This window comes from Telmatherina bonti (assembly GCF_933228915.1).
Source record: "Telmatherina bonti genome assembly, chromosome: 6".
NCBI classification, from domain to species: domain Eukaryota; kingdom Metazoa; phylum Chordata; class Actinopteri; order Atheriniformes; family Telmatherinidae; genus Telmatherina; species Telmatherina bonti.
The window spans coordinates 5,132,157-5,276,335 of record NC_136624.1 but is presented as its reverse complement, the minus strand read 5'-3'; the positions used below and the strand labels follow the sequence as shown (position 1 = coordinate 5,276,335).

The 144,179-nt window shown below is 41.4% G+C and overlaps 1 protein-coding gene across 1 annotated transcript; it reads right to left on the bottom strand.

The window, feature by feature from the left end:
• Positions 1-23,085: 23,085 nt before the first annotated feature.
• Positions 23,086-95,744, bottom strand: cntn3b (contactin 3b; the record flags this gene model as incomplete). The annotated part of the gene is made up of 23 exons (XM_079242843.1): positions 23,086-23,110; positions 23,234-23,321; positions 24,550-24,715; positions 24,808-24,920; positions 26,535-26,721; positions 27,928-28,037; positions 28,443-28,677; positions 29,006-29,076; positions 31,061-31,210; positions 31,303-31,461; positions 36,787-36,904; positions 43,579-43,754; positions 45,722-45,849; positions 48,698-48,848; positions 49,486-49,615; positions 51,105-51,241; positions 51,561-51,745; positions 52,066-52,168; positions 54,748-54,951; positions 57,974-58,072; positions 62,090-62,265; positions 90,179-90,314; positions 95,690-95,744. 23 exons carry the CDS (start codon positions 95,742-95,744, stop codon positions 23,086-23,088), a joined length of 3,102 nt encoding a protein of 1,033 aa, XP_079098969.1.
• Positions 95,745-144,179: the final 48,435 nt, after the last annotated feature.

The window sequence follows — 144,179 nt, the reverse complement described above, 5'->3', positions numbered from 1 at the left end:
CAGCTGCGGCTGACTGAGCTGCAGGTTATGTGGCCCGAGCAGATTATACTGGACACCTTGAAGAGCATTACTCTAACATAGTGTTCCAGGTTTCATTTGGCTTGGGTAAACGTTCCACAAGGTGGCTCTGTATCCATGCTTCAACAGTGAAAACACCATATTTGCGCACAAAAAAAAAAAAAAAAAATCTTGTGGTAAAACAATAACTGAGCTATAGGGCTGGGAGATCCTGCAAAATTTGATATTGATCCAATACTGGGGCAAAATAGCTAAACAAAAGCAAAAACCCACTTATGGCTGGTTTTCATTTACTTTGGATTTTTAACCCCAAATTCCTCTGCAAAAATAAAAAGATAAAAACACATTACCACGCTGTATCAAATGACACCAATGCAAGCCTTGGTGTCAATACTATAGATACTTGAAATGGCCGTAGAAACTGGACATCAGACAATGACAGGTCACTTGAAGGCAGCATATGGTCTGCAGAATCATTTTAATATAACTTGCAGATGAGAGCTCACAAATGCAACTTGATTTTCATTTCTTATTTGCAAAAAGCCACTCAGAAGAATTTGTTCATGTCATGTCTAATCAATCATGTGTGAAATAGTAGGCAGAGGAACCAAGTCATCAGGTAAAAGGTCTCAGTCGATGCCAGAAGTCATGGACAAAAAATTCATTGTCAATTGTTCTCATTCAACGCCCACACATGCACCAGCTATCACATGACTTTACAATCCTCAAATACGCAAGTAAACTGGGGAATCTGGCCAGATTCTCAAGCTCAACAATGAAATACTCCTGGTGGACCATAGACTTAAAAAACAAAAAACAAAAACACTGCATTGATCCAGGTTTTGTACATTGTCAGCATCACTATATTGGTTCTTTCAAGTTATCAATATTGAAAGGACTGAACAGACGAAAGATACTTCGATCATCTGCAGTATGGAGCTGAAGACACCATAAATCTGGTCTGAAATTTGGGTCATGTTTAAATATCCAGTGTAGTTACTTACATGCGCGCAGTGCTTTAACACCTGACACACACAGATGTGTGAGTCATGATGTAAAGAAGGACTCAAAAGCTGATAAAGGTCTCAAAGACTGACTGCACCAGAGTGGGCAAGCTGGTGTGGACTTCACATCACAGGGGAATGTTGTCTAATGGGTGATGCAGCAACTTAGTTTTAAACCAGGAGAGTTTGATGAAATGATGGACAGGTGTGTAATCACTGGGTGCAGCTGCATGCCGAGAGGGAGGACATGAGCAGGAACAGAGCAGGGGACACCAGAGAGGCAGGACATGACAAAGTCACTCCAAACTGTAATGTTTTTAAGGACTTATGATGCAGAAAGTTTGAGTAATCCAAATGGTTTTTAAAAGCAAAACAAACCTCAGAAGGGATTCAGGAAACAGAGTTTGTTGACAGACCGGTGACTGCTGTAATGGAGGGAACAGGCTGAGCAATAGGTAAGATGGACAGCAGGTGTGTGTTCATCTGATTAGCCAGGTGCAGCTGTGGTTGGAGAGGTAGGATAAACTGAGTGAGAGCAAGTAGAGCCAGGAAGGCAGGGCATGACCAAGGGTGTTTCCCAATTCAGGTTCTGCACACGTCGAAGTGCGGATTCGTCGGCTGCATGCGTCATCGTAGCCCGCCAAGTGCTGTCCCAATTTAAAGGCTCCTTCGAGTCCACCCTTCAAATCCGCACTTCGTTTGGCTCCAGATTAGCTTAAAACAAAGGATACAAGAGATGTATCCTTTGCACCCTCTCCTATCCCAGAATCCCTTGCGCTCCTGATAGAAAATAATGAGCAGCAGAGCTCTGGTGTAGGTACCACACCAGCCAGACCATTTATTTATTTATTTTTATGTATAAACACACATATTTGTGTCCAATAACCACAAATGAATTTCATTCCAGTCGTCCTCAGATGTCTTCATCGGCTTTCATTAAAGAAAAGGTAGACTTTATTACAGTCAGATAACTGGAGACTAAAATAATGAACAATAATTTAAAACATGCTAAATTACAATCCAGTGATATAAGACACTTTTTTGTAATTTACACAATGGCGGTGTCCACACTCTGTTCCCCTTCATCCCCTCCTGACACTGCATGGGCATGTGATCGCAGTTTGACCTTCAGCCCACTCAAAATTATGTCATTCATGTAAATGTATAGTTCCAGATCCGTTTCTTCTTCTCTATGTTCTGCAGTCGCAGAGCTTCGATCTCCGCCACCAGGTCCAGGATGTTCCACTGCTGCAGCCTGACAGTAGAGACTTCCTCAACCAGAAGGTCGAAAGATTTCTGCATGTCTTATGATTAAAAAATAGACATTTTCTGAGTCCTTAATTGTTTGTAAAAAAAATACCAAATCTTGGTTGTTGTCATAAAACAATGGATAAAAACAGAACCACGTGTGACAGTGCTAAACGTTAACAGTGCTAACAAGCCACATTAGTTATTCAGACTGAAATGCCAGCACTTGTTTTTGTCTCGTTTTATGACAAGAATGCAAGAATGAATAAAAAAATGCATTCACGTTAGCTGAAAAAAAAAACTATCGTCAATAAATACATAAAAATATATATGTTTGCATACCAACATAATGCAGTTTTAAGAGCCTTGTAATGAATTGTAAAGCAGGCACGCAAAGCAATTGCCGCCATTTTCAACACATTAACCACGTGAGGACGTTCAGTTCACATTTAACAAGATATTCAAAAAAATACTCTCATTTAGTAGTTTGGAATACTAATTACCATTATAGCTTACAGTTTTATGTGCTATCAGAATATGCTGACCTGTATAAACCAGGAGAAATGACTGTAGACAAGTCTAAATAAACCACAGAGCGACCACTCAATATGTGTATCACACTCACAGATCAATAGTACATTTTTTAGAAAAAACAGCTTCAACAAGATTAGTTGGATTGCCCTCTATTTTGATATCAAAAAGAAATTTCTGCCTGGAATTGGAATATTTTTCCCTTTACAATTTTTAACAGATGAAGGTTAAAAAATAATTAAATAACCATCCATTTATCAGCTGACTCCTTTGAGTTGCTCTCGTCCTCAGCGTGAAAAAGCCATTTAAACAAATCCAGGTCACCCTTTGAAAGGACACTGCAGTGTGTTCAGATTGAAATGTTCAGTCATTGGTAACCTGCTTTTCTGATTTGTCTGTGGCGTGAAGCTCCATGCCAGCTCATTCAGCATTAAACTCACATGGTGGGGGTGGGGGCTGACTTTCCAGCACAACGCCATTCTGTTGGCCACAGAAGGTCAAATTGGGGTTAAGTGACTGTGTTGTGGGCAGTTTGACAGAATGCATTGGGGGAGGGGGAAAAATCATTCCTCATTCACATTCTCTCCCCAGGCTTTTTTTTTTCTGCACATCTGGGAACTGGGAAAGCTGCTTGTTAAACACACCTGTACTGGTATTTCTTGCCTTCACAACTGACGGTCCACCCAGACTTTACACACACTGCTAAAAATATTCACAGATTTGTTACAGTAGTCCTCTCTCGATCTGTGCAGCACATCTTCCTCAGCTTCTCATGGCAACAATCAATGTCCTACTTCTCCCCCTCAGCTGGTCCTGGGGGCTTTGTGCAGGTCTGTAGTTATAAATGCACCCTAATAAACATTCAGCACTTTTCTGGTCCTTCATGTGTGACCAGCTGCTTCCTGGAAAGAATTTTAATATTTGTCCTGTAAAACTCTGGGAGTTGGACAAGGAGGTTTAGACAAGACTCTTTCATAAAAATATCTTAACCATATGGCATAAAAAGAGCACTTCGCCCACTTATGTCTTTTTCCACATATCGCCATCATTGATTTAATAAAAGCCATCGCATATAAAAAATGTCCAACATATACAGTGGAGATCGAAAGTTTGGGCACCCCTGGTAAAAATTCATTTTAATGGAGCCAACAAAAGATGGAAAATCTCCAAAGGGCATCAAATTACAGATTAGACATTCTTCTAACATGTCAAAAAAGGTTTGATCTTATTTCCATCATTTAAACTTTCAAAATAATAGAAAACAAAAAAATGGTGCCTGTAAAAGTTAGGGCACCCTGCAGAGTTAGTACCTTGTACTCCCACATTTTGACAGCTGAGCACCTGACAGTGTCCTGGATTTTTTGCAAATTAGTGTCTGAAAAGACCAGGTGATGTCAATCTCAAAGGTTTTAAATGCTCAGACTCATCTGACCTTGCCTCAACGATCGGCACTGAAACTGAAAATAGTTGATTCTCACAAAGCAGGAGAAGGGTGTAAGAAAATAGCAAAGTGTTTTCAGACGCTAATATCCTCAGTTCCGAATGTAATCAAGAAATGGCGGTCATTGGGAACAGTGGAAGTTAAAGCAAAATCTGGGAGATCAAGAAAAATATCAGACAGAACAGTTCGCAAGATTGTAAGAAAAGCAAGTCAAAACCCAAGTTTGACTGCATGATCCCTCCAGGAAGATCTGGCTGATACTGGAGTTATGGTGCACCATTCCACTATAAAGAGGTACTTGTACATTTATGACCTTCATGGAAGAGTCATCAGAAGGAAATCCTTTTTTACATCCTTACCACAAAAATCTGCATTTGAAGTTTGCAAAGGAACATATAGACAAGGCTGATGCATTTTGGAAACAAGTTCTGTGGATTGATGAGGTTAAAATTGAACTTTTTGGCCGGAATGAGCACAGGTACATTTGGAGAAGAAAGGGCACAGAATTTAATAAAAAGAACCTCTATCCAACTGTTAAGCATGGGGGTGGATCAGTCATGCTTTGGGGTCGTATTGCAGCCAGTGGCACAGGGAACATGTCACGAGTAGAAGGAAAAATGGATTCAATGGGATTCCAGAAAATTTTGGATGCTAACCTAATGCCATCTGTGAAAAAGGTGCAGTTAAAGAGAGGATGGTTCTACAAATGGATAATGATCCTAAAAACACCTCAAAATCCAGGGTGGATTCCATCAAGAGGCATGAACTGAAGGTTTTGCCATGGCCTTCACAATCTCCTGACCTCAACATAATTGAAAGTCTATGGATAGACCTTAAAAGAGCAATGCGTCACAGATGACCCAGAATCTGAAAGATCTGAAAGACATTTGCAAGGAAGAATGGGCGAAGATACCTCAAACAAGATTCGAAAGACTATTGGCTGGCTATAAAAAGCATTTACAAGCTGTCATAACTGCCAAAGGGGGGAGTACAAGGTACTAACTGCATGGTGCCCAAACCTTTGCGGATGCCATTGTCTGTGTTCTGTTATTTTGAAAGGTTAAATGATGGAAATAAGATCTAGCTTTTTTTTAACGTTATGAGAAAGTTTATTCTGTAATTTGACACCTTTTGGATATTTTCCACCTTTTGTTGTCTTATTTTTGCACAATAAAATCAATTTTTACCAGGGGTGCCCAAACTTTCCCCACTGTAGGATTGAAGTATGTCTTGGTTCTCAGGTTTCTACTTTCAGTGTTTGATTAATTGGTCATTATGTCATTTTTTAGGTAAATGTGAAAAGTAAAAGTGTTTCAAAACAAAACCACAGTCCATAGAAAACACACGGATGTCGTTCTTCAGCCTCCCCTTCAGACGGTGCAGTGTTGCCGGTTTATCAGAGCACCGGTGTGGACTCTCAAGTTTCTTTGTTGTTGTTGTTGTTTTTTCTGTTGCTTTTTTGCCAATCACTATTCGAACAATCCAGGCCAAGTCATCTGTACATCCTGTTACTGACGGTGTAGGTGAAGATAATAAGGACTGTTATCGCTGGATTGGGAAAGTGGTTGGTGTAATCGTGCACCTTTCACACATTCAATAAGCCCTCTTCACACTAAAAAGAAAGGTTGTTGGTTACAAATGAATCACAGAGTTGCTCCTTTTGACCACATAGGCTTCCTTAGTCACGGAGATTCTCTGATCAGGGCTTTGCCTAATTGGTTCCACCTGCTAGAACCTGGTTGTCTAATGGCTGAAACCATTGCTCGTTATTGTTGAATAGACCAAAAGTTTCAGCTTTAGTTTTAGCTCACACACCTATTGTTATGGCTGCCTGCAAATCCCTGTTTGCCATCACATATTGAGGATTGGTTCAGCTGTGGACTCATTGGCAAGTGTTTGGCACAGACGGTCTGCCCTGGGCTTGCAATCTGTGGAGTTTGAACATGTGCATTTGTTGGTGCTAATTTGAGTTGACTTTGTTGAGTTAGTAGAGTTTGTTTCTGTGTTAAAAACACCTTGTGTTTTTTCAACAGTGTTAAAACTGTTTGGTTTTGCGTTCTGTTTATTTCTTTTTTGTTTTTCATAGTAAAAGTAAAGCCCTTTTGGCTCCTCTTTCTGTTGCATTTATAAATAGCGTTTTGGTTAAAGTTAAAATGTGTTGGGCTAGTTAAGGACTTCTGTTGTATAGTACTTTGTCTGTTGAGCATAGCTATTGGAGCTGCTTCGTTTTCTGTTTGTGTTTTAGCTTTGCAGGCCAGTTTTTCTTACACACATTTTGTGCCTTGTTTTCCTTTTTTGTACCGGCTGGTTTTGAGTTATGTGTGTGTTTATATAGATGTTTTGTAGCTGTCTTTTCTTTAAGCAGCTTCGCTAAACCCAGCACTAGTAATATTACCACTATTTGTTTGTTCCCATCTCCACTTGTAACAATAAATTCTCTGCACATTAAACATCTGCCCGCAGTTCTCATTTGTTACGCCTCACATCACCTAGCAGAATTGGGATGTAACACCCATGAAGAGACACACAGACCCAAAAGTAAATACATTTGATAGTAATTTCAGAAATTTAGAAGCCAAACACACTTTTCAACAGGCTGAGTATCATTACTTGTGTTTCAAACTTATAGGCCTCCAATTTACTCAACAATTTATCAATAAAATCTCACAGATTAATTTAATGAGTGCTGAGCAAATAATTTAGACTAAAATGCTTCGTGGGTTAGGTAAAACTTTTCGGTTAACTTAGTTACCTGTCGAGGAGAAACTTTACCAGCTCTGCATCCGTCTTGAAATTAATTTGGTCTTTCAGGCTGTTCCCATCAAAAGATCATCCATCTTCGTTCCACTCGGCTTTTTTGGTTATTTGCTATTTTGGAAGCCTGCAGAGACTTTTTAGGTTTTGCTGAAACTATTTCTGGTTTCCTGCTTCTTTTACCGGCTTCCATTTCTGCAGGTTGCAGCTTTTTTGACGACATAAAATACCTGCGCTGTTGCTTGGCAACCTTGGACAGTCAGATGATTTGTTGAACGGACATTATGAAGTAATTACTACAATCTAATGTTGAAACTGTGTGTTCTTTAAAAACAATGGTGCATGCTGGGTACATTTCGAACTTCTTCAACAACAGCGGTAGCCGCAGTATCCCTCTGGAACCCTTCACAGTCATTTCCACGCTGTGTGTTTGCTCCACCACTGAGCAGGTGGATCCACTGTGCTGACTGGAATCACCTGGTTTAGTACATGAGCAGAACAAATTCATGACATGGAGAGGACTTTTTGAAAACATAGTTTGATAACACTTTATGATAACTACACACTATGAAGCATTGGTTAAGCATAAATAAATACTGAATTTATCATTTACAAAGCATATTTCTGACAGCAAAAATAATTTGTAAATGGTTTATAAGAACAGTTGTAGATGTTTTACTCATTATTGATGAGGACATGAGTTAGGAGTTCAAAATTCCCAAATTAATCATTTATAAAGCAAGTTTCTGACATTAATACTCATTGGTAGATTCTTTATAAACACATTTATGAATGTTGTACTCTTTATTGATAAGCTCATCTACAATGTTTAATGATTGTATTTTCATACTGATTTTCATACTGATTCAGCATTTCGAAATTTAGTATTACATCATTTACCAACCATTTATGACTTACTTTTATGTATGCTTGTACTTACAAGGTTAAGATGTGTGCTAGTGGTTAGTAAATTACTTAATATGTGAGTTTGTATAGAATATTTATTTCCTTCCAACCAATGTCTTATAAGCAGTTATTAATATAGGAATTAATTATTGTAAGTAATTACAAAGCACTTACTACTTATGAAGTACATGGTGTGAGCTCATGTAAAGTGTATGTACTATTTATGAGTTTTAAAGAATTTACAAATGAGATTTAAAGGTTGACAAAGCCTACAGACTCACATTTGTCTGTTACTGGAGCAAAGTAAAGACAGCCAGATCAAACAAATGGCATTAATATTTATTTCAACTTCTCAGGATGAAGACCATGACTCAGTAAACACTTGCCAACACCAGCAACAGATCAGAAAGTTCAAGTACTGTAGAAAGTGTAATGTCTAATAAAATCCTCTAAGTAAAAAATATATATATTTCTCAGCATCACAAATAATGAAAAAATATGACTGTCTCAAAATTCAAAGTCTCAGAAATGATAAAAAGATACAAAAATCTCAATACAGTCCATAAAAATAATGATAATAGTCAAAAAACAAACTCAGAAATGGCTAATCATGAGTACAGTGACTACTGTACTCATTGTTAGCTACACAGTAATAGCTATCCTTTCAGACCATCTATCTCCTTGATAAACTCAGTAATTGGTTAAAGAGACAGAAGACTATTTTGGAAGCTTTATCAGGCAACATGAGTTTCGGGGTGTATCTGTGTGTAAATGATGTATCTATTGTTTTGCTGTTGTTTTAATATATATAAAGCACTATGAGCTGCTTCTTGTATGAAAGGTGCTATATGAATAAACTTTGATTTGTTTTGGTTAATCTTCTCCTGTTGCACCCCCCTCCCCCAACTTTTTCTATTCTGAGTTTTTTTTTTTTTCACACATTTTGTTCATTCATAAAAAAATTGTTTGTTCTCAAGTGTTAGAACTGCAACGTGACTTCACAGTAAGCAGTCATATGATGTTTAAATGATTTAGTCATCTCCACATGTGTCATATTAACCCTGCAATGGGAAGGTTTCCTGCAGCAGAGTTCATGAATAAATAATTCAGCCGTGCTAATTCAAAGGTTGTTGATATTTACACTCAGGATATTAAATGTATGGAATTATTATATTACATGGGATACAGCACCTGTCCATGCTTTACTGTTATGCTGCCATGGCAACAAGCAACACTGTCTAACAAACTGAATGAGAACAGTTAGCTTCAGGCTAATTTAGCCAGTACAGTTGACTTACATGTTGAGCAGAAAGCCGACAACTTCAGTGTGCCTTTTAAAATCTGTGAGTTCCTTCCACTTGGGGAAGGATAACCCAATGTAAATCCTTTTTTGGATGCTGCGGTCACGCTGCTTTTTAAGTTCCTCTCTTTGCCTTCTTGGTGATGATGAAAAATGGCTTCTGTACTGCTGCTGCTATACATGGTTGAACAGATTTTTCAACTTGTTTGAGTAGTAAGCTTCTCTAGCTGATCTTCTCCTCTGGCGTCTCAATCACTGCGTGCTGGCATGCAGGGAGAACATGTACTTATGAAGCACTGGCGCTACTTGTCCCTTACCAGCGGCTGTAGTTGTTATGATGTGGTTGTTTGTGTTTTTTCCTTGGTTCAGGTTTCCTGTTTTATTTTGTAGTTTTTCCTGTTTAGTTCCCTTGGTTCTTGTTTTGCTTCATAGATTTCCTATTGATTTAGTTCACCTGGGTTCATTTAGTTAATTTGTTTAATCTGTGTCTCGTTTTGTTCTGTGTATTTATACCCCTCAGTTTCATTCCTTGGTTGCTGGATCATTTTGTTGTGTGACTTTGTTATAGTTAGTCCCTTGAGTTCCTTTGTTAAAATAAATCCACTAGAATCTACATCCCTGTTTCCCTCGTCTCTGCGTTTGGGTCCACACCTTCACCATCTCCACTGCCACCATAACAGTAGTTTTAAAATGGCAGACAGTCATGGCGCTTCCCTGTCTGCTTGCTCATCATATGTATGAACGAATCTAAAATTCTTTGTTAACGAGAATGAAATTAAATGAATGAATGAAATGAAAAATACTTTATTAATCCCCAAAGGGAAATTCAATATTGTAGTATATAATAATAATAACTAGAGGAGGTCTTGTTCCGGAGGCTGATGGCTGCTGGCAGGAATGATCTTCTGTATCTTTCAGTCTTACATCGGACCTGAAGAAGCCTCTCACTGAACACACTTTGTTGTTTCATCACTGTGTTGTGGAGAGGGTGTGAAGAATCCTCCATCATCTTCATCAGCTTGTGCAGCATTCTTCTTTGGACAATCAGCTCCAGAGTTACTCCAAGCACAGAAGCAGCTTTCTGGATCAGTTTGTTGATTCTCTTCAAGTCTCTGGTTCTGATGCATGAATGAGTTTGGATGCTGTGTTTGTAGCCGAGCAACGACGGAGCTGATGGCGTCACAGGCTGTGTCTGGTGCGGTACCAGGTATTATATAAACCGCTACCAGAATAACACAGGTAAACTCTCTGGGTAAATAATATGGACGGAAGCTCACAGCTAACAGTTCCATGTCCCTTGTGCATATTTTCTCCTTGACAGTAACATGTCCAGGATGACACCAACGCTGGTTAACCAGCACTGCAATTCCACCACCCTTTAGCTTTCCGCTGTGTTGTCTACTGCGGTCTGCACGGACCGTTTTAAAGCCCGGTACAGACACATTACAGTCAGGGATGTGTTCATGCAGCCATGTCTCGGTGAAGCACATAATACTGCACTCTCTGTATTCTTTCTGAGACCTTGTTAGCATCCCGAGCTCGTCCATTTTGTTAGCTAGCGATCTCAAATTACCTATGACGATGGTCGGAAGAAATGGTTTAAATCTCCATTGCTTTCTCATCTGTCTCACTCCTGCTCTGCATCCTCTTCTCTTTCTTTTCAGCTCCATCGGGATTTGATGTGTTGTTTTGCTGATGAGCCTGATTTGGGAGAGTTTAATTAGTTGGTCCCGATTGTAAACAAGTCTTTTGTTGCCATGGAGACTCATCATAACAAGTCTTAAGAGAGCCAAAAATATGCAGAAAAATCTCCCTTGCAGCACATCCTCTGAAGCGGCATGAAATCCTCAGGAAAAAAAAAAAAGACCTAATTTGAGCTAATATCTATGTGAGAAGAGTTTATACTTTCAAAAACATCAAGATAGCAAGTCAAAACGACTACAATTTGCTGCCATCAGACGGTGCAGTCTAGAATGGAATTTGGAATGTATTGGGTTAGTGGAGGACATGATACACCACAAACAACAGAAAATGTTACGCAATGCCCCTTTAAGGAACTACACAAAGTCATTCCATCCTGAAACTCTCATGTTGAAAGAATAAAAAGCTTGACAAAGGCATTGTTGATGGGGAAGACAGGCTGTTTATAAGGAAGGTTCACTCTGTCCTGGGCAACAAATGACAAGGTTCTCATTTATTTTTACAGTAAAACCTTAGTTATTCTGCTTTAAAAGCTGTTGATATGGGATCTAAATCTCAAAGGTATCAACTTAATTGTCAATCATGAACAGATAAAAAGAATTTTGGTTAATTATTGGATTAAATTTCTGGATAAAAATTAGATCAAAACCAAGTTAAGATTAATCTCACCAAAGTCATGCTAGAAAAAGTTCAGTTTTAATTATTAGAGAAGAAAATCATTGCTATTAAAAGGCAAATTTCCAATAAAAAGTGAGCCTTTGTTGCATATTTTAGTGAAAGTTATGGAGTTATGACTGTTATGATATGATGGTAGCAGGCTGGATCCAGGAACGGAGCAGAGGGGAATGAAGCGATAACAGTTTTATTTAAAGTGGAACTATTATGTGCATTTCAGGCTAATTTATTTCTGAGCCCAGAAGGGCTGGGATTGATGGAGTTATTGTCACAAATGGCTTTATTTACTTCAGACCGACCCTCTCCGTAGGCTGTCAGATCAGCCTGCGGGCAAAACGAGTGGATTGAGACTCTTCCGCATTAAGCCCCGCCTCCCGCCACTGCAGTACATCGGGAGCGCGCACCGCACCTGCTTTCACCGTCATTGTAACATCTCATAAACAGAAGGATTAGGCTCATATGAACTCAATAAAAAAACAAAATACAATGTCAACACATAGCATCCAGCCCTACATGTTGGAACCTGAATCAGAGCCTGAAAACGAAGTGGAAAACAGCAACCCACAGCAACGAATGCAGCAGGATGTCTCTCTTTGGTAAACTCACCAGCCATCGTTGGAAATAACTTTATCCCACGTTTTCCACCCGCCTGATGTATTTGTACATGCCCTTGTTAACCAGTAGAAGGTAACCAATCACCGAACCTTATCCCCCGGGACGTCACAAGGATGCACCAATCCTTCACTTGGAAAAACCCAAAACAATCTGGCAACAAGTGAATGCAGACTGGCTGTTCAGTAAGCTGAACTGAGAAGTCGCAGGTGAGTGGCATCCCCCATCAACCCCAGGTAAGCACAATCTCCAGTCAGCGCACCACTTTGCCAGTTGGATGTTTGAACAGAAGAAGAAACATACATGAATAGCTTAAACATAATCCCAACACAAGTTGGACACTTGTTGTCCAACAGTTCATCGATTTCTATTTGTCAGGAAATTAATTATAAAAATGAAAATATGGAGGTTTCAGAATAATTGCTGAATCTGTACAGCAGCTCAACTGGCAAACAGTGACGTTTAAAGTCACCATATTGTTAAAGGAAAAAAAAGCCTCCGAATTCTGAGATTTTTCTCAGAATTACTAACGTGCATGTGTTTTGGACGCTGGGGGGAAGCCACATATACACGAGGAGAACATGCAAACTCCAGACAGAAAGGCCGCTGTTGAAACCTCCCCCCAGCTGAGACTCAAACTAGCGACCTTCTTGCTATGATGCAACAGTGCTAACCGCTATACCACCGTGCAGCGCGTCCCAATACTCTTCTGAAGAATATGGTTCAGAAAATCACGTTATTTAAAGTGTCTGCATTAAATATAGCCTTCGGAAGCTTCTGCCTGCTGGTGGCTGCACAGCTTCAGAGTGATGAATGCAGCCGTCTCTCATCGCGCCTTTTCATTTTGTTCTGTGGGTACACAAAGTTGATACCCCCTCATTAATAAGCCTCGTGATTAATTTCCAAGCCTCGCTCTTGCCTCGTCTTCCCTTGTTGTCTGTAAAAACGGTGCCCTGCTAATTAGCGAACACAGACAGAGCATCTCTAATGACCACAGATGAAGCAGGAGCAATCGGAAGTTATCATCCATCCTTTAAGATTCTTCTTTCTTTGTCGAGACTCGTGGTGCTGGTGATTATAATGATGACACACACTGAACTATGTTTCCTTGAAATGCACAGTGTAACATTCTTAATTATGCAACTTTTGCTTTAACAGTTGTGATTACAATGACCTCAGTGACAAGTGCCAACATTTGGATCTGTGGAACCATGTCCAAGCTAGGACCTCTGAGATTCATTTCAGTCTTTTTTTCTTCTTGAAAAGGTTCAGGACCAGTTATGTTCAGAATCCAGAATTCCTCCCACTGGAACTTTTATTTCATCCATTTATCTACTTTATTTGAGCTTTTTTTTCTTTAATTCTTCTTTATTTTTAAAGTTTGTTTTTAATGCTTCCTGCACTCCCTGTCATGCTTTTAATGTTTTTATATGAAGCACTTTGAATCGTCTTTTAAGTGAAATGTGGTGTAGAAATGCACTTATTATCTGTGTTGTTGGGAGAACTTTCCTCTAGTTGGCAGGTTGTTCAGACAAAATGGAATGCAAATGTATTAATAAAGCACATTTCATACATGAGGAACCCCACTGTGCTGCACATAACCAGAAGAAACTTAGGTAAGAGAAGAAATGTGGGAGCCGTTAGTTGGAACATGAAGATGCAGAACAATATTAGACTCAATGTGAATCTGGAGAACGCTGCTTGTCATCTTTGTTTGAGTAGATGTGTAATTACTGGTTAATGTAATGTAGAAATGTAACCTCTTTAAAGTAAGATTTAAAACCAATTTAGAACCAGAAAGGTGGTTTGACAGGAGGTTACAGTGTCAAAAGTGGGCTTGAGATTTAGCAAAAACGAAACCGAACTTCCCTCCACTGTCCATGTTTACATGGACGTCATTCAGGACTTAAGTCAGACAACTGGAGTAGTTTTGTGTTGTGGAAGGAATTCTGACTGAAAGGTATCAGAGCTGTTAAGTGTACCGGAGCAGCTGTTTCTCTTTTAATTCCACTTCAGCCAGCATAGCTGGAATGTTGGCTAAACAAAAGCCAAGACTGACAGCTGCATGTTTTACAAGAAGGATCCCAGAAAGCAGAGACTTAAATGTCCAAGATGGAACAAATTCCCCGTCCAAAGGAGTCTGATCATGAGTGGGATCATGAACCCAAGCGAAGCGACAGATCTCTGAAAGAATGGCTGAAAGGTATCTCAGTGCCTAGCTCTAATCATGGACTGTTGAACCGCACTACTGCAGAAGCATGCAAAGTACTGCAGTATTTTTGTTCCTACACATATGTTTATGAACTTTCAAAGATATTTCTTTATATGTTCATGTATTCCATAAGCAGATTATAAAAGTGACTTTGTCTTACATGCATTAGGCAAATACTGTGGCCTGGTTACTTACATTTCTTTTATTAAATGTGCATTTGCACATTCATAGAAATGAATGAGATTTATGTTTTTTTTTTGTTTTGTTTTTTAAGGGAAACCAGTGAAACCAGTTTGGGAACGAGGAAAGAGTCTTTACAGCTTGTTGTAGTTAAGGACTGTCAGTTCTTCCAATTCTATGTTCTATGTGAACAATCTGAATACTTGTTTTATGCCGGGCGGACACTGTGCGATTTTAGAAATCTGACTGTCGGGGAAATGCTCCCGCTGCACGACCGGGTTTGTCCCGCGTACTCTATCTGACCCGACGACATGTGTACTCATACTGTACGACTGCTGTCAGCCACCATTATTGACAACCACGACTACTTGTCGGCGTCAGTCGGCGTGTGACGGCACGACGTGCTCGAGTGTGAACAACGAAAAACAAAGGTTCCTAGTTCCTATGACAACCGTGCCTGACAACAAGATGGCGAGCAGGCAGCAAGTTGTTGCAGTTGTGTGCGCCGTCTTGTGCGCTGAAACAAAATAAAAAAAGAAAACCTCGTCTTCTCTCCATAGCTCTACTAATCTCTCTTCTAGCAGCTGTGTCCACCGCACACGTCGGAAGTTGGGGTTGCCCGCCATTGTTTAAAGCTCCACCGGTGTCTTCTGCGCAGGTGCGAACGTAGAATCGTGACGTAACACCACTCACACTGTACGAGCGACGGCGAACATTTCTGACATGCCAGAAGTTTTATCGGGAGGTCGCAGCATCATCGTTAGAACGTAGCAGCAATTAATCCCTCCTCGTGAGTGTTCTCACACTGTACGGCTTACAACCTCCCGACCGGACATCCTGACGCTACGATGTTTCCACGATGACGCAGCGTGACGTCTGCGACAGCAAAATCCTGGTGAAATCGCCTCAAAATCGCACAGTGTCCGCCCAGCATTACAGGAGCATTTTTACAGTGTTGCTAAAACTCCCCTTCACGCCCCAACAGCGGACAGTTAATGAAATGCTGTAAGACAAAAAAAAAAAAACAATAAAAAAAACGTTCTGTCACCTGTGCAGAATAAACACCATCCAGTCGCTTTTACCGTTTGCAACGGTTGGAAGTGATGTCTTACAAAATCAACCGCTGTTCATCCTCCTCCCTCAACTGCAGTGCGTGTGCCACTAAACGGCAACCTCTGGCAGTTAAAAGTGAAGCCTATGCAGAAGTGCATAAAACTGCAGTTCCCCCTTCATCCACTAGGGGCTGCAAAACAGAGCAAATCCCCATAGACTCCCATGTTAAAAAGACCAACTTCACAGCAGAAATAAACATGTTTACAGCAGAAATAAACATGTTTACAGCAAAAATAAACATGCCAGGTAAAAAAAATCAATTTAAGGTTTAATAGGTCAGGTTTACCTTCATGACCACTGTGGGGGGAGTGAATTTTTTTTCTAACTTGCCCGTTTAAAAGTAATTTAATCTCCAAATTTGGCATATTTATGGATGTGTCCTTTTGATTGACAGGTAGCGATCTCCCGCTTTAAGATGGAGGAATGTTGAAAAACCACGGTTTTTAGACAGTTAACCGCGTGACTTAGCTTTAGCCCGCTTACCACTGTTAGCACCAGGTTAGCCACAGACAGGTCAGAGTTCACTAGATGTCAATCATCCACCCCCACGCTCACAGCCCCCCTCTCTCAGCTCCACCTCTTTGCCCATCTTTGTATTTTCCCAGAGAGACAACACGCATGATGGTGCCAAGATGGCGATGGTAGGAACCGCCCAGCAACTTTCCATTCAGTTCATTAGAAATCTATTGGCGACATCATGGAGGCTCCGTCCATCTTTTTATATACAGTCTATTGTGCCCCCCTCACCTCCCACCCCCCCATTAACTGCTGCATAACCACAGAAAAGGCTTACATGCTCATTCTATTCCCTGGGTCCCTGTGTTCATGCCTTCATGTAGCCATGCATGTTGTCACCACCTCCACTCTCTGCTCATGACAATCAGCTCCTGATTCCTCCGTCTCACCTGTTCTCCTCTGCTTACCAGCAGGATCTTCACACCAGCGCTTTGCCAGACTGTCTGCAACCTGCCTGTCAGCGAGCAGCTTTCCAGCATTCTGCTTCCTGCATCTGTCTGTTTACCTGATCTGACCTGCTTTGGACCCGACTCTCTTTTCTGCTTCTGGCCTTCATGATACGTAACTCTTTGTGATTTGTGACCCCTGCCTGTTTTGGACTAAGATTCTGGACTGTGGATAGCCTACCCGGTTCTGAGCCTGCTTCTATCTGTAGATGACTGCAGAACCGCGTCCCGTTCACCCAGCCAGCGTGTCTGCAATAAAACTCAGTTAACTTCTAATTCAGTCTCTTGCTGCTGGTCCTCTTTAGTCATCACTAAAACATTTCTTGACTGCTCTTTTTTATTGAAAAAAACTTCATTCATTCATTTTTCAAACCGCTTAATCCAATTCAGGGTTGCAGGGAGCTGGAGCCTATCCCAGCTGGCTTTGGGCAAAAGGCCTGCCAGTCCATCACAGGGCCACACAGAGACAGATGTAGCCCACCTGAGCGATGGGACCACCAGCCTTGTGCATATGGTGCTGTAATTCCCTGCACTGCCACCAGGTGGCGCCTACACCATAGGGATTTCCCATCCTTTCTTCTTCTACGTTCTTTTCGAACGGAGACGTTGTCTGAAAGACCAGGATTAACCTTGCTGAAATTCTCGGGATGAAAACACGAGTTTAAGACAGAAGTTCATTAGTAATCCTTTTGTACCAACTGTTAATATATTGTTTATTTGTCAAGGTCTTGGTTCTGTGTAACAGTTGAGTGAAGAGCCGCATCTGTTAGCAGGCCTTCTCATAAAGAGCTCCGGTAAGGGATGCTAATGCTAATTTAAGTGTTAAGTGAATGGTTATCTACTTGATTTGTCCAAATACCAGGTCTTTTAAAATCAATCGGAGTTAAGATATAAATCTTTGATGTTTAACGCTACACAAGTTAAGGAGTAGTAACCGCTACACAAACAACCACTCACGCTCACACTCATTCCTAGGGGCAATTTAGAGTACCCAGTTAACCTAACATGCAGGTCTTTGGACGGTGGGAGGAAGCTGGAGAACCTGGAGAGAACCCATGCAAACATGCAAACTCCACACAGAAAGGCCAGTGACCAAACCCCTCCCCAGCTGAGGATTAAACCAGGAACATTTTTGCAGTGAGGCCACAGTGCTAACCAATGTCCCACAGTGCAGCCCTAATAAAAACTGAACATTGAAATAAATATGAATATTTAAAATAATTTTACAAGAATTTAGTAAAACCTAAAACCACATTCAGTCTATGCTCAACACCATATTGTTTTATGTTTTAAGAGTAACTGAAGATCATTTTTATAAACGAAGGCACGGACACTGTGATGGACTGGCGACCTGTCCAGGTGTACCTGCTATTCACCCAGAGATTGCTGGGATAGACTGAAACTTACTCGTGACCCTCAACTAAGCAGTCAAAAAAAATGGTTGGAAGGCATGGGCAATTTTTAGTGTTATGAAAATAGATTTTCAATAAACTATAAATTGCCATTAATAACAATGTGGAGAAATCACATTTAAAAAACCGCCTGCAACCTTTGTATTACGCAACTCCTGGTCTGAAATAAGCTTCAGTTCCAGATGCTGTCTGTGCTCTGCTAGATGACGGGTAAACTGCAGAGCCAAGCCGGCAGTGCAAAGCTGGGCTTTGAAATGGTGATTATATTCTAAAACATTCCTCTGCTCTACAAACTGCTGTGACATTAAGTAATCCCACTCAGATCTCGCTGACTACAGGCCTGTTTGGCAGCAACGTGAACCCAGAAAGCAGAAGCTTTGAGCTATTGGAGAAAATGCACCTGATTTTGCTAATCTGTGTATAATATTGGGAAGTTATTTTCATTTACTCATAACATCAAGCTTGATACACAGTATGTAAAGTTTTCTCGATAAACTGCTATTAATTATAAATCAGATTGAGCATAAAGATGTAGATTCCTTTGTGGTAAACTTGACAACTAGAAAAATAAAAACTATCATATTAATGTCAAGTCCATTTCCACGCACAGTAGCCAACATTTTGGATTTGGATCTGAGCTTGTATCGAGCAGCTGCAAAATATCCGTCCATGCTTGGATCTACGTCGTGTAACAGGACAAGCTCCGTTTTCACACAAATCAGTGTTGTAAAAGGAATAATTATGTCATAAACTCTATTTTTGATATGAAATGTATACAAAGACAATACTGTGTATGTGATATGTGACAGATTTGATCAAATTATTTCAAACACATCTGTTATCAATGGTCAGTTGATTTTCAGGGCCCCTTCTTAGGCCCCTATTACGTCCCTTTGCCAAAATTCATAATGATCCCAAAACAAAACACACATCATATTCTGCAGTTACACTAATTTACCTTATTTTATAATCAAAATAAACTGAAATGACAGCTGGAATAAGACATTTTTATTTTGGTCTTTCTGTATCTTAATTTTGTGACAAGCACCACTTCATGTAACTACAGTAGCAGGCCATAGTTTGGACACATTAATTAAATTTTATGGATAAATGTGTCCATAATTTTGACTGGATGTGTATATGATCAGAATAAAAAAACAAGCTGAGCTGCTGTATACATATTATCTAAGAGTTACGCAATCAGCAAAGGGATTTAAAAGTTTATTAAAAGGGAAAAAAGTGGAAATTCATCAGTTCTAGATTGAAGGAATGAAAAATTACATGTGTGCAGAACTAGAGGTGTGATGTCATCTGGGAAGGGCATGATGTCACACATCATCCCTCCTTTTGATCTCTCACCTTGTGTTCACCAGCTGGTCCAACCGTACGATCGTGTGAATTGCCGTCTCCTCCCTTCTGTCAGGGGAGTCTGTCCTCCCTCCCTATAAAAGGCTACAGCAAGCGAAGTGTGACACCGTGTTTTATTAACCCTTTGCATCGAGTCCACCACAGAGAACCGAACAATGTTTTGGTCTTTGGACGATGCAAAACAACAATTTCTAGAGACATCCATGTATGGCTGAATTTGGTCATCAACCTGTTTGGTAGAAGCAACAGAAAATATTGGTGACAGAAATAAACTTCCTTTTTTATTAAGATACAAGTTTTAGAAAAACAAAACAAAACACAAATGAACAAACATCAATTAACATGCACAATTTTAGTATACAAGACAATACAATTACTTTTCAATATGAAAATGCCTTTCTACATGTCATTATCTCATAGAGATCAGTGATTCATACACCAGTATTAAAGCCAGAGACACACTATATAAAAGCAGTAACACTTTCATTGAGGGCTATGTTAAAAAATATATGCAAGCTATTTACACTGTACCCGGTGCACTCATTTCTATCAAAACAACCACAGAGGCTAAGCTAACTTAACTAACCTTATGGAAATAAATATTTTATGTTTTATGATCAATGTTTTAACCAATCCAAATGTTTTCATAATGTTCTTCATTTTCTTTAGACTGTTCTTTGTTGTACTGAATAAAGGAAGAGGCCAGAAACAACTATCTTTTGGTTTCTTATGTGAACATGAGCAAAGAAGCCATAGTCTCAACTACATCTATGCAGAGAAAGCGCCACATGGTTCCATCATGTAAATTATTAATCCATCAGCCCGCAATCTGACAGTCAGGTTACCTCATTTAGAAATGTTAACAAAAAGAATTACACCACTTGAGTCAATACAAAAGCAGCTTTGAGGCGGGAAAATAGCACAGCATTGTGTATTCAACTGCAAGAACTCGTTAAAAATGAACGTTTCAAACCAGAAACCAATCAGCATTCATCTAAGGACTTAAGTCATGGGGGAAATGGTCAATGCTTTCACTCATCCGATGCACTCAGTAACTCTACGATAGACTGCTAGTCACAGAGCTATTTAACACATTTCTGAACACAGACATAATAGTTTAAAAAATTGTCAAAGTATATATTCAGTGGTATAATGTTCATCTGGTGCATCTGAACTTATTTTGCCCCACACAATGTTTATTGCCTGCATGTAACTAAAGCATTGTCAAAACATATTCCCATTTCAGTTGTTAAGCTAACACCTAAACATGTTAGCGACTCAGGAACATGACACATGCTAGTTCTTGAGTTTCTTTTCATTTTTCTGTGGTGGGACATTTACTCACTGATACAGGTTCGTCTGCATTAATTCTGTAAAACAAAAACAGATTCAGCAGGACTTGCACTAACAGTTATCAAATCGTTAGCTTTGGTGGGAAGCTAATTACTAAAAGCTAACGTTGGGAAGTTCATCAAAAAGATTTGTTTGCATCTCAAAAAACTTTTTTTTTTTTCAAAATCCCAAGACTCCTGTAAAGCTGATTTCAATTCAGTTGATTTGTAGGAAACTGTATACAGATAGAGAAAAGCTACTAGCATTATTAATTTTAGATTCTTTGTAAACAATGTCTGCAAAACAACAAAACTCTAACCACATTAAAACTGAGGCTGAAAAGTGATTCTTATGACCAAAGTCTGCATTTCTGTTAAGGAAGGATTTTCACAGTTCTAAAGGCTGTTGTAGCTGGGCTCTCATGCTGTGTGCAAGACAGATCAACAGTACTACTTCAGGAGCACAATGCTTGGTGTATCTTGATATGTAACTCAAAAGAATCAACCAACTAATCAATTTCAGGTCACTGCTCAAGTTCTAAGTCACAATCTACCACTTCACCACAAGCATCCTTTTCTGATTTTTCAGAGTAAATGCTCTGGGAGGGAAAACAGTAAATACCATTTGAAAAGAGAGGCTTGAAGTCTGTTTTTTTTTCTTTCTTTTTTCTTTTTTTTTTTTTTGGAGTAACGTGGTGGAAATAGGTAGAAACCATACAGGACATCACAGACTGTAACAGAGCAGAACAAGTGCATTATAACATCACCATCAGTCAATCAAGCAGCTGATTTGTGACAGCCACAATAATGGGCCAGAAAAATCAATATCCCATTGACTGCTCAGCAGCAGTCTAATCAACCAACACAGTTTTATGAATCCAGTCAGGGAGCAGATAGGACAGCCTGATTATGTCGGCTGCCTCTGACGTCCCCCACACCTTTTCATACTCTCAAGTCAGCTTTCATCAGTTCCTTGTGCTTGCATTTTACTCGGGGTGCCGGGTTGGGAGGGGTAAAGAGAGCAAAACGCAGACAAGAAAAGCCTCTAGTTAACAACCGTACACAACCCCACATTTGGCAAAGGCACAGTAATGTTTAGCAGTTTCGTTGACTGCATCATTTCACTTGAAAACTGCCAGGACCCAGCAATCACACTTGGGTCTTTACTTGGATGGATTCAGACAGACTCATATGGAGCAGAAAAGTTTCTTTGTTAAGGTTCAGTCTTCTGCTCGTCCAACAAATAGTAGTGGGAATTGGGCGGAGCTAAAATGACAGCCCTGCCTTGTGCTCCATATCCAGCCAGTATGGTATTCACATCCATTAGTTTGATGCCTTAATAGCCCATAAACTACAATGCAGATGAAGTAATAGGATTTATTGTACCACCTTTTATCGCAATCCCTTGCAGCTTTGCTAAATCTATGAACCCTTGTTGTCTTTTAGATGTACCCGCGCCCCAATGACAATTTAATCAACATACCATTTTCAGGAAAGGTTTTCCCCCTAAATTCTGAGCTTCCTTTCATTTCTCAGATTATTCAGGAATAAAAGCAAAGCATGTAATAATTCTGCCTGGATCTTTCTCAGAAGCTATCTAAAGAGGAAAAAATAAAAACATTGGGGTGAGGTGAAGGCACTGTTATCCTGAAGTCCCTAGTGCACTGTGGCAGCTGGTCATCTGGGGTCTTGATGGTACATGATATGACTTTGAACAAGGTGTGGTACACATGGGATCCGTTTGGCGCAGTTACACCACAAAACAATTCTCCTCAATCCCAACTTTTTCTCTAGACTGTGTGTGTGGACTATGATAGGCATTTATTATTTAGAGGAGAATGAGATAGTGAGCAAAATGCCAAGATCTATCAGTGTTGTGGAGGGGGCCTAAAGCTCAGGAGCCCGTGGCTCTCTAACTGACTTAATATTATTTCAGTATGCAGAGATAAGTGGGTTTCAGGCACAGCTGATAAATTATGCATTGACCACATATTTGACAAAAGCCTGGTAAAAATCCTACGCCTGCAATGGATGATTCTACTGGCAAAAGCTGCACGAAAAGGGTGGGTGTGAATCAATGGCTGTGGGATAAATGGATAGTTTGAGAAAGAATGGGTATACAATGTTTATACTGTAATTGCTATGCCTGTGAGGTTGACAGGATGGATTACCTTTTTTGCTAAAACAATTTCATACAGGGTTAAAGCAAGCAGCCTACTTTGGTTTGGGCTGTTTCTGTGGTTTTTAAGGCAATAGTATCTCCAAAGACACTAAAGAAGATGCGTCACATAGACATCAGAACTTCTAAAAATGAAACCTAGAGCACGGTGGCACTTATGACACTGGAAGAAATACAGAAAGATTTCATGCATGTTATTTAGCGCAACTCCATGTGATGATCAATAAAAAGGAGTGGCATGGTCCCTTTGAGAGTTTGGTGCTGTCCAGTCCTTCCCACCATTCACCAGAGGGAGCAGAGCAGTGTGCCAATGAGTAGTGTTGAGCAGGACAGCTGGCTGAGGTGACGTGCTCCTGAGCCCCGAGCGCTCATGCCTGCAACCAAAAACAGCTTGGTGAGCCAGAAAAATCCCTTTCATCCCTCTAAATTTCCAACCTGTCATTATAAATCAAAAGCCAAGAAGGTTTTTTTTTTTTTCCATATATACCCGATTACTGGCTTTCCAAAGGAGAAGATGAAGTTGGTATCACATCAAAGAAGAGAGCAGCAAACTAAGCAGCCTAAGCAGTGAGATGCTAGCAGGAAACTGCTTTATATGCTGTAGCTCTATGCAGCCAGTCAACAAGGAATAATAACCTGATGGTTGAGACAGATATAGCTGCATGCAGTTCCAAAAAGTTTCACTTTTCCTGCACTCAAAATAGGTCAATCACGTATGGTTGGCAAAGGATGCAATGAAGCACCCAAATTTAATCCCACTTTACACCAGATATGTGTGGGCCGCATTCCCACTTTGTTCCGACCTCCACAGGATGCCAGTTCACACTGGAAGACCTGCTGATATAGTCTGCATAACTACATCGGCGAGATCGCGCAATCACATGTTCTTTTCATAGCTATATCACTTTACGGCATTTTTCAGACTTTTTGCCAAACTGGTGTCTGAAGTGTGCAAAGATAACATGTGGATGTGTAGTGTACAATAAAAATGATGAATGTCTGGTCTTCCATCATGAAAAAAACACTTAGGAGCCCCTGTCTCACCAGTAATGACGTAATGTCAACAGAGTTATGCCATCGCAAATTTATTTTGAAATTTACAGGATGTTTTGCACTGATGCCGTGTCTGATTTCCTGTCTGGCTCCATCTGAACAGCTGGGCTTGATGCATTCTGGAAGCATGGTCCATCGGACTGCACTGCGGCGTAGTTGTTATTATTCACAGCAAGAAGGTTGTTGGTTCGAGCCTCAGCTGGGGCAGAGATTTGAACTGTGGCCTTTCTGCGTGGAGTTTGAATGTTCTCCCCGTGCTCGTGTGGGTTTAATTGATCACATCACATATAGGTCAATTTGGATCAAAGCACCTGCCAAAATAACTGTAGAACAGAAATAGATCTGTGAAGAGGTGCCTTTGGTACGTGCATGGCACCCACCACAGTGCATCCGGTGCAAATCACATCATGACTAAAAAAGGCATGACCAGGTCCAACTCCTGCAGCGCAGACGAAACAAGGCGCAGATGCACCCAGTGGGATTTTGGGGTTAAGCTTTATCTGTGGTCTAAAAGAGAATTATAAGAACGAGTTCGATTTCTAAACTCACTTAATTTGTGGATGTGGATGGGTTCACTGCCCACACCTTCACCGCCCTCGCTCAAGGCCTTGATCTGAATGAGATAGTTGTCATTGGCTACGACACTGAGTTCAGCCGTGGTTTTGTTGGTGAACATAGTGATCATGTCATTGTAGCGATGTCTTTTCAGCAGCACCTGAGACAGGACAGGGTGACGCAGAAAAATGAGTTAATGCAACAAGTTTAATCACAGGATAAATGAGGGCTTCAGAGAGCGGAAGGACCTACCAAATACCCTGTCACCTTTGACTCCGTATCCATGGCTACAACAGGATCCCAGTGAAGTGTGAGAGTGGAGCCAATCATGGTCCACTTTATGTTAAGTGGAGCCCGATCTGGAGCTAGAAATAAAAATCAGAGGAAGATATATGTATTCAGAACTGTTTAGGTTCCAGCTTCAAGCCTCCAACAGAGCATTTTCACGAAAAATGAAATAATTCTGTGAACTCTGAGGCAATCCTGAGGCTCAGTACATAACCTGTACAAGTGAACTTGTAAATACAGAAAAGTTTCAAATACAGTCATGTGTAAAACCAAGTTTGTCTTCTTTACATTTTCAGCTTTTTATTAACCAGGACTTTAGAGTAAAAACAAACAAACAAAAAGTAGAACTTTTCATCCTTACTAGTCCTAAAATGAGGTAAATATAATTTCAGATGAAACAGAGCAATGTATCATCAGGTAAAGTTCAGTGAAAATGTAGCAAGTGACATGAGACAGTCTTTTCTCTTTACAGAACATGGAAGGACACCTTATGCTTGCAGCGTGGCATCTGAACTAACCACTTGGGAAACCAAGTCATTGGACAGACAAAACAGACTGGAGTTTGGCTACAAAGCACCGCACCACATGAGATGTAACCACACTAACACAGAAACTATCAAACCCGGTGTTGGAGGGCCCCTCCTTTGGATTTGTTCTATTTGTTCTAGAGTGGACCAAAATGTTTCCACAATGACACAGAAGACTGAACATTTCCCATTTTTCTCAGGCTAACGGTGCTCAGACTGGCTCCATAAACGCTGGAGTGTACTGATGAGACGGAATGTGTTATGGCTTGTTTAAGGACCTGGTACCCCTTATAGCAATGAGGACGCAAAATTTTGACAAGTACTGGGCCAGAAAGAGAGACACTTGTCTTGTGACCTGATGGTCGTTGGTTCAAGTCCTGCCCCCCTACGCTGCCGCAGCCCCGAGGGGACATGGTTTGTTCTGAGGGCCGGTCCAAAGCCCAGATAATGCAGAGGGTTCCGTCAGGAAGGGCAAAAACAATAAACGGGCCAGAAAGAGAACTAAAACCTGTTACCACTTTCCAGCACTAGATGACAAACATGTGACTCTTCAACACAACAGAACTGGTAGGAAATAGGTTTAGGAGGAAATTGCATTTAAAAAAAACCTCCACATGGGGCTGAGGTTCCAGTGCTCATAGCCCTAACCAATGCAGATGGAGGGGGAGGGGGTTAGTGCCACTTGAGCAGAGGTGCATAATTCAGGTGCCATAAAGTAAAAGTCCTGCCATGTTTTTGGATCTACCTGTGCATTTAAAACAGTTTTTTTTCCACTAACAGGCTCATCTACCTAGCAGTGGAGCTCAGCTAATTAAATTCAGCTGGTTTAGTGACTGGTTGGAACAGCTGCCGGACTGGACTTTTACTTTATGGCACCTGGATTATTCAACTCTGCCATTAACATCAATAACACCAATTAAGCATAAATATGTAAATTATAAATGTGGCAGGCACTCTGAGTCTATTGCATCCCTTTTTAACCCTGTGTAACCAACACTTGGATGTATTAATACCTTGAAGCAGTCATAAGAAAAAGGATCCATCGTGTAAACCGAATAAAGTGGTCTTGCATATGTTCTTTGTAACCATAAAGAAGATCTGAAGGGAGTGTGAAGTGTGTGTTAGACGTTTCTCTCCCTCTAATGGCACGAACACACAACTCACGTGGTTTTTTCGTGGTGTTGTTGATTGGTGCTGACTGCGGTCCGGCCCCGGCCGTGTTGAAGGCAGCCACAGAGAGGTAGTATGCTGTGTTCGCTTTGAGCCCTGTGATGTTAACCAGTGTATAGTTTCCAGTTAGGCGCACTTTGCCGATAGTATCAGGCTTGGTGTCGTCTTCCCAATACACAACCTGGCAGAAGAAACGGGGGAGAGGTTGTTCAAGATCATAAGCACTTTGGTTTCGTGGTGCATTTGATGTGGGTGATGACATTTATTTTCCATTGTGACGCATCGTTTGTATTGCAGAAGCGGTTGGCGAGGGCTTAGATGTAGGCAAGGAGAATAATTCTAGCTCCATCTGCCGTTTTTTTTTCTTTTTTATCAGCAGCAACAACTAGATGTTGAAAGCGAGGATGTTGTTCGTAAAGCAAACAAATATGACTAAATAACTACTTTCTAAACAAAATCTGCTGTTCCTTCAGGCTATCAGCTGACAGTTATGGATTTTCATAATTAAAATGTGAAAACTCTGGCTTTTCCATGGCCATCAAATGATAATTTTCCCAATTTGAACTCAAATCTGTGTGTGTTAAACACCAGTGGACAGCTGACAGCGATATAATCCTTTGGGAGGATCAGATTTAGAATTAGGTTTATATCTGCAATCCTATCAACATCTCATTTAGCTATAAGCACCTAAGGGGTCCAGAGCTCTGTTTGTGGCCAATTGAGATTCAGCGGCCTTAATCCACTTCAGGGCTGCAACTGAGGAATTCAGCTCTGTGTTGACGTGACAGTGTGGCCAGCGCTATGGCAACCGGAGAGCTTTGCACCAAGGGCAAGAGGTGAAAGATATTCAAAGCGCACGGCGGGGACTCACGACAGAAAAGCCTCTTTTTTTTTTTTTTTTTTTTTGGCATTTCTGAAAGATCAGGAACTTGATTTCTCTCTTGTGAAGTTTTTCTGGTGGTGTTTGAAAGGTGCTCATATTATTAAACAAGGAAAGAGATCCCTGTCGGAAAGCATGGAGAATGTATCAATAATAAAAACTGCTGCATTTTTTAAATAAGACATTGTTTGCCAAGTCTTAAATGATATGGGTATATACCTGCTAAATCTACCTGAGCCCCACATGGTTGATCAAATGAAACATCACAATAACTTAAAAAAAAAAACCAAAACATTTAATTTTCCTCTTGAAATTATTCTAAGAACGTTCAAAAGGTCATTTTTTAATGTAATTTTAGGACAAGATCTCTGCAGCGACACGTGGGAGGAAAAAAAAAAAGCTAATTTAATAAAAAATAACAACCAAAAGGAGGTTTTAGCGTGAAACACAAACAAACCACAGGCCACACCTTAATCATCACCTCAGAGCGATTCTGCCGAGTCATACCTCGTATCCAAGTACTCTTTCAGCGAGGTCAGGCAGAGCCTCCCACATCACTTCCATTTGTTCTGCAGACAAACTTCGAGCCCTAACCCTCTTTGGAGACACACTGGGGACTGCAGAAATAGAGCAGAAATGTGGCGAGAATTCCCCAGACTCATCCAACACCATCACACACACTAATAGCAACGAGAGATAAGGCACAAAACAGACCTGAAGCTTTTTTCCCGTTCTTTTTAATGGGATCAGTGACTGACAGAAGGGAAGACTATCTGACCAGCAAATTCAATTAACAGGATACCTCCCCGACAGTGTGGTGTGGTGAGTGTCTACTAGGATTTCCTGTAATCTACCAGCAGGATAACTAATATCAAGTTGACATTCCCTGCTTTGACAGGGGAGGAGAAATAACAGCGCTGGAAAGAAAAAACAAGCAATGCTAATTTCATCACTGCTGTTCAAGGTCAGAGTAGTCGGGGAGAGATTACAGCTTATTAAAGCATCACTTTCTGCCTCTGTACCTTCCTCTGCCGAGAACACAGTGGCGATGGAGCTGAAGGGCCCCTCCCCTCGGTTATTGTAAGCCCCCACTTTGATCTCGAAAGGCGAGAAGGGCGGGATGGTGTCGTTGCGGAAAACGTAGCGTGACACACCGGGCGTGGAGATGACAGCTCGGGTCCATGTGACTGTGCCCGTAGGCCTGAAGGCGATGATGTAGCCAAAGCCTTCACCGTTCTGCAGTTCCTCGGGCACCGGCTGGGAGCGAAACACAAAACTATAGTGATATTAAAATGCATACAGACAAAGAAACAGACAGGCCCATCTCTGCACTGAGAGCCCAGAACTCTCCATGATATCTTTTCCTCTTGCATGGTTTTGTAATTGTAGCTAAAGTACAAAACACTTCAGGGGAAGAGCTTTGTGTCGCTGCTTTGGAAGAGAGAAATGGCACTTGCTAGCTTAGCAGACGAGGGGTGTCTCCGTCTTAATGTAGGTCATAAAACTGCTCCACTCAATTCTGCACAATTAAGCCAAGCCATTACTCTGCAGTGACGAGAACAGCTAAATGTGACAGATGACTTACCTCCCACGTTATCACTAATTCAGACTTGGTGCCACCTCCACCGCCGACATCAGTGGGAGCTGTATCGGGTACTGAGAGGGAAAACACAGAGAAGCAGCAGTTAGAAAACAGTTTACAAGCGAACGAGGAGCCTCAACTCTACTCGTTTCATAATGTCAAGGCTTCCTGCTGCAGATGTGTTTTACACACCTGGCACGCCCCGCTTTGTGCAAACACAAGTGTTTCAGTTAGGCAAGAATTACTAACAATGCCCAAATGTTACAGTGCACACCCCCGTGGGCTGGGATCTATTTTACAAATGATATTTGACTCGACCCACGCTGTTTCTATTCTCATTCGGCTGCTTGTGCACGGCAGCATGTTGGCAAAAGCGAGCACTCCACCACATCCACGTGCGATCCTTCAGTAAGCAGAACTCTGATTACAAAGCAGCAATTTGTCCAACAGATATTAATCATGAGTGGAGAATCCAGTCCATCGTGTCAGTTTGTCCATACTTCCTCTCCGTTTGGAGACAGACTTCACACATCCGGTAGCGGCACTATCAGCCGCTTCTAAAGCGACTTCCTGATGAAGCAAACCGCTGTGAAGAAGGCAGCGCACGCTGTTCCATTCCCAACACTTCAGACATTATTAAAGCTATAACCTGCAGGACTGATCGCTACACAATAAATTATATTGATTCAATGTTTGTCAGTTTGACAAATTCTGCTACGGCGGGATTTTCTGTTTGATTCATGTTCCAGCTACTGATACCACGTCGTTTACTGGTTTTACTAAATCTATTCTGGTCATATGAAACCAACTAATATGTCAAAATCTATTCCTGAGCTCAGTTAGACGTTTAACTAAAATACGGCACCGCTTTTATAAAACAGAGCTTTAAAATTTCATTTATTGTATTTTTATTAACCTTTATTTAACCAGGTAAAATCAGTTGAGAGCAACTTCTCATTGACAGCGATGACCTGGCAAGAGGCCCCAGCGACTTAAGGTCACTTGGAAAGAAAACTGATAGAATATGTTTCTATTTGTAGACACTAAAGCAGGATATTGTTTAAACTCTCTTTCAGTCTCAAAGCAAATAACTGTAGAGCTCAGTTGTCATAAGCAGGCAGTCGGTCTGCATTTAGCATCGTTACCTCTGCATATCAGTCTTTTCTTCATGAAATTAAAAAAGACCTTTTGGTTGTTAGAGCAGCAGAGGATGAAGGTGGGGGATGATTTGGGCTCGTTTTCCAGCCACAGACCTGGACACCCGAGTTAAATGTGAGTCCATCTGTCTGACAGCTGAAGCTTGGCTGAAACTGGGTCATGCAACGGGACAATGATCCCAAACACAGCAGCACAAAAAAAAAAAAAGGAAAAAAGGCTGATTTAGTCCAAGTCCAGATTTCAGCAAAATAAAATGCTGTCGGCGGACCTGAACAGACTGTAAATAAATATGTTTTTACTGAAATGAATTCAAATTTGATCAAAAAGTGGAGAAAATTCCTTCACAATGATGCATAAGACTGATTAGTATCACGTTATTCCTGCCAAATGATGAAATCATGAGACAGACTGCATTTTCCCAACAATGCTGCTGTGGTCTGCTCACGTTTTACTGAATAAATAAAAACATTAACTATTTGTGGTTGTTAATCTGGTATCCAGTCCGCCTAATTCTATGCGCTGGTAGGAACCGGATACCTTTTCATTTGTCCACATATTGGCGTTGACACTGAAAATGTTTGATCTACAGTTTACACATTAAATAGAACAAACACAAATATACATCCATGGTTTTAAAATGGATGTAATTCAAGCATGTGTGCATCTCAAACATAAACCTTATGTACGCCTTATTTATACCAATATAGACCAAGAAGATCTCCTATTGTACCAGCTAATGTTTAGCAGTTTACTGAATATATTCCAGAAAGCAACAGAAATAAATCTCCCACTTAGCACAGAATCAGACAATATGTGTGTCAACAAAAACGCTTTTCTGTCATCCTGTCCAGAAATATCTTTCCCAGTTAGAGAAGTTGTGCTGTTTTCAGTTTGACATACTGGCATCTTCAGTCCTGGTCTTGGCGGAGGCGGGGCTTGGCTCTCCGAGGCCAACAGCATTGCGCGCCACCACCCTGAACTCGTACTCCACCCAGGCGTTGAGTCCCACCACCGTGGCTGTCAGCAAGTTGCCGTTGACCACCTGCGGCACTGCAAAGTTTCAAGCAGATATTGTTGAAAAACTGGAAGTAAATTAAATGATGAATAAATACGTAGCAACAGCAGATGCAGTTCCGGGGTACCTGTGTCAACAGCCTGCCACCCCACGGTGAAAGGTGTTCGACCCTGGATAATGTAGCCGGTGATGGGGCTGCCGTTATCCGTTCCAGGCGTCCAGGACAGCTGTGCTGTGCTGTCTGTGATTTCCTCCACTGATACTTTGTCCGGCGGGCCCGGGGGTCCTGCATCAGTCAGACAACAAGGAGGTCGGACCAGACGTGAAACTGCCCTCCACCTCATGAAGACTTCTGCACCTCGTTACACATCAAGCTCCTCCCTCACCGTACTTATGGGTGTGTATTACGTTCACACTGAGTGTGTGATGTGAGCACAGCGTCAGTGACAGAGGAGACAGAAACTGGATGGGAATTATGGAGGTGTGGTGTGTGGATGAGACTGGTAAGAAAACAGAAAACAGCCTCTGCTTTACTGTGCTGTCTTCACCTCCTCTCTACTTTAACACTTTTATTTCAATACCTGTCTGGCTGTACCTGCCTCTCGCCCAGTGCTTACTGGGATAGACTCCAGCTTTCCTGCAGCCTTTCATTGGAATAAGCAGTTACGAAAATGGACGGACGCTTTTAAAGATATCCAACAAGAATGTGTAAAATCTTCAATTAAAGCGGTTTTCTCTGGTAAACAGGGCCTTTTCAGAGCATCTGGGACAGTCGGCATAGTTTCAGAGCTCACTTTCCAACCTAACTACCCGACATATTTCCCTTTCTGATTTATTACAGAGTCAAAGTACAATAAAAACAAAAAGATGCAGCAATTATCCTCAATAAAGGGAAAAACTGATTAAAAAGTTCCAAACTGATTCAAGTCCTTCTTAAACACGTTTGGATTTAATTAATTTTACAGAAATTTATCACGTAATATAAATATAAATATAAATATAGATATAAATGTAAAATAAATATAAATAGTTGGTGCAAAGTTAAATGTTTTCATAGTAAAAAATCTCTGTATCATTAACATATAAACAAATATGTAATAATATAATATGTAATATGATATGTAATAATATGTAATCTAATCCACACTGTCACGTTCACGTGCACTTTGCCTGAAATCAGTCAGGCTTGTGCTAAAAGTACTGTTTATTTTATTTTCCATTGTGGTGAATGATAGCTTGTGTTTCACCAGTGTCGGGTGTGACTGCCGCGTGTGTGTTGAACAAGATGACTTGTTTGGGTTTTAACACTTGTTTAAAAAGGCAGACGGCGATGCAAGTCCGCCTCTGTGGCTTTCAGACTTCATCCAGGTGAGATGATTGGAATTTTGTTTTATTTTATCATGAAAAATTGCATTTTTCAAATAAAGTGGTGGTTTGTCCACATGTAATAATTTCTAATGTGTTTTACAGTTCGTATGTTTTTATGTGGTGAAAGCAGCGGAACCATTCAGGCACGACTGAACTATTAAATGATGCATTTAGTCTGAAAACCTCTGATGCGGTAAAACAGGCCATTTATAAGGTGACATAGTTGGATCTGATGCTGCATTACACATGTACATAACATCAAGCTTGTTTATTCATGACGACTGATGCTGAATATTATTTAAATGCTCCTGTTTCCAGAGTTTTCCCAATAAGTAGGCTAATACTTAGCAAACGCATCCACCTGCAGTCAGGTGAGAAGTTCATGTCATCCATCACGCCGAATGATGCAGATTTGTAGGAAAGCATGCAGAAGCCAGCTTCCAGCGGCAGTCAGAATACAAAGGCGTGCTCAAGTGACGTCCAGTTTAACAATTTGTGTTGGAGGAAAAAAAAAAGTGATGTCTCTTAATTGATCAGGCTGAATCCAGTTACTTCAGGTGATCACGTCATTAAATCAAAATAATAATCATATTAGTTGTTTGGAACAGGCTGGTATGATTTGACCATCCAACTCTTTATAGTCATGATTTAAAAGTATTTAGTTTGGAGCATCATGTAGTTTTAAGTGTTGTGCAGTGCGAAGCGATAATACTACATGTTTAGCTTTTCCAGAGTTTTATCTCAGTCATGATGTGAGAGGAAACTGTGTTTTATAAACATCAGCTGCCTGAAAGGAACTTTGGACTTTCAGAATTTATTTTATTTTGGTATATGTTTCACATAGCTCCCCCCCCAACAAGTCACCTGGTTGTCTGTGGCAACGTCCTTGCGATGGCAAGGGACACGTTTTGTCCTCAATAAAGGAGCCGTATCACTTTGGTTTTAGTGCTACTTGTCTGCATTTCCCCTTTCAGGCTGGTGACCGTGGACATAACGATGTGGTCTGGCACCTCGGGGTGTGTTACATTGTGGACGTGCTCATGGGCGTGTATAAAACAGTTATGCATGCCCAGATTACTCATGTACTTTTACTGCATGCAGTTATTACATCACACTTAGAAGTGAGCTGGATAAACTACATCTCAGTGTGGCGTGCTCTACTGTAATATGATGTTTTTGTTTGCTTTTTATTGTTTTAAATGTAAATATAATACACATGTGTCTCTGAGATACACACATTATTTGTATTTATTGTTCAGCTACAACATCAGCAAGTAGAGATGCTTGTAACGGAACCAAAGCTTCTCGTCCTCTACCGGATGCCCGTGGTGGCAGTGGACTCCGAAAGCTCACATGTTCCCCAGAACAATAAGGTAGAGATGAAAAATAGATTCTTTATTAAATACTTTGGGCATTTTTATAGTCTGTCTGTAGTTTAGAGAGCTGTGGGACAGGAAAGTGGCCAGCTCATCCAACGGGAGACAGAAGGAAGATCTTTGCAGCGTTCTGAGCTCTTTCTGATACGTCTGAAGTTTTAAAGGTTAAGATGAATAGTCCCCGCCTTTCCACACGAGCTTTGAATGATACTGTTGGATCTAAAATGTTACTGAGGAGTTCAAAAATCAGTTGCAACATCCAGCTCCACCCAGTCCAGCAACATGATGGAACAGCTTACCCCAAAGTGATATTTAGACAAATATATGCAGGCAGTTTTTTGCTAAGCAGGAGACAGAATCCGTGAGCCAGATGTGCGTCACTGATAATGCATCTGGGTGTAAATCCATGCAGAATGATCTGCAGACATTTGTTTAAGGGCACGTTCACACAAGTTTGTTATTAATGAAAAGGGAATGTAAGACTGGCCCAACCAGTGACCTCTACGGAACACCAACATTGCAGCCCGAGCATGTAAAACAACGCCATCTACGGATACTTTCCGTCTCCTGTGTTGTACGATTTGAGCCACATGAGTGCTTGTTTGGAGATCTCAAACTGTGTTAGCCTGAAAACTTGAATATGATAGTTTACAGTGTCAAAAGCTTCCTTCAGATGCAGGTAGATTGCACCAACACAGGAATCTCTGTCCAGTAAAGCATAAAGATTTTCCACCATTTGTACATCAGGCTGAGTCAGCAGAAAAGCCAAGCTGAGTCGCTATCGGTGGCGACATGATCTGGTGCTGAGGAAGCTGGCAGAGTCGGCGGGGTGATGCAGACAAGAGGCCGACAGCAGACCTCCTGCTCCAGTGAGACTTTTCCATCCTGTTCGCAAGGGCCGGAGAGAATATCAACCCCCCTCACCAGCGAAGACCATCAAGACTCCTCTCGCCAGGCAGTGAGTGCGCTATGAGGGTCGCCCTGGACCGACAGGCCACAGAAACATTGCTCCGGCAAGACCTGATTATGTGGTCAGTGCCGTGTAAAACCATCCTGCTGGTGGAACTCACTGTCCCATGGGAGGGTATGGAGGCTGCTTATGAGTGCAAGCATGCCAAGTCCACCAATCTGGCGGCAGAGTGTGGGGAGGCTGGCTGGAAATCCATTTTGTGCCTCGTCAAAGAGGGATGTAGAGGCTTCGTTGGTTCCTCAACTGTCCACCTACTTTGTGATATAGGATGCACGGGAGCAGGGTGTCAGAAAGCCATCAAAGATCTGGCAGAGGAGGCAGAGAAGGGCAGCTTCTGGCTGTGGAAAAGGAGGAAGTATAGGGACTGGGGGCCCAACACCTAGGGCATCAACAGGGGGTGGCAGGGAGGGATCTCTGCTATCGCTCCACCAACAGGAGATGAACTGAGGTTAAACATCTATGACTGGTGGTCCCCAGCTGGTTATCCATGTACGCCCAAGGACACATTCAGATTACACCTCCCTAAAAGCACCGGTGTGCCAGGCAGCAATGCACAGGTAGATTACAGACCTGTGTCCTCAAATGGAGGGCTGTTTATCCAGGGGGCTGTTAAAGGTTTAACCACTTATTTTTCAGTAACATTGAGAAACACAGAGAAAATCCTCACTGGTTGATAGTTAGGCATCCGCTTGGAACCAGACCTAAAAACTGATGATGTTGTTTACAAATTTTTAAGGGCTGTTGTGGAAAATTTCAAGTTCTATCTTATATATTCCATAATCTTGAGCAAATATTCATTTCTGATTAATGCTTTGTAGGCTTTCTAAAGAGGTCATGATGGACTTGTACTTCTATAGCGCTTTTCTAGTCATGCAGACCACTCAAAGCGCTTTACACTACTTGTCACATTCACCCATTCACACACACACTCATCCAACCCTGATAGGCACACTGGGGGGCAGCTTGGGGTTCAGTGTCTTGCCCTAGGACACTTCGGCCTGTTAGGGGGAGCCTGGAATCGATCCCCCAACTTTCCAGTTGATGATGAACTTAAGTAATGAAGTTTAGTTACACAGTATCTGCTTTTTTTTTTTTTTTTTTTATCTTCACTGACGTAGATAATGTGTAGAGGCCTGAGATGTCTGCATCCAGACATCTGGACAACTAGGAAGTCAGATACCATGGTGCCATTGGGAAGATTATTGGTCAGTTTGACCTAACCTTTAGAATAACAACAGACTAATACCATAGATTTATGCAGTTGACGTCCTGTTGGCAAAGGCTTAACAGGCAGTTTTGTCGATGACTCCTGAGAGCTTCTTCAGGTTTCTGCTTAGAATTCTGAACTGTCTCTCCAAATTGGCTCTCCAAATACTTTGTTCAATTCTCAAATCTCTTCAACCAACCTTGTAATCTTTTCACTTCAGAACCAGACTCCTCATCATTGATGCACTTTTTTCCACAACAGGGCATCAGCCAGAAAACCAGAATTGATCCATTATACCCCTGAAAACTGGTACCAACGGGTCATTTAATGGGTGAGAAACATAAAACCAGTTAAAGATGGAGAGATGTGAGACTATTTTCTAAAGTCTGAAGACTGTGCTATATGCACCAGCACAAGCTGAGGTAGCACGTCTGAACCATGACACCGTTGACTTCGTCACACTGCAGAAGCGTCTACTATCTCTAGTGTGTGAACAGAAGTTGACATGACTCAGAATTAGGCAACTCTTGCTTCCCTATACTATACTTTTTAAGCTGGCTTGAATGAGATTTCACAATTTTCTGTCAAATGTCTTTTTCTATGAGCAGTTTCACACTTCTCGTTTTCCTGCTCAGCCTGTTTATAAACTGCCATACAAAGACAAACGTCGAAATCAACTGGTTTTCTTACCTTTGACAACCAAAATGGCCGAGGTGGACAGGCTCTCCACATCGGTGTCGATAACACAGACGTACTTCCCACCATGGTTCAGCTGGATGTTGCGAATCATCAGATCCCCTGAAATGATCTAGAGGAGATGGATAAAGAAGTAAGTAGCTTCAAACCATTTTCACTGTCTTCCTTTTTCTGTCTTTTCAGTGTCTTTCTTATTCTGTGATAAAAGGCATTTTAAACTCAATGACAGCAGTACAGTAGTTAATAAATTACCACAAACAAGTTAATAAAATATACAAGTAACGAGAAATAGTTGATATTGGCTTTTTTATTGATATTTGATATTCAAATTTTGTCCATCTCTCCATTTCCAGTACTAATATCAACCAATGCAGACTTTTTTGGAGCATAACATGTTTTATATTTTGTCGTTATTAATTAGAAGAGACTTAGCTGAAGAGTTTGATATATAATATGTTCATGTTGTGTAAAAAAGTAAAAAAGATAATTTCCGATACTGCATTTTAATGCTGATATCGGCTGATAATATCGGTATGCTGATAATATCGACGTCTCTACAAGTAACATTGCTGCAGGATACCACAGTCAGCAGGTTTAAAGTGGTAACAGGTGAGGATTTAGGATTGGGTTTACATGAACAATGTAATCTTTCCTCGTGCTACGTAACTTTCTGACCTGATTAATATGTGCATTTGACTTATTTTGATGGCACATTATTTACATTTCCTGGAGCCATCACTGCCTAGGAGGCAAAGAAACGGTATTTCTATTATCATCCAGTTTAATATTATCCAGTTGTGTCAGTGTCCCACCGTAGCAACTGGATATCACCACAATGACCAGTTTGAAAAAGCCGTGGGTCTGACTTCATTAAAATAAGCAGAAGGATAATATTGCAGAAAGAGATGAAAAGAACAAGAGAAAGACAAAAATCAGGAGATAAGACAAGAGTAAACATTGACTTTTACTGAATGGTGAGAGTTTAGAGTAAGACAGATGACAATGTAGCCGGCATCTGGAGGCAGCTCTGAGAAAATTTACCATAATTTAGCTGTGCGGCTTTAAAGATGAGAGCATTATTACTTCTTCCCAATTTTAATTGCAAACAACACACACTTCACAATCATTCATAAGCTGGGAGGGAGGGGGTGACGATGGGGTCCTGCCACGCCCCTATTTCCGGGGCTGTGCCTGGGGGGTTTGGGCGGGGGAGTGGTGCTGTTCAGGGGGCCTGGGTCTGGGCTGGCCTGGCGGGGGTGGGACTGCTGCTGGCCCTGGGTGGTGCTGGATCGGCTGCATGTGTGAGGTGGTGGGGGGGCGTTGACAGGGGTGGGGGGTAGTTGTGGGGCCCTGATCGGGGCCCTCCTATCCCCTGCTAACCCGGGGGTATCTCACAGGGGACACGTTGGGAAAGAAAGGTGAGGGCGTGCATGAGCCAATGGATGAAGTGGTGAAAGCAAAATAAATATAGAAATAAAACAAAAAATCAGAAAGTCAAGGGGATCATTATATCTATAAAGCTTCCCTTGACAGAGAAAATTTGCTCAGCAGAACATCCAGACCATCATTCTGCTGCCTAAATGCTGGACAGGACAAATAAAAAAATGAGCGCATTAAGGAATTGTACTAAACACTTTACGATCTCAGTCAAAGAATCATCAAAGAGTTTGAAAAAACATTTCTCAGTGCAACATTGCAAAAATGTTATTATGTTTAACATCTCCAGACATGTAGAGGGAAGATTCTGTTTGTGGAAATCTCACTGTGTGAAGGCCAAGTACAGAAACCGCTGTTGGATGAGCTTAGGTAGTTCTGCATGAGAAGCCATCATGCCAGTCTGGCTATATAGTCCCCTAAAGTAATCCTCTGGATTACATTGAAAAACTATTTTCACTCAAGTCAGCCTTCTTCTTCTCTGAGCAGAAATTTACCAGGACCTTTATTACATAAGCAGGAAGCCTCTCTGTGCAGAAACGCTGCCTAGTTCTTGCCCAACGGAAAGCTGGTGGACACGTTTTCTGTGTAATGACTCCGTGTGATATAAAAGATATGAAAAACCACTGAAAGGAACTGTGACTATCAGCACAAGTTGGCATTAACATGTTATTATTGTTCTGTTTAACTTCATGTAATGGTTACAAAATATCACATAACATTACAAATGGTGTTCATTTTCTACTTTTTTTTTTTTTTTTTTACCTGTTGTGGTTGCCATTTTGTTAACCCTTGGAACACTTTGCAGGATAAGAGTTAAAAGGTTGCAGGCGAGATGAGGAGACTAGAAAGAGGCATAAGGCAACATTAAATCTGTTCTTTCACAGTTTAAGGAATTAAGCCTACTGTGAATAACAAGGCCACTGTGCGCTACTTTTAGTGGTTTTACTCAAATACTGATGATGTTTTAAGTGAAAAATCATCAAAGTAAAATGCTTCTAAACTCCTATTTTCAAGGCTGAACACATTACAGGATTCCTCAACCCACCACACATTTAGAGACTGACACTTGATAACAAAAGACAAATGGCAGAAGATCGCTCTCATCTGATCCTACAGCGTGTGCCGTGCTCTTCACAGCCCATTAGCATTAAACCTTTTGTATAAACATACCAGTTTCATCCCAGATATATGATTATACCCTGTGACCCTTCATAGGACTGAGCGGATAGGATAATGAATGGATGAATATATAAATACTGTGAGTAGTAATGTTTGGACTTGAAGTCGGGGATTTGGTTCTGATTTGGTCAGCCAACCCCCCCCCAACAATCTTGTTGGGGGGGGGATTGGAGTGTGGATTCAGGCAAACTGTCGCAAAGTTTTCTCCACTCAATGTTTATGCGCTGTTATACAGGTATATCTGTTGATACGATTGTTTAGCACGTTATATTATTCAACGTGATGATCTAAAAACCAGTTGGTCTCGATTCTTAGAGCTTCGGGCAGAAAGCACAGCTCTTTGCAGCAAACGCTCTTTTCAAGTTAGCATCACACTGAAACGGCTGAAAGGTAGCCATTGGACCACTGGAACACGTCTCCTCCCAGAATGCACTGCAACTTGCCCACTAATGGCGACATACGAGCACTGTTTATATTCCGGAAAAAGATCTGAAAACCAAATAACGTTGAGTATTGTAGAACATGTTTTTACAGCTGAAGCAAATGTTTCTGTAAAAAGTTATAAACTTGCTCCGAGCTGGAGAAGGTGCAACAGGCATTATCTGTGATGGTACGGAGGGAACATCAGTGTCCATTTCAATGGGTGACTGGATGTCTGGTTATTTTAACATGACATTGCCAGACCGTACTCCTGCTAAACACCCAGAAATCTCCCTCATTTTTGTGCGTTGACAATTTACCCTGTGCTCCTCTGTGCTGCATGTTGACGGGAATGAATGACGTTTTGTGCGAGAGCTCGGGACCTGATTAACATGTGAATTGCAGTGAAAATGGGCCTGCTCAGAAAAGGTCTGAATTTCTCACTCAGTACTGGATGAAAATACTAATTTTAAAAAAGAAAGACCACTCGTGATTGGTTGGTAAATGTGCCAAGACTGTTATCCCCAGCAGAAACTGGGAAACAGGCGGGAACAGGCACTTGTTTCGCATTGCACTAGCATCTTCATAGTCCTTGACTTCACAATGTAAATTTAAAATTAACCTGTTGCGTTAGCTATTGATTAAGGGTTGTTGTTCTGCCAGTAAATTCGTCTTAGCTTTTAGTGCAAGACATTTTTGGAATTTTTTTATGTTTGTTTTTTTTTAGCGCTGTTATTGGAGGTCAATAATTTCATAGACTTAACAACATTCACATAACCAACACCACACTGCGCAATTTCTGGCTAAAATCTAAAAGCATTTATTGTACATATACCAGGTACCAGGAAGTGGTCTTTGTCTTTATGCCATGTCCTCTCTTCAAAGCTTAAACATTGGATGTTTTATTTTGCATGCAGGGTTAATCATGAACTTTTTTTTACAATACCTAAAACCTAAAAAGTGTGTATATTCACATTTTTACTCAACGTATATTAGGATAGGCTCTTTTTTCGGTGTTTAGTTTATTCATGTCATATAATTTTTAAACAGTAAAATCTGTTGAAGATTAGGATCTGTCAAGATCTGCGCCCTGCCAGTAGCGCTTCTACTATAACCCAACTGTATGTGTTTATATTCCTTATATAGAGCCTGATTACTGCATGAGAAATACATGAGAAATTTATATGTTCAGTTACAAAAGTTAGACAGCAGACACACATCCTGGCATCCAGCATTCTTTAGTCCATCATAATCTGTATTCCCTGCCTTTATAGCACTATTGTTGGGGAAAATTGTTATGAGTTTGGTTTGTATTAAGTATTAGACATATATGCATTGATTTGCTGTGATCCTGCTGTGTTTTGTGTCTATGCACAAAGCTTTCTTTAAGTCATATGATCCTTGTCTGGAATGTGCAGACAAAGTCTGAGACAGGAAGAGTTTCCTGCAGGGCATCGGTTTTTGTCAACTGCTTGGTTGACCAGTTGTCTAAAGGTTAGAGGTTAAAGGTAATAAAGTAATATAGTAAGTGATTGATGCTTAGTGAGTTCAGTTTAGTCTTAAATAAGAGATAATGATTGTTTCATATGGTGTGCTCAGCAACTAGGAGGAGTTAAGCATGGTTTATAATCGGGTGTTACTTCAGCATCTGCAGAGAGAGTTCTCTCTCCAAGCTCCAGCGTGTGCTTGTATTAGTTTATAATAAAATGTTCATTGTAAGAAGACAGTTGACTCTTAGATGTATTACAACTTCTCAAGACCAGAGTATTTTCCATCACACTATGTATTTCATCATCAGATTATTTCAAGTCTTGACGGAGTGTGTGTTAATGACGGGGTAGATAGGGTTGGTGTAGGGAGTGTGTGTGTGTGTGCGCGTGTGATTGGAGGGAAGGGAGGGTGCGGCCTGGCTGCCACTAAGTTGACATGGGCTGGACCCTCTGCCTTCGGGCAAAAAAAAAAACCCCACAATAAATCACGATAAATTCTAAAGAACACTGATAAACAGAAAAACCAGTAGAGGTAAAACACTGTTAAAAAATGTTGCATTGTTTTAATTAATTTAAGCATGAAAGGGTTAAAAATTGAGGTTAAATCAGTTTGAAGTTGTAACTTGTAAAAAAGAAAAACTTACATAAAATCCAAATGTGCAAGGAAAATGAACCATTTCTCAAACTATGACATAGCTAATGGCATTGAGCAGTTTCTAAACATCTTTTTGCTTTTCTAACATGACGTGTTCGGTAAAGGCATCTGGTTGGATTCATAGTGATAATAACACCGTCTCCTCTCACCACCATTATGGATTAAAACAGCTCATTTCTGTTTAGAGAAGAATTGTTTTTATGATCTTCTCTGAACAGATTTCATCCACACAGCTCCTTTGTGTTCTCATTTGACTGCTGATGGTATTCTCCTTCTATAAGTCACCTCTTGAAGTACCCTGTCACAAAGGATGTTAGTCTGTGAAAAGAAGTATGCTGCGTTAGGAACAAGTCACCTGGGGGCGAGCCAGGTAAGACCCAATGCAGTCACAGCAGATTTAATCACACCTAGTGGGAAGTCATCATACCTCTTTTGTGCTGCAACAGGGAAAGAATACCTATAGATCAATTTCTTTAAGTCCAATGGTGTTCCTAGACGGCCATGAGAAAAAACGTCTATCTCCATTTTTCTCCTTTCCTTCCTCTTTCATCTCCTCTCCATACATTTGACAGTTTGTTTTAGCCTCCGTGTCTGATTTGGTTTTCAATGTCAGCTGCCACCTGGATGACCTGAGAGCCTGCAACGAGTTGCAAGGCTTTCTGTCTTGGCAGGGAGGAAGTGATGAGACAGATCTGCTTTAATTATGTTAATTAATTCATCAGAAGCTGTTGAGCAGGGGGCTGGTAATCTTATTGGACAGGGGGGAAACAGATTCTGTGAAAAAATGCCACAGCACCGTTCAATGTCACAGTAATTATCATTTACATTCATTCAGATATCAGTTTGGCATGTCCACAACACTGCGAAGGTACTCCAGTATGATATCAACCTTTAAGACATGATTGACACTGATCACTCTGCAAATGTTGGGTGATAAGCAGAACCATATATAGCAAGTAATAATTTCACACTGACAAGCTCAACAATAACAGGTGCCCTTCATCAAAATAATAAAAAAAAATATTTAGCAGTCATTATTTCAAGGTGTAAGGATTTCAAACGAACATTTACTGGTGTCAGGCTTGCCCTTGGTGAATACCAGCCAGCTCATTACTTAATTATTCTGGGGCTCACGATTCATAAATAGGTATGCAAATTCAATTACAGTGGTGGGAGATGATAAGAAAATGTTCTCCCTTGAGGTAAAAGAATTAAAAGTTGCAGGGATGAAAAGTAGAAAGACTTTATTAATGAGGACCCTTAGTGAGATAAAAAATGAGATTTCACCAATGTAATATTAGAGGTGTAACACGCGGCTGCTCATGCAGTCGATACAAAAGGTAAGAAAGAATCCAACAGGCCTTTACCGAGGTCTTTAAATCCATGAATGACTGAATGTAATCAGTTCTCAGTGGATATCTCCATCTTTTGAAATTCCGTTTACTGATAACCGCAGACAAAACTTACAAATGAACAACTCTTGGCATGAATCTATGAGACGCCCTTAGCAAGGCAGTGGAACATGGCCTTTCAGACCACACGGCTTGTCCCAATTAATCCCACTCCAGCTGAAAGTATCTGAGTGAAAGGCTTAAGATGACTTACCCCGCCCACTCTTTCAAAATGCTCGCCGTCTTGCTGGAAGTCAATGAGCTGGCCGTTGAAAGCCCACGTGAAAGAGACATCCAGAGCTGGATCGCTGGCAATCTGGCATGGTAACACGATGCTCTCGCCAACAATAATTTCCATGTTAGTGGGTCTCATGGTGATCCTAGTGGGCTCTGGCCAGACAACAGATGACAGCACATGCATGTTAATATCTTTGCCACCAGCACCTCTAATACCGTCTCGACCCCTGCAGCTGCAGTCTCACTACAACTCCCAGCTAAATCAAGCCTCTGTCATTAAAATAGCCGTGCAAGTGTGCTTAATACAGCAATTGAGTCCATCCATTAGTAATGTTTAATGATATATTAGCTTTGCATTTTATTTAGCTGAATCTGTTTGGGAGAGAATGTTTTAAACATGATAGCAAGGATCAGAGCACACTCGCTCATGTGATTGTGGTGGAACCACTGTACTTTCAGGAAAGGTCGCAGTAATTAAACCCTTTGACATGAAACGATTCAGCTGTCAATGTACGAAAAAAAGATGCTAATGAGAATAAGATAGATGACTACAACTCACATCAGATTTAACCAGGTTACTTCATGAACATGTTGTGCCACACCACTCAAAAAAAATGGCCTGTTAAGAATGTTTGTTAATGCATAACTATGCAAAGAACACACACATTTGACATTAATTTTGGCTTTGAATAAATATGTATTTAGAATAATAACTGGAAAGAAAAAGGTCATTTACCAATGACTCACAAGTTAGTATGTTATACTTCTTTAAAAAAATTTTTTTGATGACTTTATAACCTTTCCAAAAACAAAATTACAAAGAGCCACTTTATTGTCACTGTGAGCCTTATGTTAGAATCTGACATTATCTAAGAGAATACACACTTCCCAGCATCTTTGTTCAAGCCAAGCATTGGAATGGGTAAGACAGTAGCTGGCAAATGGGCTGGTTTAAGTAGTCATTAACTACTCATCTACTGGGAGATTTGGCCAATAAAGGAGAAAATGTCCAATGGGCAGCAGTTTTCTAGACAAGTTTTTGATGGCCCTGCCTTGTATCAATGGGCCAGGCTGCTGCATGGCTTAACCACCACTGCCTACCGGAGTATTGCTGCGGACCATGCACATCCCTTTATGATTATTGTGTAGCATTTTCTGACGGATACTTCCACCAGGAGGATTATTAGCCCTTCTAACCATTACATATCACCATTAATCCATTTTCTTGTAACTTGTTGGGGCAGGGACATGAGGACAGTTGCCTAAGCAGGGAAGCCCAGACTCTTCTGAGCCACATTTGCCAGCTTGTCCAGGGGTATCCTAACCAGATACCTAAGATTCAGGCTCCTATTGGCGCGGAGGAGAAAGAAATCTACTGTGATCCATTCCCAGATGACTGAGGGAAGTCTGGCCACTTTGCGGGGGAAACTCCTTTTGGACATTTGTATTCGCATTATTTTGGTCACTACCAAAATAATGCACCTTAAGGGATAACATGAGTGTAGATCGACTCGTGAATATAAAGCTTTGCCTTTTGGCCCAGGTCTTCTTCACCTTTCTTTGCATTATGCAAGTGCTGCACCGATCCACCCATCCATCTTCTGCACCATCCTCGCCTCACTCATGCAGGAATACCACCCCGGGATACTGAACTCTGTGACTGTATGACCTAATTCCTGACCCTGAGAAGACACTCCTCCCTTTTTCAGATGTTGGGGGATATTCCATTGATTGCAATTTACAGCTTATGCCACTAGACACTTCATCTTAAACACTAGACATTTAATTCTACAAAAGTTACAAGAGAAGAGCATTAGCGTCACAGTTTGTGCCAAAAGTTTTCAGTATCTTTACTTTTTTCTTAATGACTATGTTAGCTAGCAGACTAACGCCTTCACAGTGGTCAGGAAAATCACAAACTAAATGAAACAACTAAGTCACAAACTATTTATGTAAAAGGCATACTTCAAATTGTAACACATCTTTCTTGTCATTGCTAAAAGTGGAGCACATGTAGAGTTTGTTATTCATGTTGTAATAACACTGGGACAGGACAATACACTATGGCTATTTGTCGTTGTGCAGCTTTTGATGGACGTAAAAAAAACAACAGTGCTTACCAGTGACAAGGAGTCTTCCAGTTGTGCTCGCTGTTCCAAACTGATTTTTAGCGATGCACGTGTAGCTAGCAGCATCCCGTTTGGTTATGTTGGCAATCGTTAATGTTCCATTTGGATACAAAGAAATCCTGTTAAAATCAAAAATATGTTTTTACTTCTCAAAGAGTCTACACTTTAACCAATTTTAGTCATATTACACACATTGTATATATATTTATATATATATATATATATATATATATATATATATATATATATATATATATATATATATATATATATATATATATATATATACATATATATATATATATATATATATATATATATATATACATATATATATATATATATATATATATATATATATATATATATATATATATATATATATATATATATATATATATATATATATATATATATATATTCTTTCTACAGCAGAAACAGAACAGCACTTTCACCTGGTAGTATTTAAAAGCTCTCCACTAAACCCCAGAAAATCAAAATTTTGAAGGGGTGCTGGCATCATCCTTACTCAGCAATAATATGAGCTAAGGGATATATAAGTAAATGAATATATACTTTACAGAAAGTATTTCTCAACACCTAAAAGGAAAATTAAATACATATCATTTAAAGGCTTTATGTTGGTATAGTCGGAGAGGAATGGCTGTTGTGAGGGGGGGCGAGATTACTCTGACATGCTCCAATAGATCCCCGCATAATTCTGCATGTCTGCAGAATTAACAGCTGTTGGAATTAACAGGGTGATACATAAAAGAGGTAAAAGTCCTAAAAATCAAAGGTATAAAAACTGAGACTAAAGACAAACTATAAATCAATCATTGGGTGGACCTAAAATAAATCAGTTTCATAATGCATTGTGAATCCATTGCTACAATAACTGCAGTTGTAAGAGAAAATTACGCAATAAAGCCAAATTTTGTGTATAGTTAGGGCTAATTGTATGACACCAGCGGGTAACCAAACCACGAGAACAACTTCAAGCTTGAACTATAAAACTAGATAAATTGCTGGAGTAGGTCACACCAGGTGCAACTGCAGCAGTGAAGCCACTGGATGTCTTTGCTTTAGAGTAGTTGTGGGGTTTTTTTTGCTAATAAATTATGCTTTTATGCTTTCAATAGTAGCAAAATTTGTAGCTTTGCTGCCTACCTTGATTGGTGACAATGTTAGAAACACTGACAGGTGAAGCCATTAACACTGATCATATGTTGTAACAAAATGCTGCCTGCTGGGAAAATAGCATCCTGGCTTTTACATATGAATATAACAAAATAACGGCAGCTCTCCATCGCCATAGCAGCACGAAGTGGGCTTCTGCAAAGCCTGCTTAGAAAGAGCTTGAAGCATTGGCGATGGTTACATGATGTTTTTTAATTTGGAAATAATTTTTCAATATGAAATAATTCCAAATTAAAGTTTTTTCCTTTGAATTTACATGGAAATGGTAATTCTGAATTGAGGTTTGATTTACTTAATTCCACTTTAGATCGGTGGTTTGGAAAGGGTTCGGACTGGGGCTGGATGTGACGTATGTACGTTTACCAGAAATAAACAATCATGGAAAACTACATATTAGAACCATTTTTGCTCGAGTACCAGCTCAATGAGCATACTATTTCACTTTTTTCAGCAGCTGTGGAGGACAAGGATGATAAATTACCAGAGACCGGAGGCAGAAGACCATGTGGAATATGTACGTCAATGCGACGGGACATGGTAATGAGCACATTCAGAACAACTGGAATTAACTTACAGCAGAATGAATTTTTAGTTTGGAATAGAAATGGAAATAAACCAGTCCAACCAGGTCTGGCTCAAAGGATTTGATTTGATCCTGGTACCAGATACTCCAAGGCACCTTCAGCTTTTTGCCAAAACCCTGACATAATTCAGCTGCTGGTTGTAGTGCTATGGCTGACCAATATGTCTGATTGAGTCTTTCCCTTCACATGCTTGGATGTAGTCAGTGCTGTGCTCTGCCAAAAAGCTTGTCGGCTTTACATATTTATGTAATTATTTCATTTATACATTAAATGTAAGTTGGCTTGGGAATTTGGTATAGATGCAGCTTCTCGTCTGAACTCAGTGCTGTTGGGACAGCCATACTACTTTCATGTATGGCTGATGAGATGAGCTAGCCAAGCTCATGTCAAAACTCAAACCTTTTAAATTCTGATACCAACATGTCCTTTTTTACTCATAATCTGTTTTTGTTTCTTTTGTTTTTTTTGTTTTTTTTAAATTTTCGACCCCCTTTACCACAAGCAGCATGTGCAACTTGTTTCATGGTCTAAGTTTTCCATTTAAGATTTTATTCTCCAGTTTGCTTTTGGAATTCTTAGTTTCAATGTGGTCTTCAAATTTCAACTGAGTACTTTTCAGTTGTTTGTATATTCAGAGTGAAACAGAGAAGATTATGAATGCATAAATTCAGTAGTACTTCACAGTGCTAAAAGTACAGCTTTTGGTTTGATCATTGTCTCAGGTCAATGTGGAGAGCTTATATGAGATTTCTCTGCTCTTCAGTCTACAACTACACTGTCATCACTGCACACTCAGTGACTGTATCAGTCCCACTCTTGATAGAGTGGATAATTACAGGTGAAACAGCTTCAGGTTAACTTTTAAATTCCTTATGCTGATTAAAGTGGATGGACTTTACTTTCATTGGTGATTTCATTTGCCAGCCTTTTAGCTTCTTAAATATTCAACATATACAGTGTTTATACAACCACCTGGTGCCCTCATAAATCATAACAAGCTATTTCTCTATAAAAGTGTACATTTCATTAGCTAGAGTTTGTTAAAGTTTTCCTGCCATGAGCATTAGCTCATTAGCTTTTCCTATTATGCAACTGCACAAATGCCAAATACACTTCTGAAATGACTCGACTCATGAATGTGAATGAAAGCTGTTGGGAATATGCACTTGGACTTTTATCCTACCTTTCAGTTTTTTGCAGGATCTCATTCCCTTTCTTCCACAGGCTAATTGCTGGAGGTGAGGCCTGAGGCTTGCATTCAAGAGTGACTTCGCTGCCTGAGCGAGCTTTTAGCAAGGCCTTTAATGGACTTTTGGAGAAACTAGGAGCTGAGGCTGCGCGCATGGAAACAGAGAAAGGTGTAAGATTAAAAAAATTTAGAAAAGCTGAGCCTTTGCAGATTTGCAGCGCTGCACTGATAGGTCTTCGTTCGGCTTTCAGCAAGGCCAGCTTGAAGTATCAGCACAGAGTCAGCACAAAGGCCTATTGGGATCAAGGCTATGGCAGATTGGTTGCCTCATCCTTCACCCTCACATGTACACACACACACACACACAACATCAACACTCATCATGTCTCCAGCCAGCAATCGCTGTCCACTCTCTTCATTATATTTAAGTTAGCCATCATTAGGAGCCTCATGTGCCATCACATGTATCAAGAGGGAATTGAATTTCTCATGGAGCCAGTCAGATGGAAATGATCAAAGCTTTGTAAATAAATCAATATCCCCGGTCAACATGAGAAAGCATGCACACAGCCACAAGGCAATGTGTTTGCTGTATCTAAATCGACTGCCAGTAAAATGAGACACTCTATCAGATTCAGAATTTCGCTGGTAAAGCCTGTCCTGACATCAAATATGCACGGAGTGATTTCAGATGCACATTATAGCAAGCTGGTTTTTAACTTTGCAGTTCATCAGCTACATAGATAAGTAGAACAAAAGCAGAACGATGGAGACAAACTTACCTAACACCATTAGCTGAGCGCTGGAATAAATACTGCCATGTTTGTTTTCAGCCACACACTGATACATCCCGGAATCTGACAGGTTTAACGTAGTTATAGAAAGGGCCCCATTTTCAATTTGTACCCGGCCCTGCAGAGTAAAGAGAAAAAACAATTCTGCATATCCGAGACCAGCCTATTATTTCCAAAGGTGCAGCAGCAATTACTGGTGCACCATTAGGGGAGGAGGACAGCGGGGGAGGAAAAGGGGAGGAAATCCTGGAGAGACTTGTGCCACTGCATGTATATTCAGACTGGAATAGATGGGGAGGCAGTGTGAGAACTGCTAACTGGCAATTGAGACACAGAAATTCAGCTATGTTGACAAAAGCACAGACAGTCGATTAAATCATTGTTTATTTTCTGAAGTCATTCAGCTGGAAAAAGTATGATCGCAGCCCAGATGATGATGGCTGATTGTAACATTATAAACTGATAAGGGATCCACAATGCTGCAGGGGGAATGGAACGATGCTTCCTTAATTACACGCAAGCAATAGATGAGCTAATGTCGCTAAATATACATTTGATGTCTGCTCAGTAGATAAATACACTGACTGTGTAAAGGCACTGCATGAATTTACTTCAAGCTGATATCACTAAATCCAGTAGTACTCTTGTCCCCATGTAATCAGTTGATGTAAGTTTAATGACATAAAATGATATGTTAAAGACAAACCACTAAAAGGTTGACATATGACATGATGTAAATTTGATGTTGTTTCTGTTTACCGACATGTGACTACTACTTTCATGTATGGCTGATGAGATGAGCTAGCCAAGCTCATGTCAAAACTCAAACCTTTTAAATTCTGATACCAACATGTCCTTTTTTTGACTAAAAATAACAGGAAGGGACTATTTTTCTGTCTCTATGTCTTTTTAGACAGACCGTTTCTCAAAATTGCAGTGGAGGCTTGGTGATAGGAGTCCAGGAGCTGGGTCTGGAATGGCCACAAATAAAGTCTGAAGTCTAAAACTAGATGTTTTATTCACCGTTTAAGCTAATAAGCAGAGCAATGTGTTATTATACAGTTATCAAATATTCAGCTAAAAATTAAGTTAGTATGACAAAACTAAGAAAAAAATGCTAACTTTTAAATTTTTAAATCAGCGGATCCTTTTTCATTTGCTTGTCAATCAGAAAAAAATATAATTTTCATTGAAGATGAGGCTAAAAGAAGTTAGCTTAGCATAACGAAAACTGAAAGTTAGCCAAAACTACATAAGAAAGTTCTATGTTCTGAAACCAATCCCTTTTTAATAAGTTTATTTTATACATAAAAAAGAAAAATATACTTAAACAACTATTTCTACAAATGCTTATTTCATAGATTCAGCTAATTTGCAGAAAGAATTACAGCCAGTACTAAATCCTTGACGTGCACATGGATTTGCATACCAGTACGCTGTCAAACTAACTTGATGGGTCAATGAGAAATGTTCACATTGAACCATATAGCCTACTTTTATTTCATCCTTGTGGTGTCATAGTGCACCTATTTTTTTGTTTTTCTGCATAATCAAAAACAAAAAAAAAAAAAAGAAAAACAAAACAACAACAACAAAAATACTCATACCTCAGCCAACACTTGCTCTCCATTCTTCAGCCAGCTGTAGGATGGTTTCGGCTTTCCATTGGCCTTACACTCCCAGAAGAGGTTTTCCTTTATGGACAGAGCGGTGTCTGCTATTGTCTGCAGCCAGTGAGGTTTAGCTTGGAATAAATGAAAGGATTACTTCTTGAAATATGTGTTTTAATTAAAGAAAGTCCTGGTCTGAAGAAAACTGGCACCAAGAGTCATAAACCCATAAAAACTGCTTGTATTAAAATTTGAATTTTCATCAACATTTGATTTCAACATGTGGATGAGAGAGATCACAAATCCAAGGATTAATATGAAATTTAATAAATTATAGCTATTATACATTTGAAATATATTGTAGACAACTAAACATGATTAAAGTGCAGATGTCAGACGTTTCTGTGCATTTTCCATCTTTCATTGTCCTTCAGATTGGATCGACTGGCTTACCATGGAATGAAATGCGACCACGTGCAGCATTTTTGCCACGCCGGTTCTCTGCCATGCATTCATATGTTCCTGCATCTTCCTGCTGGAAATTAGGGATTTCAAGGACAGCATTGGAGTTCTTCATTTTGATTTTGCTGGGGAAAGGGACACCACTGGTTCTCCTCCAGCTTATTTCTGGGACAGGGCTGCAAAAGACGAACAAAAGTTCCCAGGATTGCAGCTGTCATTGGCTGTGATTACATTAAGCAGGAAAGCAGCTGAAGCCAAAACCTTGTGAATTATTGTTCCCCTACAAATCAAACTGTGATTGCTCAGATTTCAGCTACTCTTAAAGGAGCTTTTGATTTCTTCTCCCTTGTCTTTATGCACCGGCCTTTGCTCTCCTATGGATTGGCTGATCTGAGATTGACTGATGGTTACACATTATTAAATAATCTTGAGTAGCAATAAGTCATGCATGAGTAAGCCTAAAGCTTATGAAACATACACAATAAGACTGACTTACTTTCCCAGAGCAAAGCATTCCAGTTTCACCACAGATTCTTTTGCGGCTGGAACCGGATCTGGAAAATGAACTTCTATTTTGGGTTCATATTCGCCCATAACTCCTGCAAAACAGGAGAACATTTTTAAGCCTTTTCACATCAGTGATGAAGAGCAATTACACTCATGCAGGATGGGAAGAGGAGCACTAACACTGTGGGAATGCTAACACAAAAGTCTTGATGGGTGTGAAGCAAAAGTGACCGTTGAAGGGCTTCTAAGGACTGCGAAAAACCAGGTGGGTTATAAAAGATTCAGAGAGCACATCAGGGAAAAGATTGGCTTGGTAAAGATTTATCGCTTGTTAGAGATTTATGAATGCGACTTCATTTATGACTTTATTTATATTCACATCACTAGGGCGGATGGGTCATATACTTCTTTGCAAAGACAGAATCAGAGCCTTGGGCTTGGTCTGCGGCTGTCGCTCAGGGCCCGGCTGTAGGTTCGGAGGAAGAGCAGTCATCTTTCAACAGGAAGGTCAGCAAGGTCAGTGGATTGATTCCAGGTTTCCCCTAACTGCATAACTAGGTGTCCTTGAGCAAGACGGTTGCCCCAATGTGTCTATTGGGGTGTGAATATGTGCATGGTTGAGCGAATGTGCCATGTAGTGTAAAGCGCTTTGAATGGTCAACATGACTAGAAAAGTGCAATATAAGTACTAGTCCTTTACTCTTACAATTACAACGCTAAAAAACAGTTGTTTGTTGTTGTGTGTTGGCTGTGTGATGTACTGGCGACCTGTCCAGGTTTACCTGCCTCTCACCCAATGATTGCTGGGATAGACTCCAGCTCCTCGCAACCCTTAACTGGAATAAGCAGTTAAGGAAATGGATGGATGATGCAGCATTTGGAAAACACGTAGAATTTCCTTAATCACACCTTTCATACTATAATAATATTAATGCTGATCTTAGACTGAAACCATTTCATAATAAGAGCGCACATATGTAATGGCTGAGCTGCTCTAAAGCCTTATTCTGATGGGACTAGTCTTACAAAGGGACCACATGTAATAAATAAATGAACCCCTATGTCTGTTTTTTCTGTGGCGCAGCTGCGTATCCTCCTGGACAATAGGATGTAAGTGGCTGGTGCAAAAGGAAGTCTTGCCCAGCAGGCTGCAGACAGCAAAATATTCTTGGTGGACATTGCAATGCCTGAAGTGATCCACTGTTTGTACCCTTCGTCGCTCCTGTTCAGCCCTTTCTTTTTGCCTCCGCACGCCAGGGAACCAAAATCATCGAGTCATTGAGACTTTTTCCATTTCTGCTTCATTCTTAAGTATTTTTAAACAATACTAAGAGAATTTTTGTCTGGGATTAAGCAGTATTAGAAATGCAACTGAATCCAGTTAGTTAAACATGTTCCTTTCATCCTTCATGAAAGACTTTTACATCACTTAAACCGCAAGACGGATACCGACTGTCCAGGTGACTTGGAGCTGTTTTGTGGTTGATCACAGTCTCTGCACCATAAATGATGGGATCCAGTGGTAAAATGGTTTGCTGGGTTGTTTCTGTGTGGATTGTTTGTGTGTCCTTACAGCAGTGGTTCCCAACCTGGAGTCCAGGACCCCCCAAGGGAATCCGCCAACTAGCACAGGGGGTCCCTGAGGCTTTAAACATTGAGATTCATTGTGATGGATGTCCACACATTGTCCCTGATTTTTCTTTTTTTAAAAAGTAAGGCTATATGTTGTTAATTTCTCGTATCATAAGAACATGAATCTGCCAGAATGGATTATTTATGGTGGAAATATCGCCAGGCTTGATTTTGTATTTTAACAAAAGGGTGCGTGAAGGGGGTCCTCAAGGCAAATAGGCTGGGAACCACTGCCTAACAGTACATTATATTGTTTTCTTGCTTAAAGACCAGCCAATAGCAACGTAACAGCCATTTTATGTCTTCTGATGTCTTCACTCACGTTTATCTGTCCATCCGTCCATTTGTTAGCAACTTCATGCAAAAACTACCGCGCAGATTTTTGTGACCTTTTTCTGAAAAAATGGGTTTCAGTCTAATTTAGATTTCAATTAAATTTGGGGGTGATATAAAAGGAATTACAGACAAAGGAATTTTTCACAATGTGGGTGAAAATGAGCAGCTCAGTCTGTCTCCTTCTAGTTTAAAATGTTCTTTCTCCCTGTAACATTTAATCTCTGGTCATAGACATTTTCTCCATTCCTCTCATTCCTCCCCTCAGCAGTTTGGTCTGACAGGAGCATGTCCACATACAGTAAATGGTTTATGATAGGTCTTGGTACTGTGTTCATGAGAAATGTAGCGACAGCACTTCCAGGACAAAGAACCATCATGAACTGGTTAATTCATCACCTGCCAAATGACAGGTCAACAGGTGTTAATTGTTTGCTCGTAGGATGCTATTGCTATTAGCATCTTATTACTATTAAGACATACTTACAACATAGATGGATGAGCAATCTAAATACAACAAATAGTAAAAGACTATAAGAACCTTTGAGTTCTTTGGACCTTGTGTCACACAAAAAACACTGCAGTTGACTGTCACACCTCAGATGTCTGCTTGTTGAAGTTCCACCATGTGGTTTGGTCTGAATGCATATTTAAAAAATCCAAGCCAAGTTATCTTAGAAGCATTTTAGAAAATAATTGTTTTTACCATCACTCCTGAGGACCAGTGGTGTTGGAGAGCTGAGAACCTTCTCCTTTGTGATGGTGTTGTTAACCACGCACGTGTAGTTGCCCACATCTGAAGGTTCCACTTTGGCAATGTACAGACTGCCAGTCTCTTGAGAGACAAATCTTCGATTGTCTTGTTGGACAAAGTACGGATACTCATTGAAGATCCAAGCAAATGTCATCTCTAAGACAGAAATGGAAAAGATTTTCATTCAGTGTTGGTCAACAGTCACATCTCTGCTGGTTCCACACATCAGAAAGCCTTGCTGTGTATGGAGGGCGGGTGGCTGGATCAGAAGCGCTCCTCTGTGGCCTTAGCATTTCAGCATCCCCTTATCCCAGTTTCCTTAAGAAGACATACCATGAACCTCATAGCTATCAGTGCAGAAAAATTGAGAGAGCAGAGTAAAGAGAGCGAAACAAACTGGATTACAGCGCGTCACTGGCCATCCCCTGACACATGGCCTCCATTTTCTGGGTCCCTGAGAGACTACGTTTCAGGGCGGCATGAGCGAATGAATAGAGAGATTGAGGGATCGATGGACTGACATATAGAGGCAAAAACATGTTGTCATTCCTCTTAACAACCGGCAAGTCTACCATAAAAATGGACAGACCTGTCATGATGAATTACTGGGTAATTTCTAGAACCTCTGAATACACACACTTCCAGGAGCAAAGAGATTCTCCATCTCATTCTCCCATTTTAGAGGTGAGGGGGAGGTCTGAGCCAAAAGGTGTGTGTAATGACTGTCTTGGCTTTAGATTGGCTGAAGCGTCCGAGCTGAGTGCAGCAATGCAGATACAAAGCCTCGTAGCTCGGTCAGCACAGCCCCAGCCTGAGCTGTGTGGCTGTAATCAGCAGTGTTGGAATTCTGCACATTCAAATTGTTTGTCAAGTCTGAAGGAAAATACAATGAAAGGACTTTGTTTAGCAATACAGTTATTATTCTGACAAGATTGTGTTTAATATTTTTCATATCTGAATGGTGTAATAATGCATGTGTAAGGATAAACCTCTGCAGAAATCAAAGCCAATCAAGCAAACTGAAAATGAAAACCTCATAGTCTAGCTGTCGGACAGTACAGTGAGGTTATGTAGTACACTAATGCTTTCAAATAGACTGTAAAAAGAAGAAGAAAGGAGAAGGGGAAGGAGGGAGGAGTCAACGTGGGAGAAGCAAGGTGAAGAAGGAAGAATTGTGTAGGATCGCTACGCTTCTTTTAAAATTCACTTTTTTTAAAAAAAAGGGAAAAACACAAAAGTGCTACAGTTACAGACACCTATAAGCCTGCTTTAGATGGGAAAGCTGTCAAGCTGTGTTTTACACAGAGCACTCTAACCCATTATCCCAAAGACCAGCTGTACAATGCACTGCGGCAAACCGCTCTCTTGTGAAGGAAACTCGCTGTTCCAGTATGAAAGCTATTATATCAAGGGGGTGACAAGCTAGGCAGCAGCCATTGTGCTTGGACTCAGTTTTCTGGAGATATGCAGAGTGGTGAGGCTGTGCAGCAACTGCTTCTCTGTTCGCAGGCTCTCATTTACAGCCTCTCGCTCAAAATTAAAGCACATTTTTTGGAATATGTGGTGCTAAACTAATTGGCTCCAGTCAACAGCTTAATGCTCTTAAGCATTCAAATTGGAAACAACGTAGAAACAGCTTTTAAACATTAGAAATATTTTGCCTGCTAACCTTCAGTGATTAAATTTAAATGGTTTTGTTTGAACATACCCCACTTTATAAGACCAATGTTTTTCACTGAATAAGCTAATCAATATAGCGTGTTAATTAGGTAGCCACAGAGAATCTCTCTTGCAGCGGTTTTGTCACCTTTTGACAGTGCCTAGCAGGCTGTTTCCTGCTTCCAGTCTTTGTGCCAAGCTAAGCTAAGCAGCGGCTTACTGCAGCTTAATACTTAATGCTGATAAGGAGACACTGCATCAGTTTTGTCATTTAACTCTCAAGTGAATGATATTGTGCTTTTTTCACAAGTTGACACAATCTGTTGAGATGCTAATGAAATGTCCGCAGCATGCTTCAGATAAAACAGCTTCTTCATTCACCATGAATTTAAACCTTAATTCATATCAATCTGCTTCATAAAATCATATCATTTCCATTAACTACAGATAAATTTTGCACCACTTCAGAACAAGGCACGTTGCCGACACCTGAATTCGATCCATTTCATGACAGCCTAGTTAAGGACAGCCAACAGATGGCATCGAATCTTGACTCTGATCCAGTCCTCCATCCTGAGCCGCGTGAGATGACAGTGTTTTTACAGTCACACATTCATTTTGACATCCTCAATAAATATCCCAAATATATTTGATAAATATTGGGACATTTTGGGACAACCAATGGGGGTCAGGACCCAGTTTAAAAAGCACACTTTGAGATCATGTTTGCACACATTAAAAGCACTTTGACTGGCAGGCATATTCAGTTTTCCTTCAAATTGCCATCATTCAGAGCTGAGCAGAAAGGGATCCCTGTTGTCATGCAGTAAACTGTTTATCAGCATGATCACTTTTAGATCAATACTATCAATCCATTCAGATATGTTCTTTTTAGTGTTTTAGAGGCGAGTGTTAAGACGTGTATTATGATTCAACAAAGATAATAATAATGTTTGCAATGACAGAATCACATGTTTTGTTATGTTGCAGTTCTCAGGGTGCCATTATGTGAATCGGCCACTTTGATTATCCAGCAAGACGAAAACTAGACACCAAAACAAAGACAGAATTTAATGGACCATAATCTAAAAAGTTTGGCATAAAGAATGTGTAGTTATTGTTTTTCATCAAGACGTTAAACATTAAAAGAACTGATAGAGCGCTGTTAGCCAATGTCCTTCTCAGGAGCAACGGTATTAAAAAACTAATGATGAACAAAAGAGTTTTGACCTCCCGTACAGTTAATGCAACATTATAAGCAACTGAAACTGGTGGTCATCATATAAAGATGCAGAACTTAGAAGAATTTTCTCTGAGCTGGAAGTGTGATGTAGAAATGTAAATGTCTCCAGATAAATCATGGTCTAAATGTTCCCCTAAACAGGAAAAATAAAAAAAACAAAACAAAACATGCATCTTTTAAGATTTATTTAGGAGACATGCAGCTTTCATAATAAAAATGCCCCAAATAAGCAGAGAAAAGCTGTTCTGGTTCTGGTCTGAAATGATGTGGACTTACCTCCAGAATGTGGGGGAGGACCACATAGCAGGACCACTCCTTGGCCTTCGCGGACGTTGACTGCACTCCTCACTGTCTGCGTTTTGAAGTTATCAAGATCTGATGCGTTAGAAAAAAAGTCCATTTGAGACATCAGTTCAGAAAAGTTAAATCAGCAGCGGCTTCGCTGCATTTGCCCCACAACTAAAAACGTGTGTTTTCATAGTTTATCCTCAAGAGTTCACACTGACAAGGATAGTTCTGAAAACACGGGGCGCAGATTCTCCCAAAGTGGCTTGACTGAATCACTGAGGCTTGTTTTTGATGTTCCATTTGGAGCTCTGGAGCTTTGGTAGGGCATCATTGATCGCCCTGGGACACCTCCTGACAGCAGCCAATACTTTTAAAGACATCCAGGGTGCGGATGAAACAGATGGACTTGACTTGGCGACATTTTTGCTCCACTTTAGCATCAATGAAGAGATTCAACTGAAATAGGATGAAATGAGGAGGAGGAAGCAGGAAACGCTGTGCACACTGAACAAACACAAGGGAGCGTGCATGACAAATGACAGTTTGCAGCGCCAGCAGCAATAAGTAACATCATTATTAAATGTGGTGTAATCTTGCACTTAAAAGCATTAGCTTCCCCATCAATACTCTCAGCACACTCTATCCCCTGCAAATGAATGAGCAGTTGCTGGCAGCAAAGACCAAAACCTGGAATGATAAACCACCCCTGGCTTCATGACTGATGGAGGGAAACTGCCTCAGTGTGCTCTGCACCCTGTCTGCACCCTCTGGCTAACAGCCTGGAGTGAGCCTTCCAAACACAAACAAAAGAAAGTCAGTGTGACCGATAAGGGAAATTAGGAGGAGGAAGAAGTGGGACAGAGAGCTGCTAAGATTAATGAGCAGCTTTATGTTGACCACAGAGGAAGAGAGCCAAGGCACGGCAGGACCACAAGAGGCCACAGAAGGAGGTGACTGGCTTCCAACCTAGACAGAGGTAGCATCCTTCTGATCTCACCACACTACCGCAGAAAACACACTGATCTCCTAAACAACATTTCTGATTCCGAGGAGCAGTGCTGGACTGACGGTCACGCCTGGTGGGCTTAGAAAGCACTCACTTATCATGACAGTAATGCTTCTGAAAACAGTGGGAGACTATTCAAGGAGCTGCTAGTGATAACTTAGTGGTGGAGGGAAAGATGACTCCTTCACCCAGACTGTGCAGAATTTCACGGTGAAGAGTAAACACGTTGCCAGGCTCAGTGCTGGAGGGGATGCACCTCTTTCATTCTGTGTCCTCGGTGCAGAAGAGTAATGGGCTTCACTGGAGTGAACTGACCACACACTGTAACTCTGAAAGCTAGAGGCCAAACTTACTACAGCTGCAGTGAGTCCTTTGTAAGCAGAATCAATCTCTGCCACACAAGACAGGCTGACCTAGAGATTACAGAGAGAGAAGCCATTACGGCTCCAAGACGATTGGTCTGGGCGACGGCGCCGCTGTGGAGACACTCCTCCTTATACTAGATTGTATCCGACAGAGTTCCTCAGGAAGGTACGTCCTCCAAAGAAGCCACAGCACCGACCAGCCGATGTAAAGGAGACATTTAAAAAGTGATTTCAGGTTAGTTCCAACGTAGGAAAATGCTGCAGTCTGCGGAGTGGTATTGCTATAACAAAGCATGATGTGTAAGCATGAAGATAGATGCAAAGAAAGAAAAAACATAAGCCCATCATTTAGCGTATGGAAGTAGCTGTACCGCATCAAGCAAGGAGCCCTAGAAGCAATGAAAAGCATATTTTTTTTCTCATTCCTGTCATCTATGTCGTTGTCCTTACTGTTCTGAGTTGTGTAACCAGTAAAGAGCTGAACTAAATAGCATTTCAGACAGATTATTAGCCTTTATCTATATCTGTAACTGACATGAAAAGAAGAAATCATGTAACGGAGTTCTTACTAGCTGAGTCTTTAGATGTTGTTTCTTATGCATCTGCTACTGAACTGTTTATGTAGAAGTCTTGAGCGACACCTTAATTCTTCTAAGAAGCCAGACTAGTTGACTTGAATACAAGCTTGTTCAGGTTTTCTATGAATCCTTGAGGGTTTGTCTTTAGATGTGGACGACTGTTACTTTCTATTTTCTTTGGTTATTTTGTCTGTTATGTTTGAGCTGCGAAGGAAACTTTCAACATGGTAAAGAACAAGTCTTAAGTTCTATCTTTAACATCAGCAAATCTAAAAGAGACTGATTGACATAACATGGTATTTTTTTTAAACAAACAAGGTGATTCCTAAAAGATCATTGGCTGAAAACACAACCATGGAGGGCAGTGTGTTGTTACAACGTTTAAGGAAACTGTGCAAGTAAAGGAAAGGATCACAGGCCTATCAAGCTATCTACAGCAAATGAACAGGCCCTGACAGTGATTTCTTTAAGAAATAGGGACAAATTAAATAGGAAAAAAGCTGAGGTATGCCAAGTGCCACTAGAACTGGACTGAGGATCAGTGCTAACGGGCCCGTTGAAAGGATGAATCCCTGGACAGCAACATTATTGCGGCGCGTAATCTCTGAACATCTGGACAGAGAACAGAAGAAGAGTCTTGGAAGAGGCCTCGAAAACCAATCCTCAAGACTGCCGAAAGAAATTCCAAGAAAACTCGTCAGAAATGGTTCAGACTTTGACGAAGAACAAAGGGGCTCATATCTACTATGAACTTTTATCAAATCAAATCAAACTTTATTGATTCAGCACTTTTCATACACAAGTAGCTCAAAGTGCTATATATGATAAACACAAATTCTGAATATATAGAAAACATGACCCCCCCCCCCCCCCCCCCCCCCCCCGCCTTCCTTTCTACAAAAACACAAGACCTATGGTCTACTTTCTGTCTCCTTAACTGAAACATCACTATAAAAACATAACTGGTGATAAACATCTGGCTTGACACTGAGTTGAGGAAACAGTATCTTGGGGTCCATCCACACTAAGAGCAGTCCAACCAAAGACCATAATGGAAACCACCCAAACAGGGCAGGTAGGAGTCCACACCAAGACCCCACCAATCACCCCCAGTGGGACGATTCCCACAGCGACCTAGTAGGCATTGCCCCGATGTGGACGTTCCCCACGAGGAAATCATTTTAGAGCTGTTAAAATTGAGTAAACTCTGCTCTTATATTCATTTCCATTTATATTAGAAGTTCTGTACATCTTTCCCGTTTCCTCGCAATACATAAAGAAAGAAGGGGTACAGCTCAAGGCGGGAAAGCATGGCCATTTTGGTTGTTTATGCTGTGAATAAAGAGCTCCACGAGGACGTGTTTATTGTGGTTGAAGATTAATTTTGTGGTGAAAAAAAGCAGAAAAGAAGGTCCAACCTTTCTGACTCAGGTCAGTCGCCTCATTACATGGAAAAACAGAATCCGTCTTGCCGATCTCCTCTTCCTCCTTCACTATGCAGCAGGCAAGACAATAAATGTCAAGCAGCTCTGCTCTTTACTCAGTCCCCACAAGTGAGATTCATTACTGAGCTATGGGAGTAATGGCAGCCCATCCCATGAGAGGAAGTGAAAGGCTCCCTATCCTTGGGACTAAATCAATAGTCAGCAGGCTTGGTCAAGAACGGAGCGGTGCCTCTATGGTGCCTGTCTAATAGGTAGTACCCTACTCCGCAGCATTACTTCCTATCAGGCTGCCAGAGACTTCCTCCCACCATCTTATCTGTTCGAAATATGCTGCATACAATAAACATAAAAAAGTAGCTGGTGATTAGTGTACAAAGACTTCCCAAGCAGGATATATTTCTGTCTGCTTTAAAGTCTGGATCACAAGAGCTGGAGGATCATTTGGCAAAATAGGAGTTTGCAGAGACAGTGCATACTGTCAAGAGTTGGAAGCACTAATGAGAATCAATGGGTTTAGAATCAGGCAGAGCCTGCCCTCATGTTTGTTCCATCTGACATTTCACACCATTACCATGTCCTCACTTGAAAATCCATCCCAAGCCATTAAAATGTGAGATCAGAAAAATAAATGAAAAATAATTTGATCAGAGCAACAAGCAAAACACAGGGTGTCAGAGCCATGCCAGGAATACGTTAGCAGCATCACTTACATGCAAACTGAAGGCTGGCCCTGCGGCTGAGGATGGACCCCCATGTGTTGAAAGCCATGCACTGGTAGACCCCGGTGTCTTGGTCCTTGTCCAGGTTGCTAATGATCAGGCTGTCCCCAGACATGTGACGCCGGTAGTCGCTCCCCAGATCAATGGGTGTTCCGTTTAGTGACCATCTGGAAAAACGCAAACACAATCAGTAGCTGCGCTGTCTGGAGACGAACACTTGCAGTGTTTCGTCACAGAGATCAATACGATCGGTCTGCCGACATCATGATGAGAGGATAAAAAGTGAGTAATAAGAGCAGGGTTTCAAGTTTTACCAGAGAAATGTGAACTGCCTTTGCAGCAAGTCAGGAGGCAGGAGAACGATTCATGTCAATGTAGACAGCTATCGATCCCATCAGTTTGACTCCATTCAAGCAAATCTGAGTAATTCTTGCAGAAAAAAAAATAGCTGGCAAATTTCCAAAAGTAAGTGCCTGTGTTGTGATGATCATTGATTTTCTCAAACTTCCTGGGTGAAGTGGATTTAATTTCATATCAGTTTTAATTACCCCCAACTAATGAGGTTTGGTGCTCTAAAGTCTGCAAACAGGATACCTATAAAAAAAATCTCACTCGTGTGTAATGGACATTTTAACTGCATGTCATTAAAATTATGCAAAATTTAGTTCACAAGCACATAGAACAATAAAAAAAACACTGACTTTCAACCCTCTTAGATTGAAACAAACATAGTTTTTTACTACTTTGTGAATTAAACTGGCACATTTTCCCTCTGGTTCCACCACAGCAACTTTTAAACGTGTCATGTCTGGCTCCATCGTGACAGATCGTCATTCAGTTTGGTGCACAATTTCATGTTCTCTTCAAAATGAATGAAAGTTTTGGTTACAAAACCTCTTTTTGTTCAATATTTTTGCTTGTGAAAACTTACAAAACAATTGACAGTTCAACGAGTTGAAGCTGTACTGTCAGGCAAGGGATTTTTTTTCTATAGCACAATTCAATAAGAAACACAATTTAAAATTCAAAAGAAAAGAGAGAGGAGAAAGAAAGAACTTGAGGTAAAAACTATTGAAAACACGATCAAGTGGAAAAAAGGTCCCAGCTTATAAACAGATGCAGATTTAGATGTTCAGATTCAAGAGGTCTCTGATCTATTCTGATCCTGAACCATTCAGAGCTTTAAAGTCTCTCCTCTGATGGACAGACCTCTGAAATGAACTGATGCGCTCCACTTTCTTGGTCTTATTGAGAACTCGAGCAGCAGAGTTGTGAATGATCTGCAGGTGTCTAATAGAGTTTTTAGGCAGACCTGAAGTCTTAGTGTCAGATCCATAAAGCAGCAGGGCAACATATTTACCACCTTGGTTTTAGTGCAGATATAAATATGGACGATAAGTTGCACTACTTTCACATCTACCATGCTGTTATTAGCTTTTAGGTATTAATGGTGCATAAACTGAGAGAGTGGCTTCAGTCACGATCTGCCATTTTGTTAGGACCCCTGTTGTCACTTTTAAATGCTGATATAGCCTTTAGTTTCACACTGCGACGTATCAAGTAGGGTTACTTTTTATATTAATAGTTTTCATCAGTTATGGGTTTTTTTTTATAACAGAAACTTTTATCTATGAGTGAAAGCATTTAGGAGACAATATTCAATCAAACCTAAATTAGCTGTGTGCAAAGGTGGGACAAGTTGGAAATCCAAGTTACTGTGTGTGTGTGTGTGTGTGTGTGTGTGTGTGTGTGTGTGTGTGTGTGTGTGTGTGTGTGTGTAAAGAGGGAAGCATGCCATGAAGCACCCCCAAGAAGATGGTACAATTAGCACCAACTTGTCAAAGTAATGCAACAGATATTAACACATGATAGAAAGAAAAGAGCAGACATGAGGGCACATTTTACATTTGATGCAAAGGAAATCAGTCTACTTTGTAGACCGCATGGAGAAACTATAACCGGTGAAAATGCACAAATTCGTGCAAATGATTAAAGCAAATGCAAAAAGGAAAAAAGAGTGATTACTAATTACTAATTCCAGAAGTAAATATTTTGATGAAAATTTACTGGCAGATTTTATATAACAAACTGGTATTATGTTGGGGGAAAAAAGTTAATTTCATAACACATCAGATCACAGGCTACTGAGTGAAGTACATAGCCAGGAAACAGATGCCGTTTCTCTTCAGTGTGAATAGTTGCTTAAGAATTTTAAAGAGAACTGAACAATTATGCATTTTACTTACATTGTATATTATAGTCAACTATGAGTATTATCACATCTATGTGATCAAAAACTGCTGCCAAGTTGTTTCAGTGCCTAAACCTAACCTAACAGCTGTGATGCCTAAACCAAACCAAACAGCTGTGATGCCTAAACCAAACCAAACAGCTGTGATGCCTAAACCAAACCAAACCAAACAGCTGTGATGCCTAAACCAAACCAAACCAAACAGCTGTGATGCCTAAACCAAACCAAACAGCTGTGATGCCTAAACCAAACCAAACAGCTGTGATGCCTAAACCTAGCCAAACAGCTGTGATGCCTAAACCTAACCAAACAGCGGTGATGCCTAAACCAAACCAAACAGCTGTGATGCCTAAACCAAACCAAACAGCTGTGATGCCTAAACTTAACCAAACAGCTGTGATGCCTAAACCTAACCAAACAGCTGTGATGCCTAAACCAAACCAAACCAAACAGCTGTGATGCCTAAACCTAACCAAACAGCTGTGATGCCTAAACTTAACCAAACAGCTGTGATGCCTAAACCAAACCAAACCAAACAGCTGTGATGCCTAAACCTAACCAAACAGCTGTGATGCCTAAACTTAACCAAACAGCTGTGATGCCTAAACCAAACCAAACCAAACAGCTGTGATGCCTAAACCTAACCAAACAGCTGTGATGCCTTAACCTAACCAAACAGCTGTGATGCCTAAACCTACCCAAATAGCAAAAATGCCTAAACCTCACCGAACAGCGAGTAAAATATTGAGTGAAAATGAAAATTTATCAAACAATCGATGTATGTAAAGTTTTCCCCTGGCAGTGTGAAATTCGAGTGCCGTATCCTCAGTGGCGTGCAGTCAGGGTATGTAGGCAGGATGGGCAGTGCCTACACAAGGCAAAAATTCATAAATGGAATAATTTTTCAGTGTAATAATTAGTTTGTATATATTTTCACTTTATTTAATAATTTAATATAATTCTAAAATTAGAATTTCGTATAGCCTGTATGTTCTTAATTTGAATGTAATAGTACTTTTGTACTTTTCATAACTCGATAAAAAGGAGCCAACAGCACCTCCTCATGGCCAGGCAGAGAAACTGCACCAGTAACTCACACTGAAAGAATGGTGCTGCTCTGCCTTTCTCTTTCATATCATTGCAACAATGTGTGTTCATGTGGGCACAGTTAGTTTGTACGTTTAAAATAATTTACATACTGTATTTTTGTGACCAAAAGGTGCACTAAATTATAAGGAGCAGTCTCAATTACGGCGTCTATTTTTGTCTTCGGGTTACACATAAGGCACACCGTGTTATTAGGCGCATGCTAAAACTAAAGTAAAACAAAGTCACAAAAGTGAAACAGTGAGTTTGGTTAAATTCTATTCAACAACAGTACCATACTTATCTTAAAATTCACACAAATTCTTTTTTTCATCAGTCTGTTGTAACAAATCTGTCAAAGTCCTCAGCTTCTGTGTCAGATTTAAACAGCTGGGCAATTCACCATCAAGCATACGGGGTTCTCTCTCTTTGTTGTCAGAGTCAGTACCGTTGCTGGGTGGCTGTTCAACGATGATACCGGCTTTTGAAAAAGCTCAATTGATGGAGATATGTTAGCCCAGGCAGTAGTACTTTTATTAGTCCTCCTGAGATAATGACAAGCTCAGAATTAATTTGCTTTACTTGATTTTTAACATTAGAGGCGATTTGGGCACGCATGGAGTCACGGATCAACAGATTTCAGAAAAATCAGCAGCTTTTAAGGTGCCATATGGTTGCAAAAATACAGTAGCTGTGCTGCCTTTTTATGTTACAGTACTATGTGCTCTCAAGCTAGCTGATGAGCTTACCAGCAGGATGACCACGCTGGATAGACTTAAAAAGTTTTTACATCTTTCTTATGAGGAAAAAGGTCAACTTATGCTTCTTGTCATAATGTATAAAGTTAATTGGGGGAGTCTGGGGACTGCTTCTGAATCATTTAGCTAGCCTTGCAAGTTTTTTATATGGTATCTTAAAATCTTGATTTTGTTAGATTAAACAGGCCCTTAGCTACTGAGGACCTTCGTATTTCAGAGACGGCCACAGTTTGGACTGAATTTGACTCCCTTACAGCAGGGCTGTGGTACTGGGTCCTATTTGCAGCTCAATCAATTGAAAAATAATGCCTGCATCCATAACCTCTTCTGGTTTGTACAGAGTGTTGAAGATTTAAATACAAATAGAGATTTAAAATCTCGAAATATTTTGTGATATTAAAATTACAAATCTGACATACAGAGCAGGCTAGGCAAATCTTTGAACGCTTTATGATTACCTTTCTGTTTGTGCTTTTGTTTTTCTGACGTATTGCTTTCTAACGCTTTCTTGTCGCATTGTCTCCAGATCATTTCCCAAAGAAAGGTCATGAGATAAAAGTGACAGCTACTAATCAGTGCTACAGACAGAGCCAAAGCTTTGAACAATGTTCGATGCCCAACAATAAAAACACTTCACTGCAATCTGTCCATCTCACTGTGACATATTTGTGAGAAGATGAGAACGGCTGCATGATAGCTTTAGAAGCAGAAAGGCTAGGACCATTAATGCAACTGAAAAGTTAGGTTTCATGCTATAGAATTTCAGACGTAAAGCACTTTCAGTATGGCAGGTATAAGTCTCCTTCTGCAACAGGACTGTGAAATGAAAATTTCAATCATAAGGGGAAACAAAAATCAATATAATTTTTAGCCTCCCAGGCAAACTAACAGGCAGTTAGAATGAAGCATCGTGCAGTCTTAGAGCCAGCCGCGGCTCTCCCCAGTTTCCTGCCTGACAGACTACAAAAGACAAAGCTGTCTTTCATCTTGTGTCTTGCATTATTCATCTAACAGTCTGCTCCAGTCACTTAATCTGACTGATTTTGTCACCATTTCAACAATATTACTTTCAAACGGTCCATGCTTGTCGTAAACAAATGATGCGTTCCAGTACCTCACTGTCTTTTACAACAACGGTGGCTGCAGTGTGTCAAAAAACCTTGATGACACTTCAACAAGTCGTCTCCATGCTGTGTGTTTGTTCCGCCCTTCAGCTGAAACAAGTTAATTCGCGGTTCTGACTGGAATCACCTGGTTTAGTACAAATTCATGGCATGGAGATGGCGTGCTAAATATAATCCTAACCTCTTCTCTCCGGTAAGTTTCCATATAGGAGCAGTTTCAGTAGCTTTCATCATTGCTCTAAATGTCGGCTTTTAGTGACGGTAAATCTGGACTGAAAGCTGGTGGGACGGCTCGATAAGCTGCATTTACTGCAACTGAAAGCGTTCACTGTGACTGAAAGCCACTGAAGTCCAACATGAACATCCACTTCTCTTTTACACACACTTCTGTCTTCTATTTTTACCAACCAGCTGCTCTGTGTGTCATGCCTTTGGAGTTTTGCAGTGATGTGAGTGTACACATGCGGACAGCACTGTGGACAAAGCGCACGTTAGAAGAAATCATCCACCGCCTGAAAATAAGACTCAAATGTAAGTTTGTAAAGTAAAACTCTACCAGTAGATGAAACATTTGCTCTACATCGAGAAGCAACCAGTGTTTTTCTGCGGTGTTACCTTGACAACACAGTGCACATTACAGGAACGTGCGCAGCTGAACAAGCTGAACAGAACATCACTGTATTAATGTTTAAGTCGTATTACAGCTTAAAATGGATCCTCAGCTCTTTATAAGTTTAGTTAACATCAACACGTTATGGGAGATCTGGACTTTGAGAATAAAACAGTTTATATAGTAACTTCTTTCTGTCCAGTGTTCTTTTTCAATGCATTACAATCATTTATGGAAAATGAGTCTGCAGTGAAGTTTGGAACTGCAAAGCGACTTCTCAGCATGTTATCATGATGTTATATGTTATATTAACACTGTGATGATGCAATGAGCAGGTTATCTGCTCCACAGTTCACTTGCATAAAGCTGGGGAAGGTCATGTTGGGGAGCTAGCATGATGTGAAAGTGGCGCCCTGTCTTGGCTCCTCCCCCTCTGGTTTTTTTCTCCTTGCGTGATCTGAGACTTTTTTTTTTTTACCAGCATTTATCTGTTTGTGTTCAAGATAACTCAAAAAGTTCTGGACGGATTTTAATGAAATTTCCAGGAGTTGTTGGACATGTGAAAAGGAAGAACTGATTTCATTTAGGCGGTGATCCGGATCACCGTTTGGATCAAGGAACTTTTTAAAGGCCGTTTGGATTGGTCAGAGTTTTTACAGATTTACAGTAAACTGAGGGGTCTAACTATATTTCTTACTGTTCATGATGACAGAATGTATAGACTACTATCAGGACGAGGAACCACTTCACCCAGAGTAACACGTCTATAACAACATTACCTACCCCAGCCTTAATTCAGCAGTACTGATGTTATTGATGATATTTATATCCAGGTTATTAAACAAATTTGATGCTTACTGGCAGCTGTAGTTTCAAGATGGCTGCATGGGGGCCCCAATTCTACACTGTTTATGAACTAACCTTTGCCACTTTAACCCCAACGTAGACAGAAAGGTTCCCAGTTCTCATTGCTTGTGAGAACAAGTCTCAGTCTCCTTTACTGTAAGATAGCAACCAAATCTGCCCGTTAACAGACATTCCTTCAAGTACTTTTTAATAACAACCTTAATTCTACACCCACCCAACTCCCAACCCATACACAGCTGACACATTTGAATCCTTAAGGCTGTTTCTCACAGAAATTGAACACTTATGTTTAAACTCATCACCTCCCTGCCTTCCTGAACGTAGCTTCAACTGCCAGCCCTTCTCCACCCTTCGACTCCATGCTGCTTCTGAAATCTCGGCCCTCATCCATAAATCCAAGCCTACCACCTGTTACCTTGATCTCTTCTCCACACCTGTGATCAAATCTGACCTCTTCTCACCGCTTCCCCTCATAACCGCCATTATTCACTCATAGCTCACCACTGCTACCGTTCCATCATTATTTAAAACTGCAGCTGTGACTCCTACGTTGCTAAAATCTGGTTCTGATCCAAACCATTTTAATAACCTCAACCCCGTCTCTTGACTGACCATTCATCTCCACAATGCTTGAAATAATCACCTCCACTCACATCTGTCTCTAATGAACCCTGCTCAGGAACAGCTCGGATTAAAATGACCAATAATCTCCTCATCGCAGCGGACTCTGGTTTACTCTCGTACTCGCTTACTTGTCTTCCTCAGTGTAAGTCTGCCATTTCTCATCCCATTCTCCTCAGTAGACTCTCACCCATCAGTATCACTCACACTTCCCCTGAGTGGTGTCACTCTTATCTCACAGGCTGCACTCAGTTCGTACATCCTTCATATCCGAGCCCTCCCCAGTCACTACAGGTGCACCTCAGGGCTCTGCAAGACATGTACGATGACTCTATTTAAAAAGTCCATGTGTAGTATTTGATCGTTGTAACATAATTTCTCCTTTTTGGCCTCGTACGTAATGCTTTTATTGTTCTATGTAACGCACTTTGGATTGTCTAGTACACAAGCGGTGCTATACAAAGCCTTGCCTTGCCTCATAGAGGAAGCGTTATGAAATGACTAAACCAATAGGTACCAACAGGTAAACTATGCATTTACAGTAAACTAGTTTATTCCATCTCCAGGTGGAAGTTAATGTGGACCCCAGGCCCGCTCGTCTTTTTTTTAACATTTTCATTCAAAATTGTAGCGGTGTTGTATCAGGAAGCACCAGAGTGGGCGTCAGGCTGAAAGACATAAACACATATATCTTCATCATGTCTATGGTCGCGGAGCTGCTGGCTAATTGCACCAGTGTAGCAGTGCTGGTTGATGCACATTTGTGGGGACTAGCTCCCAGTATCCTACAGTATATCTTCATATTGTCATATCTGTCTGGAATCATTGCAGCGCGACGGGACGCGACGCGACGGGACGGGACGGGACGGGACGTCTCGTCTCATCTCAACTCATAAAAAACTCTTTAAAACAGAGGTGCCAAAGTTTGGTCCTCGAGATCTGCCATCCTGCAACTTTCAGATGCAACATTTTTCCAACACACCTGAAAAAAATAGTTGAATTCTGTCTTCTTCATGCTGGCTCTGCAGAGGCCTGAAAACGACTTATTCATTTGATTCAGAGCTCGAGGACCGAACTTAGGCACTGCTTTGCACTGTTGTACATAATTAGATAAATCAACACAAAAATTAAAACAATTAACATGAAAATTCCTTGCTTAAATGCTGGACAGGGCAAAAAAAAAAAAAATTAACACGAAAATAATAAAAATAGTTGTTCATTGTTTTAAAAACACTTTTTTAAATAACAAACAAAAATAGAATAAACAGATTAAAAATGAATAAAACCAAAAAAAAGAATAAAAACCAATGAGTAAAACAAATCACAGAAACGGTCTCATGCAGGTCGAGAGCCAAAAAATAAAAATTGGTTTTGAAATGAGTTTTAAAAAAGGACAGTGAGGAAGCGTGCCTGATGTGGAGGGAGGCTCAGTTCGCAGCTTTGGACCGGCAGCTGGAAATGCTCCGTCCCCTCTGAGCTGCTGTTTGAGCCTCGGTACATCCAGGAGCAGCGGGTCAGCTGACCTGAGGCCCCCAGCAGGAGTGTCGGAGTGGAGAAGCTCAGAGAGGTAAGGAGGGGTCAGACTGTTTAAAGATTTAGAGACAAATAAAAGAAAAACTCCCGATCCCGTTCCTTTACATCTTCCTCCTCCACACACCTGCCTTGACTCTGGAACTGTCTGCAACCAGATGTTCAGAACTCTGACAGCCCCCATCCTCAGGTCCAGACTCAAAACTCTCCTGTTAAACACTGCTTCCTTACTGCCATCACTGCAGATTTACCCTCTTCTGTACTGCTTTCCCTATTCTGTGTCCTACTTTAATGGTATTTTTAATGCTGTGGAGTGTGTTTGGGAATCTTGAAAGACACTGTTAAATAAAACATAATATTTTGTTATTAATTATTCCAAAACAGTTGGGATGTTGAGTGAAAGGAAAATGCCATAAATATGTTTGAAACAAAAATAACCTCATAAAAAACAGATGTTGAAAATTAGGCTTTTTCTTTCTAGAAAATATTGGTTCTTCTTTATCATAACAACATTTAAAAACATGGAACTGGGGCAACAAATGGCTGGAAAACTGGAAGGTCATATGAGGATGATTTGAGTAGCAACAGAAACGCGACTGGTGCAAAAGGAGCACCACAGAGAGGCAGAGCCCCTCACAGGTAGGCAGATGTTCAGTGATCTGCGACTAACTGCACTTCAAACTTTAGAAAAATGTTCCTCAATACAAAATGAAAAGACTTTTAAAATCCCACCATCCAGAAGATAACGTCATGAAATGACTCAAAGAATCAGGAGGGATCTCAGAGCTGAAGGTCAGCTAGAGTCCTGCATCGGACCAAAGTGGGACAACATCCCACTGCAACGGTAAAGAATGACTTTTTATTCACGGTGGGAGATTTATCTAATTAATTACAGGCTTTGTAATTATTTATCTTAAATAATCACATTTTAATCACATAACAGTATGGGCCCCAAAAAGCAACATTTTTTTTTAAATTTAAGTGGATATTAATAGATGACTAAATAGAATAAAAAACACAGACATTAATATCTTAAACTCAGACCCAATAATGTCCAGAAAAATATATTTAATTGGAAGACAGTGGAAAACAGTGAAAGGAATGAATAAAAAACATCTCTGGCCAAGTTTAAGAGTCATTTAAAAGACTTTAACTGCTCCCTTAACATGTTTGAGAAATTTTAACTTTTTAAATGTTATTAGTTAGGATTATCTGGCAGTAAACCAGGAGTTACCCTCCGTGCCAACAAGCATGCAGCAGTGGTGATCACCTCCTGCTCTGACTACAGCTTGATGCAGCGACAAAGCTTCTTGTTGTTCTTTTGGACGAGGCAGGGGCTTCCGTTGGTAAAGGATTAGAGCAGAGGTCTCCAACTTCGGTCTCCGGTCCTTATGAGCTACCATCCTGCAGGCTTTAGTGTTTCTCTGCTACAACACACTTGATTCAAATGAAAATGTTCTCCTACAATTTGTTGTGTTCTGCTGGACCTGCCTGTTGATGAGCCATTGGTTTGGGTCAGGTGTGTTGCAGCAGGGAAACACTAAAACCTGCAGGATGGTAGTGAAGACTGGAGTTGGAGACCCCTGGATCAGAGAAAACCACATGTTCTTTCACCCAAAAGTCTTGAATATAACTAGAAAAAGTCTCTAAACTTGTTGATAGTTGCTTTTTCTTTTGATAAACTCAACAGAGGGGTCTGAAAAGTAAAAGAAAACTTTATTTGTACAGTACTTTTCACAGACACCAAGTCACAAAGTGCTTCACAGTATAAAAACGCAAAATAATCATCATAAAACATACAACATATCGAGAAAAACAACAATATAATAATAGAAGAGTAGTGCCACTGGGTCTACATTGAAACTAAAATGCTTGACCCAACAAATATGTCTTTAAAATCCCTAAATATAGCTCCAAACGGCTAGATTAGTACCAGAAGTCTACCCTGTGCACTGGCACAAAAAATGGGTTGATTTTTTTTGACACATTAATTTTCCTGTAATTAATAGACTGTAATTAACCCATTTATATCCCACCCTTACTTTTTACACCATTCAAATTCAAAATTAGCACACATTTTTAAAGAAATATTCAAACTTCTCAGTTTTCCTCGTGGTGACAAACTTTTGTATGAAGCAGTTTTTTAGATTTGGGCTCCAACAAATATTCAGGGTGACATTTTAAATTCTGCTCGCAGTACTTCCCTTGGCCATTCTGGTGATGAGACAACATAAAATGGGGTTGTGCACTAATTCATCTGGTCCATTTTCACACCACTGGAATTCATTTTGTTACACGTAGCCTACAGTCACCAAGCAAGAACGAGGAGTGAAGGAATGATGGAGTCACTGTGAAGCACTTTGGGTTCTTCGAAAAGTGTTTATAAATTATTTATTATTGTATCTGCATTTTTCTAACAGAGGAACTCTTCAGTTTAACTGCCAATCATTATTGATCCAATCAGGACCTGAAAGCATGTGGTTTGTGTTTGTGTCCAGTTGTCTTCCCAGACTGACGGAGCCTTCAGGAGCCTGGTGGCAGGTCCTGAGTACATTTACTCATGGGAGGAGTAAACACAGCTTTTGATCAGTAGTTTTGCCCAACAGTGACAAAAGGAAAAACTGGATCCAGTTTAAAGACGCATTGCGTAACCTTCTGAACGAGTCTCTGACTTGTTTGATGACACAGTGACATCTATCATGTGCATTTCTAGAGCCACCACTACTCAGCAGCATCCCGAGGATGAGAAACCGACTCTATATAACTTTCACATCCGGGATGCGATGTGACGTTGCTGTAGAGTTTGGCTTCATGGTATAACAGGGAACTGGCTGGTTTGAACACACAACATCGCTGATTCAGCAAAGAAACGCAAGAAGATTAAAAGAGAGAAAGAGATAAAATAAGAATCATTGTAAGATTGTCTTCTGGCCGGCTGGAGAGAGCTAACAGGTCAGGTAGGATCACAGACTATTTATAAAAAGATAGGCGGAGCCTCCGTGACGTCACCCGTAGGTTTCTGAAGAGCTGAACTGAAGCTTGGTGGGCGGTTCCTACCATCACCATCTTGGCAGGGGAAATACAAATATGGGCAAAGAGGTGGTGCTGAGAGGGGAGCTGTGAGTGTCATGGTGGATGATTGACATAGAGCGAATCCGAGCTTTCTGTAGCTAAGAGCTAACCAAGCTAACCCGGGGATAACAGGAGCTAACCAGCTAACGGAGGTAAGCAGGCTAAAGCTAAGTCACGTTGTTAACTGGCTAAAAACCGCGGTTGTTCTACGTTCTTCTTACTTGAAGCGGGAGATCGGGTACCTGTCAATCAAAAGGACACGCCCCTATATATGCCAAATTTCGAGATTAAATTACTTTTAAACGGGTGAGTTAGAAAAAAATTTCCCTCCCCCCACAGTTGTCATGAAGGTAAACCTGACCTATTAAACCTAAAATGGATTTTTGAACCAGGCCATAAACATGTTTATTTCTGCTGTAAACATTTTTATTTCTGCTGTAAAGTTGGTCTTTTTAACATGCCAGTCTATGGGTATTCTCTCTGTTTTGCAGCCCCTAGTGGATGAAGGGGGAACTGCAGATTTATGCACTTCTGCGTAGGCCTTACTTTTTACTGCATTGGGTAGGATGCAGGATGGATGCTGAATTAGCTGTCGACAGGTGGCATGTGGAAAATGGCAAAAAGTTCTGTAGTGTGTCTTTAAAAGCCAAACATCATCTTAACAAACTGGTATTTTACTGGCGCTATGAATAAGGAAATGATGTACAATACAATGAACTGTGTGTGTGTTTGTCATCCACATATGCTAAATGCTTTTTATCTAACGTACCTCTACTGACCATCCATCTTTACCTTTATCCATCCACACAACATCACTGGAAGTCTGTCCTTGCTTTAAATGTGTTCTTTGTTGATATTAAAGATAATTAGGTACATAACTCCATAAATGTAACAACTTGACTTGCATTACAAAACTCTTTATTCAGATTAGAAGAGAAAATATCAACCAATAATAAATATTTATGTCAGCAAGCAACAACCATACCTGTGCTGATTTTTAATGACTACGTAAATCATTCTGAACATTGTGTTTCTTTGTAAAACATGGTGGGGTAGAGGAACCAGTCTGGGGTTAAGCTAAGCTGGCAGTGAATCAGATGGAGCCCAGGAGAACTCCTTTAGCTGCACGGTGCTCTGAGCATGCTACTGGTCTGAGCCTGCTACTGGTCTGAGCATGCTACTGGTCTGAGCCTGCTACTGGTCTGAGCATGCTACTGGTCTGAGCATGCTACTGGTCTGAGCATGCTACTGGTCTGAGCCTGCTACTGGTCTGAGCATGCTACTGGTCTGAGCATGCTACTGGTCTGAGCATGCTACTGGTCTGAGCCTGCTACTGGTCTGAGCATGCTACTGGTGCTCTGAGCATGCTACTGGTCTGAGCCTGCTACTGGTCTGAGCCTGCTACTGGTCTGAGCATGCTACTGGTCTGAGCATGCTACTGGTCTGAGCCTGCTACTGGTCTGAGCCTGCTACTGGTCTGAGCATGCTACTGGTCTGAGCATGCTACTGGTCTGAGCATGCTACTGGTCTGAGCCTGCTACTGGTCTGAGCATGCTACTGGTCTGAGCCTGCTACTGGTCTGAGCCTGCTACTGGTCTGAGCATGCCACTGGTCTGAGCCTGCTACTGGTCTGAGCCTGCTACTGGTCTGAGCCTGCTACTGGTCTGAGCATGCTACTGGTCTGAGCATGCTACTGGTCTGAGCATGCTACTGGCCTGAGCCTGCTACTGGTCTGAGCATGCTACTGGTCTGAGCCTGCCACTGGTCTGAGCATGCTACTGGTCTGAGCCTGCTACTGGTCTGAGCCTGCTACTGGTCTGAGCATGCTACTGGTCTGAGCATGCTACTGGTCTGAGCATGCTACTGGTCTGAGCCTGCTACTGGTCTGAGCATGCTACTGGTCTGAGCATGCTACTGGTCTGAGCCTGCTACTGGTCTGAGCCTGCTACTGGTCTGAGCATGCTACTGGTCTGAGCATGCTACTGCTCTGAGCCTGCTACTGGTCTGAGCCTGCTACTGGTCTGAGCATGCTACTGGTCTGAGCCTGCTACTGGTCTGAGCATGCTACTGGTCTGAGCATGCTACTGGTCTGAGCCTGCTACTGGTCTGAGCCTGCTACTGGTCTGAGCCTGCTACTGGTCTGAGCCTGCTACTGGTCTGAGCCTGCTACTGGTCTGAGCATGCTACTGGTCTGAGCCTGCTACTGGTCTGAGCATGCTACTGGTCTGAGCCTGCTACTGGTCTGATCATGCCACTGGTCTGAGCATGCTACTGGTCTGAGCATGCTACTGGTCTGAGCATGCTACTGGTCTGATCATGCCACTGGTCTGAGCATGCTACTGGTCTGATCATGCCACTGGTCTGAGCATGCTACTGGTCTGAGCCTGCTACTGGTCTGAGCCTGCTACTGGTCTGATCATGCCACTGGTCTGAGCATGCTACTGGTCTGAGCATGCTACTGGTCTGAGCATGCTACTGGTCTGAGCATGCTACTGGTCTGAGCATGCTACTGGTCTGAGCATGCTACTGGTCTGATCATGCCACTGGTCTGAGCATGCTACTGGTCTGAGCCTGCTACTGGTCTGAGCCTGCTACTGGTCTGATCATGCCACTGGTCTGAGCATGCTACTGGTCTGATCATGCCACTGGTCTGAGCCTGCTACTGGTCTGATCATGCTACTGGTCTGAGCCTGCTACTGGTCTGAGCCTGCTACTGGTCTGAGCATGCTACTGGTCTGATCATGCTACTGGTCTGATCATGCCACTGGTCTGAGCATGCTACTGGTCTGATCATGCTACTGGTCTGAGCCTGCTACTGGTCTGAGCATGCTACTGGTCTGATCATGCTACTGGTCTGAGCATGCTACTGGTCTGAGCATGCTACTGGTCTGATCATGCTACTGGTCTGTATAAACTCTTTGTGACCTTGAGGTTCACATTAATTTTGCATGAGAGCTCATCAAATAAACCAGAGGTGCGGTGGCAGTGGCTCACCTGGCTTTCCTTTAGGCCAGACACCCACACTGACAGCAGTGACCACACACACACACACACACACACACACACACACACACTGATAATGGAAATTCAATGGCTGACCAGAAAGCTCTCTGCAATTATGTTTTGCAGGTTATGCTGTATTTTAATAACTTGATGTTCATTTTGCTTTCAAGCCAAGTGTGGCACAATGAAAATACCTAAAAGCGCCTTTTATCACTGTGTGTGTGTGCGTGTATGTGTGTGTGTGTGTGTGTGTGTGTGTGTGTGTGTGTGTGTGTGTGCGTGTGCGTGTGCGTCTGTACATATTTGGGAATATCCATGTGTGTACAGATCCTAAAATCCCATGTAATTAGTGCAGAGCTGACAGATGAACAGCTCATGAACACACTCATATACACCGCTTCCCACTGGTATTTATCAGCAGGCGGAACACAGTTTAACATCATTCATGGTCTAGAAATAAAGCTTTTAATTCAATTAAAAATCCAGTTTCACAAATATTCCCACCCTCACTGGCTAGTTTATCAGGTACATGTTGCTGGTACTGGGGTTGACCCCTCATCCACCACATCCCACAGCTGCTCTACTGGACGGAGAACTGGTGACTGTGGAGGCTGTTGGGAGGGAATTCATCATCTTGGTGAAGACAGCAACAACCAAGTCACTTACAACTACTACCTTCCTTGTTCTGATGCTCAGCAAGTCGTCTTCATCACGTCTGCGTGGCTTCGTGCATCGAGTTGCTGCCATGTTATTGGCTGTTTGTGTTATTATACCAGTATACAGTTGTATCTTTATAATAATACTCAATATGCTGCTACAGGTGGTCCTCGGGTTAAGCGGTTCCTGATTTGCATCATTTCGACTTTACGAAGCTCGTACATAAAAAAAAAAAAAGAGATGGAAAAATCTGCTTATGATTTGGACCGAGGATCAGAATCAGTGTAGGCTTTCCATTAGCCTGCTCTCCATTCAGGAAAAGGCACGGCGTATTTTTCAAACACTCAAAGACCACAAAGGCGAGGATGCAGAGAAGGGGGAATCTACCGCCAGCAGTCGTTTAGTGATTTAGGGGGTATTTAAGGGTGTACTGTTCTGTCTGTGTGTTGAGCTGGTACGTGAACACAGATTAAACAGCGAGCTAAACTCGTGTCTCACAAGCCAGGATGATGAGCGTCCTGCTCCTTTATTTCCTTGTCTTTACAGGTCGACATGTGAAAAAACGAGTAAAACTGTAAAACAAAGAGCAGAAGCTAAATTATAAGATCGGTTAATACAGCTCAGCTAAGCGAACAGGAAGTAACGTTCAACCTAGCATTAGCACACATTCAGGACAGAATAAACCGGACACATTAATTGTTCGCGTGTATGGCAAACATGTTAATTAGCCATAATAAACCCAGATAGCACACGTTGCTGTCTTGGGGAAAATTAAGGAAAAATTAACTTTTAACTTGACGGAGATAACCGGTTAGCGGAAAATACTAGCAGATACCGGAACTCACGGTTGCTAAGAAGTTTTGCGAGAACGTCACGAAGTATCGCGAGAACTGAAGCAACATTGAATATAACTAAGGCAGAGAAATGTCTGCTCGTACTGGCAAGCATTCTGACTTAAAATACCATAACATAAACATCTTGCACAATATACTTGGTATTCAAAACAGTTCAATCAGTCCAAGGGCACAACAAAGCCGCGTAGTTCTCATTTGTAAACCGAGGGCCACCTGTATTCTCTTATAATATTACTATAAGTCAGCTGCCTCCAGCTCCTGTCCTAGTGAGCTACCGTCCTGCAGGTTATAGTGTTTCCCCGCGGTGACACACCTGACCCAAACCAATGGCTCATTACCAGGCAGGTGCAGAAGATGACGACAAATTGTTAGAGAATCTTTTCATTTGAATCAAGTGTGTTGTAGCAGGAAAACACTAAACTCTGCAGGATGGTAGCCCTCAAGGACCAGAGCTGGAGACCGTTGCTATAACGGTGTGTTCAGACCAAACGCGTTTTGGGCATCAAAAACGCTCAAAACGCTGAACGCTCGACGCTGGTCACTAAACTGCCACTTTTCTGTCTGACACCCAAAACGCTCCCAACGCACCTGCCGCGTCTGCCGCTTGTCTGGACCGAGCGGCAAACGTGGCGGGAAAGAGAGGAGGGAGGCGGCGCTTTTCTTCCGGTCAGTCTGAATGATGGCGGATTCAGTAGAGAGATGGCATGGTTTTATTTAATAAATAAAGCTAGAGAACGTCGTCGTAGGGCAGTGATAGTCAGTGTTAATGCAACAAGAGCCGCACTCAGCAGAGTATCCTGCTACGTTGCCAAATCAGTAACATTCAGCTTTTTTAGCAAGGAATGGTTATCCTAAATATTCCACGGAGTAACGGCGTCTGAGTTCACCACAGGAATCCTCCAGGAGCTGCGAGCTGATCGCTGATTGGTTGACGCCCCGCATCAAGCGGCCAAAGTTCAGCTGTGCCCATCTCTGGCTTTTGACGCGTGTTCCACAAGGAAGGATGCCCAAAACACTCAAAATGCGACGCGAGAAAGCTCGATGCCCCCTTGCCGCGCCTCCACACAGACTTTACATGGAAACCTGTCGCTCTCAACGCTCAAGACGCGTTTGATCTGAACACACCGTAAGTGTTAACTAGCAGTCGAGTGGGATAAGACATAAGTCAGATGTCAGTAGGAAACAACTGCCTGCCTGTTCCAGCTGATCCTGATGCTAATGAGAAGACCTGACGGGCCTGAGGGCCACAGAATTTTCTTACCACTGAAAGAGACAAATAATCATCCAAGAGATAAAAATCCATTCCATCTGAAGAAGTTTTGAGATGCAGAGCTCTTATCTGGCTTCATGCAATGCAGGGATAAATAACAAGAGAAGAAGAACATCTTGTAATCACAGCCTCCTTGTTCTGTCCGTGCCCCTGTTATCCTGCAGCAACCTGTAAACCTGCACAGCCATTCATCTGCCTGAAGTCACTTTCCATTGCAGCAGACACCAGCAAGAGCACTTTTTTATTCCCACTTTCCAATCACAACTGTGCCCTTGATCCCGCGTTACAGCAGATTCACAGTAAACACAGTGACAGGTGTATTCATAAAGCGGAGCTCTGAGCCCTGGAGTGTGCTCCGGTGCTACGCTGGACTATTTGTCAGGGCTTCCCGTTGGCAGGCTGGCTGTGTCACCCAGTGGGTGAGGGAAGGTTGAGCGGAGAGATGGAAATAAAATCTGTGTTATGAAGCCAGCTAGCTCCTGTAACTCACACAGATCGAGAGCATAAAAACCCGTGACAACCTGGCGCTCCCAGTTTATCACATCTGCAGCATATCTGCTCTGCATATTTTCATCTGTAACCGGAAAGCTGCAGCGGCGTCTGAGGAAATGAAGATGGAAACTTCATGGTTTCAACTATGCCGTATTTCATCAGCAGCTTCCTGCTGTTTTCCAGAATGCCAGTCCACAGCATCTTCTGCTCTGCTGGGTCTCTTACTGGGATGGGGATACCATCAAACAGCGGACTCAGTCAGGCCTCTGGTACTCTGTCTGACACTTCAGAACTCTCACTGCTAATGATTCATACGCAGACAAAAGGACAAACCAGGTGAATCCATCTACTGTCAATCACATCCGCGTGTTCTCAGGAAGAAGCCAAATAAATCTTTGCCTCTGAATTCAGGAGGTCCAACAGCTCCTAAAGTCTCCTCACACTTCACGTCCCTCAGCACACTGATGCTGGGTGGCATCTTCCTCTTTCACTAACACCCTGTTTACTGCTGTTTACTTTGTATTGACCCCTGATCCTCCATCCTGCCGTACAAACAAAAGGCTCTACTTTTCCTTAAAAAGAACAAGAATCATCCCCAATTTTGAATGTTTACTCTTTGTTTAAGCAATCCAGCCAATATCCATCGTTCACAGAGATGATGGAGCTGTTTCTCTTTTCTTTTGATAAAAAACATCCATTTGGAGCATTTATACTTTCAGCAGTAATCACTGGGATCCAGCTGAGACAAATATCAAATCAACACAGAAAGTAAAAAAAAAAAATCAGCCAACTTCTTCAATTTCTCTTCATATTTTTGGTGTTATTTGAAGAAAGATGTTTTGTTTTGTCTGCAACATGCTGGTGTTGGACAGCATTGAGTTATTTTATGGCTTTTGTTGTGTCTGAATGAGTGAAACTTCCTGAATGAAGCGAACATTCCCTGCAACACGTATCAGGTTTAGGTTATATGCATAGGCACACGGACACGGAACGCAGTCAAGAAAATGCATGTGAGGTGTGTTCAGACGTACGGGATGCATATGAGGTCAAAACGCTGTTTCTGTAAATAAGTCAAACTATTCATTCAACAAGTTAAAATTAAAGGCACATTTGACAATGTAACCCCCAATAACCCCCCACCCTCCCCACCCGACCCGATAACAAGATAATAAGCAATAATAAAACATAAAAACAATGAAAGAATAGTCAGTCAAGGCAAATAATAAATCCAGGTCTTCTACTCATATTAAACGCCACGGACGGAAAAAAAAACGTATATAACAGTTTTTATAATCGCAAACAATCAATGGAATCAATTATAAACTAGAAAAGCACTCGGAGAGCGCAGACCCCCACCATGTGTGATTAACACCCAACATAACTTCAAACTTATCCAGAATCCAGGATCTCCTCCGGATCTCCACCAAAATGTAATAATTTCTTCCTTGTGACACCACCAACATATTGTGGAAATTTAATCAAAATCCATCAATAACCTTTGGAGTAATGTTGCTAACAGACAACCAAACATACAAACAAACAAACTTTGGTGAAAACATAACCTCCTTGGTGGAGGTAATTAAAACACAAAATAAACAAAGTCCTCAGAAATGCGTAAACATAAATATTAGACCCTCGTGTCCACCCAGCGGCATGGAAACGAACAGACAGCACCTCTACTGGAAGCACACATCCCACAGATTCCAGTCAAACCAGTTTAATGTCGCGATGACCAAGATTCACTCAGCCAGAGTCAAAAGAAGCTGAATTTATGCATCATGTTTAAAAACATCATATTCTGTCTTTCCTTTGCTGTTTAGCCTCTAAAACTTTAATCCACCGACATAAAACGGCATTCAGTGAAGCAACTACGTTTCCCACGGCGAATAGTTAGGCGGACAAAATCACAATTTTCTGCCCGGTAACATCAGTTTGATTGGACGACAACAGCTGTCAGTCATTTAGCGTCACAAACATTTCCTGCTTTGTCGGTGCAGATTGGTCACATTTATGTAAACATATGACATCAGCATGATTCTACCGTATCACACAATTAGAAAGAGGGGTCGTCATACCGATCGGCCAGTCACAACCAAAGTTACGCGCATTACACACACACCCACTGCATACGATGACGTGGTCATCAGTGGTGCGGCGTCTGCTTTGTACTTTTTATTTAAAAACCAGAATCCAGGGTCTCTTCCGGAATCCCCCCCCCCCCCCCCCCCCCCCCCCCCATATCCCAAAGATTTCATCGAAATCCATCCATAACTTTTTGAGTAATGTTGCTAACAGGCAAACAAACTCGACGTAAACATAACCTCCTTGGCGGAGGTAATAACAAACATAAACCATAGATAGAAAAACACTTTGCTTCTATTTAACTCCTTTCTAAAGCACCACATTCAGCTGTAAGGGTCAGCCATAGAATTAGATTTAAAAGAATCATTTGATGTGTTTGAATAAATAAATAGTTCATGCAGCAACATGACGTCATCAGGCGCAACTAGCTCACGCAGCAACACGACGTCATCAGGCGCAATTAGTTCATGCAGCAACATGACGTCATCAGGCGCAACTAGCTCACGCAGCAACACGACGTCATCAGGCGCAACTAGCTCATGCAGCAACACAACGTCATCAGGCGCAACTAGTTCATGCAGCAACACAACGTCATCAGGCGCAACTAGTTCATGCAGCAACACGACGTCATCAGGCGCAACTAGTTCATGCAGCAACACAACGTCATCAGGCGCAACTAGCTCATGCAGCAACACAACGTCATCAGGCGCAACTAGCTCACGCAGCAACACAACGTCATCAGGCGCAACTAGCTCACGCAACAACACGACGTCATCAGGCGCAACTAGCTCATGCAGCAACACGTCATCAGGCGCAACTAGCTCATGCAGCAACACAACGTCATCAGGCGCAACTAGTTCATGCAGCAACACGTCATCAGGCGCAACTAGCTCATGCAGCAACACAACGTCATCAGGCGCAACTAGTTCATGCAGCAACACGTCATCAGGCGCAACTAGCTCATGCAGCAACACAACGTCATCAGGCGCAACTAGTTCATGCAGCAACACGACGTCATCAGGCGCAACTAGTTCATGCAGCAACACAACGTCATCAGGCGCAACTAGTTCATGCAGCAACACGACGTCATCAGGCGCAACTAGTTCATGCAGCAACACAACGTCATCAGGCGCAACTAGTTCATGCAGCAACACAACGTCATCAGGCGCAACTAGCTCACGCAGCAACATGACGTCATCAGGCGCAACTAGCTCATGCAGCAACACAACGTCATCAGGCGCAACTAGTTCATGCAGCAACACAACGTCATCAGGCGCAACTAGCTCACGCAGCAACATGACGTCATCAGGCGCAACTAGCTCACGCAGCAACATGACGTCATCAGGCGCAACTAGCTCATGCAGCAACACAACGTCATCAGGCGGGGGGGGGGGACCTTTGTGCTCTGACAAAGGTTCCATGATTACGTTCGTTTGTATAGACGTTGATTACGTGATAATGTTCATGTCATTTATTTCAACGCGTTACTGTTTCTGTAATTATTTAATTGTAATTAACATGTTAAAGTCCCACTCCTAACATAAATATATATTTCTGCAGAACAAACAAAAGAAGTGTTCTCCTTGCCTGGAGGGGAAACAAGTTCCAGACAATCAGCATCAGAAAATCTGATACTTCGGAGTGAAACGATGGGGATGAAATCTAATGTCTTTAAAAGCAAATGGAAAATGTCCGATTCACAGTGGGAGAATTTTCCTTCACTAACATTAATTTGTCCCTTTAAACCCGGTCTCATATTCTATTCATATTCATAATTGAGGGCGATGACTCCGAGCAGTTGAGTGGCTGACCCCGAACATCCTCCAATCCTCCAAATGCGAACGGCTCGCTCTGCAGCGACGGTGAAAAAATGCACAAAAGGAGCATTAAACTCTGGAGCCTCCATGAGAACCAACCACCTCTTTCTTGTTCTCCAGGCTCTGAGAGGAAAATGGCCTCATGTTTTTCTCACAGATGTGGAGACAGTTCCCAGCACATCGGGCTGGCAGAACTATTTCCTTGTGGTGTTTTCGGTAAGTATCGTCCCCCTGCAGGGACCCCCACCCCGTTGCAGACAAAGCTTCTCCTGGAGGATGAATGGACCAGATGTCCTTAAGAACAAAGTTCTCGCTTTAGGCTTTCAGATAACATTAAACCAGGGATTGTTTCCACATCCAGCAGAAACATCAGAATTTAAACTCATTTAGATCTAAATTCCTGTCGCCTGTAAATACTCTGTAATTGTCTGATCCGACTCTGACGTCGACGCCGTTGTTTCGTTCTCCACCTGCTCCTGGGAAATGCGTCTGTCACAGTAGCTGCTAAACGCTCCTCTGCGTTAGCTAGTCGCTAACCTCTTTGCATCTGGTGCCAGGTGACCTTCAGGAACATTTATCTACGCAAACTGAAACTTCTCTTTTTCATTCTTTTGTTTTTCAGGCTTAAAATCCAATCAAATTCATTTCCAAGGTCTTCTCAGCACAATGCTACTCAAAACCGTTTACATTATGAAAACAATTTCATTCATTCATTTTCTAAACCGCTTAATCCAATTCAGGGTCGCGGGAAGCTGGAGCCTATCCCAGCTGGCTTTGGGCGACAGGCAGGGTACACCCTGGACAGCTCGCCAGTCCATCGCAGGGCCGCACAGAGACAAACACACACACACACTCCTAGGGACAATTTAGAGTGACCAATTAACCTAACATGCATGTCTTTGGATGGTGGGAAGAAGCCGGAGAACCCGGAGAGAACCCACGCATACAAGGGGAGAACATGCAAACTCCACACAGAAAGGCCACTGATCGAACCAGCAACCTTCTTGCTGTGAGGCCACAGTGCTAACCACTAATCCACCGTGCCGCCATGAAAACAATTTGTGCATTATAAAAACCTTTCACACACACAAACAGAGCACATGCATATTCTCCTTGCCCAACCCCACTTTGCATAAACATGAACTCGCTTCTCTCATTTCTGAGAGTAGGTATGAACTTATCGATAGGAAATATCTGGCTTGATGCTGCTGTGAGGAAACAACTTTTTGAGGTTCCAGTCACACCAGAAGCCCGACCCCCCTGGCCACGGAGGGCCCCACCACAGGAACCAGTTTAATCTGCTTGATCCAAGGTGCATGAAGACTGTGAAGCTGCTGAACGTAAAACCAAAACATTGAGCTGGAAAACGCCGCTGCCATCTGTAACGCTGCAGGGATGTGTCCGACCATGAAAACTTTTGGTATAACATGTTGTCATTTCATTCATTGTCCATAAAGAATGTGATCACAGCTACTTTATTGCAAGAATCCACTGTGATGGCGATCTTCTGTGTGTATTGGCTGCTGTGCCATTCCATCACAGATGGACGAAAAGCTACAGATCATTTATATAACGAAGTTTCCTCCTGCAAAAATTCCAAAAGACAAAACATCCAACGAACAAGTGAACGTCAAAGCACCTTAAGTGGAGGGTGAAATAATTCAAGGCATGGTTTCCCCCTTCATCCATGCAGTGGCTCAGGTGGCACAACAAGCATGGCGATACTCCCCACTGCGGTGCCTGAACTGTTTGCAGTGCAGACACATTATAGGAAATGTAAGCATTTAACAGAATGTCACTCACAAGGTTACTGTCTCTCTACTCTGCCTGCTGTGTGTCTGCATGGTGCTGACCAAGCTCCGAAACACAAAACTCCACCAGCTGCCATTCTCAGCCGAGCTCCCTGAACACCACGGGCACATCAACGGATCTGCGCTGCAATTAGTCACTGGCATCTCCTCTCCCGACTGATGGTTTCTCTAACTGTGCACCAAATTATAAATAATCCTCTTGACTTTGCACTGCAGTTAAAATCTCAGCATTACCAAAGTTAACTTTACTCATCCTGAGTTGTTGTCCCACAGAGCCGGGAGAAAGAATTCACCCCCTCCCTGATTTCTTACTATTTTGTATATTTGTCACATTTACATGTTTCACACACATTTTAATAGACAAACATAACCTAAGAAACACAACTGCAGTGTTTAAATGGTGATTTTATTTATTAAAGAAAAAAAAACCTCTCCAGGCCATCATGATCCGGTGGGAAAAAGTAACTGCAACCCATGTGGCTGAACCTCGGCTTGCAGGTGATTTACTAAGAGAGACGCATAAATGGGCGGCAGGTGAAAACGTGTTTGAGACTCTATTTAAATGAGAGCATGTGTGCATGTGATGTGGTTTGTCACATGGCGAGTTTGTGGAGAAAAACATGACCTAAAGTGAAGTAATCTGGATGCCATTTAAATAAACGCTGCTGTCAGTCTATCATAAAAATGAGCTTATAATAAAACATCTGCAAATAAGGGTACATATACAGCCACCTTAAAAAAAAAAAAGAAATAATGAATATGACACAGTCTGTTGTTTCTAATATAGACAGAATTTATTTTTACTAAGGATTTCATAAATTGACCCGCCAACAAGTCAGCCATCTGAAAAGTCACCTGCTCTCAGAGAACTTGGAGAACAGCAGACCAGATTATTTGCTCCTATAAGTCCAGATACTGAGACAGAAATAATAAACCCAGAAAACGTGGCTGTTCTCAGTTAATGACTGCAGAGTGAGGGGAAACCTAATAACCGTGACCATCCGGCACCGCATGGCATTTAGGACTTGGACAGCACATCTGGAGGATCCCAGCTGTGACACGTAATATCTGTCATCTGAAGGTGTGTGTGGCTCCTCTCCACATCCATCCTGAGTTTCTCCAGCAGCTCCAAAATGCTGGATAAGACATTTGTTTAGATGATTGTTTGCTCATTCATCCCAAAAATATTCTTACAGGAGTGAGAAACGTTCTCTGAGTCTCCTTGCTGTGTTTCCATGTCTCCTCTCGTGACAATAACTGCAGTCGTTCACAATCACACACACAGACTGTTCACACGTCCTGTTGAAACGTGTTAAATATAGACGCAGTTTCTATCAGCAGCATTGATCTCAGGTTTAACAGATCACATTGCAGCTGCTAAATAAATATTTTTACATAGTCTCCTCCCAACACATGCAGAATCGTGTGTTAACGCCGCATATTGCATATTCATTGTGGCAGATGTACTAACTGGATGCAGACATGCGATTTTGCACCTTTAAAAGATGCAATCGACCGTGCGTGCTGTTAGTTAATCAGTTTGTACTTTTTGTTATCAGGGCCTAAGCCTTCAGTACATCCACTAACCACAGTCACAGCCATCATCCACAAATGGAGAACACTGGGAACACTGGCAAACCTTCCTAGGAGTTGTGGGCCTTACAAAATCAGTTCAATGACAACTCATCCCGGAGGTTGCAAAAGAACCCAGAACAACATAGAAAGAACTGCAGGCCTCAGTCAAGGTCAGAGTTCATGGTTCAACCATAAGAAAGAGACTGGACAGAAATGCATGATGGGAGAGTTCCAAGGCCAAAACCACGCCTGACCACAAAGACCCAGAGGTTCGTTTCACATCTGCCAAGAAACATGTTGACTTGACTTTTAGAAAAACATTCTTTGGGTTGATGAGACAAAAGTTGAACCTTTTGGAAGGTGTACGTCTCTTTACATCTGGTGTAAAAATAAAACAGCCTTGAAGGGCTGGTTATCAAGTTCTCCTGGCTGTTAATTAGTCCCAACTCACCCCCCTCCCATATGGTCCCACAGGTCTGCAGACCTTCCTGAATCAGCTGTCTCAAGGTTATCACGTTCCACCATCAGGCGGTAGAGAATGGAGAAATGAACTGGGAAATAGTTAAGACTCATTCATTTACTTACACATACACAATCTCAGACACGTTTGCCCAAGATTCACCACCATGGATGGACCTTTCCCTCCTCCCTCCATTCCCAGGCAAAAAAAAGATAACCATGGATCATCAATTTGCTGTTTTCAATCAAACTGATGGAGCATCCATACTCTCTGCCCCACAAGAGGGAGGAAACAATAACCAAGAAAAGAAAAAGAGTAATCAGGAGAAAGGAGGGTCTACATGGGTGTAGTGTTTACTGGGGGTGGAAAAATCTAATAAAAAAATAAAAAATCTGGATTTTATTTTTTTTGCTTCACAATTTTGAAATCGATTTTTTGTTAAAAAAACTGATTTTTTTTTCAAATAAATAAAAATAATTCATCATTGAATTTTTGTCTCTTTTATTATTTATATTGATCCTTTTACTTGTCTTCTTGGGCATTATAGCAGCAGAATGATGATCTGGCTACTGTGTTGTTTACTCCTGATTGAAATCAAGAAAAATTATGAGAAAAAAAAAAAAGTTTTATACATTTTTCTGGTTGCTTTCAGATGGATTTTCCTCACGTTTGATTATTTCAGCTGATTTGTCAAGTGGGTGGAGGTTGATGTCCTCCCTCTAGTCACACCATGACATTAGCTATTAGCTTAAGCTTGGTACTAAATACATGGAGGACACAATTGTAACTTATCGGCATCAATTACAAAACAGAAGCATCTATCATTCTGCACCTCATTGCCTGATAAGACCTCATGTTGTGCAAGATGTTGACATGTTCTCATTATGACTCTCCATGGCTTCCGTAGTGGTAATAAATAGGGTTGCCACCCGTCCCATAAAATACAGAATTGTCCTTTAATTGACAGACAAATGTTGCGTCCCAGATTGAACCAATACGAAACGCACTTTGTTCCGTATTTTCGTAACTTTCCAGCAGCCAACACATGTCGGTCACATCAACACTCAATCTAAAATTAATTAAATAAAAAAACACAGAAAACACAGCAGTCAGCAAAAATGTTTTCGTCCAGAAACTGCGCAGGTCCAGCCTCCTCCCCTCTGCGCCTGTTGGACAGTCACGGTTGCCTAGAGACAGACATGACTCCTGCGCGCTCCCTTTTAAAAATGTCTACTGTTCCTGGTTCTCTACCTCCTCTAATAAAAAGCGCATCAAAAACAGACGTGAAGAGACGCGGCTGTAGCGTCAGTGAAGATGTTTAGAAGTCAGATTGTACAACATGTCAGCGACTGTTCAGTCGCGCACGGCGGACTGTCTACATCCAACAGCATCAGGAGAGCAGGATCAGTTATTTATATGCTGTATTAGCCAATATAAATACCATATAAAAACGTATTTTCAATGCATGAAAGGTTATTAAATACACACAAATATATATATATATATATATATATATATAGCCTAGCTGTATATAGCTAGGCTATGGTGAACTGTGGTGTGCGTCCCTTAACACTTAAGCAGCGAGGTGTTTGCATTCAGTTAGCACACAGCTAGACAGATGTAACTCTCACATAATGGAGTTTTAAAGAATAAAATCACCATTTATAAACGGCATTTGTTCTTTACTCGGGTTATGTGTTTCTGAAGTTAGATTTCCTGTGATGATCTGACATGTTTAAGTTTGATATATTTGCTAAATGGTAAGACATCATGGAGAGGGCAAATACACTTTCACAGCACTGTATTTATCAACCACGGCTGACTCCAATCTGCACATCATAGCTCAAGCTGCAAATAGATAAGCTGTTATCAATTAGAAATGGATGCTCAATTAAGCCGTCACTCTTTGAAGCCTGTCTTTTTGTTAGATGATTCCTTATCTCTCCCTTGAGCATTTATGTCCAGAAAACGTCTTTTTCATAGCAAATCACAAGCAGCAATATTCCCTGCTTGCTTTGATTTCCACAGCAGCAGCAGTGAAGCAATTAAGCACAGCTGAATTTTCTTTGCCCCGTGCTGCCTGATGTGGAGCGCAGGGCAGGTGTAAGCCTGAGGTCGGCACTTTGGCGTGGTAATTTACCTGTACTGCGGCGGAGGGCTCCCCTCTGCCTCGCACGTGATGGTCGCCTGGTGGTCTGGGGAGCTGAGCGGTAAAATGAGGTCACTTGGCTGCGTCCTCCATCTTGGCCCTTGAAATATGACATCCTCTGTACATACTGGAAAAGAGGGGAAGAAAGTCTTCAGTTGAACAAGCTATAAAACTGGTAAATTTTATGTTCTGAGAAAATATGGGGTTGAAAACGGCAAAATACAAAGACAAAAAGAAGAACAAGTAGTTTATAATCCAGAAGTACAGGAACACTTGGCTTATATTACTTTTTCTCAAAACTGTGTAAAGCTACAAAATGTAAAGGATAAATTAGCAGATAGATAAATTACTGTGAGAACAATAGATCCCACTTGTTCAGTATTCATTTATTTAACTGTTTTTTGACGGTTAATCTCACTAAGCCTCGGAGTGTCATTATTAGCTAAGAACTGTTGCAAACAAGCAAAGATTCAACACAATTCTTTGTAAACAACAACAAACAGGCATGCTATATTAGCATTAGCGTAAATAACAAACTTTAAACCTGTTAACTGCATATTTTACTGCATAGACCTGACACTTGTGGAAAAAACAACTTATAACTATCTATTTATTCTACCTTTATTTGTACAAAAAATCTCACTGAGATTCAGGGTTTCTTTTACAAGAAACACAAATAACACAGTTCTACAAATGACAAGCAATGCTAATGTAGCATTAGCACTAACAGCAAATGAAAATATTGTTTTTGCATGAGCCTGATATATGCACGTAAGAAAATGCAACAATGGTCACACCACTGATGTGATTAGTTTAAGGTTTGAGTGATTTTCCTCCTTAAAGGGTCATTTAAAAAGAAAAAGAAAAAGAAAATAAAACCAGTGCTTTGATTACTGTGTAAATGTTTAGCTAGGTGAGTGCCACGCTGAGTGGCTGATTGGCACATTGCAACAGAGGTTTTTTAGTGTTAATTGCACATCTGGGACAATATAATGAGAACAGCAGCTGAGGGCTCAATTTGAATGCCTAACAAAAGTCGAATTCCAGCATAGACAGATGGTTTTTCCCATGTTTCCCTAGTAAATAAAAATTCCTTGCAAATGGCAGGTATGATAAGTATTGCAGAGAGATCTAAGAATATCTGTCATACTGCACATGCACCAGTTAACTGGGGGCATAAGGATGCTCTCGTCTGCCAGCAGCTAAAACGAAAGGATGTGGAACACAATCTGGTACTAAATCAAAGCAGAGTTAACAGACGGTCCAAGTAGGCCCAATTAATATCCTACTGTTAACAGATTGCAGCAGGTGGCTCGTAGTTTGAAGTGTTAATAATATAGAAGAATTAAAACAGGAAGGGACACAAGGCAGGACAGTAAGTCACAGCTCCTCAAAGTGATTCATTATCACTGAGAAAACAGAATGATGTTCAGCCAAACTAGCAAAAAACTACATGAAGAGTAGAAAGGAAATTGTAAAAGAAATTGTGTGAAATCTTAAAATCTATGAAGTGATTATGAAGCAACGTATCCTCTGTGGTTTAACGGCTTCTTTCTCTAAATATGAATGATGTCATGCGAGCTATCATCCATGGTGTCAGTCTGTTTTGTTTTTCTAAAACAGCATGCTTTTTCTTGTCTGTGACTGTTTTGAGCTGTGGTGACAGTTGAGGTGTTGGCATCGTACAATCACAACACTGAATAAGAAGTAGCACCCACAGGCAGATACAAAGGCCTTGTTAAAAACACTTGTCCGCTAGGAAGGTGAGACTGCTTGGATCTCAGTCCCTTGGGCACAATGCGTGAATTACCCATGAGCCAATTTGAATAACATTCACTGGGAGCTACAATGTCATCTGAACAAGGGCTGACATTCTGCCAGAGTGTCTTTGCTTCTTCTGCTTCAATCCCAGGTGGGTGTGCAAGGGCAGAGTGAGGCACACAGGCAAGCACATTGTGCTAAAATGCAAAGCTGGCCTCATTGCACGGATCCTGATACGGATCTGGACAGGCCATAAACAGGAACAGGAATGGACTCTCAGTTGTCCCTGACAGTGTTCTGTAAATATGAAGAAGGACTGAATGGTGAAGGACATGAAACTGAAATACTGTATGTGCAGATAATGGCTGCTATAGACTGATCTGGAAGTAGACTGTTAACCAGAACTGAACCGATAACACCATTTACGTGTCTGTGACGTAATTCTGATGAGAACCAGGTCATTTTGATACTGCTTACTTCTTAATAATGTTCAGGAAATCTGGGAGGACATGCACTGTTCTTGGTTGTTCTAACAGCAGTGATAACTCCAGCTGAATGTGAAGACCTCAGACCCTTAATTCATTAGGTTTGCCCTTGTTTGAGACCTCCAGGCTTACGTAGATTCCCAGGGCGAGCAGAAGACAGGGACAGTCAACACAAGTGGGCCAAGCATATTTGCGGAAAAGATTTTATTCTCAACTACAGCTCGGTAAGTTTAGGTGGAAAGTTATCAAACCCACACTTAACTCTGCATTTCCATGTTGCTGTCAAGCTTAACGTGGTAAGTCATATTTATTATGGTGCCAATGCTGTAAGCATTAAAGCACACATATTACTATTGCTCTGCGTTTATTCCATGATATCAAAATTATTCAGCTTCCGTCTCAAATGTTGGCATGCTACTCCTCAGAGGCCCTTGCCAGCACACAAAAGTTATATCAAAATGTACATCTCGGTATGAGGAAGTGTGCTATGATTGGCTGCACAAAAGTATTGTTTTTACATAATTTACAAAAAACAGCAAATTCTTGTAACATTTAAATGAATAAGATGTGGCCAAAAACCCAACCTGTTAGAGACACAGCTCAGCCAAACTTTCATCTGAAAACGTCATTTAAAGTTTTAACAGGTCATGAAAAATGAAGGTTGTACCATCTCAAAGGACTTTTTCACATCTTATACAGTTTTAACTCCATCACAAGTTATATTTTAGAAATAAAAATCAGATAATCTTCCAAAATCCTGTCTCTATTCTAAATCTGGCCCAGAAAATTTATTGCAAAGTAGATGAAATAAATGTGTCTCATGCTCAGAGTTTTCGTCATACATGTACAAACTATTTCAAAATGTAGAAATTCAAGTTGACAACAATGTAGACATCAACTCTAAAGCTAGGACATTTAGCTTTAGAGTTTTATGGAGCTTCATAAGTTGTGAAGTCTACTTTTTCTCCCATTGACTTCCATTCTAAAGAAACCCAACCTTAACCAGAACGCTCATGTTCTTTACTGGCTGCCATTTAAATTCTGTTCACATCAGAATAAAATAATTTACATCCATGCGTTCCTCAAACCCTTCTGGTGCTCATAGTTTAAGAATTATTTTGATACAACATTTCATTAGTTGTTGGAGGAGCTCTTTCAGCCTTTACTCACCTCTGAGCTCCGAGTGTTTGTTTCAGAGTGACCAGAAAAATTTCCGTTTTATAGAAATGGTAAAAAAGCAGCCAGGAGCTGTTGTGTGTTGACATCACACACATCACAGATTAAGTATTGAGATTTAGAGAGACAGGATGCCTTTAATGAAAAATCCTGTTTTAATTGGTTTATAATAGATGTCAGTGATTAGATACTTCCATATAGTTTCTGTCTACATCCAGCATGCCTCTTCTCTCATTCTGTAAAACACACACACAATCCATTACACTATAGGTGTGTCTACATGTCAGGTTGTGTCTTATCTCCCCTTCCTTACATCAGAACCTTTGCTGTCACCACAGTCTTTGTGAAATGCATGCCAGACTCGGGCGCAGGCAGTAGCTGCACTGGCACCCGTCAAGATTTCTTCAGAAATGTTCCAATTACTATGCTGGTTATCGCAGAGGGACTACCAGACGAAGGCTGCTGAGATACTGTGAAAAGCAACTAAGTGAAAGACCTGCCACCCAAGAAAATACATCCGAACTTCAGTTCTAACCTCGTAGATTTTTAGAAGAATTAAATGTGGGCAATAAGTCTTTATTATTGTTTATAATAAAGTTTATATTATTAATTATGACTGAATATTGTTTTTGAATGAGGAAACTGGGCATACAGAAGATCAGAAGAATGTCTGATGAAGCTGTGCTTCATGCTGAACTGAGACATGGAGACTTCCAGCAGAGTCACTGACACGTTCTGCTGAGTCACAGAGATGTTTTGCTGAGTCAAGAGATGTTTTGTTGAGTCACAGAAACGTTTTGCTGAGTCATCGAGACATTTTGCTGAGTCACAGAGATGTTTTACTGAGTCATAGAGATGTTTTGCTGAGTCACAGAAACGTTTTGCTGAGTCATCGAGACATTTTGCTGAGTCACAGAGATGTTTTACTGAGTCATAGAGATGTTTTGCTGAGTCAAGAGATGTTTTGCTGAGTCATGGAGACATTTTGCTGAGTCACAGAGATGTTTTACTGAGTCATAGAGATGTTTTACTGAGTCAAGAGATGTTTTGCTGAGTCACAGAAACGTTTTGCTGAGTCATGGAGACATTTTGCTGAGTCAAGAGATGTTTTGCTGAGTCACAGAAACGTTTTGCTGAGTCATCGAGACATTTTGCTGAGTCACAGAGATGCTTTGCTGAGTCAAGAGATGTTTTGCTGAGTCACAGAAACGTTTTGCTGAGTCATGGAGACATTTTGCTGAGTCAAGAGATGTTTTGCTGAGTCACAGAGATGTTTTACTGAGTCATAGAGATGTTTTGCTGAGTCACAGAAACGTTTTGCTGAGTCATCGAGACATTTTGCTGAGTCACAGAGATGTTTTGCTGAGTCATCGAGACATTTTGCTGAGTCACACAGATGTTTTGCTGAGTCATCGAGACGTTCTGCTGTTTGGATGACGCAGTGATAATGTTGACGTTGGACCATCAAATCAGACATGTTGGTAAATTTATTGTCTCCGTGGATCATATAAAAAAATTAATTGTAGTTTTCAGAAGACAGCTATGAAATTGGTGTAACTGCTGGTACATGTTTGACAGTGATACACACACACACACGCACACATTGTTTCAGTATGTGCAGGAAGATGGCGTAGCGAGTTGCTTCTAACTGTCACACATTGATGCTACATTTTTTACAATAATTCAGAGCAGAAAACTGAATGCTGCACAAAAAGTGATCATCGTAACCAACAGCTAACTGCCTAGAAAAATAAATTAACCAGAGACGGGCAGATAGGATACATTCATAGGTAACAATGGGAGCGTTGTGTAACGTCATCCGTCCAGAAGTCCATTCCAGCAGAGACCAGGTTGCCACCGCAACAATGGTGCCATTGCAAGATGGCATCTCATCTTGAAACCATATGCATCCTGTGAAAGTGCAACTTGCCATGAATAAGACTCACATTTAGTCAAAGCAATATTCTGCTGTAATGAATACGCTTCGCAAAAGGAACTTTTAGACAAATGCTGCGGCAACATCACCCATGACAACAAGTTGCAGCGCAGTGATGCTGAAAAATGTGTGAAAATGTCTTACCTGCAAGGCATCCCGTGATTGATAGAAGAACAATTTGTTTCCATGGTAACATCATCTTTAGTTGCTGAGAGCCAATACGACTCGCATCCAGTCGCTTCTGAACGGAACACTCTCCCTTGAATGGAGGAATTTAATCTGAAGAGAAAGTAATTATGGATGTGATTAAAATGTGACATTTTGATCCGAACACGACAAGCATTCAGCAGCAGGAAAACATGGTTACAGCGCTACTAAGTTACATAATTGCTGCTTATTATTTTTGAGTTACTGTGAATGAAGAGCAAGTGAACAGTGAGGAAGTGAGAGGCGATGGCTGGAAAAACAGCAGCGGCAGCACACACAGACCTGAGCCAGCAGGATGTTTTTCAGGCGGCGCAGAAGAAGAAACAGCTGCTAAATAAGTGCTTTCTGTAACCGTGTGAGTCTCAGGCCGCCTAACACGCTCATGGCTGCAGCACTGAAGACAAACAAAAATACTTTCCTGTATTTGACTATTAATAAGAGAATGTAAACCACCCCCCCCGGAAAATACCACTTCCTGCTGTAATAAGGACTTTACCAGCTCAGTCACTGGTTCTTTGCAAACAAGATATAACTAGACTACAGGTGTGTGACGTCACACGTGCACTGAAAGGGCTAAGTAAAGCTGCTTTCACACACATGCAGTCTGCAAGCTTCTAGAGATGTTCTGCAGGAGCTGCATGTGAAGATGCATTTTGTTCATTTGCTCTAAACTTTTCAAAGGTTTTCTGTGAAACTGTCTGAAAGAAGCAACTCATGTCTGAGAGAAACTGCAGTGAGTCGGAGTGAGTGGATGCTGAGGAGCGATACAGCCTTATTCATATTGATAAATACTGAAATGACACATGGCCCGTATCCTGTATGGATATCAACACAAAAGGGATCTTTAAAGAATCCTCCATTCTCAGTGGGATGAAAAGAAAAGAGATGTTTTGTGCTTTTTTTGCATTGAGCCTCTCAAACCAAAAATATGCAGGAAAAAGACTTGATTGCTGTAACAAGCGGAGACAACATGTTGTGTAAAACTCAGGCTGCTATTTGGCTTGAATGAATAAATCAATGGAGAAATACAGTAATGATGTTATAAACTCGTGTCATGCCACGCAGCTCTTTGTGGATTACAGTTTAGCTCTTTATTGAACTGGTTAACCGATCCAAACCAAAAGCAAAACCACCTCGTTCTCCTGATGAGTAAAACACTCACGGCTGCTTGAGCTCAATGTTACGCTGCAAAAAGAAAATGAGGAAGTAAATGAGTATGTACTGAAAATTGAGACTTTATTTTATTTATATAATATCACGTCAGATATCAGGGGTGGGCAAATTGAATCGAAAAATCAAATATTGGGACTTTTTGCTTCACAATTTTAAATTCAATTTTTTTGATTAAAAAAAAACAAAGATTTGTTTTTCAAATAAATAAAATAATCCATTCTACTTTTCTTTTTTTAAATAATTTTTTTTTTGTTTTTATTGATCTTTTTACTTGACTTTTTGGGTGTTATAGCAGCATAAGAATAATGGTTTGGCTGCTGGGTTGTTTTTCTTTATTGAAATCAAGAAAAATGACGAGCAAAAAAAATTTTTGCACTTTTTTTGTCTTTAATAAAAATCAGCAATATTGAAGAATTCATAGAATCGCAATTTAAACCAAATTGGCTCCCAAAAAATAGGAATCGAATCGGGACAAAAGCGTATCGTCACAGCCCTATAATATATGACCCAGTTGTGACCCAATAAAAAGGCTAAATGTTCAGGATTTCCCGGCTTCTAGTTCAAATATCTTCACTACTCTGTTTATCCTTTTCACTTGTCAGCTGACATTTTACAATAAGCTAAGCTGTCAAACCTGTGAAGAAACTAAAACATTACAGTTCTGATGTTCCAATACTGTGATATTCTTCTATGTTTACAACTAAAACTTAACATGAATTTTTTTCTTTGCTGTATCATATGATTCTCAAGTTACATATAATAGTCACATATTAAAAAAAAACACATAAAGGTATTAGAGGGTGGGGGGGTACAAAATTTTTAGTGTTTTTGGAAGACTTCTCACTTTTCTGGTCAGAGGCCGTTGCTGCTGCTTCAGCTCATGTATTTAAGGAAAAACACACAATTAAATGGGTGCTATGATGGTATTTGGAGTTTTCTGAGCTTTCTACAGTGTTACAGTGTTGAATCCTCATCAGACATGTGAACGACACTGATTTTTATCACCTAAACGCATGTTTGAGTTTATCACCAAACGCATGTTTGAGTTTGAGTTCGGTTTCCATGGCGACGAAAAACGTGTCGTTTTAGAGGGTTTTTTCTACGTGGAAATCCTTGTGACGTCCCGGGGGATAAGGTTCGGTGATTGGTTACCTTCTACTGGTTAACAAGGACATGTACAAATACATCAGGCGGGTGGAAAACGTGGGATAAAGTTATTTCCAACGATGGCTGGTGAGTTCACCAAAGAGAGACATCCTGCTGCATTCCTTGCTGTGGGTTGCTGTTTCCCACTTCGTTTTCATGCTCTGATTCAGGTTCCAACATGTAGGGCTGTATGCTATGTGTTGATGTTGTAGTTTGTTTTTTTATTGAGTTCATATGAGCCTAATCCTTCTGTTTATGAGATGTTACAATGACGGTGAAAGCAGGTGCGGTGCGCGCTCCCGATGTACTGCAGTGGCGGGAGGCGGGGCTTAATGCGGAAGAGTCTCAATCCACTCGTTTTGCCCGCAGGCTGATCTGACAGCCTACGGAGAGGGTCGGTCTGAAGTAAATAAAGCCATTTGTGACAATAACTCCATCAATCCCAGTCCTTCTGGACTCAGAAATAAAAATAAATTAGCCTGAAATGCACAGAATAGTTCCACTTTAAGCTGAAATGTGAGATATTCCTGAATATTCAAGGCTTCTCTAAACACAAGCAGGCAAACTGAAAGGTTCCTGCTTCATTAACTCTGGACCCTCATGAGGAAAACGGTGTGTCTCGTGCATTTTGTGTGGACAAACACTCATCACCAAACAGTCAAATCTTTACTTATGTTCTACTATTTGTCCTTTCTGTTTATTCTACAAGATGAAAGACCATCTTCATAAAACGCATGAAGACAGCATGAGTTTATATTATGAAGAGCTTCGCTCTGATTGGCCTGTTAGTGTCACGGATTCAGCATCCAGATCCAACCAGGGGTGAGAAACTAAATGGACACTGAAACGTCTCATGCTGGAACGGATAGCTGCAACAGCAGCTCAGCGGACAGGAGGGGCTTTGCGTGAGCTCTGACCTACATCACAGTAAGAAGGAACGATATTCCTCCCAGGATTAAGGATTCATCCCCGCCCCTGTTCCTTACATCAGAACCCTGTTGTGTGGATTAACCCAAGGCTATCTTTGGAATTCCTCAATAAAATCTACAAACTAACGACTCACTGGTGTCGGCTACTTGTAACTCGTGTCGTTGGCATGGCGACACAATCTCACAGAGCTGTGGTGAAGCTGTCCAGAATCTCCACAGAGGGAGAAATCTCGCCATTTGCTTGATCAGAACTTACTGGCCGGTGTTGGCTCGGCCATGCTGTCCTGGTGCCAGTGATTGTTCCTCATCTCGTATGATTGCAGGCACAGCCCGATTCACAGTGGACGTTCAGGGGCCGTTTTGCCACTCTAAAAACCCATCATACTGATTACACGGGCCCAGATGCTACGGAGAAAAGGGAAAAAATGCGTGCTGCGTTTTTCAGGTTGAGTGCGACATTAACACACTCGCTCTCTGTATATGTTTACACATACACATATCTACACGCCTCTGTGTGTATATATGTTATGGGTGGGATCTGATTAAAACTGTGGTTATAGGCTTTTTAATTAATTATTCTTAGTTAATCACAGCAATATTTGACCCAAAAAGCAAGATCTTTTTTTATTTAGTTTGAAGGATTTGAGTGGACGACTGAATCAAACAATAGAAACAGACATTAATACTGTGAACTCAAACTCTGGTAAAAATGCATTAATAAGCTGCACTATACGACTGAACATGTCTGGTCAAAACCGAACAGAACCAAAGTTTCAGTGTCTTTTCAAGAAATTTTACCAATATTTTAAACTATATTGCTGCATTTTTCAGTTTGAGCGCGGCATTAAACACAACATGGAACAGAATTTAACTGTTTACATGTTTATGTTCTAAATCTTCATTAACAGCCATTAATATCTGTCAGTACACCAGTACAAGACCAGTTGGGGACAGCTTCAAACTGGTCATGCAGCAGAGTACCAGAAGACTGTGTACTGACACAGTCTCTGAATAAATGCATTAATTTGTATGTTATTAATTAATTGTAGCACTGTGGCCTCACAGCAAGAAGGTCGCTGGTTTTGGGGGGGGCTCAAACAGTGGCCTTTCTGTGTGAAGTTTGCATGTTCTCCCCGTGTATGTGTGGGTTCTCTCCAGGTACTTCCTCCCACCATCCAAACACATGCATGTTAGGTTGACTGGTTACTCTAGATCAGGGATCCTGGTCCTTGTGTCCTGCAGGTTTTCCTACTCATGTCTGCTAAATACACATGATTTGAATCAGGTGTGTAGGGCACCCGCCCACGAGGACCAGGACTGGTGATCCCTGCTCCAGATTGTCCCTTGGAGTGAGCGTGAATGGTAGTGTGTCTCTTTGTGTTGGCCCTGCCATGGACTGGCGACATGTCCATGGTGTACCCCACCTCTGGCCCACAGACTGCTGGGATGGACTCCAGCTCCCCGCACCTCGACTAAGAGGTACGCAGAATGAATTAAAATTTTTATATTTATTTATTTAAGATTTATTCATACCCAACGATTAAAAATGAGACAAACTAGGGCTGGGCGATATGGCCAAAAAATAAAACCTCAGAATTTTTAAACCAAATCCGATTTCTGATTTTAATCAATTTTTTTCCCCTACTGGAAAGAAAAAAATACGAAATTACAAACGTCAAAAATTATTCTTTTTTAAAAATGCTTTTTTTGCAGTCAGCCTAGGAGTTTACCTGAATTTAAAGTGCAACTAAACAAGCTGTTAAACTAGATTGTAAAAAAAGATGCAGGCGCTGCCGCTGTAAACATTATAAGAAACATCATGTTAGCATTCAGTGTGTTTCCACTGCGAGATAGTTTTTACCTTTTGAGCATACATTTAAGAAAAGGCCTCACTTCACTTGTGTAACTTCATCCTAAAGAAAAACAAAACTAATAAATAAATAAATAAATATGTCTCCTCTTGGAAGAAAAATAGTGATTCCTTTTAGATTATTTTGTCATTAAATAACCAAAACAATTTCCCACATTGGCAATGAGGTCATAAAAATAAATGTTTCTTTACACTTAACATGCGTTTTGGGAAAATTTACCTCTTTGATACAAAATATTGTTTTTAAAAAATCCCTGAATGTTACTAAAACTATATTTCTAACATAAATTTATTATTACATTCTTGCTGTTTTTGGTTTAATTTACACATTTTTTGGCAAAAAGACGAGTCTGTCAGTTGATTCTGGCTTCAGACCCCTGTGGCATGTGCCCCCTCCCACACTGAAAACCTGCGTTTCCATGACACCTAGAATTGCGCAAAAACTAAATATTGCCATTAAACCCGCTAACGGAAACAACTACATTTCTAAAAAAAAGTCTCAAATATTGCTAAAATTTTTACAATCTCAAGAGGAGGTTTTTCAGGCATCTCGATTTAGAAATACACTTTTTTTTGCGTTTCCCCAGACGTGACGTGGGGGTCGTGACCAGTTAATTCCTGGATGGCACGGTGTGGAATAAATAACAGCGAAATTTCTGAGTTTTAGAGGGAGAAAAGCTACAAAAATCCGAAGCAAATTCTCCGCAGCAAGTAGAAAAGCCTACAATAACGCTACATGCCCACTTTACATTCACCGCAATGTTTGTAAAATCTCATGAGAGAAACAAGATTTTACGACACTTGATGTTAATGTGCTAAACATTGTTCAATGGAAACAACCGCAAATCACAACTATTGTTTGTTGAAACTTACAAATATTGTTTTTATTTTGCAAAAAAATGTGATGGAAACGCAGAGGGGGCACTTCTTGTTCGTTGCTAGCTGTCATGTTGTGTTTATGTGTTTCTGTGATAAACCAGCGGGAGTGCGCTGACGTCCCCGTAAGGTACGGAAGCCCAAAAGATGACGGCGGGACAAAAAAAAAAAAAAAAAAATCCAGATTTTCATAAAAATAAATCTTCTTAAACAGCAAATCCGAATTAATCCATTAAATCAATTAATCACCCAGCCCTAAGACAAACTTCACCACAGTCACTCAAATAACTGGAGACTCAAAAAGGTTATGATGAATAAAAAATTAGTCAAATTTAGAAAATAAGACATTGCTTTTTTTTAACTAAATTTAGTAGAAAAAAAAAAAATACACACACATCTCATAAACTCACAAAACAAAACTCTCCTCAGATTTCTAATTGGCAGAGTTTAAACAAACCCGAGTGTGTGAAATATCAGTGGTGTGAAATGAAATAGATCAAATTGAATATCTGGGTATTTTGTTTCTTAATTTTAAAATAATTTTTTTTGTAAATTTTTTTTTCAAATAAATAAAAATAATCTTTTGTGAATTTGTCATTCTTAGTGTTTTTATTGATCCTTTTACTTGTGTTCTTGGGCGACATAGCAACAGAATGATGGTCTGGCTACTCTGTTGTTTTTTCCTCGTCAAGGAAAATGACGAGCAAAAAAGTTTTGAACATTATTTTTGTTTTTTGGTTTGCAAAAGTCAGCAATATTGAAGAATCTTAAGAATAGCAAATTAAATCAAATTGGCACCCGAAAAATCATTATTGAATCAAATCGGGCCTTTGCATATTGTCACAGCCCTAGTGTTTGTATACATATTATATATATATATATATATATATATATATATATATATATATATATATATATATATATATATAGAGAGAGAGAGAGAGAGAGAGAGAGAGAGAGAGAGAGAGAGAGAGAGATTCATGATGTGAGAGCAGATTCAAATTTGAAATCCAGCTTTTATTTGAGGAGGCTGAAAGCCGTTTGCTCTCTTCATCTTCCCAAAGTTGCAGCAGGAAAACCTCGCAGAGCTCAGAATCATGTGATGTTTAAGTAAAGCAGAGAGAAAACAAGCCAATGTTTTGGACACAGAAAAATGATTCCTTTCCTCCAGAATTTGAAGTGAGGAAGGTGCGCTTGTTTCCCCCCTCCCCAGCTTTCTCAGCTGAAATGATGAGCGAAAGATTGCTCTGCCAAATGTAATGAGGCATCGCACTTTCACCTCCACAGCAGCTAAACCTAATGGAAGTCATTGGCTAAACGCATTCCACAGTAAATGAGATGACTTCTTGGTTAGCAGGGCTGTTGTTTGGCGCATAATTGATAGGAGAGGTGGTTAAAGGCATCCATTTCCCCCGCGAGGGCAACATAATTGCAAAAGAATCTAATAAGGTAGAGAGGAAAGGAGACTTTCTATCAAAGGGGTACACACACTCCCGGTCTGCATTCAGACTGCATGCCGTACACACATAACACACACACACACACACACACACCTGGTAGATCCACACGCTTTGTATCATCTCATGCAGAAAGAAACATTCACCGTTCTTTGGTCTACAAATTTACCAGCAGTGACTGCTGGGATGGGCTCCAGCGTCCCCACAAGCCTTAAAGGGCCAAGCCGTGAGGAACATGGATGGATGGATGGATGGATGGATAGGAATATGGATGGATGGATGGATGGATGGATGGATGGGTGGATGGATGGATGGATGGATAGGAATATGGATGGATGGATGGACGGATTGATGGATGGATGGATGGATGGATGGACGGATGGATGGATAGGAATATGGATGGATGGATGGACGGATTGATGGATGGATGGATGGATGGATGGGTGGATGGATGGATGGATGGATGGATGGATGGATGGATAGGAATATGGATGGATGGATGGACGGATTGATGGATGGATGGATGGATGGATGGATGGATGGATGGATGGATGGACGGATTGATGGATGGATGGATGGATGGATGGATGGACAGATGGACGGATTGATGGATGGATGGATGGACAGATGGACGGATTGATGGATGGATGGATGGATGGATGGACAGATGGACGGATTGATGGATGGACGGATGGATGGATGGATGGATGGATGGACGGATGGATGGATTGCTTTCTCCATCCAGCCACGCAGAAGGAAAATCTGGGAGACGAGAAGTCGCCACCAGGATTGGAATCTTCAGCTGATGTCGGATAAAACGCCCTCATGGGCCGAGCTGTGATTGCTCTTTTCTCTCGAGCCACATTGTTAAACGAAATAGAAAAAGGAAAAGTGAAGTGATAAACTAATTAAATGCTGGCAGTTCTCATATTAAACTGCAGCATGAAGTGAAAATAAACAACAGAAAGGAACTGATTGTGTCACAATGTGAATGAGACATTCATCCCAAGGCAAATTACGCAATAAGGGTTTTAATAGAAGGTCCTTCCGTCTAACTGCCAGTCTGCTGTTAGCATGTGGGAAGGAGCTGCAAACATACGGATTTGAAAGATGTTTCATCCGTTTTCTTATAAGCAGGCTGCTGTGAAGCCACTTCAGCGTGTGATTGACACGTCAATAAACCTGATTAGAGCCGGAGCTGAGGTGAGTTTGAATGCAGGGGGACAGCATCGAGCAGTAACTAGAGGCAGGAGATAGGCAGGGGCATGATCGGACCCCTCCTCACACAACAAAAGCTGCGCCAGATGCTGATGTTGGTTTGTTCTGACCGCACTTTAGAAGTGAACATCTGGGCAGGATGCAACATCCAGCTGTGCATCTCCATGTGAGGACAGCAGAAGGCCCCCCGTGACTCCCGTCAACGGTAAACACGGCGGTATCCCTCAGCTGACGCCGAGCGTAGGGGCAGGGGGGGTAAGTGCCCGTTCCCAGACCCCCATCTCACAGCAGATCTGGCTGAAGCACACGGCTGGAGGTGAGAAAAGAGGAGCAGCAGCCACTTCTGCAGCCTCTTGACGTTCCTTCTCCTCTCCCATCCAACTCATTTCCCAGCTTCCAGGAACAGAAAGCGGCGCTGGAATGTAATTGCCTCCCCGGTTCAATCAAAAGGGCTTTGGAAAGCAAATGGTTTTACTGTACAAACTCATCCCGGCGCTGCCATGCTGGAGACTGCTGCAGCGGAGAACAAGTCAGCGCACAGCTTCAAAGGCATGCTTCACCTCTCATTTGGCGACTGCTTGTTATGCTCAGAATATGTGCAAAGCTCTATAAATAAACATGAATAGGAGGGAGAAGGATCCCAGTCCCCGCTGCACAGCAGCACACTTTGAAGAAGCAGGAGACGCAGTTTTTCCTTCCAATGTTTGGTCCATCTGGGTGGGAAGAGGGGGGGGGGTTCAGACCACTGGTGGGCAAATATTTAGTTTTCTAAAATAAAGCAGAGTTGAGCTGAGCTGTTAATCTCTTTAACTGGGATCCGCTGCAGGCTCCCAGCATCACCACACTGGGATTTTTACAACACACAATGTAAGGACATGAGACTATTAGCAACGTTTCAAACAAAAAGCCCACTTTGTTCTTCTCAGCAGACCCGTTTGAGGGGGGGTCAGATGGTCCTGATTCTGGTTCTGTGTGAGCCCAGAGAAGCCCAGTAACACAGACTGGGCTGTGTAACTGGGCACAGAAGCATCACTTTGTCCAGAATGAAGGAAATGAAGCCCTGCTGTTAAATTCCCAGAATAAACATTAAAGCCATTTAGAGCTCATGTGGGAAAGCAAGCATCAGCATCATGTGTGTGTGTGTGTGTGTGTGTGTGTGTGTCGCCTCTTCAAGCGTTCACACTCAGCTCTTTCTGGTGAAAACAGCTGTGATGGTGAAAAAAAGGCTTTTTATGGGAAATACTTTCATTTTTATCTGTGTCATAATAAGTCAACTTTTTAAGCTCTACTTCCTGCAAAGCTAAAGAAACGCTGAACAAATGCAACACAGTTGTGTGTGAGAAAACACTCAGCAGTACTGGTCCCGCGCCCAACACTTACTGGTCCTATGATGCTGGTTTTTTCCTCTTCATCAATCTCCCTTTGTAAGTCCACGAGCCATCAGGTCTGTAGCCTCACGTGCATCTTTTATTGCAACTCTTGTGCTCTGAGAAGGAGACGGGAAGAAAAGCGCAGAAGAAGGATCTCTCTCTCTCTTTCTCTCTCTCTCTCTCTGCTCCAGCTTCCTCCTAATTCTCTCCAGTCAGTGTGTGAGGATGGGATGTCAGTCAGCTCGGCTCATTCTGCATCTATCAGGGCGCGATGCGCGCGATGCCTGGCTGTTCGTGGGGCTGGTCACGCTGCCTGGACGCTCAGAGGACCGCGGTGCCACTGAGCCGCTCTCCACGCTGCGCGCAGCCGCCGCTTCTGCTGCCTTTGTGCGCAGGAGGAGGAGGAGGAGGGAGAGGAGAGAAGAGGAGGGAGAGGAGAGGAGGAGGAGGGAGAGGAGAGAAGAGGAGAGGAGAGGAGAGGCGCCCACTGGTGACGCGAGACAGGAAAAAAAAAAAAAAAAAAAAAAAGAAACATCCCACATCTCCAGTAATGCGCCACCAGCCTGTGGCTGAATCCACAGCAGGATCTGGGATGCCTCGTCACGTCACGTCACGTCACGTCACGTCGCGCAGCTCAAAGTCAACATTTAGTTTAGAAACGTTTTCTGGCTGATTTTTAAAGATGTAAAAAAGCTGCTTCAGAACAATTCAGGCGACATTTAGTCAGCATAAACAGATCATCCAGGCAGCGCATGGACCAGTGGCTCTGACTGGAGAAATGAGGGAAATTCCAACAACTGATCAATAAACACAGAAAAGTGGAGCATCAGCCAAACTGGGTTCATTTAGAGCCAAACTCCAAAGTAGAAACCTGACTGTTCAACTGATCACCGGGGCCAAATCCGGGATTTCATCTGGAAGCTGGACTGAGAGACAGACTGAGGTCTGGCAGATGATCCGCAGGGAGAAATGCCTTCCCACCTATTCTATTCTATTCTATTCTATTCTATTCTATTCTACAGTCATTTAGCAGACGCTTTTATCCAAAGCGACTTACATATGAGTGGGAACAATACAAGCACAAAATCAGACAGTAGGACATGGTAGACTGTCCAGTTGGATGCAGATCCTTCCATGAAGTGTTACAGGCTTTTTTTTTGTTTGTTTGTTTGTTTGCTTGTTTGTTGTTTTTTTGTTTATTTGTTTACTCCCTTCCCACCTCATAATATCACCTATGTTCAATATATAAAGAATTAATATCATAAAGTTTGTTGGAAAGAACTGGGCTAAGTTCTCCAAATTTCCAACAAACTTAGCTAAACTAAGTGTAGAAGTTCTCCTTGAAGAGCTGAGTCTTCAGCACATTAAAAGTAGACAGGAACTCTGCAGAGCAGACAGAGTTTGGGAGATCATTCCACCATCGTGGCACAACAGAGGAAAAGAGTCTGGCTGGTGATTTAGTCCCACGTTGTGGTGGTAACACGAGGCGTCTTTCACTGGTGGAACGTAGCTGTGGAGAGGGAGTGTAGGTCTGGATTAGGGAGTGAAGGTAGACGGGAGACGTTTGAGTTCTTGTTTTGTAAAGCAGAAGCAGAGCTTTAAATTTGATGCATGCTGCGACTGGAAGCCAGTGAAGAGCGATTAGCAGTGGAGTGACATGAGCTTGTTTGGGTTGGTTGAAGACCAGACGCCCTGCGGCGTTCTGGATCATCTGCAGAGGTTTAAACAGAGCATGCCGGCAGACCTGCCAGTAGGGAACTGCAGTAATGGATGCGTGAGATGACCAGAGCCTGAACCAGAAGCCGAGTTGTTTGTTCCGTCACGTACGTCTGATTCTCTTGATGTTGTAGAGAGTATAACAGCAGGTACAGTTGCCCGTACCTGCCGATATTTCACCTTCATTGTTTTAATGATGCAACTGTTGGAAAGGTTTGGGATAAAGATGCTTTTCAGACTCATCAAAACAGCTTTTAAAAGTCTGCAACAGAATTCAGTCACCTGCTTCTACAGAACAAAGAGCAGGAACTCCTCAGATTGTCAAAGAGGTGATTTATTTTAGGCCAGTATGGAAGCTGAGAAACCAGTTTCCGTCTGGTTGTGTGGAGGTTAGGAGGGGAAAGATGCTTTCTGCAGATAACCGAACATTTATGTTCTTATCTGCAGAATCCTGCTTTGTTTCCTGGTGCTGTATGAAGGATGTCCTGCAGACGCTGAAGTCTGGAGAAAGAGATTCATCACTGGCTGCCACTGGTGTAAACTGGGACCACTGGTTACTGGTCACAACATAACTGGGACCACTGGTTACTGGAAACAACATAACTGGGACCACTGGTTACTGGAAACAACATAACTGGGACCACTGGTTACTGGTCACAACATAACTGGGACCACTGGTTACTGGAAACAACATAACTGGGACCACTGGTTACTGGAAACAACATAACTGGGACCACTGGTTACTGGTCACAACATAACTGGGACCACTGGTTACTGGAAACAACATAACTGGGACCACTGGTTACTGGAAACAACATAACTGGGACCACTGGTTACTGGTAACAACATAACTGGGACCACTGGTTACTGGTAACAACATAACTGGGACCACTGATTACTGGTAAGAACAAAACTGGGACCACTGGTTACTGGTAACAACATAACTGGGACGACTGATTACTGGTAACAACATAACTGGGACCACTGGTTACTGGTAACAACATAACTGAGATCACTGGTTACTGGTAACAACAAAACTGGGACCACTGGTTACTGGTAACAACATAACTCGGACCACTGGTTACTGGAAACAACATAACTGGGACCACTGGTTACTGGAAACAACATAACTGGGACGACTGGTTACTGGTAACAACATAACTGGGACCACTGGTTACTGGTAACAACATAACTGAGACCACTGGTTACTGGTAACAACATAACTGGGACCACTGGTTACTGGAAACAACATAACTGGGACCACTGATTACTGGTAAGAACAAAACTGGGACCACTGGTTACTGGTAACAACATAACTGGGACCACTGGTTACTGGTAAGAACAAAACTGGGACCACTGGTTACTGGTAACAACATAACTGGGACAACTGGTTACTGGTAACAACATAACTGGGACCACTGGTTACTGGTAACAACATAACTGACACCACTGATTACTGGTAACAACATAACTGGGACCACTGGTTACTGGTAACAACCTAACTGAGACCACTGGTTACTGGAAACAACATAACTGGGACGACTGGTTACTGGTAAGAACATAACTGGGACCACTGGTTACTGGTAACAAAATAACTGGGACCACTGGTTACTGGAAACAACATAACTGGGACGACTGGTTACTGGTAACAACATAACTGGGACGACTGGTTACTGGTAACAACATAACTGGGACCACTGGTTACTGGTGAAAACATAACTGGGACCACTGGTTACTGGTAACAACATAACTGGGACGACTGGTTACTGGTAACAACATAACTGAGACCACTGGTTACTGGTAACAACAAAACTGGGACCACTGGTTACTGGTAACAACATAACTGGGACCACTGGTTACTGGAAACAACATAACTGGGACCACTGGTTACTGGTAACAACATAACTGGGACCACTGGTTACTGGTAACAACATAACTGGGACCACTGATTACTGGTAAGAAAAAAACTGGGACCACTGGTTACTGGTAACAACATAACTGGGACCACTGGTTACTGGAAACAACATAACTGGGACCACTGGTTACTGGTAACAACATAACTGGGACCACTGATTACTGGTAAGAACAAAACTGGGACCACTGGTTACTGGTAACAACATACATGGGACCACTGGTTACTGGTAACAACATAACTGGGACCACTGGTTACTGGAAACAACATAACTGGGACCACTGATTACTGGTAAGAACAAAACTGGGACCACTGGTTACTGGTAACAACATAACTGGGACGACTGGTTACTGGTAACAACATAACTGGGACCACTGGTTACTGGAAACAACATAACTGGGACCACTGATTACTGGTAAGAACAAAACTGGGACCACTGGTTACTGGTAACAACATAACTGGGACGACTGGTTACTGGTAACAACATAACTGGGACGACTGGTTACTGGAAACAACATAACTGGGACCACTGATTACTGGTAAGAACAAAACTGGGACCACTGGTTACTGGTAACAACATACATGGGACCACTGGTTACTGGTAACAACATAACTGGGACCACTGATTACTGGTAAGAACAAAACTGGGACCACTGGTTACTGGTAACAACATAACTGGGACGACTGGTTACTGGTAACAACATAACTGGGACCACTGGTTACTGGTAACAACATAACTGAGACCACTGATTACTGGTAACAACATAACTGGGACGACTGGTTACTGGTAACAACCTAACTGAGACCACTGGTTACTGGAAACAACATAACTGGGACGACTGGTTACTGGTAAGAACATAACTGGGACCACTGGTTACTGGTAACAAAATAACTGGGACCACTGGTTACTGGAAACAACATAACTGGGACGACTGGTTACTGGTAACAACATAACTGGGACGACTGGTTACTGGTAACAACATAACTGGGACCACTGGTTACTGGTCACAACATAACTGGGACCACTGGTTACTGGTAACAACATAACTGAGACCACTGGTTACTGGTAACAACAAAACTGGGACCACTGGTTACTGGTAACAACATAACTGGGACCACTGGTTACTGGAAACAACATAACTGGGACCACTGGTTACTGGTAACAACATAACTGGGACCACTGATTACTGGTAAGAACAAAACTGGGACCACTGGTTACTGGTAACAACATAACTGGGACCACTGGTTACTGGTAACAACATAACTGGGACCACTGATTACTGGTAAGAACACAACTGGGACCACTGGTTACTGGTAACAACATAACTGGGACGACTGGTTACTGGTAACAACATAACTGGGACCACTGGTTACTGGTAACAACATAACTGAGACCACTGATTACTGGTAACAACATAACTGGGATCACTGGTTACTGGTAACAACCTAACTGAGACCACTGGTTACTGGAAACAACATAACTGGGACGACTGGTTACTGGTAACAACATAACTGGGACCACTGGTTACTGGTAACAAAATAACTGGGACCACTGGTTACTGGAAACAACATAACTGGGACGACTGGTTACTGGTAACAACATAACTGGGACGACTGGTTACTGGTAACAACATAACTGGGACCACTGGTTACTGGTCACAACATAACTGGGACGACTGGTTACTGGTAACAACATAACTGAGACCACTGGTTACTGGTAACAACAAAACTGGGACCACTGGTTACTGGTAACAACATAACTGGGACCACTGGTTACTGGAAACAACATAACTGGGACCACTGGTTACTGGTAACAACATAACTGGGACCACTGATTACTGGTAAGAACAAAACTGGGACCACTGGTTACTGGTAACAACATAACTGGGACCACTGGTTACTGGAAACAACATAACTGGGACCACTGGTTACTGGTAACAACATAACTGGGACCACTGATTACTGGTAAGAACAAAACTGGGACCACTGGTTACTGGTAACAACATACATGGGACCACTGGTTACTGGTAACAACATAACTGGGACCACTGGTTACTGGAAACAACATAACTGGGACCACTGATTACTGGTAAAAACAAAAACTGGGACCACTGGTTACTGGTAACAACATAACTGGGACGACTGGTTACTGGTAACAACATAACTGGGACCACTGGTTACTGGAAACAACATAACTGGGACCACTGATTACTGGTAAGAACAAAACTGGGACCACTGGTTACTGGTAACAACATAACTGGGACGACTGGTTACTGGTAACAACATAACTGGGACCACTGGTTACTGGTAACAACATAACTGGGACCACTGATTACTGGTAAGAACAAAACTGGGACCACTGGTTACTGGTAACAACATACATGGGACCACTGGTTACTGGTAACAACATAACTGGGACCACTGATTACTGGTAAGAACAAAACTGGGACCACTGGTTACTGGTAACAACATAACTGGGACCACTGGTTACTGGAAAAAACATAACTGGGACGACTGGTTACTGGTAAGAACATAACTGGGACCACTGGTTACTGGTAACAAAATAACTGGGACCACTGGTTACTGGAAACAACAAAACTGGGACGACTGGTTACTGGTAACAACATAACTGGGACGACTGGTTACTGGTAACAACATAACTGGGACCACTGGTTACTGGTCACAACATAACTGGGACGACTGGTTACTGGTAACAACATAACTGGGACCACTGGTTACTGGTAACAACATAACTGGGACAACTGGTTCCTGGTAACAACAAAACTGGGACGACTGGTTACTGGTAACAACATAACTGAGACCACTGGTTACTGGTAACAACAAAACTGGGACCACTGGTTACTGGTAACAACATAACTGGGACCACTGGTTACTGGTAACAACATAACTGGGACAACTGGTTCCTGGTAACAACATAACTGGGACGACTGGTTACTGGTAACAACATAACTGAGACCACTGGTTACTGGTAACAACAAAACTGGGACCACTGGTTACTGGTAACAACATAACTGGGAAAACTGGTTACTGGAAACAACATAACTGGGACCACTGGTTACTGGTAACAACATAACTGGGACCACTGGTTACTGGTAACAACATAACCGAGACCACTGGTTACTGGTAACAACATAACTGGGACCACTGGTTACTGGAAACAACATAACTGGGACCACTGGTTACTGGTAACAACATAACTGAGACCACTGGTTACTGGTAACAACATAACTGGGACCACTGGTTACTGGAAACAACATAACTGGGACCACTGATTACTGGTAAGAACAAAACTGGGACCACTGGTTACTGGTAACAACATAACTGAGACCACTGGTTACTGGTAACAACATAACTGAGACCACTGGTTACTGGTAACAACATAACTGAGACCACTGGTTACTAGAAACAACATAACTGTGACCACTGGTTACTGGTAACAACATAACTGGGACCACTGGTTACTGGAAACAACATAACTGGGACCACTGGTTACTGGAAACAACATAACTGGGACCACTGGTTACTGGTAACAACATAACTGGGACCACTGATTACTGGTAAGAACAAAACTGGGACCACTGGTTACTGGTAACAACATACATGGGACCACTGGTTACTGGTAACAACATAACTGGGACGACTGGTTACTGGTAACAACATAACTGAGACCACTGATTACTGGTAACAACATAACTGAGACCACTGGTTACTGGTAACAACATAACTGGGACCACTGGTTACTGGTAACAAAATAACTATGACCACTGGTTACTGGTAACAACATAACTGGGACCACTGGTTACTGGAAACAACATAACTGGGACCACTGGTTACTGGAAACAACATAACTGGGACCACTGGTTACTGGAAACAACATAACTGGGACCACTGGTTACTGGTAACAACATAACTGGGACGACTGGTTACTGGTAACAACATAACTGGGACGACTGGTTACTGGTAACAACATAACTGAGACCACTGGTTACTGGTAACAACATAACTGGGACCACTGGTTACTGGTAACAACATAACTGGGACCACTGGTTACTGGTAACAACATAACTGAGACCACTGGTTACTGGTAACAACATAACTTTGACCACTGGTTACTGGAAACAACATAACTGTGACCACTGGTTACTGGTAACAACATAACTGGGACCACTGGTTACTGGTAACAACATAACTGGGACCACTGGTTACTGGAAACAACATAACTGGGACGACTGGTTACTGGTAACAACATAACTGGGACGACTGGTTACTGGTAACAACATAACTGGGACCACTGGTTACTGGTCACAACATAACTGGGACCACTGGTTACTGGTAACAACATAACTGAGACCACTGGTTACTGGTGACAACAAAACTGGGACCACTGGTTACTGGTAACAACATAACTGGGACCACTGGTTACTGGAAACAACATAACTGGGACCACTGGTTACTGGTAACAACATAACTGGGACCACTGATTACTGGTAAGAACAAAACTGGGACCACTGGTTACTGGTAACAACATAACTGGGACCACTGGTTACTGGTAACAACATACATGGGACCACTGGTTACTGGTAACAACATAACTGGGACCACTGATTACTGGTAAGAACAAAACTGGGACCACTGGTTACTGGTAACAACATAACTGGGACGACTGGTTACTGGTAACAACATAACTGGGACCACTGGTTACTGGTAAAAACAAAACTGGGACCACTGGTCACTGGTAACAACATAACTGAGACCACTGGTTACTGGTAACAACATAACTGAGACCATTGGTTACTGGTAACAACATAACTGAGACCACTGGTTACTAGAAACAACATAACTGTGACCACTGGTTACTGGTAACAACATAACTGGGACCACTGGTTACTGGAAACAACATAACTGGGACCACTGGTTACTGGAAACAACATAACTGGGACCACTGGTTACTGGTAACAACATAACTGGGACCACTGATTACTGGTAAGAACAAAACTGGGACCACTGGTTACTGGTAACAACATACATGGGACCACTGGTTACTGGTAACAACATAACTGGGACGACTGGTTACTGGTAACAACATAACTGAGACCACTGGTTACTGGTAACAACATAACTGGGACCACTGGTTACTGGTAACAAAATAACTATGACCACTGGTTACTGGTAACAACATAACTGGGACCACTGGTTACTGGAAACAACATAACTGGGACCACTGGTTACTGGTAACAACATAACTGAGACCACTGGTTACTGGTAACAACATAACTGGGACCACTGGTTACTGGAAACAACATAACTGGGACCACTGATTACTGGTAAGAACAAAACTGGGACCACTGGTTACTGGTAACAACATAACTGAGACCACTGGTTACTGGTAACAACATAACTGAGACCACTGGTTACTGGTAACAACAGAACTGAGACCACTGGTTACTAGAAACAACATAACTGTGACCACTGGTTACTGGTAACAACATAACTGGGACCACTGGTTACTGGAAACAACATAACTGGGACCACTGGTTACTGGAAACAACATAACTGGGACCACTGGTTACTGGTAACAACATAACTGGGACCACTGATTACTGGTAAGAACAAAACTGGGACCACTGGTTACTGGTAACAACATACTTGGGACCACTGGTTACTGGTAACAACATAACTGGGACGACTGGTTACTGGTAACAACATAACTGAGACCACTGGTTACTGGTAACAACATAACTGAGACCACTGGTTACTGGTAACAACATAACTGGGACCACTGGTTACTGGTAACAAAATAACTATGACCACTGGTTACTGGTAACAACATAACTGGGACCACTGGTTACTGGAAACAACATAACTGGGACCACTGGTTACTGGAAACAACATAACTGGGACCACTGGTTACTGGAAACAACATAACTGGGACCACTGGTTACTGGTAACAACATAACTGGGACGACTGGTTACTGGTAACAACATAACTGGGACGACTGGTTACTGGTAACAACATAACTGAGACCACTGGTTACTGGTAACAACATAACTGAGACCACTGGTTACTGGTAACAACATAACTGTGACCACTGGTTACTGGAAACAACATAACTGTGACCACTGGTTACTGGTAACAACATAACTGGGACCACTGGTTACTGGTAACAACATAACTGGGACCACTGGTTACTGGAAACAACATAACTGGGACCACTGGTTACTGGTAACAACATAACTGGGACGACTGGTTACTGGTAACAACATAACTGGGACCACTGGTTACTGGTCACAACATAACTGGGACCACTGGTTACTGGTAACAACATAACTGAGACCACTGGTTACTGGTAACAACAAAACTGGGACCACTGGTTACTGGTAACAACATAACTGGGACCACTGGTTACTGGAAACAACATAACTGGGACCACTGGTTACTGGTAACAACATAACTGGGACCACTGATTACTGGTAAGAACAAAACTGGGACCACTGGTTACTGGTAACAACATAACTGGGACCACTGGTTACTGGTAACAACATACATGGGACCACTGGTTACTGGTAACAACATAACTGGGACCACTGATTACTGGTAAGAACAAAACTGGGACCACTGGTTACTGGTAACAACATAAATGGGACGACTGGTCACTGGTAACAACAAAACTGGGACCACTGGTTACTGGTAACAACATAACTGAGACCACTGGTTACTGGTAACAACATAACTGAGACCACTGGTTACTAGAAACAACATAACTGGGACCACTGGTTACTGGTAACAACATAACTGGGACCACTGGTTACTGGAAACAACATAACTGGGACCACTGGTTACTGGAAACAACATAACTGGGACCACTGGTTACTGGTAACAACATAACTGGGACCACTGATTACTGGTAAGAACAAAACTGGGACCACTGGTTACTGGTAACAACATACATGGGACCACTGGTTACTGGTAACAACATAACTGGGACGACTGGTTACTGGTAACAACATAACTGAGACCACTGGTTACTGGTAACAACATAACTGAGACCACTGGTTACTGGTAACAACATAACTGGGATCACTGGTTACTGGTAACAAAATAACTATGACCACTGGTTACTGGTAACAACATAACTGGGACCACTGGTTACTGGAAAACACATAACTGGGACCACTGGTTACTGGAAACAACATAACTGGGACCACTGGTTACTGGAAACAACATAACTGGGACCACTGGTTACTGGTAACAACATAACTGGGACGACTGGTTACTGGTAACAACATAACTGGGACGACTGGTTACTGGTAACAACATAACTGAGACCACTGGTTACTGGTAACAACATAACTGAGACCACTGGTTACTGGTAACAACATAACTGTGACCACTGGTTACTGGAAACAACATAACTGTGACCACTGGTTACTGGTAACAACATAACTGGGACCACTGGTTACTGGTAACAACATAACTGGGACCACTGGTTACTGGTAACAACATACATGGGACCACTGGTTACTGGTAACAACATAACTGGGACCACTGATTACTGGTAAGAACAAAACTGGGACCACTGGTTACTGGTAACAACATAACTGGGACGACTGGTTACTGGTAACAACATAACTGGGACCACTGGTTACTGGTAACAACATAACTGGGACCACTGATTACTGGTAACAACATAACTGGGATCACTGGTTACTGGTAACAACCTAACTGAGACCACTGGTTACTGGAAACAACATAACTGGGACGACTGGTTACTGGTAACAACATAACTTGGACCACTGGTTACTGGTAACAAAATAACTGGGACCACTGGATACTGGAAACAACATAACTGGGACGACTGGTTACTGGTAACAACATAACTGGGACGACTGGTTACTGGTAACAACATAACTGGGACCACTGGTTACTGGTCACAACATAACTGGGACGACTGGTTACTGGTAACAACATAACTGAGACCACTGGTTACTGGTAACAACAAAACTGGGACCACTGGTTACTGGTAACAACATAACTGGGACCACTGGTTACTGGAAACAACATAACTGGGACCACTGGTTACTGGTAACAACATAACTGGGACCACTGATTACTGGTAAGAACAAAACTGGGACCACTGGTTACTGGTAACAACATAACTGGGACCACTGGTTACTGGAAACAACATAACTGGGACCACTGGTTACTGGTAACAACATAACTGGGACCACTGATTACTGGTAAGAACAAAACTGGGACCACTGGTTACTGGTAACAACATACATGGGACCACTGGTTACTGGTAACAACATAACTGGGACCACTGGTTACTGGAAACAACATAACTGGGACCACTGATTACTGGTAAAAACAAAAACTGGGACCACTGGTTACTGGTAACAACATAACTGGGACGACTGGTTACTGGTAACAACATAACTGGGACCACTGGTTACTGGAAACAACATAACTGGGACCACTGATTACTGGTAAGAACAAAACTGGGACCACTGGTTACTGGTAACAACATAACTGGGACGACTGGTTACTGGTAACAACATAACTGGGACCACTGGTTACTGGTAACAACATAACTGGGACCACTGATTACTGGTAAGAACAAAACTGGGACCACTGGTTACTGGTAACAACATACATGGGACCACTGGTTACTGGTAACAACATAACTGGGACCACTGATTACTGGTAAGAACAAAACTGGGACCACTGGTTACTGGTAACAACATAACTGAGACCACTGATTACTGGTAACAACATAACTGGGACCACTGGTTACTGGTAACAACCTAACTGAGACCACTGGTTACTGGAAAAAACATAACTGGGACGACTGGTTACTGGTAAGAACATAACTGGGACCACTGGTTACTGGTAACAAAATAACTGGGACCACTGGTTACTGGAAACAACAAAACTGGGACGACTGGTTACTGGTAACAACATAACTGGGACGACTGGTTACTGGTAACAACATAACTGGGACCACTGGTTACTGGTCACAACATAACTGGGACGACTGGTTACTGGTAACAACATAACTGGGACCACTGGTTACTGGTAACAACATAACTGGGACAACTTGTTCCTGGTAACAACATAACTGGGACGACTGGTTACTGGTAACAACATAACTGAGACCACTGGTTACTGGTAACAACAAAACTGGGACCACTGGTTACTGGTAACAACATAACTGGGACCACTGGTTACTGGTAACAACATAACTGGGACAACTGGTTCCTGGTAACGACATAACTGGGACGACTGGTTACTGGTAACAACATAACTGAGACCACTGGTTACTGGTAACAACAAAACTGGGACCACTGGTTACTGGTAACAACATAACTGGGAACACTGGTTACTGGAAACAACATAACTGGGACCACTGGTTACTGGTAACAACATAACTGGGACCACTGGTTACTGGTAACAACATAACTGAGACCACTGGTTACTGGTAACAACATAACTGGGACCACTGGTTACTGGAAACAACATAACTGGGACCACTGGTTACTGGTAACAACATAACTGAGACCACTGGTTACTGGTAACAACATAACTGGGACCACTGGTTACTGGAAACAACATAACTGGGACCACTGATTACTGGTAAGAACAAAACTGGGACCACTGGTTACTGGTAACAACATAACTGAGACCACTGGTTACTGGTAACAACATAACTGAGACCACTGGTTACTGGTAACAACATAACTGAGACCACTGGTTACTAGAAACAACATAACTGTGACCACTGGTTACTGGTAACAACATAACTGGGACCACTGGTTACTGGAAACAACATAACTGGGACCACTGGTTACTGGAAACAACATAACTGGGACCACTGGTTACTGGTAACAACATAACTGGGACCACTGATTACTGGTAAGAACAAAACTGGGACCACTGGTTACTGGTAACAACATACATGGGACCACTGGTTACTGGTAACAACATAACTGGGACGACTGGTTACTGGTAACAACATAACTGAGACCACTGGTTACTGGTAACAACATAACTGAGACCACTGGTTACTGGTAACAACATAACTGGGACCACTGGTTACTGGTAACAAAATAACTATGACCACTGGTTACTGGTAACAACATAACTGGGACCACTGGTTACTGGAAACAACATAACTGGGACCACTGGTTACTGGAAACAACATAACTGGGACCACTGGTTACTGGAAACAACATAACTGGGACCACTGGTTACTGGTAACAACATAACTGGGACGACTGGTTACTGGTAACAACATAACTGAGACCACTGGTTACTGGTAACAACATAACTGAGACCACTGGTTACTGGTAACAACATAACTGTGACCACTGGTTACTGGAAACAACATAACTGTGACCACTGGTTACTGGTAACAACATAACTGGGACCACTGGTTACTGGTAACAACATAACTGGGACCACTGGTTACTGGAAACAACATAACTGAGACCACTTGTTACTGGTAACAACATAACTGGGACCACTGGTTACTGGTAACAACATAACTGTGACCACTGGTTACTGGAAACAACATAACTGGGACCACTGGTTACTGGTAACAACATAACTGGGACCACTGGTTACTGGTAACAAAATAACTATGACCACTGGTTACTGGTAACAACATAACTGGGACCACTGGTTACTGGAAACAACATAACTGGGACCACTGGTTACTGGTAACAACATAACTGGGACCACTGATTACTGGTAACAAAATAACTATGACCACTGGTTACTGGTAACAACATAACTGGGACCACTGGTTACTGGAAACAACATAACTGGGACCACTGGTTACTGGAAACAACATAACTGGGACCACTGGTTACTGGAAACAACATAACTGGGACCACTGGTTACTGGTAACAACATAACTGGGACGACTGGTTACTGGTAACAACATAACTGGGACGACTGGTTACTGGTAACAACATAACTGAGACCACTGGTTACTGGTAACAACATAACTGAGACCACTGGTTACTGGTAACAACATAACTGAGACCACTGGTTACTGGTAACAACATAACTGTGACCACTGGTTACTGGAAACAACATAACTGGGACCACTGGTTACTGGTAACAACATAACTGGTACCACTGGTTACTGGAAACAACATAACTGGGACCACTGGTTACTGGAAACAACATAACTGGGACCACTGGTTACTGGTAACAACATAACTGGGACGACTGGTTACTGGTAACAACATAACTGGGACGACTGGTTACTGGTAACAACATAACTGAGACCACTGGTTACTGGTAACAACATAACTGAGACCACTGGTTACTGGTAACAACATAACTGTGACCACTGGTTACTGGAAACAACATAACTGTGACCATTGGTTACTGGTAACAACATAACTGGGACCACTGGTTACTGGTAACAACATAACTGGGACCACTGGTTACTGGAAACAACATAACTGAGACCACTTGTTACTGGTAACAACATAACTGGGACCACTGGTTACTGGTAACAACATAACTGTGACCACTGGTTACTGGAAACAACATAACTGGGACCACTGGTTACTGGTAACAACATAACTGGGACCACTGGTTACTGGTAACAAAATAACTATGACCACTGGTTACTGGTAACAACATAACTGGGACCACTGGTTACTGGAAACAACATAACTGGGACCACTGGTTACTGGTAACAACATAACTGGGACCACTGATTACTGGTAACAAAATAACTATGACCACTGGTTACTGGTAACAACATAACTGGGACCACTGGTTACTGGAAACAACATAACTGGGACCACTGGTTACTGGAAACAACATAACTGGGACCACTGGTTACTGGAAACAACATAACTGGGACCACTGGTTACTGGTAACAACATAACTGGGACGACTGGTTACTGGTAACAACATAACTGGGACGACTGGTTACTGGTAACAACATAACTGAGACCACTGGTTACTGGTAACAACATAACTGAGACCACTGGTTACTGGTAACAACATAACTGAGACCACTGGTTACTGGTAACAACATAACTGTGACCACTGGTTACTGGAAACAACATAACTGGGACCACTGGTTACTGGTAACAACATAACTGGGACCACTGGTTACTGGTAACAACATAACTGGGACCACTGGTTACTGGAAACAACATAACTGAGACCACTGGTTACTGGTAACAACATAACTGGGACCACTGGTTACTGGTAACAACATAACTGTGACCACTGGTTACTGGAAACAACATAACTGAGACCACTGGTTACTGGTAACAACATAACTGAGACCACTGGTTACTGGTAACAACATAACTGGGACCACTGGTTACTGGTAACAACATAACTGGGACCACTGGTTACTGGAAACAACATAACTGAGACCACTGGTTACTGGTAACAACATAACTGGGACCACTGGTTACTGGTAACAACATAACTGAGACCACTGGTTACTGGTAACAACATAACTGTGACCACTGGTTACTGGTAACAACATAACTGGGACCACTGGTTACTGGAAACAACATAACTGGGACCACTGGTTACTGGAAACAACATAACTGTGACCACTGGTTACTGGTAACAACATAACTGGGACCATGAGTTTTCATGTGTGCAAATTTATGACTATAAGAAATGACATGGATTATTTTGTTAATGTTATTAAATCTTGAGATTAATTATGACGATGTAATGGAGCTGACTGGGTTGCGCCAGTGCCATCTCCACGAGGTCACCTGGTTCATGTAAACAGCTCAGCCTGTCAGACCATTCGACTTCTGGTGGAAAGAAAATCACCCAGTCATGTGCATCGTTACTGTACCATCTATGTCATTTATCAAAGCTTCATTTTTACAAGATACAAGAATACTTTATTCATCCCCGAGGGGATATTCTAGGTTCAAACACAACCCGTCCAAGATTTTACAGACAAACGTAGAACCAGGTCCAGGCAGTGTTTAGGCCTCAAAGCTTTATTCTGCGTTTTTTTTGGAAGCAGCAGACATTTATCATAGTTTTATATTTTTAACAGAGAGAAAATGGTAAACATACCAATAAATACATTGACAGGTTATTTTTAATGATCAAAAACAAATATTATAGTTAGTGATGACATCACGGCCGTCATGTTTTCTGTTTGATAAATGAAAACATGCAGGTATGACGTCCATTTTAAAGCAGCTTTTCTCTGCATGCTAGCATGGGAATGCTACACCTCGTCCTGCTCCAGAGGTTTACCTGTCTGAGTTTACCTTCACATCTGCATTCTACAGCAAAGTTACTGTCTGTTGCCAGGATTTACCGTCTCCAAACACTCCAGCAGTGGAAGAATCCTTCAGTCTGTCTGTCTGTCTGGTGTCAGATGGAAAATGAGCTGAAGTGCAGAGATAATTTAAATAAATCATTTTAAAGACGTTTAAATGACTTGAAGGACAAGCGGCTGCAGATGTGTTGAATGACTTGAGTTATTTTTTCCAAGTAACAACAGACATTATTATTATTATTATTATTATTATTACATAATATATATTTTACATATTCCAATGAAAATGAATAAATACATATGCAACCATGTTTATTGTTGTTCTAGCAAAAAAAAAAAAAAAAAAAAAAAAAAAGCTTGTAAATAATAACAAATATATGAAAAGAATTTTAAATATTTTTGGTTAATAAAATTAAAGACTAAATGAGTCTCAGGTCCTAAAAACACAACTTTCATCTAAACAGAAAAAACATTTTTTATACAGTTTAGTTTTCTACATCCTCACAGAGATGGAGAATGTGTGCAAACTGGATGAGAAGATAATCACAGCAATGTGGAGCTGCAGCGAGGAACTGGGAAGCTTTCTGAGGGTGTCACTGGTTGTACTGGAGCAGCAACACGTTTATATGTTTAATGCTGAGAGGAAGAAAGACTGAGTGGAAAACTGCAGCAGCTGCATCAGGCAGAAGATTCCTGGAGGTTCACCAGGATCTGACATCAGCTGAAAATATTAGATAGATATTTATACTATAAAAATCTATATTTGTTTAAATAAATAACATTTCTCCTGCCCGACCAGGCTGCTGTTTCTGAGGAACTGTCTCTGCAGAGGTGTAACTCCAACCCTGAATGAACCTGATCAGTCTCAGAAGGAGACCGGTTTTCATCACCAGAGGTGTAGGAAGTAGAAGTACCAGATGAACGTAATCAGCTCAGCTCCTCTGCAGGTAGACGAGCCTGTTAGTAAAAAACACCCGATCTAAATGCATCGCTAGATCCAGAAACATGGCAGGACTTCTACTTTATTTTACTTCTAGTTCTACTTTATACACCTCTTCCAGTTGCATGGACTGCTGTGATTCCCTGCTTTCTGGCCTTCCTGAAAAGACTGTATTTATGGTCTTAGTGTGGATATTTGATTGATTGATTGAATGATTGATTTTAATATAAATCTTATTTTATAAATGATATTATTGCTTTTTAAAAAAAAATCTTTATTGCTTCATTATCTTTATGAACTTTATAATTTTAGCGTTTTTCTGGCGTTCCCCAGAGGGAGCTCTCGGCGCCGGGTGTCATGTCGTGCCACGGCCTGTTGGTCTTCTGACTGGTGCCTGTACTGGTGGCCTTGTTGCTGTGGTCTGGTCGACTCCTGGTGCTGTTTTGATTTCATAAAATACTCTGGGAAAACTTTGTTCTGCTGGTCACACTGGGCTCAGTCTCACAGCAGCATTTATAATATCAGCTGTAATCTGTGTCATAGAATGAATATTTTATAAAGTTTCACACATTTGCTTTCATTCAGTCCAGCACCACTTCACAACAAAAGTCATCACATGACACTTTACAGACACATCAGTTCCAGTTAAGTCATAATAGATAAATAAATAAGGCAAACCAACAGACTGCTTTGAGTCTTGACTTTGAGTCCAGTTCCTCATCCCGAGCTGCACGAGGCGACTGGAAAGGAAAAACAAACTTCTTTTTAACAGGAAGAATGACTGTAACATCATGTCACACGTTGCTCTTTTGGCTGCTGCTGCGTCGGCTGGCTGGGATGTGACCGGTCCAAGATGGCGGCGACGTTCCAGGTGCTCCAGTAGCCAATACACCGTCTGCAGCCCACGGTATCACTTCTAGGTCAGGTCGCTGTTAATGTGTCTCCAGAACTTGTAAAATTGTTTCACTAAATGTGTAAAACAGTTTTACTGGATGTAATATTGTTTTGCACTTTCCAGCCACCAAAAGCAACACAATGCCACGCAATAGTATGTCGTTCCCACCCATAAGCACCCATTGCTTATTGGTGGGCAGTTGACCAATCAGACGCAGCCTGCAGGCCGGACATGGGCGGAGCTTTCTCTGTTTGCTTGTTTCTGGCAGAGGTTGATCTGAGAGGATCAACACCAAATGAATGAAGGGTTTGTGAACACAGTAAAATACCTTTTTTGTTCTGAATGCTCTGTGCAGGTATCGTAGTTTTTAGAATTACTTCTGAAAACAAACAAAACACAGAGGTCTTGTATTGTGGCAAGTAGGAAATAACCAGAAAAGCCTTCGTATGCTTGTGTACATTCTTACCAACAGTCCCAGTTAGCATTAAGACTGGTGCTAACCTACAGAATGCTACGGTAGGCCTGTCAGAAAAGACAGATTTCTTGAAATGAGGAGAATTACTTTATCAGGAATACCTGCTCTCCACTTCTGTGGTGTAAAGTAAAGGTGTGAAGTAGCTGCAGTATAAAAGCACTCGCTAGCAGGTTCGCTAACAGCAACTCAGAACACTGTTTGTACTTTTTAGTCCAACTTACAGTCTCAGGCAAGCTGAAGCCGATCTGAGCAAACAACAGGCGAGGCAGGATATGCCTTGGAGAAGCAGCCAGTGGCCGGTCACACTCCAGGGAGAACTTAAAGTTTCAAGTTAAAAAAATAGTTTAAAGTAAAAAGTTTAAAAAATTTTAAAGGTAAAGTTTACTTATAGTTAAAGACAACTTAAAGTGACCATTTAACCTAACAGGCACGTCTTTGGATGATGGGAGGAAGCCAGGATGCTCAGCGAGAACTCATGCAAACGCAGAGACAACATGCAAAGTCAGCACTAAAGGGAGACGGCTTCAGGCATGCACAGGTGTCCTTGGCGTGTTTTACAACCAATCTGTGGACTCTGAAAAACAATCTAGACATTTCTGGCACTTAATTCTATAAATATTTTATGAGTCATTATTATTCATGTGAACATAACCGACGACCCAGGACAGGCTTTCTACCCAGCAGCTACTCAGAACAAGGAATCCCACCGAGCAAATTATCACCGTCTAAAACAAAAAAATGATCACAGTTAAAGCATCAGTTATTGGCTGAATTTACACAGTTATGAAGTAATACTGTTCCTGGGTGTCAGGATGTGATGTTTCCTGTTCTCTTTAGTTCCTGGTTTCCGGTTTTAGTTTGTAGTTTTCCTGGTTTTGTTCCCAGATGTCTTGTTTCCTGTTTTGCTTTCCCGTTCATTGGCTCAGCTGGACTCATTAGTTAAGTCATTCCACCTGTGTCTCGTTCCGGTTGTGTGTATTTATACGGCTTGGTTTCGGTCTTTAGTTGCTGGATCATTGTGTGTGTTAGACCATGTTTCCCTGGTGAGGTCTGCCTTCAGTTCATTCTGTGATTAAAACCTCTAAGTTCTGCATCTCTAGCTTCCTGCTCCTGCATTTGGGTCCTCACCTCCACCATTTATGACACTGGGAATGTTTTCCTCAGACAAATGTCTGATGTACATCTCAGGTAAGCATGTTCTCAGCCCAAACATGTCCTGAGGTTCAAGGTTTTTTTAGATGAAAGAAAATCTATTTTTCTGTCTCCTAACTGAGACTGAGGGTCAGATCTACTGAGATCCCAAGCTGTAAGTAGTAATTTGTTTGTGCAATTAAGAATATAGCATGTGGGGCTGAACCACAGATTGCAGGTGATTTAATAAGAGTGACGGTGTATTGGACAGCAGGTGCAAACGTGTTGCAGACTTTCTATTTAAAGCAGCTCTATGATGCTATTTCTAGCTTTCTGAGCATTCTACAGTGTTATCGTGATGAATACTCATCAGACATGTGAGCAGCGCTGTTTTTTTTTTTGTTTTTTTTTATCACCTAAATGCATGTTTGAGTTTTCCAGCACTCTCTACATTCGGTTTCCATGGCAATGGAAACAATTTGTTTCAGAGTTTTTTTTCTACTTAGAAATTTTAGTGACGTCCCGAGTTGGGACTCAGTGATTGGTCATCTCCTCTAGGTTGTCTACGTTCACGAGAAGAAAGCCACGCCCACCTTCACTACTCAGTATAACTGCTGTTAACTGGTTTCTGGCAGAGGCTGATCTCAGAGGATCAATACGAGACTAATGAAGGGGTTTGTGAAAAATACTTGATTATTTCTGCCCTTCTTGTAAATTAAAATAAATTAGCCTGAAATGTGCATCATAGAGACACTTTAAATGAGATGTGTTTTGCAGCATGGCGAGCTTGGAGAGAAAATATGACCGAAATAAAATAAAAAAAAATTGTGAAAAAGTTACTGTGTTAAAGTAAAAAGCACATGGATAGAAAAAGGTGAACAAAAGTCAGCATAGTAAAACCTAAACAAAAGAGAGAAATCATGAATGAATATGACAGTCTTTTTTTTTTTTTTTTTTTTTTGTTAAATAAATGCCTCACCGTCTGAAACCTCACCTGCTCAAAAACGTCTCGGGTCGGGCAAATGACCCGAGATGTTTTGTATAACCGTTTGCTTTTATTACAAAAGCCATGCTTGGTCTCATTTAATGGCTGCTGGGTGTGTGGAACTAAAACCTAATAACTGTGATAATTATAATTCCCACTGCCACCTCGTGCAGTTCAGGATGGGGCGATTGAATCGAAGTCGAGATTTGATGAAATCAGTTGGTTTCTGTTATAGAATATGTATGAATTGGCTTGAAATGATGTGTGTGTTGATGTGTATGTAAAGTGCCCTGTGACAACATTGTTGTGAAGTGGTGCTATACGAATAAAGCTGAATTGAATTGTGACCATCCAGGAACACATGGCATTTAGGACTTGGACAGTACATCTGGATCCTTGCTGCGACACGTAATATCCGTTATCTGCAGGTATGTGTGGCTCCAAATCCATCCTGAGTTCCTCCAGCAGCTCCATAATGCTGGATAAGACATGTTTTCATCCAAAACTCTTCACACGAGGGTGAAAAATGTGTTCTGAGTCTCCTTGCTTTGTTTCCGTGTCTCTTCCTGCGACAATAACTGCAGTCGTACGCAATCTCACAGACTGTCTTCAGGTACTTCTGAAACATGTTAAATACAGATGAAGTTTCTATCAGCAACTTTGATCTCAGGTTTGGTAGATCACATTGCAGCTGCTAAATCATTAATATATTCACATTTTCTCCTCCCAACACACAGAATAACACGTGAACGCCCCATATTGCATATTCATTGTGGCAGACATACTAATTATATTCTTTATTTTTTAATTTACAGTTTTACAACAGATTGGTTTGTTCATAGTAACTGTCCTCAATAGAGACATTTTTGTGGTGATTCCTGTTTCCTGGTGGGCGTGGTCAGCTGAGAACTGGAAGCACACCTGATCCACATTCCAGCAATCAACAACCTATTTAAGACCAGCTCTGCCTGCTATCAGCGCCAGATTGATTGCCCTGCGGTAAAACAGCTCTCGGTCTCTGCTTACGTTGCTTTGTGCATACCTTCGACTTGTAACCTGTCCTGTCTTCCCCCTGCCAGAGAAAGCCTGCCAGTCCGTAGATGCTACCTGCCAGTTTTGCCTGCCTGCCTCCTGCTGCTCACCAGTCTGCCAGTCTCTGAAGTCCTGCTGGAGAATTCACAGGGATCAGTGGAGACCCAATAAACCTCTTTCAGTACTGACATTGTCCGCTTTTTGGATCCTACTAGCCCCTCTCTTACAACAATTTTTCATACACTCTTGAATTTGGATATTCCCTGCTTTGATTAAAACAATACCATGTAATGTTTGGCCTTCCCTCCTCCCTCGGGCCACACAACACTGGTGCAAAATGAAACGATCTCTATTTGTACCACACAAATTACACACACACACACACAAAGCAAAACCTGTCGAAAAAAACATTACTATAAATGATAGCCTTGTGTAGCAAATGAAGCTGTAACTTTGGCACAATTCATCAATAACTTAAGATGATGTTAGCATTAGCCATTAGCTTATGGGATAGTTCAGTAGGACTGCTTCCTGTTGAAAAGTGTATGAAAACCATGAACGTAAACCAGGCCAGTTGCTAATCTTTCTGTTGCCTCTTTGATATCTACATAAACTATTGGAAATGCATTATTTGCATGCAAAGTCGCCCAACTTGCTCCAAATGTTTAGGAAGTCACATTAGCTTTGGTCAGCAATGTATTTAATGTCTCCACAGACCACCGGCTACAGCGTTGGCCACTTTCATGTCTTTTTCAGAGACTGTGCAGCATAAAAATCTCCTCCACTGTTCCCATGTTTTCTGATGTTTCCTAAAAACCTTGCTAACATAGAGCTCATGTAGAAGTGTGCGGGCAGTAACATTTGACAACATTTTACATGAGCGTACCCATTAAAGTACGTAAAGGAAATATAAATGAGGCTTAAATCCAAAGTTAAAGTGTATTCTGTGTTTTACTATCAAAGCTTATGGACACTTTGTATCTTGTCACAAGTCTGTACTAGTAATAATACCTCTATTAGCAAAACATGATCACTTTCACAACAATCCACAACGTTCCCCTCTAACATTCGTGACATTCGTGACCGACTTTAAAGGTTTTCCAGTGTGATTTGCTTTTTCTAACTCATTCAGGGCTTGAACTGGATAAATCCATCAATATAAAGGAAAAAGACAGACGTTAGAAGCTGCTTATCCAGGGACTTTCATGACTCCTGGAACTGCTCTGTGGAAAAGATTCCAGTTGAAACTTGTCCTTCACAACCTTTTCCACCTGTAGTTGTGTTTTTCTTCTCACCTTCCACTTCTTTACTTTTCTCTGAGACACACATTCATGACTGGTCGGGTTAAAAACATACGATTAGTATATATATATATATATATGGTAAAATATACGATTAGCCAGTTTTAAACTCCCAATAGGTCAGGCTTCATCACAATCCTCATCCCATGAATAAGCCCGACAGTAAACAACATGTCCTGATATGTCATTTTGTGATTGACAAATACTGATATTGACAGTATGCGTTGTACAAGTGGACAAACATACATCCACACATCTATCCATTGATTTTCTGGACATTTATTCAGATTATAAAGTCAAACATCCAGGTGGAGATTGGTGTTGCAGTCACATGTCTCAGTAATTCCATTATTTTTGGCTTTTTTTTTTTTTTTTAAATAAAGTAACTCTCTCGTCCACTGTGGTGCATTTAAAGCAGTCATGACTCTCTCACAGCTGTCCACAAAAGCAGATATTAACTACTCCAATATTAATTAATATTAACAACTAGAAAAGCACTCAGAGTACAAACCTCCAACAAGCACAGTGTTAAGGAATCCTTAAAAAAATTCCTGGATCCAAACGGTGTTCCACTTCGCCACAAAAATTACATCAGTTCCTCCTTTACACATTATCAACAACTCCTGGAAATTTCATTAAAGTCCATCCATAACTTTTTGAGTTACCTTGAACACAACGAGATTATCAGATTAAGCCAGTAAAAACATGACTTCCTTGGCGGAGCTAAATATTCATCTCTGGATGTAAAAAGTGGAATGCAAATACAACAGTCTTTTTTTTTTTCTTTTCAGGAACTCGTGCCCACAGCCCTGTTTCCTTGGTTACCACAGCCGTCCAACCAAACCAGCACACACACACACACACACACACACACACACACACACGCACACACACACAACTTTCTCAACAGAGACAGAGTTGCAATGTCTGCAAATAAGTACGGAAATGTGTAAATAAAAATAAATAGTAGGAGGACTTGTATGCTATGTATTTATAGCTCAACATTATTCTTCATATGAAGTTTATTTATTCAGATCGCCTGCTGGCCTGGCTTCAAAAATAATGTGGAAAAATTCTTTTGTGTTTGACTTAATAGGTACTGTAGTAAATAAAATATTAAGTTCTGAAAATATTGATTGGAAATATCTTTTCAAAGTAACTAAAAAGATTCTTTTAACAGTAACTCAGCAACTCTTTAGTGTAAGTAAACAAAATGTAACCGAGTTACCTATAGAATGGAGTAACTGGTAACTGTAACTAGTTCCTGGAGACAACCAAAGGTCATAAACACAGGTACAAATCAGAGTCGCTCCTGATTCGTTCCCGAAAACATTCATCCCATCAAACATTGCTGCTCAGATGGAAATGAAACGCATTCAGCTCGATGCCGAACCAAAAGATCAAGTTGCTTCTGGATCCATGCTGGCAAATCTGAAGGCATTCATTTATGTATTCTAGGGCTGGGTGATATGGCCGAAAAATAAAATCTCAGATTTTTTTAAACCAAATCCGATTTCCGATTTTAATCAATTTTTTAATTAATCAAAAGCTCACTTTGCATTCACCGCAAATTTTGTAAAATCTCATGAGAGAAACAAGATTTTACGACACTTGATGCTAATTTGCTAAACACTGTTCAACAGAAACACCTGCAAATCACAATTGTTGTTTGTCGAAACGTACAAATATCCTTTTTATTTTGCAAAAAAATGTGATGGAAACGCAGAGGGGGCACTTGTTGTTCGTTGCTAGCTGTCATGTTGTGTTTATGCGTTTCTGTGGGAAACCAGCGGGAGTGCGCTGACATCACCGTAAGGTACGGAAGCCCAAAAGGTGCTGACGGGGCAAAAAAAAAAAAAAATCCTGATTTTCATAAAAATAAATCTTCATAAACCGCAAATTTGAATATTTATATAATCGATTTAATCAATTTAATTGATTAAATCGATTAATTGCCCAGCCCTAATTCATTCATTATCCTAATCGCTAGGTCTGATTAAGGGTTGCGGGGAAGCTGGAGCCTATCCCACACTCTCAAAAATAGAGGTGCAAGATAAGGACATTTCTGTACCTATAGGTACATTTTAAAGAAATGTTCTCTCAAAAGTACAATACTGGTCTTTAAGAGACCAGAAGCACACCTTCAGAGTATGAAAAAGGGTTCAAAGTGACATAAATTTGTACCATTTTAACCATAAGGGTACCTGCAGCATTGAAAAATGTTTGTCATGACAAAAACTATTGTTAGTAGCGGTGCTTTAAGTGGGCCGGCACGCAGCGGTACGCAGTACCAACACTTTTAAACTCTATCCTTTTGCATACTGGGACTATTTTTTACAGCATATGGTGCATACTGGGACTTTTACCAGCTTTTCTTCAGCAATCAGTATACCCCCCTACGACTTCACCACATATTACAACTGATATTTGATGATTTTATTTTTTATATTCAATTTTTAAAAAGTCGCCTCAAAAGAAATGTATTAAGACCGGTTTAGACGCACAACACTTGCTGTAGCCCACGTCAGTATTTTGAGTTTTTGAAGAGTATTTCTAGATTAAAGATAAGATAATATTGCTAAGTGGAATGGACCAGGTCTAATGCTGTGGAAAACATAAAAATCATAACTTGATAAAGTAAGGTTGAACTTGATAAGGTACAAAAATAGACCAGAACTGAAGGGTACAGAAATGTCTCTCAAAAGCTGGTACCTCTATTTTTGAGCCAGTCCATCACAGGGCTATTTTGCATTCATTGTGTGCTAATTTTTGAAATTTAATTAATTATGAATAAAACTTTCTCCACACATGTATCACATTTATTTATTTACTTTTTCTTGTCTTTAGAAAAAAAAATAAAAAAATTCTTTAGTCATTTTTGTTACTTAAAAAGTCCAACTGTCCTGGACACAAGGTGTGGTTAAATTTCTTATCCATATGTCCACATTATGTACAGTTTATACTGTAAATCACATAACTAATGAAAAAACAGCACAGTGACATCTTTGTTCTTCCACGGTTCTTTACTAAATCTATATTTATATCCAAACGTACAAAGAGCTGGTGATGTGGTTAGCAGCAGCACAATCCTGGCTCCATCTGCTTCTCTGTATGAATAAAGGACTTAACGGTGCATCTTGTGATGCAAGCCACACAGAATGCAGCACGCAGCGATGACGGCAGGTAAAGATCACAGCCATCTTCTCCACACATAAACAGTACAGCGAATCATTTTCCTTTCGACATTTTCCTTCAGTTTGCCTGATTTCAGTGACACAGCAATGTGTTTCTATGTGGAGAAACGTCTGGAACATAATGTTTGTGTTGGTGTGGACGAGACCCATCATGGAGGCCTTGTGGTTCTGTCCCCAGCTGCTTCAACTGGTTCCAGTAACAAGCACACCTATTACATGTCCCTCCCTTATCAATGCTTATCCCGCGAGGGTTTTTGTCATCCTCCCCGGTCCTCAGAGTCCATCTGCAGCTAACTGTGACACAAAACGTTGACTACGCATCTACCTGGTCTAATCTCCATTCAGAAAAACATATGAAGAAGAAAAGCAGCTGGAAAACAATGAGCTTTGAGGAGACGGTCTTCTGGAGAATCGCTGTCATTCCTACCTGCTTAGCAAGCAGTAAAGCAGCTACATGCCCACCGGAACTGAAGGTAAATCTGCACATGAAAGACACGGAGGTGCATTGTCTCCCAAAGCAGCTTCTGTAAAGTGTCTTGAAGAACAGCAGGAAGATTAATAGTTGACGAAGAAGTTTAACACATTTTCAGAAAAAGAACTTTGTGACATAAAAAGTGGATGACATTGACAAAAGACAACATTAACGGACGATCACAGGATCCTTCCTATGCTAAAGATAAACACCATCACAAGAACCAGCCAAGTGAGCAACACTCCAGGAGGTATGCATACCATTATCTTTAGTGTAGCGTAGAAGGAGCGTCGATGTAAACCAACTGGGACCGTGCAGATCTTTTCTGAGCTTAATTAATAAAGAAAGTAAAAACACCAGAAATCAGAGCGCCCACTCGTCCAGCAGGGAAGACAAAAAGGTAAAGCTGTGTGTGTGTGTGGATGAAAATATGTTGAATTTAAATGTTAGAATAAGTCGAACCCCTTGCGGTGGACTGGCAACGTGTCCAGGTGTCCCTGCGTCTCACCCAGTGACTGCTGGGACGGCCTCCAGCTTCACATCGGGCTAAGCCGTCAGGAAAACGGACTGATGGAATAAGTAGAACGCTGTGACACGTTCTCTCTCTGATTCATGTGTGTAATGTGTGTGTGCGGATGGATCACAGCTGCTTCTGGTAAAAAGTGAATATCTTAGTTTCAGGACACTTCATAAGCTGCCTCATCAAACAAAAGGGAAGGAAGCTAAATGAGACTAAGAGGGAAAGAGGAGATGAGAAGCAGCTTTCCACCAACTGGCACTCCTTAGAGGGAATGAATCCTCCCGTCACACCACACGTTATTGCACCTACTTTGATCTGGTTTAACACATTTGATCGACTTAAATATTAAAATTATGTACATTTAAATATTTAATTTTTCTGGTCACAAGAGAACTTGAGGAAAAACTGCTGAAAAATACAGAGAAGGCAAAACACCATCAATTAATGCCATTTGGTGCCTTATTGACAGAAAGAGGTGTGTGTGTGTGTGGAGGGGGGGGTGTTTGGGAAAATGACAGATCAAGGTCAGCAAAGATATGAGGCTGTCACGTTTACCGACAGTGTACATAATCCATCTGAAGGTAACCCAGGAAGGGATGATGGAACTATTCTGCACACACACGCATCACCTTCGGAGGGCTTAAGTCCTCCTGGAGTGTGTGTGCATCGGCTGGGTTTACAGATTATTTCTGGCTAAATCTGAGCTCTGAACTCCATGAAAGAAGTCAAAAGATAATTAGTTCTCTTCCAACAAACCATGAGAACCATGTTCAGCTGAAGGATTTAAAGTGGAAGTGGTCAGGGTTTAAAAGGAAAACAAGGTGTCAGCTCTGCTTCCTCTGGAAGAGACAGAGAAGAAACGTCCCAGTGGAACACATCACACTTCAGGTCATGCTACATGCCACAAAATAATCACACAATTTGTAACAGCAGCACCTGACTGTGCCTATGAGTTGGTGTCAAAACAGAAAAGTCCTGTTGGAATGCAGCCTTTTAAGACTTGTCACAAGGATTGCTTCACAATATCTCAAATGTCTGCTGTCAATATTTAATACCAGAAATAACAATTTAATGCTCCTACAGGCTCTGAGATGAGTAGATAGCCTGCATGATGTTGTCTGAACTAAATCCCACTGCCTGCTTCATATATCAGAGATAGAGCATCCCATGTCTGGCAGATGTGAAAAAATAATGTGGGGAATGTGGCTCATTCCCACAGAGCTGCTGTGAAGCACTTTTAAATGTGTCTCACAGTTTACTATATATACTACAGAAAACAAAATGACTGGATTTGGAGGGAATATTGCAACCTTTTATCTATTTTTATAAAGTTACGTTAATCTCCAGAGATTTCTTTCAACATGACAACATACACTTGTTGATGAAGCTGCCAAGGCTTGTATGACATGTCTGTCGCTGTACATAAACAGGACACATACAAGAAACAAAAACACAATCTCATTATCCATACACACACATACACACACACACACACGCACACATATATATATATATATACATATAAATATATATATATATATATATATATATATATATATATATATATATATATATATATATATATATATATATATATATATATATATATATGTATATATATATATATATATATATATATATATATATATATATAGATAGATAGATATATATATATATAGATAGATAGATAGATATATAGATGGATATATATAAAATATAGCAAGTTTTATGAAGGAAATTTATTTTATTCCACTTTAAATTTAGCTACAAATGTTTTTTTTTATTTCTGTCTGTAAAGGACTTTTGTTTACTTTTGTTCAACATATTTTTCTCAGCGTTTAGGTTTTCTCAGGAAATACTAACCTGCAGAACAAAAAGATACATGTAATGAAGCTAATCGAAAAGGCTGAATTAATGCTTATTGAGCCAACCTGAGTCATAAAAAGCTCTTCTCACAGTCCCTGTGTTCATGCCTTCATGTAGCCATGCATGTTGTCACCACCTCCACTCTCTGCTCATGACAATCAGCTCCTGATTCCTCCGTCTCACCTGTTCTCCTCTGCTTACCAGCAGGATCTTCACACCAGCGCTTTGCCAGACTGTCTGCAACCTGCCTGTCAGCGAGCAGCTTTCCAGCATTCTGCTTCCTGCATCTGTCTGTTTACCTGATCTGACCTGCTTTGGACCCGACTCTCTTTTCTGCTTCTGGCCTTCATGATACGTGACTCTCTGTGATTTGTGACCCCTGCCTGTTTTGGACTAAGATTCTGGACTGGACTAGATGTCCTACCCGGTTCTGACCCTGGACTGTTCCGTGAGACCTTCTCCTGGACTTTTGGATACCTTTCATGTCTACTTTGGCTTTTCCCTGGATCCTCCCTCAGGATTCTGGACTTGAAAAGAAAAAAGGTTGAAGTCAGCGTTCACCTTCAAACCGTGATGTTAAAGACAAGCTGGAATCTGGGAGTATTCCCGGACGCAGACCTGAAATTCAGCTGGTTGTGAAGCCTGTTATGGCTTCAACAATACATCAACGATTAAAGGACTTGCTTCTGAACAGGATTTGTGTGTTTTTACACAGAAACAATAAAGCTTTGGTAACAGGTACCCTTGTCATAAAAAAGTACCTTTAATGTATTTGGCGAGTTGTCTTGAACATGAAATGTGCTACAAATGAACTTCCCTTGCCTTGCTGGAAGTGGCCATTAGAAGATGGCTGTACTGTCCTCATAAAGGGATGGATATGATCAGCGATAATACTCAGGTTGGCTGTGTATGTTTAAGCAATACTCTGTACTAAGTACTTCGTACGAAGCAGCTAGTGTGTGTGTGGAGGGGCGGTATTCTTCCACACTCCACACTGCAACACACACACACACACACACACACACACACCAGCCTGTGTGATACTTGAATTTCCTCTCGAGGATAAATAAATAAATAAAGTATCTTTGATTTGATCATGGATGCAAGGCAGGTTGGGTCAGGCTGAAAGACCACCCAGGCTGTTTGCAGAGAAAGGAAGCAAAGCTTGAGTCTGTGCTGGTTTGGCTTTGCATCAGCGTCCCAGGCAGTGACTTGCATACGTGTGAGGGCACCATAGTATTGATTTAAATTTTTAGGACATATGCTGTCATCAAAGTGATGTGCCAAGTAATAGGTTATTTCTGCAGGACAATGCCAGACCTCATTCTGTATGACTTCCAACAGTGTGTGCAGGTGTGTGTGCTCGGCTGGCCTTCCTGCAGTCTAAATCTGTCTCCTATTGTAAGTGTATTGTTCACTGTGATGACGAAAATCAGACACGAGCTGTTGTGCAGCTGATATCTGGTTCCAGAAAAAATGACATAAATTCTTCTGGAAAACTCCAGCAGCTGACAGACTCCGTTCCCAAAGGCAGGGTACTGTAACATAGAGGTAAACAGGCTTCCCCCTTCTCTTCCTTTTTCACAGCGTTGCTAAGGAGAGTGTTTTACTCTTAGATGAATATATATTATATACTGACCGGTATATTGACGCTTAATGATTTGTTGAATGTATTTATTTTATATATTTTGTTTTCATTTATCTATATATATATATATATATATATATATATATATATATATATATATATATATATATATATATATATATATATATATATATATATATATATATATATATATATATCGCGCAAAGAAGGGGGCCGGGGACTAGTGAGCATCAACGCCACTATCCAAGCTCCGCGAATACATGAGGAAGAGGGCACCAAGTGAAGCACTTAGTGAATGTCTCAGAAAATGGAGTGTGGAGGAACACGAGATGGAAGAACCATCATGGGAGGAAAATCCCCCGTATGGGATGTACAAGTCCTATCAATGGCTGGAGAGGGCTGGACTGAAGGACAGCATGAGGCACTAATCATGGCAGCACAGGAGCAGGTCCAGATCTACCAGACCAGGCAGGATCCCAGATCTACCATACCAGGCAGGATCCCAGATCTACCAGACCAGGCAGGATCCCAGATCTACCATACCAGGCAGGATCCCAGATCTACCAGACCAGGCAGGATCCCAGATCTACCATACCAGGCAGGATCCCAGATCTACCAGACCAGGCAGGATCCCAGATCTACCATACCAGGCAGGATCCCAGATCTACCATACCAGGCAGGATCCCAGATCTACCAGACCAGGCAGGATCCCAGATCTACCATACCAGGCAGGATCCCAGATCTACCAGACCAGGCAGGATCCCAGGTGCAGACTATGCAAAGGAGCCCCTGAAACAATCCAGCACCTCACAGCAGGGTGCAAGAGACTGGCAGGCAAAGAATACATGGAGCTCCATAACCAAGTAGCTGCATAGTGTACAGGAACATCTGTACAGAATATGGACTGGAGACCCCCAAGTCAAACAGGAAGCAAAAAGGAAGACTAGATAAGAAAGACAACAAACTGAAACCAGGTGGTATTTATACACAAAACACACAACAGGACACAGGTAGAATGGACCAGGCGAACTACCAAACAGGAAACGAAGCTCGACAGAAAAAACAATGAAAACAACAATATAAAACAGAAAACCAGACCTAAAGACCACACTAAAACTCCACACCATGACACTTTGTGTTGTATTGGACTTTAAGAAGTCTCTCTGAACTTTTATAAGTTATTATAAAATCCATGTTCATGTTTCTGAGAACTTTGGGTCAAAAGGGGCACAAAACCGGGGAAAGCAGCAAGTGCTGGTTTAAGCAAATCTCCATCCAATAAAATGATTAAAGTGGAGGTCAGAATGCAGAAGCATGAACACAAGATGCCGTCCCGTGTTTCTCTGCGCCCATCTGACCCCCTTGCACAGGGAAGGATCAATAAAAATAAATAAAGTGTAGCTATTGAAGGCTTGTGCTTCATGATACTAGATTTCTGTCTGAACCACAAGGAGAGAAGTTAGAGTAGAAAACTCACCTGAAGGTGCCAAGCCTCTCAGGAAGGTGCACAGCTGCAGCTTTGTCTGAGAAGCTGCTGAATTTAAACTTTTTTAGGCTCCAGGCTTGGCACTGCAACATGGACTGCTTTCATTGTTGTTCCTGCCAGTTTTCTAAAGTTATGGGTACAACAACATCCACTGGCGAGAATAAAACACCTTCATTGTTGAGCTTTGGGTCTGTGCTGTAGGAGAAAAAGAAAAACAAGATTTGAACATCGCCTCACTGAAATGTGTCAAAAGGGGACCAAGTACAGCCCAGTGTATGAATATTTGTATAATCTCCTCACTGTGTTTCAGTGAAATGGCTTTCAAGTAAAATATCTGCTCTTTGTTCTGATTTTGGCTCTCACTGATTCGGCTGAGTTACACGTCTTGTTGACAGTTGAGCCAAAGAAAATTTCAAGCCAGCAACACTTTCATGTCTTTTTATAGCCTCCTTTGGCATTGCAGGCATCAATTATGTTATTTCAGGTCCTCATTCAGCTACGAGGAGGAGAACATGGTTGTCATCACCTGAACATTCAGTTTCACTTACATTCATTTTTTCTTTTCTCTATGAGACTGTGTTTATCAAAGCATCCCATCGGGGACGAAATAATGTTATCATTACTGTCATTACTTACACTGCCAAAAAGAAACTTTGCTTGCACAGGTCAATGATTTGACCTTTTGGTTAGCTTAAAGTGGTGAAGACCAAAACAGTCTTTACAGATTCAGTAAAACACCTTTAAATCTGAATTACTCAGTAGGACATTATTTGTAGAGTAGACATCCAAACTGCAGCAGACCTGTCCAGGGTGTACCCCGCCATGCGACCCTGAACTGCAATAAGCTACAGAAAACAGACAGCCGCCTCCTCTACCGCATCGGACACTTTCAAGCCCATATAGACTACGATTGTATACTTTTATTCAGATAGTTTTGGCAGATATGATTAAATGTGTTTTCAGTGAGTTTACCACATTTGCGTGAGGTTTTTACTCCTGCTGTGTCTGAGGATTTTCAACTGGTGTCACTTTCACGTCTTGCAGAGCTAGTCCAAAGTCTGAAGACTTCAACCTGCCTTTCAGATGTTCTACTAGCTGGAGGTTCTACTAGCTTCAGGTTCTTGTTACTGCTGCACATTTTCTCTTTAATTAATTTATGTCTTATCACAGGTATTTTTCCAGATGCTTTTAAACATGCAAATGTCAGGGCTATTCTTAAGAAACCAAATCTAGATTCTTTTGTTTGATCTCATTTCAGACCGGTTTCTAACTTCCCTTTACTGTCAAAAGTTTTAATGAAAGTTGGGCTCATACATTCATTCATTATCCTAACTGCTTAATCCAAGGAAGGATCGTGGGGGATCTGGAGCCTATCCCAGCAGTCTTTGGGTGAAAGGCAGGGTACACCCTGGACAGCTCACTAGTCCATCACAGTGGTCTCATACAGTTACAGGTTTTCTGGAAAATAATTCCAGCAACAAATACCAACAATGTTGGTATTTGTTGTATTGCACTGAAGTGGTTTTACCTCATAGCTGATCAGTAAAAGCTTTTGTATGATGAATGATGATCTTCTGCTACTCTGTTTTTGGTGTACCACAAGGTTCTATACTCAGCCCTCTTATAGGCCTTTTGTAAGTTACCATTTGGTTTGATTTTTACCAGATATAACTAGTTTCACTGCTATGCTGATGACATTCAGCTTTATCTCCCGGTATAATCAGAATGGGGTGATTCAGTGAGATCATTGGCTGTTGCTGACATTAACCAGAAGTTGCGTCACAGTTTCTTCTCCATAAACAAGGACAAAAACTGACCTTAGTGCATTGACTTCTAGACTGACTGAAAAATCTCAGGCTCATCTTTGGCAGTTATTTTAAATTAGAAAAAAATAGACAGTATCGTTAAATCTCACGTTTAACAACTTCAACTCCTGGCCAAAGTCAAGCCTTTTTGTCAGGGTATTGTGGAGGGGATGACCCAAATGCAGGATTAGGAGACAGAGATGCAGAATTAAAAAGTTTTAATTGAACACTGAACTGAAGCAAACACAGGAGGCTAACACAAACAATGGACCAGCGATGGGGAACAGAAACCGAGTAGTATAAATACTGAAACACAGAAGCCACAGGTGAAATGGATTAAACTAGCGAGACCAGGTAATTCTAACAGGAGCAAAGGCTACACAGGAAACAAGACAATGGAACTAAACATGGAAAAACTACAAACCAAAACAGGGAACCAGAACTAAACATACAAAACACACATCATGACACTTTTTTAAATTGCCTGGATCTGTAAAGGCTAGGTTAGGAATGGACCCAAAAGCAGCACTGTGTTGTGTAAACAGCTCCTTAAAACAGCACAAGATATTCAGGCAGTTTTACAAACTTTATTTCAAATGCTCTTAACAGCACATTTCCTGTTGGAGTTGAACTCAGGTCTCCAGCATGCCAGGCAGAGCGATATCCTCCAGGTCAACAGAGCAGACAAGAATCAAGACTGGTGTAAGAGAAGGAAACCACAGGCTCACAAGTGCTGGTCCTCCAGGACAAGTATTCAGGGGCCTGAGAGTTGCTGTTTTCAAGGGCAAAGCAGAAGGCAGAAGGATCTGGAGAAGGCTTTCCATGCTTTTATCTGCTCTGGAAAAGATGAGCAAAGCACTTTATATTGGAGTGTCCAGGTCGTCCCTCAGACACCTCCAGCAGGTGCAGAATATTCTCACAAACATGCCCAGACGGAAACACGTCACTTCAGGTTGGCAATCACTCCACTGTCTGCCAGTTTCTTTTAGAGTTGATTTTAAGACTTTGTTTGTTTTTAAAGGCCTGAATTGCTTCAGTTCATCTTTATTGTCAGACATGTTGACTTTACAGAACCCAAACGGACCTCTGAGATCTTTAAGCCAACTTTTGCTGGAAGGCCCAAAAGTCTGGTAGAACATTGGGGTGAGCACTTTGGTCACCTTCGGGTGTTATAAAGCATTACATAGATAAATATCTAGATATGGATTATTTAGTTTGAATAAATGGAGGACTGTCACTGCAGCATTCAGTGAGTAGATGTGTCAAAGTACAGATCCTACAATGGTTAAATTCAGCTCTGTTGCTTAACGGCAAACTTCAACAACAGGTGACATTCGTCAGGTTCAGTGATGTCAAAAGGTCCAAGCACAGACTTCCGTAACTCTGCCGAAAACAGAAAACAAACAAACAAGAAAGACTTGCAGGGGCTTTATTAAATAAGTAAAAAAACAAACAAACAAACAAAAAAAAAGTTTCTACAACCCCTTTGACATCTCCATCTGGTGAATTGTAAAAGCCTGTTATGAATGTTGCTTCTAGCAAAGCATCTTCACCAGTCGGTAGAAAGCCCCTACTGAAAGTCGACAATGGGAATAAGTGATGTGATTTTCCTTAAGTGTAGCTACATTTTTTTCTTTATACATTAAAATTAAAATTCATGTTATTAAATGCTACGTATACAGAGGCTTTCATGATGTGTGCACATAACCATCACCTACCAGTCTCGCTCCTGCAGGTCACTATACTTATGTTTTTGAGCTTAAATTTAACTTCAGGTCCTCTTTCTTTGAATAAAATCTTAATTTTTCCAAACTCTTTGCCAGTCTTTCCTTGCTTTCGTGGATGACTGTGAGTGCTCACCCTGAGATCTTTATGAGAGGTTTTCAGTGGAGATTGAACCTGAGTGACAGCTGATTTGTGGTGCTTATGGATTGAGAAAATTCTCAGTAGCTGGAGTGTTTCAGCTGCTCTGTCACCCTGTCAGAGCTTGTTTATGTTGTTTTGATTTTGTTTATTGAATTTTTGTGGTAACTCCTGCTGGAGTTTGTAGTGGACAGCACTTCATATCCTAAAACCTGATATAACATCAGAGACTTGGCAAGGTAGGGGGGTCCTTTATGAGTTCAGTATAATATGATCCCAGTGGCTCAGCTGGTAGGGCCGCTTGTCTTGTGACCTGACGGTTCAAGTCCTGTAGCCCCGGGGGGAATTGTTCTCTGAGGGCTGGTCCTATCACTGGATAAATGTAGAGGGTTGCATCAGGTAGGGCATCTGGCATAAAACCTGCCAGTTCACCAGGTGATGATTTGCTGTGGCAACCCCTACAGAGGAACAAGTCGAAAGGGAAAAGCAGCAACAACATAATATGATGCCAAGATCCCCAACTGTATTGTAACTGGATTTCATCTAGTTTGACCAGACATGCCATAGTTTGTATTATTTTCCAGTCTGCGATTGTTGCTGGCTGGTATGGCGGTTGCATCATCCTTAACCCTTTAACTTTCACAGTAACAGAAAGGTCAGAGAAAAAGGTTTATGTGTGTTTTCCTTTTTTTTTTTTTGACAAAAACGTTTTTTTTTAGCAAGTGGTTGAGATGTTAAAAAGAAGTTAATAATAATGTGATAACAGTGAAGTGGCTAAACTCTGAAACAGTAGATTTTCAAAGTTTGGTTTTACATGGTGGACCAGGGGATCCTGTTGCACCAGCTCCAAACCCTGCTAGGGATCCAAGGTACTGCAGTAGACTGGTTCAGGTCTAGCTAGCATTGAGTCTGTAACTGCTCCGGTGTCCTATGGGGTTCCACAGCACTCAATTTTAGGGCCCCTCTTGTTTTTATTATATCTGCTACCATTAGGGTTTACCCTGCGACAACATGGCATCCTTTCCACCTATATGCTGATGACAGCCAGATATATCTACACTTTAAAAGAAGGATGGCTTCTCTGTTACACCTCTACAACCTCGAGGAGGACCACCTTGAGTTTCTAGAATATTAATAAGAAAAAGACAGAGGCTGTGGTGTTTGGTACGAATGGTTCCAGTGGCCCTCCCCCGTTGATCTGGGTCCCTTGTCCAGCTTTTTAAAAACTACTGTCACTAATTTGGGTTTAGTGATTTTAAACTGGATGGGAAAATTAAATAAATCAGTGGTAAACTTGAGCTTTTTTTTTTTTTTTTGTTAACCTTTGTCAACTTGCAGACTAAATCATTTTTAACTGCTCTGTACTTAATGCCTACCATCATCACCTTCTTATCTTGAGGTCAGCCAGTCGTCTCTCTCACGTCTCCAACTCATCCAAAATACCACTGCTCATCTTGAGGTTGGAGCACATTAGAGAGCACACATTACACCTATTTTAGCATCCCTTCACTGGCTGTCCTTACATTTTAAAGTTCATTTTAAGGTTCTTTTGTTTGTTTTTAAGTCCTTACATGGCTTGGCCTCTGTACCTCTGTGAACTGCTTACCCATAATTGCCAGCCTTGTGCCTCAGACCGGCTGATCAGCTCCTTCTGGAGGTACTGAGGTCTAGGAAGAATCTCAGAGGGAACAGAGTCTTTGCATTCACTGCTCCCAAATGATGGAATTCTTTGCCACTACACATCAGAAATGCAACATCGCTGTCCATTTTTAAAACCTGAAGGAAGACCTATTTTACGACTTTGCCTTCCATTCAGCATGACTCTCGTTTTTTTCTCTGTTTTATTGTTCATATTGTTATTTAATGTTTT